The sequence below is a fragment of the Diabrotica virgifera genome, chromosome 8 (assembly GCF_917563875.1).
Source record: "Diabrotica virgifera virgifera chromosome 8, PGI_DIABVI_V3a".
Lineage (NCBI taxonomy): Eukaryota > Metazoa > Arthropoda > Insecta > Coleoptera > Chrysomelidae > Diabrotica > Diabrotica virgifera.
In genome coordinates, this window is record NC_065450.1 from 124897648 (window position 1) to 125021129 (window position 123482).

At 32.2% G+C, this 123482-nt stretch overlaps 1 protein-coding gene across 2 annotated transcripts; it reads left to right on the forward strand.

Annotated features, from left to right (window-relative positions):
* Window positions 1-1115: 1115 nt before the first annotated feature.
* On the forward strand, window positions 1116-59647 carry LOC126889840 (zinc finger protein 501-like). Of its 2 annotated transcripts, none has more exons than XM_050658524.1 (3): window positions 1116-1416; window positions 6826-7334; window positions 48501-59647. In XM_050658524.1, the coding sequence occupies exons 2-3, from the start codon at window positions 7067-7069 to the stop codon at window positions 49523-49525; spliced, it is 1293 nt and encodes a 430-aa protein (XP_050514481.1). In that variant the 5' UTR covers window positions 1116-1416; window positions 6826-7066; the 3' UTR covers window positions 49526-59647. The 2 variants fall into 2 exon arrangements, with proteins under 2 accessions (XP_050514481.1, XP_050514480.1); XM_050658523.1 differs by having other exon boundaries at window positions 6832-7334.
* Window positions 59648-123482: the final 63835 nt, after the last annotated feature.

Here is a 123482-nt window from a genome sequence, read left to right on the forward strand (position 1 = left end):
GTGTAAGACTAAAAAGTAAAAAATAAAAAAAATATGAAAAAAATAATAATATGTTTGAAACACTTTTCTTTAATTACGAGTAGCTAAAATTAAACATATTATAAAAAAATCAACTAAAAAGCAAAAATATTTAAAAAATCTAACACATTCGTTAAAGAAAAGCGTGCTGCCAAAAACCGTTTATTCGATGAACACGCACCACGTTTTTCTTTGACAAATGTAGATTTTTTCAATTTTTTTTTTTTTTTTTTGCTTTTTATATAGTTGATTTTTTTATAATATGTTTAATTTTAGTCACTCGTAATTAAAGAAAGCGTTTCTTAAAAACATTTTTTCATATTTTTTTATTATAACCATTAATTAAAAAATAACTAAGCACATTTTACAAAATAAAAAAATAAAATTATGCAATAGAATAGAGCAGCGGTTCTCAATCTGTGGTAGGTACATGTACCACTGGTGCTACATTTCATTTTTTGAAGTGGTACACAAAACGCAAAAACAGCCAAAATCAGCACCACTATTATAGTTAATTATATCACCTAGTTAGATATTTCACCTAGTTAGATATGTATTTCAGTTAGGTGGTATTGTCCTTTTCATGATCATTTTTCAGTGCGTAACAAATGATAGGAAAAAGGGTAAGTCCGTGATAATACACATTTATGACATTTATTCTAACATGACATTTTAGTTAAATCTAACAGTTGTCACATTTTATTTTCAATTTGCAATAAAAACAAATCAAATATGTTTCTTGCATTTATAAAATGGTATTTTCTTTGATTTGTATAGTCTTATAAATTATACAGATTATATTTGTAATATTATTATCTAATTAAAAAAAAATTATTTTTTTATTATGGCGCCATCTATCGACAACTAGAATAAATGTTATAAAAATGTCACCGACGAAATGTAATCACGGACGTGCCTTTTTTTCTGTCACATACAATTTAATGCGTTAGAAAGAAATCGAAAAACTGTGACGCACTGAAAAATGATCATGAGAAATACTGTACCAAAAATAATAAAAGGTATTTGGTGGTACATGACACAAAAAGATTGAGAACCGCTGGAATAGAACATTTAAATACACTTCAAACAGAATGAAGTGAATTAAACGAAGGGAATATGGAAAAATCCAGACCCTCTGAAGAGAGTATTTCCCCAACTGGCCAAATACCTAAGAGGTGGAGGTCAAGAAACTAAAAGAAGAAAAAGAAATGCATAACATAACCTCCATGGACTTAATGTCAAGGTCAAGTTAAGTCAAGTTAATGAAGGGACAATAAAAATTGATAAGGACTTCTGTATGAGCTTTCGTAACGTTCGGTTGTGTGACAGTTCAGTGTGGAAGTGATAATTCAAAAAAAACGCAGGCGGCAAAAACAAAATAGGAACTACATAATAGAGGTAACTAACAAATTTCCTATCTGTTGAATTCCTAAATTTCCTGTACTTTCTTTGAATAAAATAAATTATACATTATCTAGTTAGGTAAAAAAGAGACAGCTTTGCATTACAGGGTTAATTATGGGGGATACTACCGGGGGGGCTAACCCCCCCGGTGATGAGGAGATGTTAGATAATATAGAAAACACTGAAAATAATAGTAGTTTAAAGAATACACCATTACTTGATAGCAATGCTAATTCAATCACTAATAATAACAATGAAATAAAAAAAGGAAAAAAACATTTCTATTATCAGTACACTGATACCGGTCCCTTTGAGGTATTTATGGAGTCAAAAGGCGATAACGTCGGTAATTATAGTTTTTTGAAATTAGCAAAATACATAAATGACAAAAAAATCGAGAATGTACTTAAACTTAGCAAAAAAGGAAAAAACCGAATTAGCGTTGCTTTCAAGAAATGGGAGGATGCTAATAAATTTGTTTTAAATGACGTGGTCAGAAATGATGGATATGAATTGTTTATTCCGGCAAATAACGTAACATGTAGGGGAGTCGTTAATAATGTAGATACTAGTATATCGGATGCAGATCTAATCAAATTTTCGGGATTGGCTTCGGCCAACATTAAAGTACTAGAAATAAGACGATTTAAACGGAAGTCTAAATATGACACGGAGAAATATATTGATACAGAAACGGTCGCATTTACCTTTTCGGGAAAAGTAATCCCGAAGGAAGTGAATATATATGGGATCCCTTTTAGGGTAAAACCATACATGATACCAGTGGTTCAATGTTATCGGTGTTTTCTTTTTGGACACACAAAAAATCTTTGTAGAGGGGGAGAAAAATGCAAAAACTGCGCGGAAAAAATACATGAAGGGGATTGTTCGATGAAATGTTTACATTGTAATAGCAGCTTTCATATAAGTACCTATGAGGAGTGTCCAGAGTATGTGAGACAGCGGAATATTAAGGCTGTCATGTCTCTGGACAATCTTTCATACTACGAGGCATGCGAGAGATTTCCTTATGTTTCTACTAGAAAATCGCAAGAGAATAATATATTCAGAATGAGCCAGGAGGAATTCCCAACATTACATAAAACTCAAACAAATAATTTAGAGACAATTCCCATCAATATGCGATGGATAGAAAATGTAAAGAGTAACCCTGAACACCTGTTTAGTAGAAAAATTGAGAATAACTCAAACAAAAATAAAAGAAAGGCTAATGAAACAAATAAGACATACAATAAAGAAGTACACAATCAATATTTATTATCTCCAAATGGGAGAAGCGAAGAGAGAGCTCGTGCAGTAAACAATGAGACTCCTGGATGTTCCCGTACAGAGCAACTAGAGAGGGACACAGAAAAAACACTGAATGCGATATTAAAAAAACTAGATTGGAAACATAAGGAACATATAATCAATTACTTGAACCAGCTATTTATACATGAAAGCTCATCGAACCAAAAGTTGCTAGATTTAGATGGATATCAAGATTCCACTTATTATCCAATGGAACATAAAAAGTTTAAGCAGTAACTATAACAGTCTGAAATATTTCATAAGCGAACATAGACCCAAATTAATTCTATTAAATGAAACTTGGCTAAAAAATAATCATCACTTCTATCTAAGAGGATATGAAATACATAGGTTGGATCGAGGGGATGGTTATGGTGGCCTAGCTACTGTGGTTCATAATAGTCTGGATCACAAAATAGTATATAGGTATAATAATAATGTTAGTAAAATTCAAATTTTAGCAATAAAAATAATAGATTGGGACATTACAGTTATTAACATTTATATCCATCCTAGGGCAAAAATAAATTTAAATAGTTGGGTTGGACGCATAAATAAAATCAGGGGAAATAAAATTTTAATGGGGGATATGAATGCACATAATGCACTTTGGGGAAGTCAAGTGTCTGTTAATGTTAATGGAAGAATAATTGCTGAATCCTTAGAGGATTTGGATCTAGTTTGCTGCAATGATGGGAGACCCACGCGGATTACCCTACCTGGACAGAATGCCTCAGCGGTAGACCTAACACTAATTTCCTCGGAAATTGCAAATATATGCCAATGGGATGTGTTAGAGGATTCTGGAGGCAGTGATCATTTTCCAACTTCTTGCAAAATCGCAATTGTAAATGAAAATATAGTAACACAAAAAAGTCATAAAAGAAATACAAAGAATGTCAATTGGGAGAATTATGCTTCAAAAATGGAAGACTTGATGAAGAATGGGTGTGAAGACTATAATTCATTTACACAAATTATGGAAATGGTGAGTGATGAGGAAATACCTCTCTTGAAAACAGAAAAATCTATAAGAAAAAAGAAAAGCCCTCCCTGGTGGGATAAGGAATGCTCTAATTTAATAAAAACAAGAAAAGAAAAAATTAAAAAATATAAGGAAGAAGCAAGCAATGAAAATTATATTGAAATCAAAAAAATATTTGCATACAGTAAAAAAATATTTAAAACAAAAAAAAGAAATAGCTTCAAAAGCTTTTGCAATGGATTGACAAGGGACACTCCTCTATCTGAAATATGGCGAACAGTTAAGCTATTCTCCACATATCAAAATGCTGTAATCCCTGCTAAACTTCCCAACAAAAACATAGCTCAGAACATATTAAATAATTTGGCAATTGACATAACAGATCCTGAGTTCATGGTTACCCTAACTAACGAGGATGTGGAGGACATTTCAAGGCAAGAAATAATAAGTGTCATAAATAAAAAGGATAAGGCTACTGGCTTAGATCTTGTAACATATAGCATGATAAACAGACTTCCCCTGGTGGCGCTAGATACATTGTCAAAAATATTTAATCAAATAGTTAAAAGAAACACAGGTTTTCCACAAGAATGGAAAAACACCCTTGTCATTCCCTTTTTAAAACCCAATAGAGACCCTTTATGTGAGGATAATTATAGAAACATAGCTCTAGAGTCATGTGTAGGCAAAATTTTGCAAAATATAATTAAATTAAGAATAGAACAAATAACGGAAAAAAAATCGATACTAAGCCCTAAGCAGTTAGGTTTCAGAAGAAACAAAGGGTGCAACGATAACTTAGCTTTAACAATTAATTATATTAGAACTGGATTTAGTAAAAATTTAAATACAATTGGAATTTTTTTGGATATCAGTAGGGCATATGATACAGTCAATATATATTTGCTATATAAATACTTATTAAAGTATGACATCCCAATAACTTATGCAAACTTGATCTTGCAATTTTTGCTCAACAGAAATATCTACGTTAAAGACAAATCAAATAATATATTAGGCCCAATGCAAGCATCCACTGGATTGCCTCAAGGGTCTCCACTCAGTCCAATATTATTTAATCTCTATACTAGATCCCTACATGATTTAATAAACCATGAGATGGAGTGTTTTCAATATGCAGATGATTTTGTAATTCTGGTGCAAGGATCTGATATATACAAGCTAATTAATTCCTTAAATACCCATATAATAAATTTACAGGAGTGGTTTGAGAAACACAACTTTAAAATTTCAGCACACAAATCAAAAGCAATAATATTTAGAAAAAGAAGTCAGGCTTATAACTTCCCACATTTGATATATCAAAATATGGAAATTCCATGGAAAAATGAAATAAAGTATCTGGGATTTCATTTACAGTGCAATTTGAATATGACAATTCAAATTAACGACATGATAACTAAAGCAAACAAAGGAATAAATGTCATGAGAGCAATTTGTGGTACAAAATGGGGAGCTGACCCGAACATTCTTTTGAGTTTATACAAAGGAATAGTTAGATCTCATTTAGATTACGCAGCCAATCTTTTAAACCCCTGCAGTAAAAGTTTGATGATGAGGTTGGAACAAGTACAGAATGTTGCCTTGAGAATCGTAACGGGTTGTCTACGTTCTACACCCATCTTAATATTGCAAGCAGAATGTTCAGTAACAACGTTACAAGTTAGAAGGGAGATACTAGCACATAAATATATACTCAAACAAATGCCGGAAAAAAACAATATCATAGTAAAGAGTCTAAATAAGCTAAACGAAGCAATAAATGCAAACAATAGATTCTGGAGGAACAAGGTCATACCTGATTACTCACTAGCATATACAAATATACTCAAAAAAACAAAAAACATAATTAGATATAAAATCAATCCTATATATGAGGTAGAAAGAAAAACTCTTCTATACCCCATTACAATTAAAAGTCTAGAATTTGAAAAATATGAAATTGAATCGAACAAAAGGTTCATAGCTAAATATGGTGGAATATATAATAATCATACCCACGTATATACAGATGGATCAATAGACCCACAAACAAATCAATCGGGATTTGGAATTTACATCCCAAGCATCAATTATAAATATTCGTCACGACTCCATAACTACACACAAATCTGCACAACTGAAATAATAGCGGTATACAAAGCCATGTCGGTATGTATTGAAAAGGAAATCATGAAAGCAGTGATCTTTGTAGATTCAAAAAGTGCCTTATCCAAAATATCTAGTCACAAATGGGACCAAATGGATTATGTAACTATAATGACCAAAAAACTACTGGTAGATGCAAATAATATGGGATTTTCAATAGGATTAGAATGGGTACCGGGACATCAGGGGATTAAAGGCAACGAGGTGGCAGATAGCTTGGCCAATATTGGGAGAGAATTAAGAGTACCATATGATGTAAAAAACATCAGCACAGATATCTTTTGTGTTACAAAAAAGAACATCTTGACTCAATTTTACAATAACTGGTATTCCCAAATTAAAGGTAAATATCCGGACTATTATGGACTGCAGGATAGTTTCCCTATAAAACCTTGGTATAACAAATGTGGATATTTGGGTAGGAACAATATTACTAACCTTAATCGTTTACGAAGTGGACATTGCAAAACTCCTTGTTATCTCCACAAAATAGGCAAAACGGAAACACCGATATGCGAATGCGGTACTATGGGAACATTGGTACACATCATCTTTGAGTGCCCCATAAATAAACATAAAGATATGGATTTGTATCTAGAACTAATAAAAGCTGGAATAGACAGTCCAATATCTTTACAGAGCATTTTATATAAACCCTCGAATAAAGTTATTAAGATAATCAATAAATTTATCAAATTTTTTCAAGTAGATCTATAGAATTTTGAAAAAATAATAATAATAACAATAACAATAAATAAATACTTCAGAAAATACAGGGAATCTCCTAAAATGTCAAAGATTATATTTGTATCCTTAAAATCCTTAATCCTAACCGAAGGTAGCCAGCCCTAAACCTATGTGAAAATGTTTGGAAGCTACCCCCAAACGAGAAAAGTCTTAAGTTAACCTTAAATGTTGTAACACTTTTCCCCCTCTAGCTACAGAAAAACAAGAAGAAGGACAAGGACCACATAGGACCAAAAAAAAAAAATAGATCTGAAGTTGACAGGACACCTGGTTGTGCATTGCCTTGAGCAAGACGCGCATAACCAATAACATGTACTGGGTAAATGATTAAAAAAAAATCGAAACCCAAAAAAAAAGGAAGAAGAAGTAAAAATTGATAATATAATTATAAATTCAAATATTCCGTTGGTCGTTGGTTAATATATTCTTAAGATGGAATATAATGAAAATATTAAAGATTCTAGAAGCCAAGAAATAATAACATGTATTAAAGATGAAGGAGATTTTACAAAGGAAGATGACTATAACAATAAAGAAGTTAAATCTGAAGTAGATGAATACCGCTTTGAAAGCAGTTATGGACAGGAATGTGTAGATGAGTATAGTTCAGATGATATTAAAATAGAAAACCATTTATTAGAATATGTATCTAATGAAAGTAAGGTTGAAATAACAAATGAACTGGAGAAGTCTAGCATTGGTAGGTAACTCAATTCTCTTCTTTATTTTAAAGTATTTCACTTCATGAATGTGAGATTTTACTTTTCACTGAGGTACTGAATAAGATTTGAGGTTTATCTACATTTCTACATTAAACTAATCTTGAAACATGTTTCTCTTCGTGCCAGGAAGAATCCTATTACAACTAATTTGTGGTCAATACTTATATCCCCTGTTGTATATTCATATCTCTCTCCTATGGTGCTACAGCCCAAGTTGGGCCCTGGCCTCCCCCAACATCCACATCCGAGTATCTCTCTCTCTCTCTCTCTGGCTGCTCTCCTCCAGTTGTCCACCCTCAATATCTCTTTAGCATCTGTTCTCACTTCGTCTATCCACCTCTTCCTTGGTCTTCCTAGTGGCTGACATTCCACCATAGTTCCGCTAAGCGTTCTACTAGGTGTTCTGTCGTTATGCATTCTTATAAGATGACCTTCTCAGCGCAGTCTTTGTATTTTTGCATAATTTGCTATAGAGCAGCGCTTCCCAACTGGTGGGTCGTGGTGGTGGTCATCAGATGGGTCGGGCCGTGGCTCTTACAGTAGCTGAGTAGCATACAGTGACCGTGTTCTTTATTTTCATGGGTGAGGGATGGGTCACGAATATGAAAAAACATCAGAAGGTGGGTCGCCAGACATAAAAGGTTGGGAACCACTGCTATAGAGGGTTCTCTAATATTGGTATAACTCGTGGTTGAACCTTATTCTCCATATACACTGGGTCCCAGTATCCTCCTTAATATCTTTCTTTCAAAATGCCTTTTCATTTTCTTAAGGTGATACAGTAGCAATCAACAGGTAGCAAAAACGCGTTCCAAGATTGCGGCTGTAATTTTGAATATTTTTTCGAGATATTTGGCACACTTATTCGCAATATAATAAAGAATGGCGGTACATAGCCCAATTTGAAAAATATATTAATATGTGGAAATTACTCTGTAATTAAATACAACATTAAAAAAACGAGCCTGTACCGCCATTAAGAAGAACAAAAAAATACACTTTCTTCAAATAAACTTTTTTGTCCGATGCCTAGATTTTGTGTCATTTTTGAACTACTAAAATTTTTTATTCCATTAGTAGTTCCAAAATGACACAAAATCTAGGCATCAGATAAAAAAGTTTATTTGAAGAAAGTGTATTTTTTGTTCTTCTTAATGGCGGTACAGGCTCGTTTTTTTAATATTTTATTTAATTACAGAGTAATTTCCACATATTAATATAATTTTCAAATTGGGCTCTGTACTGCCATTCTTTATTATATTACGAATACTTGTGCCAAATATCTCGAAAAAATATTCAAAATTACAGCTGCAATCTTGGAACGTGTTTTCGCTACCTGTTGATCGCTACTGTTTCCTCTTAAAGAATTACTCTTATTCATAGGCTTTTTCATTTTCTTAAAGAATAAGGTTCTTTGTCTAAGGAAGAACCATATAGTCCAGAAAGCCACTGCACATCCGCTAGGAAAAATATTCCGATTCGGATGTTTTGCACAATCTTACTCAAAAAGGAACCATTTTAACAAATTTGCATGTTGCCAGGACCAAAAGTGGGTCAAAAATTTTTTAAACATTTTTTTTTTGTTTTTGTCCTAAAATTATTTTTTTTTGCATGGAACAGAGTTTGTTTAGGTTTTTTGGATCATTCCAAACAGAAAAGGTCTTTAGTGACTTTTCTCTAAAGTTGATAGTTTTTGGAATATGAGCGATTCAAAATTGAAAAATTGCAAAATCAGCCTTTTTTAACCCTCAAAAACTATGTGAAAAACTGAAAATTTGAATGTTGCGAAGGTAGGTAGATATTCTTTACACATCGATTGATAAAATCCCGAAGAGTTTTTTGCAATACATTATTCAAAACTTCTTTGTTTCTTAATTGCTAATCAAGTGTGTGCGACACTATTTTCCACCTTTGTATGTGTATACAGTATGGTGCAAATGAAAGGAATAAATTCGTTATTTCGTAAACCAGCGACTTTAAGGAAAAATCCTGAAACAGGTCGATTTTTATTTTTAAGTTATGATATTGTGACATACTAAATGTCTACTTAAGTTGGAAACATATCGATACATTTTTGTCAAAGTAACGTAAGTGACATTTTTGGCGAATCATCCTTTTCCATTAAACAAACTCTATTATTGTTTAGAAGGTACTGCCAAAGTGTTGTAAGCCTAGATATATTATGTTTGAAGTAATTCTAGACTTACTACACTTTGGCAGTACCTTCTAAACAATAATAGCTTTAGTTTAATGGAAAAACATAAAATGTCACTTACGTTACTTTGCCAAAAATGTATCGATATGGGAAACTTTTTTATTATTAATTTTACGAAAAAAGTTATTCTTCATGCTCTGAAAGTTCTGCATGCTCTAAAACCTAAGATTCAATCATCATATATCAAATTTTATCAATATTGTACGAGGTATGTCAAAAAATATGAATTTCGTTCAAGGGTAAAGTGCTGTTATTTCTCTGAATATCGAAAATTCTTATTATGAAAAGTTGTTTGGAATTAAAAATCAAGATCAAATATGTTACTACATGCTTCTAATTGAAAAAAAATATTTTACAAATTTTTCTCTTTATACCCACGTCATTTTTATGTATTACAAATTAATATGATAACTCGTTTATTATTCATTTTATGAAAAAAAGTTATTCTTCATAAAAAGCTCTGCATGGTCTAAAATCTAAGATGCAACTATAATATATCAACTTTTATTAATTTTATATGAGGTGTGTAAAAAATAAAAATTTCGTTCATGAGTATAGTATCTTTATATTTCACAATATTTAAATTAGAAGGATATAATTACATATTGAAACATAGTTTTTAATTCTAAACAACTTTTTTAATAATAATTTTCAATATTGTGAAAAATAAAGGTACTTTACTCCTGAGTGAAATTCATATTTTTTGACATACCTCGTATAAAATTAACAAAATGTGATATCTGATGGTTGACTTTTAGGTTTTAGACCATGCAGAACTTTTTATGAAGAATAACTTTTTTCGTAAAATTAATAATAAAAGAGTTATAACATGGGAAATAAATAAAAACGAAGTTAGGTATCCATAAATTTTAGAAAAATTTGGATTTTTTTTTTCGATTGGAAGCATGTAATTGGATATTCGCTCTTGGTTTTAAATTCCAAGCAACTTTTCATTATAAGAATTTTCGATATTCAGATTAATAAAAGTACTTTACCCTTGAACGAAATTCATATTTTTTGACAGACCTCGTATAATATTGACAAAATTTTATGTATTTTTTTGACAAAAACATTTAGATAATTATTTATACAGGGTGTCCAAAAAAAGTTTTTAATTAAATTATTTGAAAAGAAAAAGAAGAATGTATGTAATTTATTTGATTCAAAATATATTTTACTGTTACCCGAACACTAAAAAATGTTTATTTCACAAATAAACATTGCTTTTCAATTAAATTCAATGTTCAAGCCAGCTCCCGCCAGCCACCTGTCTCTTGGAAGTTTGAACATTTAATTTAAGCGAAAAGCAATGTTTATTTATGAAATAAACTTTGTTTTCTGATTTGTGAAAGCAGTAAAGTGTATTTTGAATTAACATGCATTCTTATTTTTTTGTCAAATAATTTAATTTAATAAAAAATTTTTAAACACCCTGTATAAATAATTATGTAAATGTTTATATTGCTGAATAGAGAATTGAAGAACCTTTCAAATGAGCTAGCACACGACCCCTATAAGTCGCTGGTTTACGAAATAACGAATTTATTCCTTTCATTTGCACCATACTGTATACACATGCAACGGTGGAAAATAGTGTCGCACACGCTTGATTAGCAATTAAAAAACAAAGAAGTTTTGAATATTTTATTGCAAAAAACTCTTCGGGATTTCATCAATCGATGTTTAAAGAATATCTGCCTACCTTGGCAACATTCAAATTTTCAGTTTTTCACATAGTTTTTGAGGGTTAAAAATGGCCGATTTCACAATTTTTCAATTTTGAATCGCTTATATGTAGTGTGACCAACTCCAATTCATTCAAATTCGGGATAAGGCTTAAAAAAATACCTAAAATCCGGGACTTTTCGATAAAAACCGGGCTATTTTTTTTAATATAGAATTTAATATAATCATTTTATTGATATTATTTAACATTTTTATGTTGACAAAAATTTCTTTGATGGGATGGATTGTAATGATAATTACATTTTTGTTAGTTTTTGACGTTTCGACTTCCAATCCGGAAATCGTTCTCAAAAAAGGAAAAATTAAAAAATCAACTGATGTTTTCCATGTAAATAGAACCTTAGGTTAATATAAAAATATATTTATCATTTTTATCACTATTTAATATCCATTCTTATGGATCGTCTTTTCAGAAGACGATAATTAAAATGCTGAAACGGGAAAAAGTCCAGAGTTTGTGTTTTCGTAGAACTATTTATATAACTACGATATAAAATGCATGAGTTTTAGGTCTGGATCCCGCATATGAAAAAAAAGTTGATTAATAGCAAGCTGAAAATTTGTTAATAGCTTAAGGGTGTCTAGTCCGATATATGGGAACACTGGAACAGGGGCAGTTTTAATAAATTGTGGAACAGGTTAAAAATTTGGAACGGTCAGACCACGAAAACGGCACATTTATTTTGTCCGACAGAATAGACTAAACTCTCCGAACAGAGATTAAACTCTCATGCAAAAATCAGACTGCTATTTATCAACTGTCATAATTCCTGTCATTTGGCATATTCTACATGTTCCACTCATTAAGACGCCCATTTGGTGATAGATAGCAGTCTGATTTTTGCATGAGCAGAGTTTAATCTCTGTTCGGAGAGTTTAAGTCTGTTCTGTCGGACAAAATACATGTGCCGTTTTCGTGGTCTGACCGTTCCAAATTTTTAACCTGCCACAATTAAAACTGCCCCTGTTCCAGTGTTCCCATATATCAAAGTTTATCCGACTAGACACCCTTAAGCTATTAACAAATTTTCAGCTTGCCATTAATCAATTTTTTTTCGTACGCGGGATCCAGACCTATTTTGGATGTGGTATTAGTTTTACACTCTAGAAATTGTCGACTTTTTTTCGTCCCACCAATTCAATTTTATGTGAATTCTTAGAAGAATAACGTATTCAAAATTTCAAAATAGAATTTTACCAAAACGCTGAAAATCCGGATGGCCCGGAAGCCTTGTCCGGGACGCCGGGACACGACTTTGTAATTCGGGCCATGTCCCGGATTTTTCGGGCTAGTTGGTGACACTACTTATATGTCAAAAACTATCAACTTTAGAGAAAAGTCACTAAAGAAATTTTCTGTTTGGAATGATCCAAAAAACCTAAAAAAAACTTTGTTCCATGTAAAAAAAAATAATTTTAGGACAAAAACAAAAAAAAAAAACGTTTAAAAAATTGTTGACCCCTCTTTCGGTCCTGGCAACATGCAAATTTGTTAAAAGGGGTCCTTTTTGAGTAAGATCGTGCAAAAAATCCGAATCGGAATATTTTTCCTAACGGATGCGCAGTGGCTTTCTGGACTAATATTGAATTTTGGATCAATAGAACCTGTTGTGGGTTTTAGCCAACCCAATAACATGCCTCCATTCTTCTCTGTCTCGAGCAATCTCAATCCAGGTCTTTATGCCCATAGCTTTAAAGTCTAAATAGGTATTCTTCCCTCATATTCTTATATTACCTTCATAATTCTGTTTGAAGTGTATTTAAATGCTCTATTGTCTATTGTATAGTTTTATTTTTTAGCTTTTTGTTTTTCTATTTTTATGCTAGTCTGCTAGTCAGTGAGAGCAAAAATAGGATATTACCTCTGAATTCTATCCTAATGCATCAATGTACCTAATGAAATTTTGGGAATAGCCTCTACTTACCTCCTAATGCAAAGTCTACCCTATGCCGATGTACGCTTATTATTTTTTAGGGGTGAAAACTACCCCTTATTGCCAAAATTGAATGAAACTAGTTGTAACGTAAATAAAAGTACTTTTTAGGCTTTAATTGCGTTCGACGAAGTTAAATAAAGGCATTTTTATATTTTAAGACTTTATGTTGTTCTGAAGCTATTTCCTTGTGGCAAGGAAATAAGTGAAGTACTCCTGTGAAGTAAGTATTTTGTCGAAAAAGACGTTCTTAGCAAAAATATAGCCTGTAAAAAAGTAAAAATAATGGTGTATGCGTTAGGTCCCTGGACCTCGTAAAACCAGAGTTATAGCCAATGAAAAATAGATTCATATTCACCAAATTTAAAATCGAATACTTCGAAGTGAAATATCCCAAAAATTAAGCACTTTTTGGAGAAAACCCATTAAGTTAAAACCCTTATAACTTTTTTAAAGTGTTTAAAAAATGCTTTATTTTTGTTTTTATAAAAAGTTTCTAACATTAAATTTAAGCAAGTTACGCTCAAAATAAAGTTGACCCCTTTTGTTTTGGCAAAAAAAATTGGGAAGACCACCCCCTAATTAGCAACTTAAATGTTATTAATCGTTACCGCTCCACAAATTATTTTACTTATGTTGTGTTTATATGATTTGTAAGTTTCATCGATTCAAAGTGCTTATTTTGGAAAAAATTTGGTTTTAAAGTAAAATTTTTAAAAATTTTAATTTTGAAAAATATGCTTTTTTTTCAAAATAACTTAAAAATTGTTAGAGATACCAAAAATCTCGAAAAACAAAAAAAGTCAGCATTGCTTTTCTGAATATCATGTATTTTTTTGTTTTTCTGTTAGAGAAAAATTGATTAATATTTGGTGTTTCTAAATTTGCATACATTCGTGATCAGTGACTCGTTCAACCCCTTTTAACTACAGCCATTTCAAAAATAAGGACTTTGAACCGATGAAACTTACAGATTATATAAACAATACATACACGAGACAAGAAACTTGTGAAACAGTAACGATTAAGTTCATTTGAGATACTAATTAGGGGATGATTTTCCCGATTTTTTACCAAAAAAAGGGACTAACTTTATTTTGAGCGTAACTTGTTTACTTTTGATGCTAGAAATTTTTTTTATACAACAAAAATAAAGCTTTTTTTAAACACTTTAAATAAGTTGTAATGAGTTTTCCCCGAAATGTGCTTCATTCTTGGTTATTTCACGTTAAAGTATTCCATTTGGAATTTGACGAATATGAACCTATTTTTAATTAGCTATAACTCTGCTTCTACTAGGTATATAAACGTGATATATACACCGTTTTTTTTTTAAATTTTTTACAGGCTATATTTTTGCTAGGAATGTTTTTTCGACAAAATACTTACTATTTGAGTTATTTGCAAAAAACTGTCTAAAAGCGTGGTTATTTTGTTGAAAAAATGAACATATTCACTAGCAAATAACTCGGAAAAGTATTGACTTAATGAAAAAACTCTATAGAACAAAAGTTACTTAAAATTAGTCAGTTTATCAATTTCCGGACTTACTTTGGACGAATACTTTTTCACCCCCAAGAGGGGGTGAAAAGCACCCCCGAGGCAAAAGCACATATCGGCACAATATCACTTTTTTTCTTTGACTTGTTAGCTATGTGTATGCCAAATTTCATATCAATCCAAGCGGTTCTTTAAAATTTAGAGGTTTTGCAATATTTTACCGTTACAGAACGTACTATAATACTACATGCCTGAATTGCCTGATATAAATGAGTCAGATTAAATAAATTATTAGAAGAATTTTTTACTTAGCAACAACATTTTTGTTTATTTAGTATTATTTTGTATTTTGACAACGACACCCGACTTGGGCGTCGAAACGTTAATAAATTCATTTTTTTGGTAAAATTGTGGCTTATTTTCCATTTAAAATAGTTCATTAAGACTTTATTGTTGGTTGGTTAAATAACCCTTATAAACCACCCCCTACCAGCAAATCTTATATATAAAAATCTATTGCTGTGCGTTAGTCTCGCTAAAACTCGAGAATGTGTGGACCGATTTGGCTAATTTTGATGTTGAATTATTTGTGGAAGTTCAGGGAAGGTTTATACGGTTTTATATTGTCATTTTAGTAGCCACCAAAATTTTTACAGCTATATGTATAAAATGCTCTTTTTACAGTGTTTGTTGCCATACTCCTCCGAAACGACTTGACCGATTTTTATAAAAGTTTGCAAGTGTATTCGACCGGACCGGTAGTAGGTTGTTATCTATATTTCATACCCGTGCGTCTTAAGGGGGCTTGCCACCCTTATATTTATTTCTATTTTTTCAGAGAAACTCTTTTTTTTAATTTCATATGATGTGGAACGTAAAGGTACATACAACCCTAAATTTTCACTTTTCCAGCACTAACCGTTATTTTTTAATGGCCATTTAAATATTTTACATCTATATAAACAAAAGAAAGTCGTGACAGTTACCAACACATAACTCGAGAACGACTGAATAGATTTTTATGAAATTTTCCACGTATATTTGACCGGACCGAGAATAGGTTGTTATGTATTTTTCATATCCGTACGTCGTAACGGGGGCTGCCCCCCTAAAATATTTTTTTATTTTTTTTGGTCAAACTGTTTTTTCTTAATTTTGTGTGATGTGGAAGGCAAAGGTAAATACAACCCTAAATTTTCACTTTTCTATCTTCGACCGTTATTTTTTAATAGCCATCTAAAATTTTGCATCTTATATATAAAAATCTATTGCTGTGCGTTAGTCTCGCTAAAACTCGAGAATGTGTGGACCGATTTGGCTAATTTTGATGTTGAATTATTTGTGGAAGTTCGGGGAAGGTTTATACGGTTTTATATTGTCATTTTAGTAGCTACCAAAATTTTTACAGCTATATGTATAAAATGCTCTTTTTACAGTGTTTGTTGCCATACTCCTCCGAAACGACTTGACCGATTTTTATGAAAGTTTGCAAGTGTATTCGACCGGACCGGTAGTAGGTTGTTATCTATATTTCATACCCGTGCGTCTTAAGGGGGCTTGCCACCCTTATATTTATTTCTATTTTTTCAGAGAAACTCTTTTTTTTAATTTCATATGATGTGGAACGTAAAGATACATACAACCCTAAATTTTCACTTTTCCAGCACTAACCGTTATTTTTAATGGCCGTTTCAATATTTTACATCTATATAAACAAAAGAAAGTCGTGACAGTTACCAACACATAACTCGAGAACGACTGAATAGATTTTTATGAAATTTTCCACGTATATTTGACCGGACCGAGAATAGGTTGTTATGTATTTTTGATATCCGTACGTCGTAACGGGGGCTGCCCCCCTAAAATATTTTTTTATTTTTTTGGTCAAACTGTTTTTTCCTAATTTTATGTGATGTGGAAGGCAAAGGTAAATACCACCCTAAATTTTCACTTTTCTATCTTCGACCGTTATTTTTTAATAGCCATCTAAAATTTTGCATCTTATATATAAAAATCTATTGCTGTGCGTTAGTCTCGCTAAAACTCGAGAATGTGTCGACCGATTTGGCTAATTTTGATGTTGAATTATTTGTGGAGGTTCAGGGAAGGTTTATACGGTTTTATATTGTCATTTTATTAGCCACCAAAATTTTTACAGCTATATGTATAAAATGCTCTTTTTACAGTGTTTGTTGCCATACTCCTCCGAAACGACTTGACCGATTTTTATGAATGTTTGCAAGTGTATTCGACCGGACCGGTAGTAGGTTGTTATCTATATTTCATACCCGTGCGTCTTAAGGGGGCTTGCCACCCTTATATTTATTTCTTTTTTTTTTCAGAGAAACTCTTTTTTTTTAATTTCATATGATGTGGAACGTAAAGATACATATAACCCTAAATTTTCACTTTTCCAGCACTAACCGTTATTTTTTAATGGCCATTTAAATATTTTACATCTATATAAACAAAAGATAGTCGTGACAGTTACCAACACATAACTCGAGAACGACTGAATAGATTTTTATGAAATTTTCCACGTATATTTGACCGGACCGAGAATAGGTTGTTATGTATTTTTCATATCCGTACGTCGTAACGGGGGCTGCCCCCCTAAAATATTTTTTTATTTTTTTGGTCAAACTGTTTTTTCTTAATTTTATGTGATGTGGAAGGCAAAGGTAAATACAACCCTAAATTTTCACTTTTCTATCTTCGACCGTTATTTTTTAATAGCCATCTAAAATTTTGCATCTTCTTATATGTAAAAATCTATTGCTGTGCTTTAGTCTCGCTAAAACTCGAGAATGTGTGGACCGATTTGGCTAATTTTGATGTTGAATTATTTGTGGAAGTTCAGGGAAGGTTTATACGGTTTTATATTGTCATTTTAGTAGCCACCAAAATTTTTACAGCTATATGTATAAAATGCTCTTTTTACAGTGTTTGTTGCCATACTCCTCCGAAACGACTTGACCAATTTTTATGAAAGTTTGCAAGTGTATTCGACCGGACCGGTAGTAGGTTGTTATCTATATTTCATACCCGTGCGTCTTAAGGGGGCTTGCCACCCTTATATTTATTTCTATTTTTTTCAGAGAAACTCTTTTTTTTTAATTTCATATGATGTGGAACGGAAAGATACATACAACCCTAAATTATCTCTTTTCCAGCACTAACCGTTATTTTTTAATGGCCATTTAAATATTTTACATCTATATAAACAAAAGAAAGTCGTGACAGTTACCAACACATAACTCGAGAACGACTGAATAGATTTTTATGAAATTTTCCACGTATATTTGACCGGACCGAGAATAGGTTGTTATGTATTTTTCATATCCTTACGTCGTAACGGGGGCTGCCCCCCTAAAATATTTTTTTATTTTTTTGGTCAAACTGTTTTTTCTTAATTTTATGTGATGTGGAAGGCAAAGGTAAATACAACCCTAAATTTTCACTTTTCTATCTTCGACCGTTATTTTTTAATAGCCATCTAAATTTTTGCATCTTATATATAAAAATCTATTGCTGTGCGTTAGTCTCGCTAAAACTGGAGAATGTGTGGACCGATTTGGCTAATTTTGATGTTGAATTATTTGTGGAAGTTCAGGGAAGGTTTATACGGTTTTATATTGTCATTTTAGTAGCCACCAAAGTTTTTACAGCTATATGTATAAAATGCTCTTTTTACAGTGTTTGTTGCCATACTCCTCCGAAACGACTTGACCGATTCTTATGAAAGTTTGCAAGTGTATTCGACCGGACCGGTAGTAGGTTGTTATCTATATTTCATACCCGTGCGTCTTAAGGGGGCATGCCACCCTTATATTTATTTCTATTTTTTCAGAGAAACTCTTTTTTTTTAATTTCATATGATGTGGAACGTAAAGATACATACAACCCTAAATTTTCACTTTTCCAGCACTAACCGTTATTTTTTAATGGCCATTTAAATATTTACATCTATATAAACAAAAGAAAGTCGTGACAGTTACCAACACATAACTCGAGAACGACTGAATAGATTTTTATGAAATTTTCCACGTATATTTGACCGGACCGAGAATAGGTTTCATTTTATTAAATTTTAATTATTTTTATTAGATTCTATTTATTTTTTTTAATTTTATTATTTTTTTAAATTTATTTATTATTTTTATTTAAGTTTATTCAGTTTTATTTATTTTTATTGACTGTTATTCAATTTTATGAAATTTTGTTTCATTTTATTTAATGATATTTAATTTTAATTTTATTTTATTTTTCAACACCTATATAGTTGGACAACCCCGAACCCAATTATAAATACAGGGTTTTTTTTAATGTAAATAAAATAAAGCTGTTATATTCATTATAAGAAAAACAAATTTAAGATTGCAACTGTTGCACTGCAAACTTTTTCTAACTAAACTTTATTACTTCAAACATTATGTGTAATTCATTAAAAATAATAATAAAAACTCATTCACATCGAGCATTTTTTGTGTTTATTAATTACGAATTCCTTTTGTTTATTTTAAGTTTATTGTTTACAAAAGTTTGTTCTTATCTATTGAGGCAGTACGAAGTCTGCCGGGTCAGCTAGTTTGATAATAAAATGTGTAAAGAAAGTGATTTATTAATAATTTGAATTCATTTAATATGTAATTTAAAATAAATTTTTATTGGTATTTTCTGTTAATGTTATTTTCCTGTTTTATTTTTCAACCCTTAAAAAAGCCCTATGAACATATCATTTATTAATCGCTTTACTTACATGACATTGATAATCTTTTGTTATTTACAATAAAAATATATTTTTATAATTTTACATCCCTGAAAACTACTCTTCATGATAAAAAATATATAAGTAGAAAAAAATTAGCTTTGCAGAAAAAAAATATAATAAAATTTGTACAAAAGATGTACCTACCTAAGGAAAAATATGTAAAAAATTAGAGATTTAAAGAAAAACAGTCATGTCACTTTGAATTTTAATCTACATCCCTGTAGTTCGTTCATTTCTCATCTTTGTCATATACAGTATGTACCTGTAAGTTGTATCCATATGGAAAACTTTTTTATTATTAATTTTACGGAAAAAAGTTATTCTTCATAAAAAGCTCTGCATGGTCCAAAACCTAAGATTTAACCATCAAATATCAAATTTTTTGAATATTATACGAGGTATGTCAAAAAGTTTGAATTTCACTCAAGAGTAAAGTAGCTTTATTTCTCACAATATTGAAATTTGCTATTATGAAAAGTTGTTTGGAATTAAAAACTATATTCTAATATGCAATTACATCCTTCTAATTGATTTTTTTTTTAAATTTTATGGATACCTTAACATTATTTTCAGTTATTTCAATTCGAATAACTCTTTTATTATTAATTTTACAAAAAAAAGTGATTCTTGATAAAGTTCTACGTGGTCTAAAACCTAAAATACAATCATCATATGTAAAATTTTATCAATTTTATACGAGGTATGTCAAAAAATATGAATTTCGCTCAAGAGTAAAATACGTTTATTTTTCACAATATCGAAAATTGTTATTATAAAAAGTTATTTAGAATTAAAATCTATGTTTCAGTATGTAATTACATCCTTCTAATTGAAATATTCTGAACTATAAAGGTACTTTACTTTTGATCTAAATTTATCTTTTTTGACATACCTCTTATAAAATTGATAAAATTTGATATAAGATGGTTGTATTTTAGGTTTTAGACTATCCAGAACTTTTTATTAAGAATCACTTTTTTTCGTAAAATTAATAATAAAAGGATTATCAGAATTGGAATAACTGAAAATAATGTTGGTTATCCATAATTTTTCAAAAAAAAATTTTTTTCAATTAGAAGGATATAATTGCATAATAGAATATACTTTTTAATTCCAAACAACTTTTCATAATAGCAATTTTCAATATTGTGAAAAATAAAGCTACTTTACTCTTGAGTGAAATTCAAACTTTTTGACATACCTCGTATAACATTCATAAAATTTTATATCTGATGGTTGAATCTTAGGTTTTGGACCATGCAGAGCTTTTTATGAAGAATAACTTTTTTTCGTAAAATTAATAATAAAAAAGTTTTCCATACGGATACAACTTACAGGGACATACTGTATATGAGCACTGTTGTGGCAGTTAACACCTGCACATCCTCCACATGTAGCATTACAAAAAAGCCAGATCTTTCTGCAAGTGCATGACACGCTGCATCCTTTTTTGCAGGTGCAAACAATTATTTCTACTAATTCCTGCGGTGTAGGTGATTTATGCACTTTTGTGGGTTGCAAATATCCATTAGCATTATCCCATCTCTAACCAATTGGATTGATAGCTTTATCGCCTAGCTAAATTTGAATTTGCTAATAAATGTAGGTACGAGCAATGCCAACTTTACAGCAGTGCTTTTTACAGCAGCTGTGAAAATAGAGTAGTCAGTAGACCGAGATCCCATTCTCATCTGCTCCAAAATTGAAAAAAAGTTGTTTGGTATTTTTACAATAACTCCGTTCATTTTAAAGATAACGTATGCATATCCATTCAAAAACCATTTTATAGGAAATTTAAAGGATTATGAAGCACCACCATGTTGATCACATATAAGTATTCAAAATCTTTGGTTTTAAAAGCTAAACGGTTAAAGGACGTAATAAAGGTGATACTCGTGCTACCAACACAACTTAAAGTAGTGATATCTCTTGACAATTTTTATGCTGTAATAATGAAAAAAAAAACAAAATTTTGTTAAAAATTCCCTACATTTTTGTACTGTATCTTATTATTTTCGAGTTACGTGAAGAAAAAGGCAGATTTTTAAGCAAATTTAAAAATGCGCTCTATAATTTGATCTTATTTTTTTTTCAAAATTTATGCATTTTAAACCCGTCCAACTGTTTGAACGTAGAAATAACACTATAATAAAAGGTATTGTAGAAGGAAAACAATGTATTTAAATTCTGGTGGATGAGGGGTTAATATACCTCTCATTTTTTCCTAAAATACATTAGTAAACAATGATTTTTTGGACCATATCTCCTTATTTTTTTTATAAGTTACAAAAATATTTGGTAAAGTTTTTTTTTTCGTTAGATGCGTTATAGTATTTAAGGTATTCGCAAAAAAGTGTCATTTTCCAATGAAAGTGGCACATGTTCAACCACAAATAACTCAAAAAGTATTGAGTTTTCAAACAAAAATTATACAACAGTTTTCGCTTAGAATTAGGTTCTCTACCGCTGCTGAGGTGTAATTTTAACCAAAAAAATTACCACCCCCGAGAAGGGGTGAGAACCAACCCAAGATAAAAGAGGCATAGGATATAGAGTAGACTTTGTTTCTTGAGCTATTCCCTACTTACTGTGAAAATATCAAGTAATTTGATGTATTAAGATGGAATTCAGAGCCAAATACCCTCATTGACTGCACTAGTTGTAAAATAGTTGGGATGTATACTTTTTATATTATGGCCATATAATACTTCTAGATAGTCTATAATAAAAATATCTATATTTTAAGTATCTCTTAAAATCCCCGAAGAAGCCTATATAATTGTTAATAAATGCTTTAATAGTGTTTTTTCCAAAAAAAATTGTAGTCTTTCTTTCCAATTAATTGCAAATCCTATATGTATATTTATTCCAATTTATTTTATCATTTTTAAGGTTTTATTTATTGTTGATTATGTTAGATGTGAACATTTTGTTAACAGTTTTTCTATTACTTAATTTATTTCTTTTATACTTTTTATTTTTGTTCTAGCTTATTTTTATTGTGCACTCACTGGCAGGAAAACCAGTCACCCTTACCTATAATTTCCGACGAAATTGATCTAATCTTTTGAATTTTTTTCGGATATTTTTAGAAATTTGACAAATAATGAACACAGTTTAGCAGAAATCCTCAAAGATAGTTATTAGCAGGAAATGCCTTTTAAAATTGAAATTTTCCAGATAATATTTTAAAATCTCAATAACATTATCAGAAGTTATCATCTTATCGTTATTTCAGTGTTACAAGGAGGCTGTGCACTTTCAATTGTTTTTATTATGACATTTCTGTGTATTGATGTCAAAAGTGTTTATTATTATCGAGATACATTATGATAAATCATGATATATTAATGATATTATGATATATCGAGATATATAGATAAATTATGATACGAGCCGTCTCACCGTGCATCGGAGAGCACGTTAACCCGTCGGTCCCCCTGGGCTAGTGTACATCGACACTAGTTACTTGAAACAATGTTAAAGATGTAAATGGTGCCGGAACAATCCGAAAGGATCTCCCCGGCAAAAATGCCATAAGATTTCCTGTGGGAGTTTTTTCATATATTATTATTATTATTATATAGATAAGATAATAATAATAAGATATCCAGATTTAGCCATACGGCTCACACTCCCTCTAAAAGGAAAATTGACTCATCCTAGATACCTACGGAATCAAAAGGATTGAGCTCTGGTGGGACTCTTTCCGTGTTATCGAGCCCTAGGTGACTTGGTATGCTGGAGTTTCTCCCAGAAATTTTCGTACGCATCTGGCCGTCGCGAGTAGTACAGCTTTCTGCATGGTCTTATAAAGGTGTTCATTTAGACCTAGCTTTTTTATGCTTTCGAGGAAGGTCTTCGGAATGACTCCAGTAGTAGACATAATAATCGGTATCGTCTGGGTACTTTGCATTCTCCATTGCCTTCGTATTTGAATTTCCAGATCTCTGTACTTGGCGATCTTTTCAGTAAATTTACTACGTAGATTATTGTTGTTAGGTATCGCCAGATCAATTAGTGTTGTTTGTCTTGTTAATTTATTAACTAGTACGAGATGTGGTCTATTATGTGCCACTGTTTGGTCTGTGAGCACAGTGCGGTCCCAGTATAGCTTGTAGTTGCCATCCTCAAGCATACTCTCAGGGACGTATTGATAATACGGGATATGGTCCGTTTGGAGAAGTCCCAGCTTGATAGCTATCTCTTGATTAAGGATTTTTCCCACTGCGTCATGCCGTTCCTTGTATTCAGTTGCAGCAAATGCCTGGCAGCCCCCTGTAAGATGTTGGATGGTTTCTTGGGCTTGACATCCATATCGGCATCTGTCGTTTTGAACCTGAGGGTCTTTGATGATATATTTCAGGTAATTTCTGGTTGGTATAACCTGATCCTGAATGGCCAGTAATGAACCCTCCGTTTCAGGGAACATCTTTCCTGATGTCAACCAATAGTTCGACCATTGTTTATATAGGGAGATAGTTGGTCAGCCCAATAGGAAAATTTGTTTGATTCAAATTGAGACAGTCACCAGATGTCCCCACAATTTCTGTCAGATTCGCAACGTCAAAACGCATAGACACCAAGTTGGATACGATCCTATTCATAACACCCCAACTCGCATAAATATTGAGAAAATAAATATATATGGAAGAATATATTTACAAATTAAATTAATGGTGTCTTGCTACTATAGATTATATATATATATATATATATATATATATATATATATATATATATATATATATATATATATATATATAGAAAACTTGGTTTAATAATAGCTGACTCAATTTAAATTGTTTAAGGAGGAGAAAATAATTGGGTAACCAGCTGAATATGGACAAAGTGTACTCTTTTTACTTATTCCAATATATTTCGCCCATTTTCATGGGCATCATCAGGGAAAGCTACAATGTTGGTTATTAGGTAGGTACATAAGATGAATTAGCAGTATACTTACTAAGTGAGAATTGTTGTCACGATGTTTTAAAAGAAGCAAATATAAATAAAATGATAAAAAAATAAAATACAGAAATAACATATCACAAAAGTCCATAATTTAAAATATACATGATGATAGATAAAATTTATATATTGACACAATGAATTGAAAACAAGGTCTGACATTATTTATTTACTTTTATGTTAATTGTCAGTCAAATTTTTTTGGTCATTATCCTATTAAGTTAAACAGTTAAAATAGGTTATCAGCAATCAATATTATTAATTATTTAAGTGAGAGATATTAGCTAAACCTGTTAAATTTTGATTATTTTTATTTTTGTCTATTATTACTCTTATTTACTATTCTTAGACAAAAATAAAAATAATCAAAATTTAACAGGTTTAGCTAATATCTCTCACTTAAATAATTAATAATATTGATTGCTGATAACCTATTTTAACTGTTTAACTTAATAGGATAATGACCAAAAAAATTTGACTGACAATTAACATAAAAGTAAATAAATAATGTCAGACCTTGTTTTCAATTCATTGTGTCAATATATAAATTTTATCTATCATCATGTATATTTTAAATTATGGACTTTTGTGATATGTTATTTCTGTATTTTATTTTTTTATCATTTTATTTATATTTGCTTCTTTTAAAACATCGTGACAACAATTCTCACTTAGTAAGTATACTGCTAATTCATCTTATGTACCTACCTAATAACCAACATTGTAGCTTTCCCTGATGATGCCCATGAAAATGGGCGAAATATATTGGAATAAGTAAAAAGAGTACACTTTGTCCATATTCAGCTGGTTACCCAATTATTTTCTCCTCCTTAAACAATATATATATATATATATATATATATATATATATATATATATATATATATATATATAATATATATATATATATATATATATATATATATATATATATATAATAGCATGACATCATTAATTCAATTTCTAAATATATTCTTCCATATACAGTATGTCCCTGTAAGTTGTATCCATATGGAAAACTTTTTTATTATTAATTTTACGAAAAAAGTTATTCTTTATAAAAAGCTTTGCATGGTCCAAAACCGAAGATTTAACCATCAAATATCAAATTTTTTGAATATTATACGAGGTATGTCAAAAAATTTGAATTTTACTCAAGAGTAAAGTAGCTTTATTTTTCACAATATTGAAAATTGCTATTATGAAAAGTTGTTTGGAATTAAAAACTGTATTCTAGTATGCAATTACATCCTTCTAATTAAAAAAATTTTTTTTTGAAAAATTATGGAAACTAACATTATTTTCAGTTATTCTAATTCAAATAACTCTTTTATTATTAATTTTACGAAAAAGAGTGATTCTTAATAAAAAGTTCTGCATGCTCTAAAATCTAAAATACAACCATCTTATGTCAAATTTTATCAATTTTATACGAGGTATGTCAAAAAATATGAATTTCGCTCAAAAGTAAAATACGTTTATTTTTCACAATATCGAAAATTGGTATTTTGAAAAGTTATTTATAATTAAAAACTATGTTTCAGTATGTAATTACATCCTTCTAATTGAAATATTCTGAACTATAAAGGTACTTTACTTTTGATCTAAATTTATCTTTTTTGACATACCTCGTATAAAATTGATAAAATTTGATATAAGATGGTTATATTTTAAGTTTTAGACCATCCAGAACTTTTTATTAAGAATCAGTTTTTTTCGTACAATTAATAATAAAAGAGTTATCAGAATTGAAATAACTGAAAAAAGAATAGTTATCCATAATTTTTCAAAAAAAAAAAATTTTTAATTAGAAGGATGTAATTGCATATTAGAATATAGTTTTTAATTCCAAACAACTTTTCATAATAGCAATTTCCAATATTACAAAAATAAAGCTACTGTACTCTTGAGTGAAATTCAAACTTTTTGACATACCTCGTATAATATTAAAAAAATTGATATTTGATGGTTAAATCTTAGGTTTTGGACCATGCAGAGCTTTTTATAAAGAATAACTTTTTTTCGTAAAATTAATAATAAAAAAGTTTTCCATATGGATACAACTTACAGGGACATACTGTATATTTATTTTTATTAATATGTATGCGAGTTGGGGTGTTATGAATAGGATCGTATCCAACTTGGTGTCTATGTATTTTGACGTTGCGACGCTGACAGAAATTGTGAGGACATCTGGTGACTGTCTCAATTTGAATCAAACAAATTTTCCTATTGGGTTGACCAACTATCCCTATATAAACAATGGTTCGACGCTGTATTGTCGACATAGTCTTGGCTGACCTCATTGGGATGTCGCCCGTACAGAGGTTTACCCATCCAGGGCCCTGATTCTAAATCAAATTTCGACACTAAACAAGTCGCTTTCAATATGGCGACGGTTGAAATGCGATTGTGCGAGCCTTGTGGATTTTAGTTGAACTAACGAAGTGACGTCATGAAATAGCGACTATCGAAATTAATAGCGACTTTAAAAAGGGTGTTGATATTATAATTTCGACTGTCGAAATTATTTGACACGGAGATGAATGAATGGCCAAAAGCGAGGTTAGGTTTAGTTTAGATGTGTTTTGTTTATTTCTTGCAAGGAAAACTAAAGCAAAAGGTATTATATTTAATATAGCTGGGTTGAATTGAAATTTGCTTGTTTTGAGGAATTAGATAGAATAGTATTAAATTAGAAATATAATAATTGAGAATGTCCACAACATGAATCATCAACTCAATGAAAGATGTAAGGTAATAATCTGGGAAAATTAGTAAAAAACAAGAAAAATTAATTACCAGCTATTTTATTGCTGGACATGCTGAAATCAAATCTTAAGATTTCCTATATTAGTAATATAGCTGTGCAAAGTCCACAGAAAGTGTGCTATTTTGTTTATAAACAAATTAGCGCTCCGAAATCTTTTTTTTATTATTGCTCTATAACTCCGAAAATTTTAACTTTAAACCAAAACACTCACATAAAAATTGACAGTAATTTAATTCTGCACATTGATAATTTATTCCAATTTCCTTCGACGGAAATTTTCCTCGGAAAATTCGGGTTTTCCAAACAAAATCTTTAATTTTCAACTAAAATTTGAGGAAAGTAATTATTTATCAATAATTAAATAATTTGGTAACAGTGACATAAATCTTTTTTGTTATAAGTGTCTTGAAGATATGAAAATTTGTATGTACAAAGAAGACCGGAATTAAAAGGTATCTAATGGTTCAAAGATTAAAATCCTGTTGTTTATAACTCTGTCGCAAATGCCGGTCAAATTTGACCGGTTATACCTGGAATCACTCCTCGCAATTCAATTTGTTTTTCTTCGAAAAGGACACAGAAGCCGTGCCCTTTTCAACAGCGTTAACTTAATTTAATTAAATCTAATATTTTCTGAGGGGTTCTATTTGTTTATAAGCCAAAAAATTGTTTCTTTATAACATTCCTGAGACCGCTCAAATGGTCCAATTTCAATCCTGTAAGGTACGTTGAATAGGTATAGTGCTTTTTTATACGAAAATCATAGTTATTCTGGTGTATCATAATCTTTCTGGTTATTATTTCGACCGAAATTTTTTAATTAACATTTTAATTATTGCTAAACTATTGGTTAGATTGTCGCCTGTTTCCTGATATACAGAGAGGGGCTAAATTATGGAATAAATTCATTTTCTCTAAAATGGACGATTTTAGAGAAAAATCCCGAAACAGGTCGATTTTTATTTTTAAATTAAATTTCTTGGCATATATTTCAAACTAGTGACGTCATCCATCCGAGCGTGATGACGTAATCGATTATTTTTTTAAATAGGAATAGGGGTTCGTGTTGTAGCTCATTTACAAAGGCGTTCAATTCTCTATTCAGTATTATAAACATTAATATCATTATTTATACAGGGAGGCCAAAAAAATTTTTAAATTAAATTAATTGACGCAAGAAGAAGAATGCATGTAATTTATTTAACTCAAAATATATTCTATTGCTGTCAGAAAATAGAAAAAAATGTTTATTTTGCAAATAAACATTGCTTTTAGCTTAAATTAAATGTTCAAACTGCCAATAGGTAGGAGCATTGATTAATAAGTACGTAGGAGGGAGGCTGTTTGTGATTTAATTTAAGCGAAAAGAAATGCTTATTTGTGAAATAAACCTTTTCTTCTATTTTCTGACAGCAGTACAATGTATTTTGAGTTAAATAAATTACATACATTCTTCTTTTTGCGCCAATTAATTTAATTCAAAAATGTTTTTTGGCAACCCTGTATAAATACCTAATGAGAATAATGTTTATATTACTGAATAGAGAATTGAACGCCCTTTCAAATGACCTACCACACGACCCCTATTCCCATTAACAAAATTATCGATTACGCCATCACGCTCAGATGGATGACGTCACTAGTAAGAAATATATGCCAAAAAATTCTAATTTAAAAATAAAAATCGACCTCTTTCGGGATTTTGCTCCAAAATCGCCCGTTTTAAAGAAATGAATTTATTCCATAATTTAGCCCCTCTGTATAATCTATTATAATAAATCTTTCATGTCATCAATTATTTAATTATTGATAAATAATTAGGTACTTCCCTAAAATTTTAATTGAAAATTGCAGATTTTTTGGGAAAACTCGGATTTTCTGAGTAAAATTTTTGTTGAAGGAAATCGGAAAAAAAAATAACTTTGTGCAGAACTAAATTACGGTGAATTTTTATTTGAGTGTTTTTGGCTCAAAGGAAAAATTTTAGGAGTTACAGACCACTAATTGAAAAATAAAGAAGATTTAGAAGGGCTAATTTGTTTATAAATAAAATAACACACTTTCTGCGGACTTGTCATACCCCATATTACTAATAAAGTAACGCATAAATCCGTTATTTCGTAAACTGGTTACTTTAGGAAAATTCCCGAAACACGTCGATTTTTATTTTTAAATTACGGTTTTTTGGCATATATATCATACTAGTGAAGTCATCCATCTGGGCGTGATGACGTAATCGATGATTTTTTTAAATGAGAATAGGGGTCATATGATAGCTCATTTAAAAGGGTATTCAATTCTCTATCCAAGAATATAAACATTAACATAATTATTTATACAGTGTGTTCAAAAAACATTTTTTAATTAAAATAAGTGAGACAAAAAGAAGAATATAATGTAATTATTTAATTCAAAATACATTTTACTACTGTCAGTAAACAGAAAAAAATTTTATTTGACAAATAAACATTGATTTTCGCTTAAACGAAATGTTCAAACTGCCAAGCAACAGGTGGGTGGCAGCTTTAACATTGAATTTAAGCAAAAAACAATATTTATTTCTCAAATAAACATTTTTTTCCTGTTTTCTGACAACAGTAAAATGTATTTTGAATTAAATAAATTACGTACATTCTTCTTTTTGTTTCAATTATTTTAATTAAAAAAATGTTTTTTGAACACCTTGTATAAATAATTAGGTAAATGTTTATATTAGTGAATAGAGAATTGAATACCCTTTCAAATGACCTATCACATGACCATTCTCATTTAAAAAAATCATCGATTACGTCATCGCGCCCAGATGGATGACGTCACTAGTATAATATATATGCCAAAAAATCTGAATCTAAAAATAAAAATCGACCCGTTTCAGGATTTTTCATTAATGTCGCTGGTTTACGAAATAATGAATTTATGCGTTACTTTATGGACGCACTGTATATGCAATCTTAAGATTCGATTTTAGCAATAAAATAGCTGGTAAATAATTTTTCCCAAAAATTGCATTTTTTTCGATAATTTTCCCAGACTATCAACAAGTTCCAATAAACGGGAGCGCCAACCCAAATTCTGAGCAGTCTCAACATGATAAGGTTAATATCCCCAGTTGTAACTAATATCGAAATGAATAAGAATCGCTATATTCTGCGGCTGTCATGGCGGTGTCGAAATGAAATTGCGACTGTCGAAATGAATTAGAATCAGGCCCCAGGGCCCTGATTCTAAATCAAATTTCGACACTAAACAAGTCGCTTTCAATATGGCGACGGTTGAAATGCGATTGTGCGAGCCTTGTGGATTTTAGTTGAACTAACGAAGTGACGTCATGAAATAGCGACTATCGAAATTAATAGCGACTTTAAAAAGGGTGTTGATATTATAATTTCGACTGTCGAAATTATTTGACACGGAGATGAATGATTGGCCAAAAGCGAGGTTAGGTTTAGTTTAGATGTGTTTTGTTTATTTCTTGCAAGGAAAACTAAAGCAAAAGGTATTATAATATAGCTGGGTTTAATTGAAATTTGCTTGTTTTGAGGAATTAGATAGAATAGTATTAAATTAGAAATATAATAATTGAGAATGTCCACAACATGAATCATCAACTCAATGAAAGATGTAAGGTAATAATCTGGGAAAATTAGTAAAAAACAAGAAAAATTAATTACCAGCTATTTTATTGCTGGACATGCTGAAATCAAATCTTAAGACTTCCTATATTAGTAATATAGCTGTGCAAAGTCCACAGAAAGTGTGCTATTTTGTTTATAAACAAATTAGTGCTCCGAAATCTTTTTTTATTATTGCTCTATAACTCCGAAAATTTTAACTTTAAACCAAAACACTCACATAAAAATTGACAGTAATTCTGCACATTGATAATTTATTCCAATTTCCTTCGACGGAAATTTTCCTCGGAAAATTCGGGTTTTCCAAACAAAATCTTTAATTTTCAACTAAAATTTGAGGGAAGTAATTATTTATCAATAATTAAATAATTTGGTGACAGTGTCATAAATCTTTTTTGTTATAAGTGTCTTGAAGATATGAAAATTTGTATGTACAAAGAGGACCGGAATTAAAAGGTATCTAATGGTTCAAAGATTAAAATCCTGTTGTTTATAACTCTGTCGCAAATGCCGGTCAAATTTGACCGGTTATACCTGGAATCACTCCTCGCAATTCAATTTGTTTTTCTTCGTAAAGGACACAGAAGCCGTGCCCTTTTCAACAGCGTTAACTTAATTTAATTAAATCTAATATTTTCTGAGGGGTTCTATTTGTTTATAAGCCAAAAAATTGTTTCTTTATAACATTCCTGAGACCGCTCAAATGGTCCAATTTCAATCCTGTAAGGAACGTTGAATAGGTATAGTGCTTTTTTATACGAAAATCATAGTTATTCTGGTGTATCATAATCTTTCTGGTTATTATTTCGACCGAAATTTTTTAATTAACATTTTAATTATTGCTAAACTATTGGTTAGATTGTCGCCGGTCTCCTGATATACAGAGAGGGGCTAAATTATGGAATAAATTCATTTTCTCTAAAATGGACGATTTTAGAGAAAAATCCCGAAACAGGTCGATTTTTATTTTTAAATTAAATTTCTTGGCATATATTTCAAACTAGTGACGTCATCCATCCGAGCGTGATGATGTAATCGATTATTTTTTTTAAATAGGAATAGGGGTTCGTGTTGTAGCTCATTTACAAAGGCGTTCAATTATCTATTCAGTATTATAAACATTAATATCATTATTTATACAGGGAGGCCAAAAAAATTTTTGAATTAAATTAATTGACGCAAGAAGAAGAATGCATGTAATTTATTTAACTCAAAATACATTCTATTGCTGTCACAAAATAGAAAAAAATGTTTATTTTGCAAATAAACATTGCTTTTAGCTTAAATTAAATGTTCAAACTGCCAATAGGTAGGAGGGAGGCTGTTTGTGATTTAATTTAAGCGAAAAGAAATGCTTATTTGTGAAATAAACCTTTTCTTCTATTTTCTGACAGCAGTACAATGTATTTTGAGTTAAATAAATTACATACATTCTTTTTGCGCCAATTAATTTAATTCAAAAATTTTTTTTGGCAACCCTGTATAAATACCTAATGATAATAATGTTTATATTACTGAATAGAGAATTGAACGCCCTTTCAAATGACCTACCACACGACCCCTATTCCCATTAACAAAATTATCGATTACGTCATCACGCTCAGATGGATGACGTCACTAGTAAGAAATATATGCCAAAAAATTGTAATTTAAAAATAAAAATCGACCTCTTTCGGGATTTTGCTCCAAAATCGTCCGTTTTAAAGAAATGAATTTATTCCATAATTTAGCCCCTCTGTATAATCTACTATAATAAATCTTTCATGTCATCAATTATTTAATTATTAATAAATAATTAGGTACTTCCCTAAAATTTTAATTGAAAATTGCAGATTTTTTGGGAAAACTCGGATTTTCTGAGTAAAATTTTTGTTGAAGGAAATCGGAAAAAAAATAACTTTGTGCAGAACTAAATTACGGTGAATTTTTATTTGAGTGTTTTTGGCTCAAAGGAAAAATTTTAGGAGTTACAGACCACTAATTGAAAAATAAAGAAGATTTAGAAGTGCTAATTTGTTTATAAATAAAATAACACACTTTCTGCGGACTTGTCATACCCCATATTACTAATAAAGTAACGCATAAATTCGTTATTTCGTAAAGTGGTTACTTTAAGGAAAATTCCCGAAACACGTCGATTTTTATTTTTAAATTACGGTTTTTTGGCATATATATCATACTAGTGAAGTCATCCATCTGGGCGTGATGACTTAATCGATGATTTTTTTAAATGAGAATAGGGGTCATATGATAACTCATTTAAAAGGGTATCCAATTCTCTATCCAAGAATATAAACATTAACATAATTATTTATACAGTGTGTTCAAAAAACATTTTTTAATTAAAATAAGTGAGACAAAAAGAAGAATATAATGTAATTATTTAATTCAAAATACATTTTACTACTGTCAGTAAACAGAAAAAAATGTTATTTGACAAATAAACATTGATTTTCGCTTAAACGAAATGTTCAAACTGCCAAGCGACAGGTGGGTGGCAGCTTTAACATTGAATTTAAGCAAAAAACAATATTTATTTCTCAAATAAACATTTTTTTCCTGTTTTCTGACAACAGTAAAACGTATTTTGAATTAAATAAATTACGTACATTCTTCTTTTTGTTTCAATTATTTTAATTAAAAAAATGTTTTTTGAACACCTTGTATAAATAATTAGGTAAATGTTTATATTAGTGAATAGAGAATTGAATACCCTTTCAAATGAGCTATCACATGACCATTCTCATTTAAAAAAATCATCGATTACGTCATCGCGCCCAGATGGATGACGTCACTAGTATGATATATATGCCAAAAAATCTGAATCTAAAAATAAAAATCGACCCGTTTCAGGATTTTTCATTAATGTCGCTGGTTTACGAAATAATGAATTTATGCGTTACTTTATGGACGCACTGTATATGCAATCTTAAGATTCGATTTTAGCAATAAAATAGCTGGTAAATAATTTTTCCCAACAATGGCATTTTTTCGATAATTTTCCCAGACTATCAACAAGTTCCAATAAACGGGAGCGCCAACCCAAATTCTGAGCAGTCTCAACATGATAGATTAATATCCCCAGTTGTAACTAATATCGAAATGAATAAGAATCGCTATATTCTGCGGCTGTCATGGCGGTGTCGAAATGAAATTGCGACTGTCGAAATGAATTAGAATCAGGGCCCAGGTGCGCATTTTTTCGTCTTTAGTGAGGTGGTTTCTGCGCATTTCTGGTTCCCTCAGTTTGATCGGTGTTGTGTCATCTACTGCGCAAATAGCTCGATGTAGAGTAGATGTCTCAGCTTGTAGACAAGGCGAAAACGGCGGGTTCGAAGGGAAAAATATTCCCATGAGATTTTTTGTATAATCACATTCGTGAGACATCCCAGAATAAGGTTCAAGAAGTCGCCCACGTGAAAAGTGGGCCAATTTTTTTTTAACAATTTTTTTTAATCAAATTGCAAGAATCAATATTTTTGGCCCAAACAATTTTTTCTTTAATTTTTTGGACCATTCTGGACAAAAAAGGTCTCTTATAATTTTTCTCTAAAGTTGATCGTTTTCGACTTATAGGCAATTTAAAATTGAAAAAAACGAAAAATGGCGATTTTCAAGGCTTAATAACTCGGTTAAAAGTTATTATTATGAAAGTCAATATATGACTAAATCAAAGATTAAAGCCCCCCCTACAAGATACTGAAGAAATTTTTGTCATTATTTTATTACTAAGCTGTTATTTTTAAGTAATAATAATTAGCGCCATGCACGTGTGCGGGGCTGTAAATGCTGAGTGCGAGAGAGAAGCCATTCCAGCAGTCCAATTGTGCATCTTACTCGCACTCACATTTACAGCAGCGTCAATACGATCTAACCACTCATTGTTATTAATTAAAAATAACAGCTTAGTAGTCAATTAATGACACAGATTTCTTCAGGATCATGTAACGGCGACTTTAAACTTTGATTTAGTCACTTTCTGACTTTCAAAATAATAATTTTGACCGAGTTATTAAGTCTTAAAATAAAAATGGCCATTTTCGCGTTTTTCAAATTTTAACTTGCTTATAACTCGAAAAAGATCAACTTTAGAGAAAAATTATAAGATACCTTTTTTGTTCAAAATGGTCCAAAAACCCTAAAAAAATTAGTCCGGGTCAAAAATATTGATTTTTGCAATTTGATTAAAAAAAAATTGTTAAAAAAAAATTGGCCCACTTTTCTCGTGGGCGACTTCTTGAACCTTATTCTGGGATGTCTCACGAATGTGATTATGCAAAAATATCTCATGGGAATATTTTTCCCAACGAACCCGCCGTTTCCGCCTTGTCTATTGAGACATCTATAGAAGTTATAGGTACAGTGAGGACGTTTGAGTTGGAATAAATTCATTTTCTCGAGAATGGGTGAATCTGGAGATAAATTACAAATCAGGTCGATTTTTATTTTTAAATTATAATTTTTTGGCATATACAGGGTGGTTCATCTTATTCGCCTCGGTCTCTGTACGGAAAACCACTTGATATTTTAGAAAAATTTCTTTACATAAATATACAGGGCCTTTAATACTACAACATAAAAATAATGTGAATTATACAGGGTGTTCCAAAAAAGAGTGGTATATCAAAGTTATATTTTTTCTTATGGAATGCCCTATATCTGATGACATTATTGAATTGACCTTAAAAAATAAGCTATACTTTCATAAGGGTTCCCTATACCTAAATACAGGGTGTTTTGATTTATTTCGATTTTTATAAAAATGTAAGGTTTCAGAAAAAAATAAATATCTACGAATCTAAGAAGCAGTAACAAATTCTTTCTTGGATCTCAATAATAGACTATTTAGCAACAAAGTGTCTTACAGGGTGGTCAAAATATGAGATTGTTCTATTAACAAATTCAAGCTGTAATAACTTACTTATTTTAAATGGAACACCCTGTATCTTACGAGTCTATCGCGTAGAAAATTTACTTAGCTTTCAATTTGTATTAGGGTTTCCTATACCTATCTTTTTACAGGGTGGTCAAAATATTAGATTGTTCTATTAACAAATTCAAGCTGTAATAACTTACTTATTTTAAAGGGAACACCCTGTATCTTACTAGTCTGTCGCGTAGAAAATTTACTTAGCTTTCAATTCTTATTAGGATTTCCTATACCTATCCCCTTCATTTTTTAAATATTTAAAGATTTCCTAATTTGTAAGCTTTAAAATTTAGAATTAAGTACCTATGTTAGTATGATATAACTAGACCCAAACCCAGACATCCAAAGTGAAAGTTATCCTCCAACACCAAATTGTTCTCTACGGTCCACATAATGTTCAGAAAAAAGTCACATCATTTTGACCGTCGGGTTTGGGGGGGGGGGGGGGAGAGGGGGAAGAAATCGGTAAACTCGTAGTTTTTTACGTTTTTCGTAAATATTTCTGAACTATACGATTTAGCGTAAACAATCTTCTATACAAAAATGTTCTACATTAAATTTGAAATAAAAAGGCCCTATGCATAATCCTTCTAAAATGAACAGTTCCAAAGTTACGAAGGTAGTATAGTACAGGGGTCACCAATTAGCGGACCGTGAGCTACTTTTGTGCGGACCTTCATTATATTCAGAATATAGCGTTTGGCAATTTTGAAAATGTTTGGCCATAAAATTGTATATTATGTTTGACTCAACTTATATGTGCGAAGCCGCTTTATCAAGAATGAACTTTATTAAAAATCGGTACAGATCTCAGCTAGCAGATGAATATCTCAACTCTCCAATGAGAATCAGTTGCACCAAACTCACTCCAAACTTCAGACAGGTTATAGGTACATAATAAAAAATGTCATTTTTTTCACTTGATAATTTAATTTTGTAAAGAATGACAAATTTTCTGATTCGTTTTTTTTTGTGGATTCCTGTTCAAAAATGTCCCCTTAAACAAATCAGAAGGGGCCCGGGATGCCGGGCAAAACAATATTTTTATACAAATTCAAAATTACCTTTTAGCCCCGAAAATTGTATTTAAAAAAAAAGGTATCTTGCCATTTTTTTTTCAAAAGTTGATGGTTTTCGAGTTATAAGCGATTTAAAATCTGAAAAATGTGAAAATACCTACGCATTTTCGAGGTTTGATAACTCATATGTAAATTATTAGTTTTCAGTTTGCCAAGTGCCTAAATGGTAGTTTATAAATTCAATTTCAAGATTCTAACGAGTTATCGGGACTTACTTCAATATATACCGTTATTTTTTAATTGTTAATTATGCGAGTCCACTCGACTTTTAAGTCGCCGCACATCGCAATTTATGGTGCGTCTCTGTCGCACTTATTATACATATTATACGTACTTATGCAAAAAATGTCCAACAAATACTTCACAATTATTAAAATTTTATAATTTATTATTAACATATTTTTTCTTAATGATTTATTCATTTATTCAATTTATTATTGCCAATGTGCTAATTAAATACGCCAATATAAACAAACGGTCGAAATTAAAATAAATCCCGATAACTCATCAGAATCTTGAAATTGAATGTTGTAACTTCAATAATTGAAGGCAGTTGACAACTGGAAAAATAATAGAGAGTTATTGCCAACGTCTTTTAAGTCGACCTGTAATAAAAGATCCTTTATTTTGACATATAAGCATGCGCAGTATTGCGTCTTTTATTTTTGTCTTTTAATAAAATACAGGCCGCCTGTATTTAAGAAAAATTAGAGGACACCTTTATTTTAATAAAAGTTCCTTTATTTTGACATAACGTGTCAAAAATGTGAAGAAAGGTCTAACTTCACTTGTATTTTGAATTTATCTTGTCGCTTCTTTGGATTGATAATTTATGTATTGTGAGATTGATATTTGATTAAACTTTCATCATTAAAGTTGTATGTTGGGTTTTAATTATTAAAAACAACTCTAAGTAATATTCTGAGATATAGATTATTTATGTTTTGACCCAAACGAATATAGAAAAGAACATTTTATTGAAGCTTGAGTTATTACAAGAAGTTGTAAAAAGGAATATTATGTAAATAATTTTAAATTGTTACTAATTACAATGATCAGACTTAAAATATCAGTAACTCATTTATTAAACTCAATATATTTTACATTTTTCTATAGAAATAAATATTTATTGCAGATATAAGAGATTGAAGATATAAGATCAATAAATTTTAATGAAAGTTAGGATTTGTTAAAATTCTAGATTCAAAATAGAGTTCTATTCAACAGATAGGTATATAACAACAGGTTAACAAAATAAAACAAAGGTTCAAGTATTTATTTTTGAAAATTTAATCTTTTATAGATTAGAATCTATAAAGTTTTTAATCAAAAGTATTAATACACTTTCATTTTCATGCCATCTTCTTCTTTTGGTTCTTATCCGTTTCGAATGTTGGAAATCATATAGCAATCGTAACCTTGCTAGCTGCGATTCGAAACAGTTCCATTGATATTCTCCCTCTACCAGGTCTTCGCTTACCTTTGACTGTACCTTGCAATATGTACTGCAGCAGGGAGTAACGGTGCTGATTTATCATATGTGTCCCAGATACTGCAGTTTTATGCGTTTAATGGTAAACACAATCTCCAATTCCTTCTTCATTCCTCCTTGTTCGTGATCCATTTCATGCCATCAGTATTTGTTTATTTAAACATTGCCAAAAAAATTAATAAAAACCAGCATAAAGCTTAATTCTTCTATTATCTTTTTGTATATCGGGAAGTTTATCTGACAGATTAGAGGTCTTTTCATTTTCAGATAACTAATTATTGGGAAGTTTATATAACAGTATCCTTAGTATCTGTCTTTTCAGCTCCGGATAACTAGTTAACGGGAAGTTTTTCTCTGTCAGATATCTATTAGTATCTAATCTGTCAGATAAACTTCCTGATAACTAGTTATCCAGAGGTGAAAAGAAAGAAAGAGAGGGCCATAATGGATAAAAGATCAAACGCCAATAGCATGTATGTATATATTTATAAATTTATTATTTAAAACCTGCTAATGATCATAAAATACTTAAAATCAGTCACCAATATAATATTTATATTTATTTATAAATTTATTAACAAACTGCAGTCCAATAAAAATAAAATTAGTTTAAGCGCTAGCTTTAAATGTCGAACAATAATTTTAAACAAACACACACACAATTTAGTCGCATTAGATTAGCTCCTGGTTGAAAATGTACTGCCACAGCTTCTATATCAATATCAACAGCACACTCATTTGCCAGTATTTCAACGTTTTCTCTATTATGTACTACTGCAATATGTAAAACTGAACAAGCTGATATTATTCTTTGAATAAAAGGTAACTTGCATCTCATTACATATGGTAAAATGGGAAATCTCTTCACAATACCAAATGTTCTTTCAATAACAATTCTTGAAGGGATTTGTGATGGATTATAAAAACACAACTTCTGTCTGAAAATTCTGGAATGGTGTCATTCGGTAGTTGTAGTTGAGGAATGGATATCCACTATTCCCTAATAATATATTCTCCAGAAATTCCCCATTACATATACCCATAATGCAAAAGTATTTAAAAACTCCTAAAATAGTATTTCCAATTTATTGCACTTCCATATTATTGAACGATGAGTATTATGGGATATATTATGTTGTTCTCTAAACATCTTTAAATGACAAAATAATTAAATTTAACGTTTTACTCTTCAATTATCTTATTTTAATTTATATCGACAAATGGAATTTTATAGGTTATTTTTATATTTACAAAAATATTTCATGTCATTTGTCAAAATAAAAGATTCTTTAACTGCGTCTGCAATACCACTCTTTTAGACCCGTCCTGTATTTGTCCTTTATTAAAGTATCCTGTAATAAAGGATCCTTTATTTGCCGGTGGCAATAACTCTCTAATAATGTACACATAAATTTTCAAGCTTATTTTCGCATTTTTCAGTTTATAAATAGCTTAAAACTTGAAATCTATCAAGTTTTCAGAAAAATGAAAGAAAATCTTTTTTGTTTAAGATGACCCAAAAATGCTAAAAACATATTTTCAGAAGCAAAAATAAAGGTGATGTTTCGGATTTATTAAAAAATTGTTAAAAACAATTTCTGCCTAAAAATTTCGCACTGTACCCTTCCGATTTGTTTACCGAATTGGAACAACCATACAGGTAGTGTTAACTCCGGACCCCGGAAGTGTCATAGGTTTTCGAAACGGACCCTCAGGAAATATAATTGGTGACCCTTGGTATAGTATACTTGGTCCAAAAAAAGGCCTAACCTAAACATCCAAAGTAAAAGTTTTCCTCCAACACCAAATTGTTCTATATGGTCCACATATTGTTCAGTAAAAAGTTACACCATTTTGAGCGTCCGGTTTGGGGGGGGAGATGGGGGAGAAGTCGGTAAATTAGTAGTTTTTTTACGTTTTTCGTCAATATTTCTAAAACTATGTTTTAGCGTAAACAATTTTCTATACAAAAATGTTCTACATAAAATTTAAAACAAAAAAGGCCCTATACATAATTGTTATAAAATCAATGGTTCCAGAGTTACGGAGGGTAAAAAGAGGAGGTTTTCGATACTTTTTATATTTTTTGGGCAATTTCCTACTGATTTTCTTTAACAGGATTGGGTTTTATAAATCAAATTGGCTATTTCAGTGGCCGATGGTATGTTAGTGATAAGCCCTTAAAGAAACGTCAACCTCACCACCCAAAATCATCATCAATTGCCCAAAAAATATAAAAAGTATCGAAAACCTCCACTTTTCACCCTCCGTAACTCTGGAACCGTTGATTTTATAACAATTATGTATAGGACCTTTTTTGTTTTAAATTTTATGTAGAACATTTTTGTATAGAATATTGTTTCCGCTAAAGCATAGTTTAAGAAATATTGACGAAAAACGTAAAAAACTACTAATTTACCGACTTCTCCCCCATCTCCCCCCAAACCGGACGCTCAAAATGGTGTAACTTTTTACTGAACCATATGTGGACCATATAGAACAATTTGGTGTTGGAGGAAAACTTTTATTTTTGATGTCTGGGTTAGGCCTTTTTTTGGACCAATTATACTATACTACCTCTGTAACTTTGGAACCGTTCGTTTTAGAAGGATTATACATTGGACCTTTTTTATTTCAAATTTAATGTAGAACATTTTTGTATAGAAGGTTGTTCATGCTAAACCGCATAGTTTTAGAAATATTGACGAAAAACACAAAAAACTACGAATTTACCGATTTCTCCCCCCTGTCCTCCCCAAACCCGACGCTCAAAATGGTGTGACTTTTTTCTGAACATTATGTGGATCATATAGAGCAATTTGGTGTTGGAGGAGAACTTTCACTTTGGATGTCTGGGTTATGACATCTTTTGGATCAATCTTATCATACTATGTTGTGTTTATGTCCAACACATCACCAACACCGGCAATATACTTAGACAAGATACTGTCATTAAAAAAATTTTCATTGTTATCATGTAATCACACAGAGTGTTGTATTATTTTAGTTGATTTTGGCCTACATGTGACATTGAATAATATGTTTATATTAAACTGCATACCCCATATTAGATGCCGTATTCTGGAAGATATTTAAATTATATTTCATTGCGTATAAGTATGTTCCATATCTTATCCCAACGGTTATTGAGTAAATTTAAGAACACCACTTTTTGTTTGAATCTTTGAATCGCAATTACAAACAATTAAATGCAATGTCTACTTTGACGAAAACTAGCTTATTGTACAAAAATATGTAAAAATGGGTATTTACAGAATAACATGTATATTGAAAATATTTACATGGAATTGAAGAGATTTTAAATATCTTCCATTATAAAGAATAGAATATCGAGTATGTCATTTAAAATAAGAATACTCTGTGTGATTAAATGATAAAATTGTGAATTTTATTAATGAAACTATCTTGACTAAGATATTTAAGTATATTGCCGGTGTTGGTGATGTGTTAGTTGTACATAACCACGACATAGGTATATACTTAATTCTAATTTTTAAAGCTTTACTCTAAGCTAATTAGGAAATCTTTAAATATTTAAAAAATGAAGGGAGATAGGCATAGGAAACCCTAATGAGAATTGAAAGCTAAGTAAATTTTCTACGAGACCGACTAGTAAGATACAGGGTGTTCCATTTAAAATAAGTAAGTTATTACAGCTTGAATTTGTTAATAGAACAATCTAATATTTTGACCACCCTGTAAAAAGATAGGTATAGGAAACCCTAATACAAATTGAAAGCTAAGTACATTTTCTACGCGATAGACTAGTAAGATACAGGGTGTTCCATTTAAAATAAGTAAGTTATTACAGCCTGAATTTGTTAATAGAACAATCTCATATTTTGACCACCCATCCATCCATCCATCCATCCAATGGCACTACAGCCCAAATCGAGCCTTGGCCTCCTTCAATAAGCTTCTCCAATCATTTCGATTTACCGCTGTTCTTTTCCATGAACGCGTTCCCAGGAAGTTCCTGGCATCCTCATCGACTTCGTCTTCCCATCTCTTTTTAGGTCTTCCAACCGGTCTTCTTCCCTGCATTCTTGCATTCAGCAATTTTCTGGGGATTCTATTCTCATGCATGCGGACCACGTGCCCTGCCCACCGTAATCTCTGCAGTTTAGTGTGTTGTGCTAGAGTTGGTTCGCTATATTGCTCGTATATTTCTCTATTATACCTAATTCGCCAGTTGTTATTTTCCCTTATTTGGCCCAGTATCCTACGTAATACTTTTCTTTCAAACACATCTAATGCATTGGCAGATTTCTGTGTCACCACCCATGTTTCGCAGCCATAACTTACTATGGGCCTGATTATTGTTTTATATACCCGGAGTTTTGTTTTCCGGTGTACGTCTCGCGATTTGAATATGTGGCCCATCGCGAAATATGCTTTATTTGCCAGCACAAGCCTTCTATTTATTTCCGGTTCTTCTTCACTGCCTGCAACCAGATCCATTCCTAGGTACGTGAATCTATTCACATGTTCTATATCGTCAATAAAGTGTTGTTGCGCCGGTCTATTTGATCTGGTTTGTATGAGTAGTTTTGTTTTATTTGTGTTTATTGCTAGCCCTGTATTTTGACCACCCTGTAAGAAATTTTGTTGCAATAAGCATCTGTTTAAGTATGCTAAATAGTCTGTTATTAAGATCCAAGAAATAATTTGTCACTGCTTCTTAGATTCGTAGATATTTATTTTTTTCTAAAACCCTACATTTTTATAAAAATCGAAATAAATCAAAACACCCTGTATTTAGGTATAGGGAATCCTTATGAAAGTATAGCTTATTTTTTAAGGTCAATTCAATAATGTCATCAGATATAGGGCATTCCATAAGAAAAAATATAACTTTGATATACCACTCTTTTTTGGAGCACCCTGTAGAATTCAAATAATTTTTATATTGTAGTATTAAAGGCCGTGTATATTTCTGTGGAGAAAGTTTTTTAAAATATTAAGTGGTTTTCCGTACAGAGACCGAGGCGAATAAGATGAACCACCCTGTATATATCATACTATTGACGTCATCCATCTGGGTGTGATGGCGCAATCGATTATTTTTTTAAATAAGAATAGGGGTCGTGTGATAGCTCATTTGAAAGGTTATTCCATTCTCTATTCAATAATTTAAACATTAACATAATTATTTATACAGGGTGCCCAAAAATTTTTTTTCAATTAAATTGATTGAGACAAAAAGAAGAATGTATATAATTTATTTAATTCGAAATACATTTTACTGTTGTCCGAAAAAAAAGGAAAAAATGTTTATTTAATAAATAAATATTGTTTTTCGCTTAAATTCAATATTAAAGCTGCCACCCACCCGCCTCTTAGCAGTTTGAACATTTAATTTAAGCGAAAAGCAATGTTTATTTATTAAATTAACATTTTTTCTGTTTTCCTGCAGCAGTAGAATGTATTTCGAATTAAATGTATTATATACATTCTTTTTTGTCTCAATTAATTTAATTCAAAAAAAAATTGGGCACCCTGTATAAATAATTATGTTAATGTTTATATTAGTGAATAGAGAATTAAGTACCTAACCTTTCAAATGAGATATCACACGACCCCTTTCGCTTAAATTAAATGTTCAAACTGCTAAGAGGCAGGTGAGTGGCAGCTTTAATATTGAATTTAAGCGAAAAACAATATTTATTTATCAAATAAATATTTTTTTCTGGTTTCGGACGACAACAGTAAAAATGTATTTCGAATTAAATAAATTATACACATTCTTCTTTTTGTCTCAAATAATTTAATTCAAAAAATGTTTTTGGCACCCTGTATAAATAATATTGTTAATATTTATAATATTGAATAGATAATTTAATTACCTTTCAAATGAGCTATCACACGACGCCTATTCTTATTTAAAAAATCATCGATTGCGTCATCACGTCCAGATGGATGACGTCACTAGTATGATATATATGCCAACAAATTATAATCTAAAAATAAAAATCGATCTGATTTGTAATTTATCTCCAGAGTCACTCATTCTCGAGAAAATGAATTTATTCCAACTCAAACGTCCTCACTGTACCTATAACTTCAGAGGCTTATATCTTAAAACAATGATTTTTGGAGCTACGCGCCCATTGAGTCTTTTGTTTTATACGTCAAGGACTACCAAAACCCAAAGTTTCAGAGCATTTGACAGAGAGCCATTTCCCATAAGGTTTCTGCGGGGTCCTTTAATGAAAACATTGGCTGCGGTGGGAGAGTAGACAGCAAAAATATAAACCGATATTTTAATTAGAGATGTACCATTCTTCTTTTTGGTGTCGGCGCACTTGCGAACAGAGCATTTCCGGACAAGTCAAATTTGGGGGCACTTGAGGACAAGACGAAGTACGCGAGATGCTGAGATAAATAAATTGTTAGGGAATCGGGGCATTTCCGTCCAATGTTTTCGACTGCAATAATCAGTCAATATCAATAAAAAAGTAAAGAAATCGTTGATTTTAAAAATAATTTAAAAAGTCACTAGAATAATTATAAACTTGCTTTTTGTCTCTGTCCTTACAACAATAAAAACTAATATACACAACATTTTTGTGTATTTATAATCTCCATATTGAACAATTATTGACAGATGATTTTAACACCCAATCAGATCCCGTATAACGTTTGAGCGACTAATAACATACTGTCGGTGTGCGCATGCGCCCAGGAAAATAAAATTTCACCCTCGTGCCTAAAGAAGTATAACTTCAAAAATATAAAAGTACCCCGCACAAAACCTTATGGAAATCAGGTCCCAGTGGATTTAGTTCATACTTTGGGAAAATACTCTTTGAAGCATCCTGATAAAAAGTTCTCATGGGCACATCTCGATATAGAGGCACAAACTCAGAAAATTATAAGATTTACCGGGTATTCCAATTCCCTGAGTTACTAGTTATCTGGCAACTTGTAGAAGTTTGTATTAAATAAAACTACTAGTAGTCTAGGCTTTTTTCCTGGCTAGGCACTGGCGACCTTTACTTTGACCTTGACCCTCAACGGACTTCATCTTCTAGAGTTTCGAGGGTTTTCGGCATTAAATTGATATAAACAGATTACTCATGGGTTTTTGGGATCGCTAAACACGAATATGCCATCAGAATTGACCTCCGGAGAACGTGGTGGTCAGGGCCACTGCAAGGGACGTCATCTTCTAGAGTTTAGATGGTTTTCGGCATTTAATTGATGCAAATGAATTACTGGAGGGTTTTTTGAGGTCGCTAAATACGAATTAGCCACCAGAACCGACTCCCGGAGCACCTAGTTTCCAAGGTCAATGAAAGATGCTCCTGGAGTTTCGAGGGTCTTCGGTACTACATTGATGCAAATGTAGGTACCCCATCAGAACAGACATCGGATTACCTGGTACCTAAGGCACATCATGCTTTAGATATTCGAGAGCTTTCGGTACTAAATTAATGTAAACTGATTACTTACAGGTTTTTGGGGCTGCTGAACGTGAATACGTCATCAGATCCGACCCACGAAGCACCTGGTGCCTAAGGCAGGTCTTCTGAAGTTTCGACAGGTTTCGGCATTAAATTGATGCAGATAGGTATACTCATGGGTTTTTGGGGCTGCTGAACACAAATACGCCATCAGAACAGACACGTCATCTTCTGGGGTTTCGAGAGTTTTCGGTACTAATTTGATGCAAGCGGATTACTCTTGTATTTTTGGGGTTGCTGAACACGAATATGACTTAGATAAAAGACTCTGGGGTATCTAGTGACCAGGATGAATAACACTATCAAAATAGAATATAGTAAATCGATCTTTAAATAAATAAAGGAAAACATGGTCAGATATAAATTGAGTTTATATTTATAAATAATTAAAACAATTAAATAGCACAACATAGTTATTTTAATAAAAAGCTACAAATAACAAAAAAAACTTTTCACCAATTTGTACACTTTCTTTAAACAGCAACTCAGAAAACCTTCGAGTACTCGGTGTGTACCAATCCGTTTGCATCAATTTAGTAAGATGACGTGCCTTAGGTGATAGGTGCTTCGGTGTCTGTTTTGATGGCGTATTCGTAATCCATTCGTATCAATTTAATGCCGAAAATTCTCTAAACTCGAGAAGATGAATAACCTTAGGCACCAGCTGCTCCGTGAGTCGGATCTGATGGTGTATTAGCGTTCAGCGACCCCAAAAAGCCATGAGTAATCCGTTTTTATCAATTTAATGCCGAAAACCCTCGAAACTCCAGAAGATGACGTGCCATAGGCACAATTTGATACGTGGGTTGGATCTGATAGGGCATGCATGTTCAGCAACCCCAAAAACCTAAGAGTAATCCATTTGATTCCTCCGAAACTCCAGAAGATAACCTGTCTTAGGCACCAGGTGCTCCTGTGTCTGCTAATCACGTATTCGTGTTCAGCAACCCCAAAAACCTATAACTAATCCGTTTGCATTAATGTAGTACCGAAGACCCTCGAAACTCCACTGACCTTGGAAACCAGGTGCTCCGGGAGTCAGTTCTGGTGGCATATTCGTGTTTAACGACCTCAAAAAACCTTCCATTAATTCATTTGCATCAATTAAATGCCGAAAACCATCGAAACTCTAGAAGATGACGTCCCTTGCAGTGACCTTGGCCACCACGTGCTACGGAGGTCAATTGTGGCATATTCGTGTTTAACGATCCCAAAAACCCATGTTTAATCTGTTTATATCCTATTTAATGCCGAAAACCCTCGAAACTTTAGAAGATGATGTCCGTTGAAGGTCAAAGTAAAGGTCGCCATTGGATAGTCAGGAAAAAATCCTAGACTACTAGTACTTTTCTTTGAACCAATTTTCTACATGTTGCCAGATAACCAGTAACTCAAGGAAATGGGAACACCCAGTAAATCTTACAATTTTCCGAGTTTGTGCGATCGAGTTGTGCCCATGAGAACTTTTCATCACAATGCTTCAAAGAGTATTTTCCCAAAGTATGAACTAAATCCACTGGGACCTAATTTCATTAGGTTTGTGCAAGGTACTTTCCTAAATTTTGTGGTTGGCCCGTTTTCTCTGACGCGCAGTGTATAATTATACACTATACAGTGAGCACGTAAAGGTTGGAATAAATTCATTTTCTCAAGAATGGACAATTTTGGAAAAAAATCCCGAAACGGTCAATTTTTATTTTTAATTTACGACTTTTTGGCATATATATCATACTAGTGACGTCACCCATTTAGGCGTGATGACGTCATCGATGATTTTTTTAAATGAAAATAGGAGTCGTGTCATAGCTCATTTGAAAGGTAATTCAATTCTCTATTCAGTAATATAAACATTAATTAACATAATTATTTATAGAGGGTGTCCAAAAAAAATTTTTTTTTAATTAAATTTATTGACATAAAAAGAAGAATCTGTGTAATTTATTTAATTCAAAATACATTTTACTGCTATCAGAAAACAGGAAAAAATGTTTATTTTGTGCAGCCACCCACCTGCCTCTTCACAATTTGAGCATTTAATCTATGCGAAAAGCAATAATTTTTTTTCAAATAAACATTTTTTGCTGTTTTCTGAGAGCAGTAAAATGTATTTTCAATTAAATCAATTACACATATTCTTCTTTTTATGTCAATAAATTTAATTAAAAAAAATATTTTTTCGACACCCTGTATAAATAATTATGTTACTGTTTATAGTACTGAATAGAGAATTTACCTTTCAAATGAGCTATCATACGACCAATATTTTCATTTAAAAAATAGTTGATGACGTCATCATGCCCAAATGGGCGACGTCACTAGTATGTTATATATGCCAAAAAGTCGTAATTTAAAAATTGACCTGTTTCGGGATTTTTTTCCAAAATCGTCCATTCTCGAGAAAATGAATGTATTCCAACCTTTACGTGCTCACTGTATAATACCTTAAGCCTTAAAACCCTATCAGATCGTGTCAATTGTTGATAAAAGTTACAATAAAAAATAAAGTGTGTTTCAACAATTTTATCAAAAATTCAAGGGGTGCCCATTTTCGTGCCGGTGTGTGTATTTTTCTTTTAGTAAAAAACAAATTCTTATAATTTGATTTTTATTTTAGTTGTTCCAAAGGATATTTTAATGGAAATTACCAAACCGTTCAATGCTCTCAAAGTTAATTTGAAAAGTTGTACAGGAAAAAGACCATACAAATGTGAAATTTGTAGTAAACAGTTTACTCAACTAGGTAGTTTAATGTACCATATGAGAGTTCACAGTGTAGAAAGATCTTATAAATGCGTAATTTGTAGTGAGCAGTTTACTACTACAAAAGGTGTAAAGGGTCATATGAGAATTCACAGTGGTGATAAACTTTATGAATGTGAAATTTGTAGTATGCAGTTTCCTCATCTAGGTAGTTTAATGAATCATATGAGAATTCACAGTGAACAAAGATCTTATAAATGCGTATTTTGTAATAAGCAGTTTACTACTACAAGTTTTTTAAAGGGACATATGAGAATTCACACTGGTGAAAAACCTTATGAATGTAAAATTTGTAGTAAGCATTTTACTTTAAGAGGTACTTTAAGTACTCATATGAGGGTTCACACTGGTGAAAAACCATATGAATGTGAAATTTGTACTAAGCATTTTATTGTAAAAGTTACTTTAGATAATCATATGAGAGTTCACACTGGTGAAAAACCATATAAATGTGAAATTTGTAGTAAGCATTTTACTGCAAAAGGTAATTTAAATCGTCATATGAGAGTTCACTCTGGTGAAAACCCATATAAATGTGAAATTTGTACTAAACATTTTACTTCAAACAATAATTTAAATAGTCATATGAGAGTTCACACTGGTGAAAAACCATATAAATGTGAAATTTGTACTAAGCATTTTACTACAAAAGGTAATTTAAATGATCATATGAGAGTTCACACTGGTGAAAAATCATATGAATGTGAAATTTGTAGTAAGCATTTTACTGCAAAAGTTAATTTAAATAATCATATTATGAGGGTTCACTCTGGTGAAAAACCATATAAATGTGAAATTTGCCCAAAACACTTTTCACAAAAACGTTCTCTAAGTAGACATATGGCAGTTCATTCTGGCAATAAGCAATATATTCAATAGCACAATTTAAATAATAATACAAAAAATCATAAACAAAGTCTTTATAAATGAAATATTCATGTTAAGTACACTCCTGGTCAAAAAAACCGAAGCTAGGACAATTAATCCGCGGAAAAATACTCCAGGACAAAAAATCGCTACAAATTATCCCTGGACGAAAAATCCCCAGACAAACAATCCAGGGACAAAAAATTCCCACAAAAAATCTCCGGACAGATAATCCCTGGACAAAAAATCCCCACAAAAATTTCCGGGCAAAAAAAATCCAAGAAAAATTTGCTGCTGAATAGTTCTCTAAAAGTTTTCCCGTGAATGCAATCGACGCAAATGTTTTTCAGCCTCAGTGCATGAGAGTTATAGCAATCGCCTTGAAACCACTTTTCGGCACGAAAATAATGATTAGCAACTAAAATTAAGCATAAATTGTAATTTCGATTACCAAATTTCGAATTCCAATTGTGATTTTTTCCAAAAATTGTGGAAGATATGTGGAATAAGCTAAGGCTGTGAGAATCATGTAATTATTCGCTTAAATCTTTTGCTCATTCTGCTTTGAATAACTCTGTTCAAAACATTGTCTATTCGTGATGATAACTGCTGGTCCTGAAAACGATCATCTTGATTGTAATTAAGGTGACCAACTGTACTCATTTTACACCGAGTTTTGTACTCTTTTTCGCAAACCGTACTCTATTCAAATCCTGTACTCTGAAAGTACTCATTTGTATAATTTGATACTCATTTGTATTTCGAAAACATTTTTTTAGATTATTTTATTTCAATTTTATTAATTAAATATTTAATTTTATTTATTTTTATTAATTTATTTTTTCTGTTTTCACGATTGTAACGCCTTGCTATTTGCTGATGACTTGAAGTGCTTTAAAGTTATAAAAAATCATTATGATGCTGCCATATTGCAATTAGAACTGACTAACCCCTCTGTATGGTGTTCACTTAACGATATGAACCTTAATTCCAGCAAATGTCATGTAATTAACTTTAACCGTACTCACCCAATATTATCAAACTATTACATTGATGGCCAATTGCTCAACACTGTAAATAAAATCAATGACTTGGGGATTACACTGGGAAATTCTCTTTGTTTCAATACTCACAGCATCAATGTTATTCAAACATCTATGAAAATGTTGGGTTTTGTAAAAAGAACAACTCGTGATTTTACAAACGTATCCAGTATTAGAGTTCTTTACTTCTCCTTGGTCAGTTCTCACCTCGAGTATTGTTCTTCAGTGCGGTCCCCACACTACTTGGTCTACATTAGGAAACTTGAACAAGTCCAAAATAGTTTCTTCCGTTACATTGCTTTTAAGTTTCATACCTATCAAGATTACACTGTATGGCAGCACCAACTGCAGGTCCCCTCTCTTGCAAGCCGGAGAAAACAAAGGGATCTTTTCTATTATTCAAGATCTTAAATGGTATATGCAGTTGTTCTCAACTACTTAATAAGATCGCACTGTTTGTACCACCTCGCACCACTAAGACAAGTGCGAACATTTTATGTACCCTTCCATAGGTTTAATTATTCACTTTTTTCGTTCGTACCCAGAGTCTTGAATTTAGTAAACTCCCTTTACAATTTACAAATGCTTGACAACTCCATCAGTTGTTTTAAAAGAAATTTACATAAGATCAATATTTGAGTGAAACGTCTGTAATTTGTTAACTTGTTTTTATGTTAATATTTCCTATTATATATTTACTTCTATATTATATTTATATTTCTGTATGTCTGTTTTTTCAAATTATGTTATTGTTATTATACGTATTTATGTAACACTGTATGTTCAATTAAAAAATGTAATGTATTTTTATAGAATTGGGCTTGCCCGTAAAAAAAATGGTTATTCATTTTTGAAAAAAAAAATATTTAAAATTATTTTGACAGTGATTTGAATTTCACGCACGCATATTGCTTGCCGTTTCCGGCACGTCGCGTCGTCAGGGCGAGTAAATTTATATTTAAATGAAGAAAAATTGAAGAAATGGAACCATGAGAACCTTTCGGCATTTTAGAGTAGAACATATCCCACATGAAAATTTAAAAGTTTTAATAGAAATTTCCTTATGCTGTCCAGACACTAATGTTGCTGTTGAAACTAGGGTTTCACTGTGTTTTTACTAGGGAATGATTATTGGAGCAGTGAGAAGTCACAACTTTCTGTAAAAACATTATCTGCCGTCTTAACAGTCAAATATAATATGCAAAATGAAAGTTGTTCGGATGTGGTTACATTATTAGACGAACATCCTTATTTAGCAAAAAATCCACTCCGTAGAAAAATATGTTTAAAAAAAAAATTGGTAGTTTTTTATCGTTTTTTCTTCTTTTTTTTTCGCCTATGAAATACTTGAAAAGTGTATTCTTTTTGAACAAAAATAGTTGGTCACCTTATTGTAATGCAAAAAATCCTGTTCCTTCTTGTGAATTTAACGTCAAAAATATTTAGTAATCATATCATCAATGGCGTTATAACTCTTCGAGAGTCTTTGCCGTGTTTACTATTGCCTTCCATGTTTTTCGGTCCTGTGCCACTATTTCCCATTGTCTCACTCCCATTTTCTCTGACTGCATCTTTCCGTCTTTTTTTAGGCCGTCCTATAGACCATCTTCCATCTGTCTCTCCCCGAGCAGCTCCGTCTGGTTTTATTTGTGGATTGTTTAAAGTTTTTTTATGGATGCACACAGATCCTCAACTACGTTTTTTAAAAACCGGATATCGAATAGTAATGCTCATAAATTTGTTCTTAAAAGCACCAAAAAAGTGAAAATAATCGAAAAGCTTTGCATACTTTTCTCGCGATTCGTGGTTCTGAGTCTAAGATCCTCGAAGAGTTATAACGCCATTGATGATGATGATGACTTTTTTTTTTGGATTGAGGTGGAACGCTCTTAGCAGACTAGGGAAGGTGTCCCTAGTACTGTTGGACTCGGACAGGAGAGGAGAACACGCTAGGACCCACACACCAGAGTATGATCCATGCGTCTCGCGTGTCCCCCATAACCAGCCGCCTACCAACTAAAACCACCCCCTCTTCCGACCCGGAAAATCCCTGGACGTGTTCCTTAGCGAACGATACTTGGGGATATTCCGCGCAGTCTGTGAATGGAAGCCTCAAAAGGAGGAAAAATTTTCGTGATCCCATACTATTCATGCCCGCCTAAACGCGGCAGACAGATAGAAGGGTGGATTTTTATAAGGAAGCACATTAGCACCTGCCTGAATCAGCAGGGGGAAGTAACTCAAATCCTGTTACAGGATAAATTGGTCTCTTCTAGAGGAGAAACTGAGAATGAGCCCTAGGAAAGAAATAGGGTCATGTGTCTCTTACGCCGTAAATATAAGTGTGTTACAGTGTCTTTTTGTTAATAAATATTTTGTTTTTTTTATTTTTATATTTTTTAAATTTTTTTTGCCCACCTCAACCGTTTTGCTCAACCCGTTCATTTATTATTTTTGTGACCGCGTCTATTATAAATTCAAAATTATTTTTATTCTCGATAGCAATATTTATTATATTATGTGGGCCTATGTCGCCCAATCTATTCCGAAGCCTTACCTGTTCTTGAGTAAAAACGCTACATTGGAAAACGCAGTGTTCTGCGTCCTCCCTCACGTGACAGGCATAGGTCCGGCATAGGTCGTCATTCGCTTTTCCGATTCTGTGCGTGAACGATCTGAAAGACCCATGTCCGGTCAAGAATTGGGTAAAAAAGAAATTGACCCTCTTAAACCTGCAGCGGTACCACAGCCCCACGTTCGGTATGAGCTTTTTAGTCCATTGCGCCTTGGTGTGCTCCGCCTCCTACTCTATCTGCCATTCTGTCAGGAGCCACTCGCGGGCGGCCTCTCTTACCTCCGGCAAGTGTCCATTTTGTTGTTCGTATATATACTGACGTTCCTTGGCTAGCAGATGGATCGGGGGAGTGCCCGCTATCACCTGTAGAGCCGTGGTAGATGTGGTCTTGTATGCACTGACCACGTTTAACAGAGGTTTCCTCTGCGCCTTATTTAACATATCTTTATATTTTTTATATCGTAGGACCTCTATCCAGACTGGGACCCCGTATAGAAGGGTGGACTGCACAGTATGTAGGTACAGTCTCCTCTTGGCACTACCTGGCCCTCCGATATTAGGTGTTATTTTTCGAAGGGCCGTAGTTTGTGCCTCGGCCTTTCCTACCACCCTTACTAGGTGTTTAGTAAATCCCAGTCCTCGTTGGAGGTCTATTCCAAGATATTTGGCGCATGAGGAGGGCTTGACCGCGTTGTTTCCAAGACGGAACAACAAGTCTGGTCCACTTCTCGGTGCCTTAAGGACCACCACCTCTGTCTTACTGCCTGCAAGCTCAAGATCCTGCTCGGTCATCCAGTCATTCACGCATCTAAAGCATCGGTCGACACTATCCACTAGTTCCCAGTGATATTCGTGGGTCACTAGTATGGCTAAATCGTCGGCGTACGCGACCGCTTCGCAATCGCGCCCGTAATCTATTCGCAGCACCCCGTCGTATAGGATATTCCAAAGTATCGGTCCAAGGACCGATCCTTGTGGAACACCTGCCGTGAGCTTCATACTTTTACTTTTGTTTATCGTAATATGCCTATTGGATAGATAGCTTTTAATCACGTTTGACGTGTCCCTGACGTTGTCCATGATGTGCTTGACAGCATCTACCGCCGATCTCGCCCTCCTGAAGCCATATTGTCAGAGATAGCGTTCGCGGCATCTAACTCCGCTAGCAAGCGGTTCTTCACAACGTTTTCATATAACTTGTCTAGGCAGTCAAGAAGACAGATCGGTCGATAGGAGCTGGCCTCTTCCGGATCTTTACCGGGCTTCGGAATAAGTGTGAGGCGTGCCCGTTTCAGCTCATCAGGGAAAACCTGGGACGTAAGTAGCTGGGACAGTGCGGATCTTACCAACTTGGGTTGTACCGCGACCAAGATCTTAATCGCCTCCGGTGGCACCCGATCAGGTCCCGGCGACCTCCTCGTCTTAATCGCTTCCACAGCTCTGGCGAGTTCCATGGGGGTAACGGCTTCCGGGCGTTCACATACAGCCGGCACGAACAGCAAGTCAGGCCTCATGGGGAAAAGGAAGTTTGCAATGTCGGGTTTCCTTTCTTCAGTGATCCTATAGGGAGTTTCGACTCTGAGGGTTTTGGTAGCTATCCTATAGGCCTCTCCCCAGATGTCGTCTTCAAGTGCATCGCACAGGTTCGTCCAACACATGCGCTTGGACCTCTTTATGATCTTATTGAGGTTCTTCTTGGCGCTTTTATATGCCTCCCTGGTCTGTAGGGTTCTTTCCCTCTGTGCGATACGCCTCAGTCTAAAACAATTCTTGCCTTGCCAGTTTTGCACCTCCTCGTTCCACCAGTACGGCACCGTATAAGAAGCCTGAGTGCTGCTCGTGCTTGCCTTATGCATGATGATGATGACTAAATATTTTTGAAGTTCAATTTACAAAAAGGAACTGGATTTTTTGCATTACAATCAAGATTATCGTTTTCAGGACCAGCAGTTATCATCACGAATAGACAATCTTTTGAACATATTTATTCAAAGCAGAGTGTGCAAAAGATTTAAGCTAATAATTACATGATGTTCACAGCCTTAGCTTATTCCCCATATCTTCCACGATTTTTGAAAAAACTCACAATGGAATTCGAAATTTGGTAATCGAAATTACAAGCCATGCTTAATTTTAGTTGCTAATCATTATTTTCGTGCCGAAAAGTGGTTTCATGGCGATTACTATAACTTTCATGCACTGAGGCTGAAAAACATTTGCGTCGATTGCATTCAGGGGAAAACTTTTAGAGAACTATCCGGCAGCAAATATTTGTTGGGGAGATTTTGTCGAAAACAATTTTTGTGGGGATCATTTGTGAGGATTTTTTGTCCGGACCCGTTTTCTCTGACACGGGAGAGATTAAATGCCCAGCAAACGACGGCACTGTTGCCAGATTTACCTTTTTCCTTTTAGCGGGAATTTTAAAATTAGTCTAATGCCACTTTGGTTTTAAAAGAGAGTTCTGTATTCTTAAATTTATAACCTTACTTTTACAAGTAATTAGGATTATTTTATTTACATGTAAATATTGAAACAAGTATTGTACTGTGTCATAATTTAAAACTAATGTTGCAGTATTTTGAAAAAAAAATGAAGCTCAAAAAAAATATACTTATACAGTACAAATTATTTTTTAATGGGAATGGAAATTTACGATTTCAAAGGTGAAAATGTGTTGGGATAGTATAGATGGACACTTTTATTTTAGTATTAAGTGGTTACATAATTATTCAGAATATTAATAAAATTACTAGTAATTTGAATTAGTTTTAATATGTATTATAATAGTATTAATCCTCATCATGTATCTGGCTAAATAGCTAAGCGCTAAAGCCGCAAAATAAAAAAAATTGAAAAAAACATTCTTAGTGGCCTAGCACCTTTACTTTGCCTGGGGCGAGGCGAGTTAATAAATTCTATTTTCTTATTGCAGTCATTTTGTGACGGCTTAAGAAGTTACATTAATGATGTCTTTAGGCTGTGAAATTTTAACCGTAGAAAGACATCTTTATGACTTGTATTTACATGATATAGGGCTTTTCACTCAGTCATTTGTTTCGAGCTTTTGTCATGTGTTGTCTAATATTAATATATCTATGTCATATGTTATTGATATTGCCAATGATACAAACCAAAGACATATGACGTAGATATATTAATATTATGTGACACTTGACCGAAGCTCGAAGCAAATGACAATCGATGAAAAGCCCTATTCAATAGGGCATTTCATTCACAGTCATTTGTTTCGAGCTTTTGTCATGTGTCACATAATATTAATATATCTACGTCGTACGTTATTGGTATATACCAATGATACAAACCAAAGACGTATGACGTAGCGTAGATACATTAATATTATGTGACTCATGACAGAAGCTCGAAACAAATGACAATCGATGAAAAGCCCTATTGGCGTCTGCATATCAGGATCCGGTAATACTATATTATTTATCTATGATCAGGATATTGCTGGGTGTACACAAGTAAACAACACTTTTTTGATTAAAAGGTTTATTTCATTAAATCAAAACTTACATGGATACAATTTAAATAAGATATTTTTTCTATTTAAGGCAATATAATATAAGATATATATTTTAGTATAACTCTCCTACATTAACAAGCTTTAACACATTCAGTGGCCATGACGTATGGGTAGCATCACGAAGGTTTTACGGAAGGTACTGACGACACATAAGTTATGTGAGTAGTACTGTGTAACTAAATAAATGATTTAAGTATGTGGTACCAGCCAAGTGGAGCTTGTTCGAGATGGGCACCAAACATGTTAATATGGTCATGCACAGAGACTTATACTATAATATGTTATATCTCATATTGCTCACTATTGTAATGAGTGAGCCTGCATACACGAACTATAATATATTATTATGGTTCTGTGTATGCAGGCTCACTCATTACTACTGTAGTGAACAATATGAGATGTAATATTATGAGATATACCTATTATATATTATGGTATAGCTCTCCATGAGTGCCAAGTTTTAAACTTAACTGATAACAACTAATGGATACCCTTTTATCCAAAATTTTATGAAAATTTTGAATGGTCATATTGGTATTAATTCCACAACCCCTTCCTATAACAATAGGCCCATTGTTGGATGTTATTGCAGTAGTTCTACTGGAAATACTTACTAAAATTGTATGTATCTGCATCACTTAGAAGTCTACCCAAAAAGTTATTAATACTCTCTAAACCATCATTAATACATCTTGTATACATAATAGTATTTTTTTCAGAATCAGATATTTTATAAGATTTACTTACCATGCCCTATCTATGTGCCAGGCACTTAACAGTCTATTAGGAGCAATACCCATTACATTTGACGAGGCATTGTAAAAGGTGTCGCTTATGCCTGATATGAAAACATTTGACTATACATATAATACCAACACAGACATGTATTTAAAAAAATTGGTAAATTAAAGTAGGTATCTTTTCTATTTGAAAATAAGAAAGCAGTACAAAATCCATTCCCAAATTCATCTTTTACTAATACTGTCAATAAGTTCAAAGTCATACGAATTGAGCCCATGAGTTCCATCGATTGCTATAAAGGATTTACCAAACTTAATTAACATTTCCTTTTGGCACAGTATTAAGGAAATAAGACAAAAATCATAAATGTTAAATTCAGAATGAATATCCATTAGTATGCCCTGTTGTTTGTAAAATAATATTGGACATGAGTCTGTAAGCATTCAACCCAAAAATAAACACTGGTTGCATCATCATTGTACATATACCCATCTTTCAAATCAATGCCATAAGAGAGTTTAATGTTTGATATCTTGTAAGTAAATCAATTCTTTTTAATTCGCCTCCTATGCTATTATGCTATCCTGAACAGTATGAAGTTTACTAAAAAAGTAAAATATAGGTATAGGAGAATCAAACACACTAGTTTGAAATTGTAAACTGTAGTAAATATTCATGAGTAATATTTAAAAAGTGGTTTAGTGACCTCATAACTGAAAAATTTGTATAAAATGAGTTACTTCGGTTTTCGCTTTAGAATAAGTGTATCAGCACCTATTAAACAGCTTTTAGAGCTGGGAAAGCCTTTTGGAAGCCTTCCGGAAACTTTCCCAGCTGTAATCGCTGTTTAATAGCTGCCGATACACTTATTCTAAAGCGAAAACTGAAGTAACTCATGTTATAAAATTTTTTCAGTTACGAAGTCCTGCCTTTCCGCCGTCGATATGCAAATATTTTACTTACATTTTTGAAGAAAGTCTCAAAATAAACTTTGAAGAGATATTTATCTGATTTTGGTATTTATGTAAGTGCTCTATATCATCCTCATGCCCGTAATGTGTTTTAAAATAGTTTCAATATTTTTAGATATGTACTATACACCAAATAAACATTTTGCAGGATCCTTGGGATTTTAAAGCTCTTTCTCTATCTTGTTTTGTAAAATAATTTTTTGAGGATCACATACATATACATTCATAATAAGATGTTTCATGTTCTTGTTCTCTTCCTGTACCATCCATACAGTGCAAATCTAAAAAAAACAACATAACAGGTGATTACATGGGCAGTTATACTACTTACAGCTTACTTTGTATCTAATCTATTATCTAGTATTACTCTATTAGTATCTACCTACATAAAACTATCTTTGAAATCTAAATTTTTGATATCAACATCAACCTTAATACTTAAAAAATAAATAATAATGTGGAAGTTACACGTACCTACCTAAAAGTTTTTGAATTGCAATTTTATCAACTGGAAAAGACTGCAACATAATGAGTTTGAAATTATGACACAGCACAATATTTATTGTTTCAATGTACATGTAAATAAAATAATAATAATAATCCTAATCACCTGTAAAAGTAAGGTTAAGATTTTTGACTTGAGAAAACAGAACTGTCAAATTTAAAACCAAACTGCTATAAAATTTTAAAATTCCCGCTAAAAGGAATCTGGCAACATTGCCGTCGTTTGCTGGACATTTAATCTCTCCCCTCTGACACGCAGTGTACAGTCGGAAAACTGAAAGAATACCCATTAACGATCAAATCAATCACTTATTTTGTATTTGCTGTCTTTTTCTATAAATAATAAACGTTTGTTATAGAAAAAGACAGCAAATACAAAATAAGTGATTGATGTGATCGTTCATGGGTATTCTTTCATTTTTCCGACTGTATATACCTTAAAACCCTATATCAGATCATGTTAATTGTTGATAAAAGTTACAATAAAAATAAAGTAGGTCATGAATTTTATCAAAAATTCAATATGTGCCCATTTTTCGTGCCAGTGAGTGTATTTTCTTTTAGTAAAAAAACAAATTCTTATAATTTGGTTTTTGTTATTCCAAAGGATATTTCAATGAAAGTTACCAAACCATTCAATGCTCCCAAAGTACATTTGAAAACTCCTACTGGAAAAAGACCATATAAATGTGAAATTTGTAGTAAGCAATTTACTCAACTAGATAAATAAATAAATAAATAAATAAATAATAGTTTTATTACCCAACAGTTTCCCATTTCTAGGGTAAAAATTTGAAATACATTTTTTTAGTTAGTATACAATCAGTATGTTGAGAATAAAGAGTGAGAGCCATTTAATTAAACAAATAATTATGTAAATAAATAAAAAATAAATAAATAAGAAAAAATTAACAATTTAAGGTACTCCATAAACCAATGCGGTATCAACTAGATGATTAATTGAGCATGAAAAAATATCAACATGGTTGCATATTTTGTTATAGTTATCGCACATAACATAAATCGGTGACTTGTAACATGTTTGTTTTCGCGCGTGGACAAGTAAACACGATAGTTGACCTGGAAGTTATTCGTGGCACATTAAATCTAATTTGGTCTAATATATCGCGGCAGTCAATACAGTATCGCGGCAGTCAATATAACTCTTCTTAACTCTAAACTTACAATATCAAACCTGTTACATAACAAATCATAATCATAACCATGGGCAGGATATACTCCATCAATCTTAAATGCTAAATATTTTAAAAGTTTCCGTTGTACATACCTTTTCAATCTGTTGCATATAACATTTATAAATAGGATACCAAATTAAGCTACAATATTCTAGTTTTGTTCGCACTAACGATAGATACAGCAGTTTAATCGGTCTTATATCGCTAAAATTTTTACAGTTTCTGAGGATAAACCGTACATTTTCATAGCATCAGACACTTTCTGCTCAATGTGGTCGTTAAAGGTTAATTTTGAATCAAATATAACTCCTAAATCTTTAATGCTATTACATTTTTCCAGTTCTGACCCCTGAATTACATAATTAAAATCAACCTTATTTTCCTTTCTAGAATATCTTACTACTTTACATTTATTGACATTAAGAAAAAGTTTGTTTTTTTATACACCAAGTATCTATATAATTTAGATCGTTCTGCAAATCTATACAGTTAGCAATTGTTTTAATTTCACAGTATATTTTAAGATCATCCGCAAAACATAATTTTCTGTTATTGATATCTATAAATAAATAAAATAAATCGTTGATATATAATAGGAACAACAATGGACCTAAATTTGATCACTGTGGAACGCCGGATGTAGTAAAGAGTAATTCTGATGTGAAACTATTATATGATACAAATTGGCTCCTACCTATTAAATAGCTTTCAAGTAACTTTAAAATGTTTCCAGAAAATCCTAAATTTGATAATGTAAAGAGAAGGTATTTGTGATCAACCTTGTCAAACGCCTTAAAAAAATCAGTATATATTACATCTACTTGACCTTGTACATCTAAAACATCTTAAATATATTGAGTTATTACAGCTAAGTTTGATACAGTAGAGCGTTTATCTATAAAGCCATGTTGATAAGGTGATATCCATCCCCTAACAGAAGGGTATACACGATTATATACAGTTACTTCGAAAACCTTTGAAAAATTGGATAACAAAGATACCGGTCTGTAATTGGAGACATCAGATTTCGTTCCGTTTTTGAAAACAGGGCATACTTTTGCATTTTTCCACAGTTCGGGATAAGTTCCCGTTTTTATTGATAAGTTAAAATTTTTTTGAAGTTGCTTTACAAATACCCGAGGACAATCTTTAATTAAAAATGCTGGAATATTATCCGGTCCGGACGTCATTTTATTTTTAATTTTTTTAAATGCTACCAAAATTTCGTTTTCTTGAAATTCGCTAAAATTAATAGTGGGTAAATAGATATCTCTACATTCTTGATTATCAAATGCATTGTTTTCGACAGGTATATAAACTTTTTCAAAAAACATCTTAAAAGCATGGATTCTATCGTGAGGATTATTAAATGTATCGCCGTTGTAACACATTTCACCTGGGATTCTAGAAGTTTTATTCTTTGCATGAACATATGCCCAGAAATTATTAGATTCTTTAGAAATACTATTCTGAATTTTTTCAAGATAAGCGTTATATTCAGTTTTAATCATTTGTTTTATTATTTTTCGCAACCTTTTAAATTCATGCATATAAAGTATATTCCCTGTTTTCTTATAATTTTTAATAGTTTAATAGATAGTTCAATGTATCATAATATGAGAGTTCACAGTGTAGAAAGATCTTATAAATGCGTTATTTGTAGTGAGCAGTTTACTACTACAAAAGGTATAAAGGGTCATATGAAAATTCACAGTGGTGAAAAACTTTATGAATATGAAATTTGTAGTATGCAGTTTCCTCATCTAGGTAGTTTAATGTATCATATCAGACTTCACAGTGAAGAAAGATCTTATAAATGTGTATTTTGTAATTAAGCTGTTTACTAGTACAAGCTGTTTAAAGGAACATATGAGAGTTCACACTGGTGAAAAACCATATAAATGTGAAATTTGTAGTAAGCATTTTACTGTAAAAGGTAATTTAAATAATCATATGAGGGTTCACACTGGTGAAAAACCATATAAATGTGAAATTTGTACTAAGCATTTTACTACAGTCATTTACATAGTCATATGAGAGTTCACACTGGTGAAAAACGATATAAATGTGAAATTTGTACTAATATAGCATATATATATATATATATATATATATATATATATATATATATATATATATATAAGCATTTTACTACAAAAGATAATTTAAATGATCATATGAGAGTTCACACTGGTGAAAATTCATATATTTTTTTTTATTTATTAAACACCAACAAGATGCTTAAGGACATTACAATCTGATCAAATAATGTGATCAATGAGCAACTTATTTCTAACCTAAATTACTACTAAAAAACTTAAGACTAAGGACAAACTCGATAGTACCCCCTAGGTTCTGTTAATATATTGCACAAATTTTAACTTGTACCATCACTTGCACCGTGCACTATTTTTCACTTAACTAACTCGAAGGGTTTCTTCCTCTTGAGTCTTCTAGCTAGATCCGTGTTGTCGAGGAGCTGGATGGCCTCAACATTGACGTGTTGAAGAAGTCGTTGTTCGTGACTCTTGGCATATTTTTCTATGGTCTTGTTAACAGTATCCATGTCTAGGTCCCTATGGAGATCACTGTTCCTATAGTACCATGGAGCGTTGACAATGCTCCTTAGCACTTTGTTTTGGAATCGTTGAATGATAATTAAATTTGTATTACTAGCGCAGCCCCATAGTTGGATGCCATATGTCCATATAGATTTTATAATCTGTTTATACAAAAGTATTTTATTGTAGATCGAGAGAGTGGATTGTCTTCCCAATAGCCAATACATTTTTTTATACTTCATGTTAAGCTGTTCTCGTTTCGCAAATACTTTGCGGTGTCGGCATATGGTATCTGAGTATTATTTAAGTTAACAGGAATGTATTGATTTTTCTTGTTTGTAAAATTTATATGCACTGACTTCATTTTGTTTAATTTAATTCGCCAGCGTTTAGTCCACTCGTTAAGTCTGTTAAGAGATATTTGTAATTTTCTTGCTGCTTCTTCATGGTCTTCACCTACGGCTAAGACGGTAGTGTCATCAGCAAAGGTAGCTATTGTATTATGTTGTACTTCAGGGATATCACTAGTACCGGTCCTATCACACTACCTTGTGGTACCCCTGCATTGATTTCCTTTAGTTCCGAGTAGGCTTCTTCTTGCTTAACCCTAAAAACTCTCTCTGATATATAAGATTCCAATAATTCTGTGTATTGTCTTGGCAAAATCCTGCTTAATTTGTACTTAAGTCCTTCGTGCCATACCTTATCAAAAGCTTGCGCCACGTCGAGGAAGACAGCGGAGCAAACTTTCTTTCCTTCTAGCGACCTCTCTATTATATCCGTTATTCTATGGACTTGGTCGATAGTTGAATGACTTTCTCGAAACCCAAATTGGTGTGATGGAATTAGAGCCTTAGCATCTATGAGAGGTTTCAACCTTTTCAGCAAAAGCTTCTCGTACAGCTTTGAAATTACGGGTAGCAATGAAATCGGTCTGTACGATGATACTGTATTTGGTTGTTTTCCAGGTTTAAGGATCATTATGACCTCAACCACTTTCCATATTTTGGGAATATATCTTAATCTGAACGAGGCATTTATGAGATATGTCAGTTTTACTATGGCTTTTCTAGGAAGTTGTTTTAAAATTTCCCCAGTAATTAAGTCAAACCCAGGTGCTTTCCTGGGATTGATGTTTGATTTAATTTCGTCGGCCACTTCTTTTGGGGTGACTAGTTTAATTTCACCTTCTTCCTGTGTGACATTTTCCCATTGCAGTGTGTTATCAAGTTATCACCTTCATTTGGCTGGAATGTTTCCTCGAGATATTCAGCAAATTTATTAGCCTTCTCTAAATTGCTTTTTGCCCAGCTTCCATCTGTATTCCTTAGTGGGGAATTTTGCATTATCGGTCGTTTTAATTTCTTATTGGCTCTCCAGAGGGAATAATCAGTTGTGCTATCATTTGTCAATTCTCTTAGATAGTTACTAATTGATTCGTTTTTATTTTTTTTAATTTCTCTTTTAAGCTGTTGTGTAGCATTGTTTAGTTTTGTTTTATCAGATGGAGCTCTAGAGCGTTGCCAGATCCTTCTGAGTTTTCTTTTTTCTTCGATTAGCTTTCTAATTTCTTTAGGGTAATTATTACCTTTAACTCTATGAATCAGTTCAGGTGAGTTATTCCAAGCGGCTTGTTGAACTTGTTTAACAAAACATTCCGTTTCTTCATCAAGTTCATATCTAGTTTTTAGTGAAACTTTGAGATTGATTGTTTCTTCTAAGTGAAGCTGAAAACTCCGCCAATCTGTTAGCCTATTAGTCAGTTTAGGAGGTGGCTGGCTTTGAATAACAGTATCACTAATTGTGAGAAGGATGGGTGAATGATCGGAGTTCATGTCCCAAGCTTCTTCAATATGTAAATAATTAACAGAAATATTTCTAGTTATAAAAAAATCAATCAGGTCTGGAATTTTGTTGGAATCAGTAGGCCAATAAGTCGGTTTACCTGTTGAAAGTGTTTCACATTTTAATTGCTTAACTGCCTGCAAGGAAAAATGCTTATGAAAAATCATACGAATGTGAAATTTGTGCATTTTACTACAAAACGTAATTTAAATAGTCATATGAGAGTTACTGGTGAAAAACAATATACATAAATGTAAAATTTGTAGTAATAGTCCGTTCTTTAACGGTAAAATATTGCAAAACCTCTAAATTTTAAAGAACCGCTTGGATTGGCATGAAATTTGGCATACACATAGCTAACAAGTCAAAGAAAAAAAGTGATATTTTGCCTATATGTGCTTTTGCCCTGGGGGTGGTTTTCACCCCTTCTTGGGGGTGAAAAAATATTCGTCCAAAGAAAGTGAGGAAATGGATAAACTGGCTAATTTTAAGTAACTTTTGTTCTATAGAGTTTTTTCACTAAGTCAATACTTTTCGAGTTATTTGGCAGTGAATATGTTCATTTTTTCAACAAAATAACCATGATTTTAGACGGTTTTTCGCAAATAACTCAAATAGTAAGTATTTTGTCGAAAAACATTCTTAGCAAAAATATAGCCTGTAAAAAATTTAAAAAAAATGGTGTATTTATCACGTCTCTACACCTAGTAGAAGCAGAGTTATAGCTAATGAAAAATAGGTTCATATTCGTCAAATTCCAAATGGAATACTTTAACGTGAAACAACCAAAAATGAAGCACATTTCGGGGAAAACTCACTACAAATTATTTAAAGTGTTTTAAAAAAGCTTCATTTTTGTTTTATAAGAAAAATTTCTAGCATGAAAATTAAACAAGTTACGCTCAAAATAAAGTTAGTCCCTTTTGGTTTTGGTAAAAAAATCGAGAAAATCACCCCCTAATTAGTATCTTAAATGAACTTAATCGTTACGACTTCACAAGTTTCTTGACTCGTGTATATATTGTTTATATGATCTGTAAGTTTCATCGGTTCAAAGTCCTTATTATTGAAAGGGCTGTAGTTAAAAGGGGTTGAACGAGTCACTGATCACGAATGTATGCAAATTTCGAAACAACAAATCTTAATCAATTTTTGTCTAACAGAAAAACAAAAAAATACATGATATTCAGAAAAGCAAATCTGACTTTTTTTGTTTTTCGAGATTTTTGGTATCTCTAACACATTTTTAAGTTATTTTGAAAAAAAGCATATTTTTCAAAATTTAAATTTTTAAAAATTTTACTTTGAAACCAAATTTTTTCAAAAATAAGCACTTTGAATTGATGAAACTTACAGATCATATAAACACAACATAATTAAAATAATTTGTGGAGCGGTAACGATTAATTTCATTTAAGTTGCTAATTAGGGGGTGGTCTTGCCGATTTTTTTTGCAAAAACAAAAGGGAGCAACTTTATTTTAAGCATATCTTGATTAAATTTAATAAATTTAATGCTAGAAACTGTTTGTAAAAAGAGAAATAAAGCTTTTTTAAACACTTTAAAAAAGTTATAATAGGTTTTCCCCAAAAAGTGATTAATTTTTTGGATATTTCACGTCGAAATATTCTATTTGAAATTTGGTGAATATGAATCTATTTTTCATTGGCTATAACTCTGGTTCTACGAGATCCAGAGACCTAACGCGTACACCATTATTTTTACTTTTTTATAGGCTATATTTTTCCTAAGAACGTTTTTTTCGACAAAATACTTACTTTTTGAGTTATTTGCGAAAAACCGTCTAAAAGTGTGGTAATTTTGTTGAAAAATGAACATATTCACTCGCAAATAACTCGAAAACTGTTGACTCGGCGAAAAAGCTTTATAGAACAAAAGTTACTTAAAATTAGTCAGTTTACCCATTTCCGGACTTATTTTGGACATATATTTTTTCACCCCCAAGAGGGGGTGAAAGTCACCCCCAGGGCAAAAGCACACATCGGCACAATATCACTTTTTTTCTTTGACATGTAAGCTTTACGTATGCCAAATTTCATGTCAATCCAAGCGGTTCTTTAAAATTTAGAGCAAAAACCGTGAAAGAATGGACTAAGCATTTTTACTGTAAAAGGTAATTTAAATGATCATATGAGAGTTCACACTGGTGAAAAACCATATGAATGTGAAATTTGTAGTAAGCATTTTACTTTAAAAAATAATTTAGTCATAATGAGAGTTTACACTGGTGAAAAACCTTATGAATGTGAAATTTGTATTAAGCAGTTTAGTGTAAAATGTAGTTTAAAGAGTCATATGAATTCACACTGGTGAAAAACCATATAAATATGAAATTTGCTCAAAAGAGTTTTCACACAAATCTCTAAATAAACATATATGGCGGCGGTTCATTCTAACAGTAAGCAATATATTCAATAGCATAATTTAAATATGTAATAGTACAAAAAAATCATAAACAAAGTCTTTATAAATGTAAAGTTAATAGTATTTCAAGTACACTCCTGGTCAAAAAACCTGAACACTTGCATTTTGTATGTGTTTTTGTAATCTGTAGGTTTTAAGTGGTTTAAATGGGAAGAAAGTAGACATTAACAATATAAATTGTTTATTTAAACTGCTAAAAAAGTAATAATAGGAAGAATAAGTAACCAAAAAAAAGTAATAAGTAACCCAAAAAAGTTGCCATTGTTCGAAAAATTAAACAAAAGAAAATATAAAATTTTTAATTGCCCTCAGTTGGCTGTTCCCTAGGTTTAGTGTCGGCTATTCATCATCAGTAGCTCGACAACCCTTTTTGGGTCCTGGCTTGTTCTAGGATTTTCCCCCATTCTGTTCTGTTCCTTGCTTTGTTTTTAGCCCGATCAAAGAACAATCTGACCCCAAAAAAAAAGAAAGGAAAAATGAAAATTTGGGAATAGGTAGTTGAAATTGTCTATTATTATATAAGAAAAAGTTTAAAATTCTACATCCCCTCCATTTTACAAAAATGGAGGGGAATACCCCCTCTCGAAGATGAAAAAAATACATTCAAAATAAGACCGGAATTGGATAAAATGACTGATTCTAAACAACTTTTCTTCTATAGTAGTTGAAATTGTCTATTATTATATAAGAAAAAGTTTAAAATTCTACATCCCCTCCATTTTACAAAAATGGAGGGGAATACCCCCTCTCGAAGATGAAAAAAATACATTCAAAATAAGACCGGAATTGGATAAAATGACTGATTCTAAACAACTTTTCTTCTATAGAGTTTTTTCACTAAGTTAAATACTTTTCGAGTTATTTGCGAGTGAATATGTTTATGTTTAACAAAATTAAACATGTTTTTGGACGGTTTTTCGGAGATAACTCAAAAAGTAAGTATTTTAGCGAAAAAAATATTCTTAGCAAAAATATAGCCAATAAAAAATTGAAAAAAATGGTGTATATGTTACGGTCAATGGTGTAAATTGGACATTGACGTTAATGTCCGGACATTGTCGTGAATGTCCATTTTCCTTGGTTATTAACGACAATGCCCGGCCATTAACGACAATAACCTTAAATATTGGCCATTGTTGAAAAAACTTAACGTAAAATTAGATTTTTCATCAATAACCGGGCAATAACGACAGTGGCCAGAAGCAAATGGCCAATGTTGATAAATCGAGCCTCAGAAGCCAATCGGTGTAAGTCAATAAGTGAATAAGTGTTTAAAATGAGATACTAAGATACTAATTATTAAAAACAAATAAAACGTCTTTATTTATCATAATATGGGTAACATATTTATAAATACAAACAAGGAAATAATATTTTTATATACAGTGTGGTGCAAATGAAAGGAATAAATTCGTTATTTCGTAAACCGGCGACTTTAAGGAAAAATCCCGAAACAGATCGATTTTTAGTTTTAAATTATGATATTTTGGCATATATGGCATACTAGTGACGTCATCCATCTGGGTGTGATGACGTAATCGATGATTTTTTAAATGACAATAGGGGTCGTGTGCTACCTCATTTGAAAGGTTATTCAATTCTTTATTCAGTAACATAAACACTTACATAATTAATTATAAAGGGTGTCCAAAAAATTTTTTTTATATAAATTATTTAACAAAAAAAGAAGAATGTATGTAATTTATTTAATTCAAAATACATTTTACTACTGTCATGAATCAGAAAAAAATGTTTATTTCACAAATAAACAATGGTTTTCGCTTAAATTAATTGATGGATTCGACCGTTACTTGATGGAAAGTTCATTTTATCTAACAATAAAACACTGAAACGTTTGTTTTCTATACTTCCACAAAATTTATTATAACTATGTGACTACAGCTATTTCGGCAGAGTGCCTTTCTCAAGTGATATAGTTTACAATGTGTTTGCCTTTTTAAGTCTTTAACTGAAGAGGTTGAGGAGTGGAGAGCTGTTTGTCTCGAGTTGGTCATTCAGAATTATATCTGTATTTTTCAATTTATTAATTTCCATAGATTCTAAAAACTTAAAAATAAAGGCCTTAAGCTATCTTTTTTAGAATCTATGGAAATAAATAAATTGAAAAATACAGATATAATTCTGAATGACCAACTCGAGACAAACAGCTCCCCACTCCTCAACCTCTTCAGTTAAAGACTTAAAAAGGAAACACATTGTAAACTATATCACTTGATAGAAAGGCACTCTGCCGAAACAGCTGTAGTCACATAGTTATAATAAATGTTGTGGAAGTATAGAAAACAAACGTTTTCAGTGTTTTATTGTTAGCTTAAATTAATGTTTAAACTTCTAAGAGGCAGGTGGGAGCTGGCTTGATCATTGAATTTCATTCTATAGTGCTTTGTTGTTTTTTTAGCACCCGGTGTTCTCAAAATATTTTTAGCTTCTTTAATTTCACTTATTCGGCTATTGTATTCATAACAGTTTAAAAATGATTTATTGTCATCACATTTTGACTTGACTATTAAGTTTACATAATTATTAAAACGAGTGCGCACATCGCGCATCGTTGATATCCATGATAACACTTATTAAATAAATTTACGAGTAATTTCAGCACGAAAACAATACACAATATACACACATGAAGTAAACAATAGTAAACCTACACATAACCTATCTTTTAGTCAAAATTTCAACATTGACCGATTAACAACGGGCATTGTCGACATTGGCCGGGCAATGATACAAAATGTTATCAAGAATTTAAAATTATCATCAATGTACAGTTTCTATTGCAGCTTTTTTTTGTTTTTTTTTGCAGTTTTTTGCAAACTACTTTTGCTTACTACAAAAACTGCAAACACAAATGGAGAAAATATAAAAATCAAAAATGAATAACCATTTTCAATTTCGTTGCAAAACGAAAATACAGCCGAACCATATTCCAGTCCAATCAGAGAGTGCTGCAAGCACCTCTACCGGTTTCGAAACTTATTAGTCTCTCATCAGGAGGCACATATGCTGCTCTCCCTGATCCAACCAAAACAAACCCCAGCGTGCAGTCCCGAATTGCAACGAACGAAATGGCATAGATGCCCTAGCGGCAACTGCTAGCAAAAGACTAAGTTTTCACTCTAATGGCATATAACATATCCCACCAGAATGAAAACAATGGGAACCTTCTCTGGTTACACCTCCGAGGCTTCTACAATTTGCAAGCCATACGGATGCTGAGACTAAGGAAGAGGAGGGAATTCTACAATTTACAATTCACGTCACATCTGCTCAGCGCGGTAAAATTCCAACGAGACTGGTTCCCTTCATACTCCACACAGAGTAAATGTAAATCAAAAATGAATAACCATTTTCAATTTCGTTGCAAAACGAAAATACAGCCGAACCATATTCCAGTCCAATCAGAGAGTGCTGCAAGCACCTCTACCGGTTTCGAAACTTATTAGTCTCTCATCAGGAGGCACATATGCTGCTCTCCCTGATCCAACCAAAACAAACCCCAGCGTGCAGTCCCGAATTGCAACGAACGAAATGGCATAGATGCCCTAGCGGCAACTGCTAGCAAAAGACTAAGTTTTCACTCTAATGGCATATAACATATCCCACCAGAATGAAAACAATGGGAACCTTCTCTGGTTACACCTCCGAGGCTTCTACAATTTGCAAGCCATACGGATGCTGAGACTAAGGAAGATGAGGGAATTCTACAATTTACAATTCACGTCACATCTGCTCAGCGCGGTAAAATTCCAACGAGACTGGTTCCCTTCATACTCCACACAGAGTAAATGTAAATCAAAAATGAATAACCATTTTCAATTTCGTTGCAAAACGAAAATACAGCCGAACCATATTCCAGTCCAATCAGAGAGTGCTGCAAGCACCTCTACCGGTTTCGAAACTTATTAGTCTCTCATCAGGAGGCACATATGCTGCTCTCCCTGATCCAACCAAAACAAACCCCAGCGTGCAGTCCCGAATTGCAACGAACGAAATGGCATAGATGCCCTAGCGGCAACTGCTAGCAAAAGACTAAGTTTTCACTCTAATGGCATATAACATATCCCACCAGAATGAAAACAATGGGAACCTTCTCTGGTTACACCTCCGAGGCTTCTACAATTTGCAAGCCATACGGATGCTGAGACTAAGGATATAGTCCTTAAGTAGCTGACGTTTTTTGAGATAGCTCTAGCTACAAACTTATCTGTACAAAACTGTCTACGTAGAGTAAGTGGTGGTTCCTTAGCTTCAATCTCAATAATATTAATAGGAGTAGATTTTAAGTAACCGAGACAGAGTCTCAAACATTTATTCCTTTGGATTTCAACTTTATTAAGATATACTGTTGACGCAGACCCATATAAATGACAACTATAGTCGAAAATTGGTCGAATCATTGAGCGATAGAATAGCAATGCAATATTCGGGTCAGCTCCCCAACCGGTTCTACAAAAAGCTCTAAGGATATTCATAGAATTTTCTGATTCCTTTATAATATAATGAATTTGATCCTTCCATAACAATTTACGATCCAAATACGTCCCAAGATATTTAACACAATTTTTATCGAAAATTCTATTCTACCTAATTTGAAGGTGCCTTGAGGAATTTGGCGTTTTTTGGAGAAAAAACAAATTTCAGTCTTTGTCGTTGATATGGATAAACCTAGAGAATGGTAATTATTTTTTACACAATCTAATGTAAATTCAAGTTGACGTCTACAAATGTCTAGAGAAGAATGGGAGATGTACAACACAACATCATCTGCAAATTGTAAAATATTAGAGTGTGGAAGTACTATGTGTTCTAAATCTATATTGTACAATGAAAAGAGAAGTGGACTTAAAATACTACCCTGTGGTTTACCTATACTCGTTAACCTTGGTGGTAAAAGGTTCTCGTTTATTTTTAAGTAAGTCCATCTATTCTTGTACAAGAATACATAACAATGAAATTTGAAATTTTAACTGGCATTCCAAGATCTACTAATTTTTTATAAAGAATGTCTAAATTGATGTTATCAAACGCTGAAGTTACATCTATAAATGCTGCAGCTGTCGACGCCTGATTTGTAAAATTGACCTGTAAAGAAAAGACTAGGGAAGTTAGAGCATCTTGTGTAGACCTGGATTTTCGAAAGCCGTACTGAGATTTGGGAAGGATATGTTCGGACTCAAGAAGGCAAGAGAAACATAATAGAACTTTTTGAACATAGGGTTTGACGTCTTTAATCACTTTATTAATTGTGATATATTTAGGAAGAGTTTGTGCTTTAAAATTAACAATACATGATTTTGATGGAACTTTGTCTATTATTGTTTTATCTTCGATATGTTTCTCTACCTTTCTATTTATTCTTCTAACCGAAACTACTTCGAACTTACAGTGCATATCATATTGTTTAATTTTATTTTTGATATATTCTTCTGAAAATTCTATATCTATGTCCCTAATTATACCCTGTCTATGGAGTATAAACTTCAGAACGTAAACATCTAAATTGTTGTTTGTAAACAATGAGCAAGCTTTTTGATTGATTAAAAAATTGGCTGATTGATAATCTTTAAATTTAATTCTAATTCTATTCTTGCCTATTGAATCAATACTAGTAATTTTGTTATCTAAATTTGAAAAATTAGAGAGTATAATGTCGCCAATTTTGATAGCATTAAGCTGACCTTTAAAGTTCGGAGTATTATTTTCTATATATACATGAAAAGGTCCTACGTCACTGCTCTGATATAGGAAATGTTCTCTTATATTGTCTGTAGAATTATCAGATTTATTACATACAGTTTCTCCTTTATTTTTTGATTTACCGTCCCATGTGTTATTTATATTGATGTCACTTTTCTCTATATTATCATCTTGATCCATCCTGTTAATATCTGGAGGTTTATCTGGAGGTCTCCCTGCATAGTCCATATTAAATTTTAAAGTTTTTAATAATTGAACACTTTGTCGCTTCCAATTGACGTCTCCAAACGGAAACCCCAAATGGGGTAAAATAGATTCAAATACAATTAACTTTTAGGTTTTTCTTGGTCACTGGGAATAAAAAACTATTAAGGATGTAATAGATCGAGTTTTACAAGCCCAAAATATATTATTTCACTATTTAAATAGTAATTTTCAGGAGCTGTTTTTTAGATGACTGTATTTGACGTCTACAAAAGTCAAAAGTGAAGCTGTAGTTAAAATGGCTTGAACGAGTAACTAATCGCGAGTTTAGGCAAATTTTGACAGCCATAGCATAACCAATTTTTGTCTAACAAGAAAACAAAAAATCAAGAATATTCAGAAACGCAAAACGTACATTTTATTACTCTTTGAGATTTTTGGTATTCCTAATTGTTTTTAAGTTAATTCCATAAACAATTATGATTTTTTTCAAAATTAAAAAAAATGTTTTATTTTAAACCCAATTTTTTTCAAAACTGACCAACAATATTTTGAGCGTAACTCACTTACTTTTAATGTTAATTTTGTTTAAAAAAAAAACAAAAATAAACCTTTTTTTAAACACTTTAAAAAAGTTGTAATGAATTTTCCCCGAAAAGTGCTCCGTTTTTTGGTTATTTCACATTAAAATATTCGATTTGGAATTTGACGAAGAAGAACCTACATTTCATTAGCTGCAACTCTACTTCTACTGGGTCTGCAGACCTCACGCATACACCATTTTTTTTCAATTTTTTATAAGCTATATTTTTACTAACATTATTTTTTCGCTGAAATACTTACTTTTTGAGTTATCTCCGAAAACCTTCCAAAAACATTTTTCTTTTGGTTAAAAATGAACACATTCACTCGCAAATAACTCGAAAAGTATTGACTTAGTAAAAAAACTCTATAGAACAAAAGTTACTTAGAATTAGTCATTTTATCCAATTCCGGACTTATTTTGAACGTATATTCCTGTAAAATAGAGGGGATGTAGAATTGTAAACTTTTTCTTATAATATAATAATAGACAATTTCAACTACCTATTCCCAAAGTTTCATCCTTCCTTTATTTTTTTTGGAGGTTTTCGTAAAATTTTGCGTTCCCTGATCGGGCTATTTTCCTGTTGGCAATCTTAAGTGTTTTCAGATCTTGTTCCATGTTTCTAAGTTTGGGTCTTCCGTTTGACCTTATCCCTACTGGTGTCTGCCTCATTATATGTTTTGGTGTTTCAGTCTCCAACATCCGTTCAACATGACCCATTCAGCGCAGACGTCCGATCTTTATGGATGTTATGACGTCGGGTTCGTTGTATGCTCGTATAGTTCAAAATTATATCTTCTGCGCCATACGTCATTTTATTTCACCCCCTTATGTACTTCGTCCAATTTACTTACCGTTGCACGTCATCCGCGTCATAGCTTGTAACATGATACCAACACGAAATATTTAGGCGGTGTGTTCTTTTTTAGAATCATAATGATTCTAAAAAAGAACAAATCATTATGATTCTAAAAAAGAACACACCTACCGCCTAAATATTTCGTGTTGGTATCATGTTACAAGCTATGACGTGCAACGGTAAGTAAATTGGACGAAGTATACAGGGTGCGCCAAACCTCTGGTCTTCTTTGATTACGGCTAAACTATGAGATATACAAAAAAATGTTTATAACAAAACTAATGTGTATCAAAGAGGTCTATAATTTAAAATTATTTTCAATTATACAGGGTGAGTCAGAACGACGGTATGAACCAAAGTTATATTTTTTTAAATGGAACACCCTGTATATTAAATCATTTTTGAATATATTATTTAAAAATATGAAAAATTTGTATAAGGTCTTATAGGTCTAAAGTTATTAATTTTCGAAATATTTACATTTTTATTGAGAAAAACGGTAATATTTATAGGGTTGTGGATTATGTTTCCAAGGAAATAAAAATTTGGGTGATAGGTCAAAGTTTTTAAAATATAGTGTTATTTTTAAATAATTTAATATTTTTTACTTTTAGCCATAAAATATACAGTGTGATCAATATTTGCAAATACAAAATTTTCTCATTTTTTTTAAATGGGACACCCTGTATATTACTTTTGCGTTTTGTAGTAAATATTACAACCTTTCTTTTGGTATAAGGTTGTATGTACCTAGCATGTTTCGTTTTGTAGATATTTAAAAAAAACTATAGATTTTACGTGTTTGCGGATTTTTTATTTAAAAATTTTTTTGCAAAAAAAATAATTATAATCTGGTTTTAGAAACATACACTAAAATATAAAATATGAAGATAAAAACGTAATTAAAGATTAAAATATCGTATGCTAGTACAATTCAATTGAATTTAATAACTTTAAATTATTTTACAAAAAATATTTTACCATATTAATGAATGCATAAATTAGTTACTAAATTAAATAAACAACCAAATTTTGAATCAACCGTAGTAATTTTTCTACTACAGCAACTTTCCTGTACCAAATTAATTGTTAGTTAAATTGTATTTAGTTAAATTTTTAATTTACCTTTTAAATTTACTTACATACATCTTGAGAATATAAAAATTATTATAAAGTGTGCTTTGAAACAAATGAATGTTAAATGTATCATCCAAATTATTTATTAATATAAATAGTATTTACTGGTGTCACAAAAACTGGGAATACTTTTGTAGTTGAAATTTTTGTAACAATTTTTTTTATTTTAAATTTTAATTTTATAACCGAAACATTTTTGGATATGACATTTGTTTTGGGTGAAACCATTAGAAATTATTACCAGATTTTGTGACACGATTAGGTACATAGATACTATTTACTTCTTAATATACTTTCATAACGTTCATTTGTTTCAAAGCATACTTTATACGTTCTCAAGATGTAGGTAAATTTTTTTTTGTGACACCAGTTTTTGTGACACCAGTAAATACTATTTATATTAATAAATAATTTGGATGATACATTTAACATTCATTTGTTTCAAAGCATACTTTATAATAATTTTTATATTCTCAAGATGTATGTAAGTAAATTTAAAAGGTAAATTAAAAGTTTAACTAAATACAGTATAACTAACAATTAATTTGGTATAGGAAAGTTGCTGCGGTAGAAGAATTACTACGATTGATTTAAAATTTGGTTGTTTATTTAATTTAGTAACTAATTTATGTATTCATTAATATGGTAAAATATTTTTTGTAAAATAATTTAAAGTTATTAAATTCAATTGAATTGTACTAGCATACGATTTATTTTAATCTTTAATTACGTTTTTATTTTCATATTTTATATTTTAGTGTATGTTTCTAAAACCATATTATAATTATTTTTTTTTTGCAAAAAAATTTTTAAATAAAAATTCCGCAAAAACGTAAAATCTATAGTTTTTTTAAATATCTACAAAACGAAACATGCTAGGTACATACAACCTTATACCAAAAGAAAGGTTGTAATATTTACTACCAAACGCAAAACTAATATACAGGGTGTCCCATTTAAAAAAAAATGAGAAATTTTGTATTTGCAAATAGTGATCACACTGTATATTTTATGGCTAAAAGTAAAAAATATTAAATTATTTTAAAATAACACTATATTTTAAAAACTTTGACCTATCACCTAAATTTTTATTTCCTTGGAAACATAATCCACAACCCTATAAATATTACCATTTTTCTCAATAAAAATGTAAATATTTCGAAAATTATTAACTTTAGGCCTATAAGACCTTATACAAATTGTTCATATTTTTAAATAATATATTCAAAAATGATTTAATATACAGGGTGTTCCATTTAAAAAAATAAAACTTTGGTTCATACCGTCATTCTGACTCACCCTGTATAATTGAAAATAATTTTAAATTATAGACCTCTTTGATGCACATTAGTTTTGTTATAAACATTTTTTGTATATCTCATAGTTTAGCCGTAATCAAAGAAGACCAGAGGTTTGGCGCACCCTTTATATGTGTCTAAGGATTTTTCGTTCAAACGTACCTAATAGGTTCTCATCGCTTTTCGACAGTGTCCATGTCTTTGATCCATATATAAGGACCGGTTTTATCAGGGTTTTGTATATTTTGCATTTGGTTTTTTTTAAATGGATGTTTATGGATCATGTTTATGTTCTTAAACGGATCTTGATTAAACGGATGTTTTAACTTCTTTACTGACATTGTTATCTGCGGTAACTGGTGAACCTAGATATATGTAAAAATTTTCACGCTTTCGACGTTATAGTCTCCTATTGTCAGATTCTGTAGGTTTCTTTGGCCTGTCGATTTGCTGGCCTTCATGTATTTGGTTTTTATTTCGTTAATGTTTAGGCCACTGCTTTGTGCCGCTCTTTCTATCTCATTAAATGCTTCTATCAACTCTCTTTCGCTTCTAGTTATGATATCAACATCATCTGCAAATGCCAATATTTGTACACTTTTTGTTATTATTGTTCCTCTGGTGTTGACTTTTGACTCTCTAATTATTTTCTCTAACGTGATATTAAATAGAATATAGGATAGGACATCTCCCTGTCGTAGGTCCGTTCTAACATGGATTGTATCTGTTAGTGCGCGTTTTGAATTTGAATTTTGCTTTGTACTTTAAGTGTTTCTTTTACTATATCAGTGAGTTGAGTTGGAATATTAAACTCTTTCAGGGTGTGGATCAGAAATTCTCCATGGATGCTATCATAGGCACTCTCAAAATCAATGAAGAGATGATATGTGTGTCTATATTAAATTCACTAGTCTTTTCCAAGATTTACCTCAAGACGAACATCTGATCTATTGTGGACTTCTACCCAATATTTGAAAGTATTTTATATGCTACCGTCAGTAGCGTTATTGCCCGGTAGTTTTTACATTGAAGCTGATCTCCCTTTTTATGCAGTGGAATAATTACTCCGATATTTCAGTCTTGCGGCAGTTGTTTATTATTCCACATGTTCACTATTAGTTCGTGTATCGCATTCGATAGGGAGTCTCCGCCTTCCTTTATTAATTCTGCGCTAATGTTGTCTAATCCAGATGACTTATTGTTTTTCAGTCTTGTAATTTCTTCTTGCATTTCAGCTACTGAAGGGGGGTTGTTTCTCTGGTATTCGTTTGATCCAGTATAATACCATCATATAATGGATCTCCGTTTTTTTTTTTCAAACTGTTCTTTGAAGAATTCTGTCCATGTTTGTAGTATTTCACTCTGTTGAGTTACTATATATCTCTTTCTTTGTCTCTGCACATCATTGTTCTTGGTTTAAATTCTTTTCTGCTTTTGTTAAATTTTTGGTAGAATTTTCTGGTTTCTGTTGGTTTATTTAGTTCTTCCATTTCTTGGAGTTCTTTTTCTATGTGTTCTCTTTTCTTTCTGCGATCTATTTTCTTCTCTTCCCTCCTTAGCATTCTATATTCCTCCTCCACCTGTCGTGTTCTGTCGTTGTTGTAATCTTTGATATGAATTATTTTTTCTCTGTTATGTTACGACACTCTTCTAGGTAGTTTAATGTATCATATCAGAGTTCACAGTGAAGAAAGATCTTTTTTTTTTCTTTTCTTATTGGCTTTGGATTGCTTGATCCATTCAGCCACTATGGAAAAAGAAAGGTCTTATAAATGTGTATTTTGTAATAAGCAGTTTACTACTACAAAGTGTTAAATGAAACATATCAGAATTCACACTGCTGAAAAACCTTATAAATGTGAAAGTTGTACTAAGCATTTTACTAAAAAAAGGTCATTTAAATAGTCAAAAAATGTTGGTTCACACTGATGAAAAGCCATATAAATGTGAAATTTGTAGTAAGCATTTTACTGTAAATAGTGATTTAAATAGTTATAATATGAGAGTTCACACTGGTGAGAAACCATATGAATGTGAAATTTGTAGTAAGCATTTTACTTTAAAAGGTACATTAAATAGTCATATGAGAGTTCACACTGGTGAAAAACCATATAAATGTGAAATTTGCTCAAAACAGTTTTCACAAAAATTTTCTCTAAATAAACATATGGCGGCAGTTGATTCTGGCAGTAAGCAATAATATTCAATAGTATAATTTAAATAGTAATACAAAATAAAAAAATATGAAAAAAAAGTTTTTAAGAAACGCTTTTCTTTAGTTACGAGTGACTAGAATTAAAAATATAAAAAGAATTAACTAAAAAGCAAAAATAAAAAAAATTGAAAAAATCCAACACATTCGTCAAAGAAAAGCGTGGCGACTCTTCATCGAATAAACGGTTTTCGTCCCACGCTTTTCTTTAACGAATGTGTTTGATTTTTTAAATTTTTTTTATTTTTGCTTTTTAGTTAATTATTTTTATATTTTTAATTCTAGTCACTCGTAACTAAAGAAAAGCGTTTCTTAAAAACTTTTTTTCATATTTTTTAATTTTTTACTTTTTAGTCTTACACTTTTCAAACATTAAAATATATCGTCATGTTTCTTAAAATATGTATAAAACATATGATGTACTAACATGAAAAGTAGTCGGAATCGGCAAAAAATTTGAAACTTTATTGTTTATTTATAAAGCATAACGTAAACAATTACCGTAAAAAGTGAAATTATGTATAGTTCATATCATTAGCTACAATCCGTAAAAGTTTCAAGTTTTTACATTGTAAAAAACAAGAGAATTTAAGCATTTTCCATTAAAATCGTTTTTTTATTTAAACAATTAATAAACATAAAAAAAAATTTATTGATTATTCGTGTATTGTTCCCGCGAATACATATGTTTGCAAATTTTCATTCATTTGCAGTGAAGAAAAGGCAGTCAAATTAACTTCTAAAGATTTGACGCAAACTATTGAACTAAATAAAAGCGTTTAAAAATCATAAACAGTCTTTATAAATGTAAAGCTCATAGTAAGTACACTCCTGCTCAAAAAAACCCGGGCACTTGCATTTTGTATTTTTTCTTAATTCTGTAGGAATTAAGTGGTTTAAATTGGAAGAGAGTAGACATAAACAATATAAATCGTTTATTTAAAATGCTAAAAAAGTAATAATAGGAAGAATAAATAACCAAAAAGAAAGTAATATGCAAAACAAAAACAGTTGACATTGTTCGAAAAATGAAACAAAAAATATATAAAAATTTTAATTGCCCTCAGTTGGCTAGGTTTAATGTCGGCTTTTAACTTTTTTTCCGCGTAACTCGTTTATTTTTGATGCTGGAAACTTTTGTAAATAATAAAAATAAAGCTTTTTTAAACACTTTAAAAAATGTTAATCTTTTTCCCGAGAATTGCTTAATTTTTCGGTGATTTCACGTTGAAATATTCGATTTGGAATTAAACGAATAAGAACGTATTTTTTATGAGCTACAACTTTGCTTTTACTCGGTTTGTAGACTTTACTGATGCACCATTTTTTTTAGTTTTTTTTATAAGTTATACTTTTTCTAAGAATATTTTTTTCGACAAAATATTTACTTTTTGAGTTATTTGCTGAAAACCGTCTGAAAACGTAGTTTTTTTGTGGAAAAATAAACATTTTGACTTGCGTAAAAAACTCTATAGAACAAAAGTTGCTTATAATCAGGCAATTTATCCATTTCCGGGCTTATCTTGAACGTATGTTTTTTCACCCCTGAGAAGGGGTAACTGTCACCCCCCAAGTAAAAGCAACCAACGGCACAAATTCAACTTTGAAGTGGACGGTAAATAGAACCTAAATCCAAATTTTCATGCAATTCGGAGTTGCCCCTGAAAATTACACTCCAAAACGGTCATTTATTGGACTAGAAGGCCGATATGATCAAACAAAAAAGACGATGGATCTGGTTATTTTTCTAGTGACATTATTGTGTATGAATTTGTCTGTTAAGTTTACTCCTCCTATTTAAAAAATGAACCATAGTAAACAAGGTAAGGTATCATTTATTGCCAAATGTCAAAATTTTGTTTCTATGATGACGCGAAAATTTAAAAACATTAGGAGATCTGTTATAAATTAACATTATTTCTTATTAATATTTACTTCCTCCCCATTAAAACCACTATACAGTGACGAGCGCGCTAATAACGGGCAGAATAACGCAAAAGATGGAAAACATATATTAAGTTGTGAGATAAAAAGAATGGAGGTGAAACTAGTGGAGGTGGGAGATTTAGCGATAAAAACCTATAAATTTACATTCTACTTATAGTTTCCCACCTTTAGACGTATCGGACGAGTTTGGCAACTGCCACTGTGACAGTGACAGTTTTAGTTGACATACTTCTCTCCTCTGATACGTCTAAAGGCGGGAAACAATAAATAGAATGTAAATTTATAGGTTTTTATCGCTAAATCTCCCACCTCCACTAGTTTCATTTCTTTTTATCTCACAACTTAATATGTTTTCCATCTTTTGCGTTATTTTGCCGGTTATTAGGGCGCTCATCTCTGTACACTGACAAAACTTAAAAAACATACAAAATGCAAGTGTGTTCGGATTTTTTTGACCAGGAGTGTAGTTGGTTCAAAAGCATATATTAAATAATCATATGATTATTCGCACAGATCAAAAAATCTTATAGTACATTCACTAACGGTAAAAACCTGTAAATTTTAAAGAACCGCCCCTAATAGCACAAGGCCGTCCAATGGACGTCCATCTAAGGTCCGAGGGGACGTAAATTGGGCCTTAATCGGACGTCCTAGGGGACGTAAATTGGACATTTACAGGACGTCCTAGTTTGGTCCAAAGCCCCATTGCCAAACGTCCAATGGACGTCCACCTAACGTCCGAGGGGACGTAAATTTGACCTTAATCGGACGTCCTAGGGGACATAAATTGGACCTTAACAGGACGTCCTAGTTTGATCCAAATGCCACGTTGCCAAACGTCCAACGGACGTCCAATGGACGTCCATCTAACGTCCAATTGACGTCCATCTAACGTCCAATGGCCGTTTATCTAACGTCCAATGGACGTCCATCTAACGTCCAATGGACATCCACCCAACGTCCGAGGGGACGTTCGGTGGACGTCAATTGCACCTTCATAGGACGTCTCAGTTTGGTCCAATGTCGTACTGCCGAACGCCCATCTAACGTCCTGAGAGGACGTTCGGTGGACGTCTAGCGACGATATTTAGACCTGTGGAGAATGTATTGTAGGAAATAAAAAATATATTTTTTAAGGAACTTATATTACATCTTATACATATTAAATTACAATTATTGGATATTACATTATTTACATTAAATTATAATTACACTTCTCCAGGAAATTAACACACCACCTTAAAAATGGGGCATTTTTGATGTCTCGGATTTCCTAAACCTGTTGTTCCATCTAAGTGATTTTTTTTAATAATATTATAGCCTAGGCTATAGGTTACCTCCTTAAGTTTGTCATGCACGGGGAGCTATACTGTAATATATTATGTATATTATATCATATCGTTCTCTATAGTAATGAGTGAGCCTGCAGACAGGGAACTAATGGTTCCGTATGTGCAGGCTCACTCATTACTGTAGAGATAGATGTGATATAATATATCTATTACAGTATAGCTCCCCGTGCATGACAAGCTTAAGGAGGTAACCTTATAGCCTAGGCTATAATATTATAAAAAATCACTTGATGGGACAACAGGTTTAGGAAATTCGAGACATAAAAAATGCCCAATTTTTAAGGTGGTGCGTAATGGGCTGTATATATAGATTTCAAATCGACACCTTGCTCATTTAGAGATAATGGACAATTTCTTAACCCTCCGTTAGTCGCGCGGTCTACAATCGTAGACCACTCTGCAGTGGTCGGTAATTGCAGAAAACTGTACATACGCCCCTATCCCACTTAGGGTCGATTTCTCATACCTGCGTTAATCTATGGTTCAGTTGAACCGGGTTCACGGGTGATCTCCGGTTCTGTTTGGAATGCATTTCTCATTGCGCGTTCATGTCTGTTTAAACTACTTTATTTAATGGGTTATAAGTCAAACAATCATAGTATTGAGTAAACTTATATATTTTTATAAAACTTACTAAACATCTTACATACAATAAATCATACAAGTGACAACCATGTTGACTGGCTTGAAGTTAGCCATGTCATGTCTAGCACGCAGCCCCTTGCTACGCTGTTACACAGCTATATATATTAAACACCTTCCCCCTAAGATCGATATCTATAAGGGGTCTTTATATTACGACCAACTCTCGTCTTATAACTGTTAGAAGTCTCAATATTTGGGTTGACTTTATGACTCAATGTAGGTACTGATTTTACATTTGGGCTTGGGCAACTAATGGTTTTATTAACACTATCATTTACGTTAATGTGAGTGGTATCTTTATGAACATTTTGTGACTGAATATCAGGGTACAACTCGGGTTCTAAAATGAGTTCTTTTTTAAGTGTTGTGGTGTATGAATGTTTCATTTGTTGTGAATTCCGTCTAATAATTTTATTGTTATCTTCTTTTTTCACCCAATATGATCTAGGTTCATTGGCCTTTTCTAACACAATTGCTTTACGCCAATAATTATCTTTTGAACTTCTTATTACTACCCTATCTCCCTTTCTAAACTCTACTGGTTTTCTTCGTGCTGTCTTATCATAACGTACTTGTAATTTCTCTTTTTCTTTGCATAAATTCTTATATACTTGTTTCTGGATTGTAGGTTCTAATTTATTAGCTGTAGTTGGTAATTGTCCTCTCAGGATCCTGCTCTGTAAAATTTGAGCTGGAGATGCATCAAGATTTATTATGCAGGTATTATTATATTCCATCACCAAATCTCTAAAATCAACATTTTCCTCATTACTCTTTCTTAAAATTTGTTTGCTTATATTGACTGCTTTTTCTGCAAGTCCATTACTCTGGTGGTAATGTGGAGTGCATGTCATAATTGTAATGTCTTTTTCTCTATAATAATTTTTACATTTTCTGGATATCCAAAATTTCTGGATATCCAAATCTACTAAAAGTATCTTGAAATGAGTTGATTACTGAACTGGAGGTTTTATCTTTTAATATTGAAATGTCCAACCAATGCGAAAAATAGTCTACAATTACTAAATATGCTTTTGAACCATACTCTAAAATGTCTGTACCAACTTTATTGAATCTTAGTCTGGGAATGTCATGAGGCATCATTGGTTCTTTAAAATTATTTGGTCTGTATTTCTCACATATCCTGCATTTTTTTATATAGTTTGTCACATCATCATTAAGTCCTGGCCAATAATATATACTTCTGGCTTTGTTTATAGTTTTACTGACTCCTATATGGCCTTTGTGAAGCAATTTTATCATGTCAAGCCTAAGTTTTTTCGGAATAATTATTTTGTCATCAATAAATGCGATGCCAGCTTCAAAATACAGTGAATCTCTTATACCATAGTACTTTTTACACACTTGAGGAACATTTTTTTCTTTTGGCCACCCATTATAATAAAAATCAAAAATTACTGCTAATGCCTCATCCTGGCTAGTAGCTAGTCTTAACTCAGATTGCTTTTCCTGGCTCATAGGTAAATGTTTACTCACTGAGTGGACCATTTCAAACATTTCTGGGTCATGTGTCTCTATATTTAAACTGGACCTAGATAGCATATCAGCAAAATGTATGTCTTTCCCAGGAACAAAATATACATTTAATCTGTACTTGAGAAGTTTAAGCCTTAAACGTTGGAGTCTAACTGATCCAATTTTGGAAATTGGCTTCTTCATAATGGAGATTATAGGTTTGTGATCTGATTGAACGTCAACATCAAAATTATAAATAAAATTGTGAAATTTTTGAGTAGCATAATAAATTGCCAATAGTTCCTTCTCAGTCTGACTATAATTTATTTCACTATCATTCATATTTCGTGATGCACAAGCTACTAATTTTAAAATAGAATCATATTTCTGGAACATACAAACACCTAAACCATTTTTAGATGCATCACATTGTAAAATAATTTTTTGATTAGGATCATAAGGGACTAACGCTGGTGATTTACAAATTATGTTCTTTAAATTATCAAAACATTTTTGATGTGACGGGAGCCACACCCATTCTACATTATTTTTAAGTAATTGACAAAGAGGTTGAATATGTTCAGCCATGTTCGGAATGTACCGTCTAACGTAATTAAATGCGCCCAAAATTCTTTGTAATTCTACTTTCTATTTGGTTTTTCAAGTTTACAAAGTGATTCCACTCTGTCAGGATCTATTTGCATCCCTTTATGTGAAAAAACTTGACCCATAAATCTGACCTCTTCTTGACAATATTGAAATTTGTCCCCATTAAACTTTGCTCCTACTTCTTTAGCCCTTTCTAACACTTTTTTAACAGTTGTATCATGTTCTTCTTTTGTTGTTCCCATAACAATCATATCATCATGACAAATCAATAAATTCTCTATACCTTTAAATTTATCTTCTACTACTTCTTGAAACAGATCTTGGGAATTTGATAATCCATATGGCAATACTTTATATCTGAAAATTCCATAAGAAGTTGCAAAACAGCATTTCCATGATGATGTCTCGTCAAGTTCTAAATGATGATACCCTTCAGAGAGATCAAATACAGAAAATATCTTTTTACCTATCATTTGTGCACAAACATCTTCCAATTTATGTACTACTCTTGGTTTGCGGACTATTTGTTTGTTTAGATCTAATGGGTCTAAGCATAAACGTAACTTACCATTTTGCTTTTCCACAATAACAATGCGGTTTATGCTTGCCCTGGGGTCAATTTCGTTAACTTTGACAATTGCCCCTCTTTTTGTCAACCTATCTAATTCATTTTTTAAATTATCTCTAATTGCGACAGGTACATTTACAGGTGGGTAACTTACTGGCTCAAAATTGTCTACTGTAGTGATCCTATGTTTACCACAAAATTTACCATGACCTCTAAAAACTTCAGGGTTAAGGTTTATAAATTTATCCCTTTCTGCTAATTCTAAAGTACCACAACTCTCAATATTGTTGATTCGTTTAACTAACCCCAAATCAATACATAATTTACCACTTAAAAGAACTCGAGTTGCCCCATTAATAATTGTAAAATCCTCGTAAACATACTTATTTTTATGTTTACAAAATAAATTTACGACACCCATTGTTTTAGCCTGAGTACCCTCAAACCCTTTCAGTACATAATGATTATCCCTAATTTTAAATTGTTTATCAATTTTCTTAAAAATTTTTAATGGAATTATACTTACATCTGCACCTGTGTCAAGTTTTACTTTAATTCTCTTGTTTTCAATTTCTATAATTTCATCCCAAATATTTTGACTACTTACATTTTGGTATACTTTATTGACATTTCCTACAAAACTATCAGCTGATCCATCACTGCTATCTTCATCTATGACATCAATATTCTTCACTCTACACGACTTTGCAAAATGGTTTAAAAGCCCACATTTCTTACATTTCTTTCCATACGCTGGACATTCTCTGGCCCCATGAGTTGATTGACATCTTTTACACTTGAATTTTTCATTGGTATTCGCTTTACTTCTAGAGTTATTATAATTTCTATGGCCCTGGTACCTATCTTTACGAACTTCTCCTATGTCTACATCTTTTCTTTCGGTATGAAATTTCAAATTTTGGTTCTTACTTTGTTCACTAGTTCTACAAAATTCGATGGCTTTTTGTAGGGTAAGTTTGTCCACTCTCAATAGAGCTTCTCTAGTAACTGGATCTCTGATGCCCATTAATATTTTGTCTCTCAGAGCTTTATCTTCGGCTGTTTGTTCTGGATCAATTTCATTATAATTACATGTTCGAATCAAATGTCTACAACTAGTAAGAAACTGCTCAAACGACTCTCCTTCTTTCTGGACCCTCATGATAAAATTGTATCTTTCAAATGATTCATTCATCCTTGGATTAACATACTTATCGATTAGTGATATCATCAAGTCATACTTGTTATTTTCGGCTTCTGGGATTTCGAATGTGGACATAATTTTGGCAGACTCAGCCCCAATTATATTTCTTAAAATTGACATTTTCATTTTATCTGCTGACTGGTCTTGTCCCGTTGCTAGTAAATAATCTTCGAAACTAGTCTTCCAGAACTTCCATTCGCTTGCAGCATTTTGATCCTGCAGGTCAAAATCTGGTGGTAATTTTACATTTATTCCCATCACTGCCATTGTAGGTTATGTATGGTACCTCGTGTACAAGTTGCTATAAATTTAGCTTTTCGACTGTAAACTGTAACCCAACTAGCTGTTTGACTGCGCCATGTTTAAACTACTTTATTTAATGGGTTATAAGTCAAACAATCATAGTATTGAGTAAACTTATATATTTTTATAAAACTTACTAAACATCTTACATACAATAAATCATACAAGTGACAACCATGTTGACTGGCTTGAAGTTAGCCATGTCATGTCTAGCACGCAGCCCCTTGCTACGCTGTTACACAGCTATATATATTAAACAATGTCAGTGCTCGTTCTACAGCTTTCGAGAAATGCCAATAGATGGCAAAAGGTAAAAACCTGTCGCCATTTTGAACTACCTTTTTTATGCTGTTTTTGAATAAAGTTAAATTTAAGTATTTATAATCAAATAGTCATTTTAATAATTATAAATAAATATTATAAAAACACAAATAATGTTATCGTTTATCGTTAGGCTTAATATAATAAAATAGGATATATTTATATTATGACAGCGTTTCGTGTTAATACAACGCATGCGTAGTCCATGAAATCATCTGAACTGAGTTCTGAAATCTTTGAACGGCCGAATTCCACCGTTCAAGCATCGTTCAAGTTTAAACTGCCATCGGTTGAACGGGAATTGAGAAAGACGATTTTGACTTTAAACTGACGTTTACTAGAAGTTCAGGTTAAACTGGAGTTGAACTCGATATGAGAAATTGGCCCTTAGTAGCTGTCACTAATACTTTCAACTTACTCTTCAGTTTGCTAAACGCCGCCGATCTGTTTGCATTATTTTTTTACCATTATTCAAAGAGCACTGGTCTACAACCGTAGACCGCGCGACTAAGCGCGTTCCAGTTTTTAGTTGTATATATAAAGCTAATATGTAGCCTGCTATGTATATAAAGCTAAAACATAAATGAAAAAGTTTCAAGAAGCGACTTCATTGAAAACTTAGCATGGGAACTAATCAAACCGCAAATTGATATGGATCAACATAGCTTCCCTGCTAAGAGAACTTAGACGATGAGCTCGCGTACTGCTCGGAGTTCAAGAAGTCGTACCCCCTCCCCTAATATTCCAACAAATTACGTGGGATGATGTTGTATTTGTGCACGAATTTGCAATATGTCAACAAGAACGGCATGCCAAAGATGTCACAAATTTGCGTGGAAGGATCATCTCAGGGATATTTGCACTGAATGTTTGACAGACTAAAATTGTGCCACTTTTACCATTTAATAGTTTTGTTATTTTTTTAATTTCTAGTTCTATTCTTTATTATTCATCCCCATTGGTCATTCTAGAAGTTCAAAGATAAAAAATATTTGTGTTTTTTACTAAATTGATCCTGTACGGATAATGTATTTTCGTTAAAACAAATCATCGAAAAAAAATCGGAACGGAATAGGCCAATACACCTAGTTTTTATAGATTTGCAAAAAGCATATGACAACATACCGATACCGAAACTATGGGAAGTACTGCAAAACTCCAACATTAACTTTACTCTCATAAAAGCTGTCCAAAATTTATACAGTGACATGAAATCTGCAGTAAAATTAGGAAACAAAATAACAGATTTGTTTACAGTCAACAAAGGTCTACGACAAGGATGTTGCATATCACCAAGTCTGTTTAAGATTTATGTCGCCAAAGCCCTTACAATATGGAAACGAAAATGCAGTGGAATGGGCATCCAAATCGACGACAACACCTGCATGTACACCCTTCAGTTTGCAGACGATCAGGTAATATGTGCAAACGATAAAGAAGATTTGGAATATATGACTCGCAAAATGAAGGAAGAATACGAAAAATGGGGATTGCAGATGAATGTAGAAAAAACACAATATGTATGCCTAGGTGAGGATTCAACTGATATGATATTGGACAATAATCAGAAAATAACTAGCTGTGATAAATATAAGTATTTGGGCATTAATTTCAACAAGGAAGGTACTGACGATGCAGAAATTAAGAGCAGAATAAATAAAGCAAGAACGATAATTAAATCATTGAACGGAGTTTTGTGGAGTACCGAGATAGGGAAACAAAGAAAAATGCGAATATACAACACCATGATTAAGAGCACATTGGTATACGGATCCGAAACATGGAGAATAAAGGAACACCAAAAACGAAAAATAGAAGCTACTGAGATGGACGCCCTAAGAAGAGCAAGTAGAACATCGAGATTGGACCGGGTTAGAAATGAGGAAGTAAAGCGAATAATGAATTTACAGGAAACGGTTGTAGAATGCATTGAGAAGAAACAATTAACGTGGTACGGACATGTTCAGAGAATGGGGGAGGAAATACTGCCAAAGAAAATTATGAAATGGATACCTACAGACAACAGAAAAAGAGGAAGGTCAAGAACGACATGGATACAAGGAGTAAGACGATTAATGAGTGTACGAGGATTAGAAGATGAAAACTGCAATGATAGAAGATATTGGCAACAAGGCATCGGACAACGTCGAAGGACGTTTTGAACCCGAATTTATATGTATATATATATATATATATATATATACTAAATTGAGCTTATTTTTGTGACCATTTTCATTTACTTGCGAATAAAGACCCAAAAAATCATGACCTCGTTTTTAATTTTACCACTGTCAAAATGAGAAAAGCAAAGAAACAAAACATATCTAATATAAAAGTACGGACATAAATAAACATGTTATTAACCATTAATTTGTTATTTTTGTCAAAATCCGGTATTATACGACAAAAATCTATTGGTCTACAATCGTAGACCGCACGACTAAGCTCGTCAGCAATAACCGCGCGCCTAACGTAGGGTTAAAAAGAAGTTAGATATTCTATCTATGTATACTTATTATTAGTGTAATATTATATTATGATATATAATCATTATAATCAATAATCATTCAACTTTTGTTTAATTTTTTTTTTCATCCGCCTTCTCTTTCTCTCTTTAGATATTTCATTATTATCAATAAATTATAAAATAGGTAGGTAAGCTTTTTTTACTAGGTACAATAAACCAACCCAATCTATTTGACAAAAGGACCGACGTTATGGGTATGTAGAGACGTGAGACGAACAAAGGGTGGCCGAGGTAGCGGAACTTCCTTTAACAATTGTGATTCAAATCCGAGGTTGGTTTTACTTACATTACATTAGAAGTTCAACGAGGTCTATAACTTATAGGAAATCAAAATGATTGGCTAGAATGTAAATATGTACTTATACAGGGTGTTTGGTAAAGAATAGACCATAGCTTAACTTTAGATTCCGGAGGGTAAAATAGGTCGATTTAAGTTAACTTACCTTAGTACGAAAGTTTTACGGAAGTGCAATAAAGAAGCTGAGATAATAGTCCGTGGAATTTTCGATCATTTTATACCAACATACGGACTCATGAAACAAATAAGAACAGACCAAGGCACAGAATATAAAAACGAAGTAATGCAGAAACTAACAAAGCTACTAAAAATAGAGCACCACTTTTCAACGGCATACCATCCACAGTCCATTGGAAGTTGTGAGAAACTGCACAGAACATTAAACGAGTACGTAAGAGCATTTATAGATGAAGACAGAGAAAATTGGGATGTGTGTTGCAGAATGTTCACATACTGCTACAATACAACCCCTAATGCGTATCATGGTTACACACCGTTCGAGTTGCTGTTTGGCAGGAAAGTTAACCTACCTGAAGATCTGACACGAGAGGTACAACCATGTTACAATATAGATAGGCCTATACTACAATGAGTTACGATACAAACTACAATGCGCACACGAGAGAGCTAGAACCTTCTTACTGAAGCACAAAAAAGAGCGGCAAGAAAAGAATAAGCCCAAAGCAACACCACAACACTTTAAAATAGGAGACCTAGTCCTGGTAAAAAGGGAAAAGAATGGTAAGTTTGATAGTCTTTATGTAGGCCCCTTCACAATAACAGAGGTAAAAAACGTTCATTGTAAGATCAAAATGGAAAACAATAAAATCAAGGAAATACATAAGAATATGCTTACTGTCCGAGGACACAGTGAGTGACAAGTGAAACGGGAACAATGTTGAAACGAACATTTTTTTTCTTTGTATTTACTTATTAGTTATAGGAAATAAATATTTAATTTTGTATTGATTAAAACACAATAATCAGTTGGTGGTGTTGTCTAGAAAATTTTCTTTGTCGGTAGTCAGAAAATTTTTCCCGGAAGGGTAAGGATGTACAGGATTATCAGCATCCAAAATAAGAGCAAGACATATTCATTTAATTTTTAAATGTCTTACAAAATAAACATCATGTTTGTTGTTAAATAATTATGTTACACCGATTACTCAACACACGTGCACTAGGTTCAATAACGCTTTGTCAGCTATTCAATATTATTCTTAATTCATGTCCAGGTCGTGTCAGCATTAACAACATCAACACTTTTGTAGTTTTCAGTTTCTAGTATTCATTTGACTGTTATTCAAGTGTACACACATAAATACTGAGAGCTCCGCTATATAATTAGTGGTAATTAAGTAGTAATTAAGATATCATTAGTCGTGAGTGATATCAACGGCCATGGCTGTAAGCTATCACGATAAATTCAAGTAGCCCTAGGTAAGCGAAATATTTAAATATTTATTTATAATGATGTAAGCTATCACGATAAATTCAAGTAGCCCTAGGTAAGCGAAATATTTAAATATTTATTTATAATGTTTCCTATGCATGCCGATACGGACTACGCACTACCACTCCAAGAAAATAATGCGATGTTCGCAGAGAATACACACCGTCCACAAAATTAGCAGTCGCTTTATAATGCATGGTGTCATTCAGAAGAAAATATTAAGAGACTTAATATGGATAATCAACGGTTGAGTCAAATAATCGCCGATATGGAAAAAAGATTAGCACAGCTGGAAAAAGCCGAACAACATACAGGGTTAACCGCAAGTGCTGATTAATCACAAAAGAATTTAAAAGCAGATAAACTTGAATACTTCACCGATGAAGAAGATCTAGCGTATGAAACGGGCTGAATAAGACAAGAAAAAACAAAAAACGTAAAATGGATACCTCATTGTAGATGAGTGTAGAAATCACGATACCTCATCAAGTGTAGAAACACAAATTGCAAAACCGATCAAAAAACCAAAACCACCACCGCCGGTTGTAGTATCTCTCTCTCTCTCTTCAATCCTGACCCCCCGGAGGGAGTATCGTGGTCGACGTGATGTCGTGTATTGTCCGTCTCCAAAGATCTCTGTCTCTGGTCATTTCTTTTAATTCATGCATAGGTCTTTTGCATATTCCTGTAATCTGATCGATCCATCTTGTTGGGGATCTTCCTCGTGATCTTCGGCCTTCCACCTTTCCTTGTATAATGAGTCTTTCCATGTTTTCTGTGTTGCCTCCCATAACATGTCCAAAGTATTTTAATTGTTGGAGATGGACTTTACTGGAGAGCCGTTGGCTAACTTTTAGCTCTCTTAAAATCGAATTATTTGTTCTATGGTCGGTCCAAGGAATTCGTAGGATTCGTCTCAAACAGAACATTTCAGTGGCGTCTATCTTTCTTCTTTCCGAATTTCTCAGGGTCCAAGATTCACATCCGTAAGTCAGTATTGGGAATATTAAGCAGTTGATCAACCTCATCTTTAACGCTCTTGAAATTTGACAGTTCTTCCATATTGTGGTCATTTTTGCTGTGGCGACTTTTGCTAGATCACATCTACGTTTTACTTCCTCCTGTAGTGACCCTGTGTTTGTGATTAATGATCCCAGATAAAAGTATGAGTTCACAACCTCAAACCGATCAATTGTGGTTATATGTGGATGATTGTTATGTAGTCTATCCACTATCATGATCTTTGTCTTTGATATGTTTAATTACAGACCAAATATTTGACTTTCGTTTTCAACCAGTCGTATAAGATCAATCAGCTCTGCTTGACTATTTGCAAGAAGGGCTGTGTCATCTGCGAACCGTAGGTTGTTTATTTTATGACCATTTATTGAGATGCCTTTTTCCCATCCTTCAAGTGCTCTTCTCATAATATGCTGTTGTCATAATATTCCAAAGTGCTGTTGACCTGAGCAAGCTCCTGGTTGAGGCTGGTATTAACTTTACTATGAAAATCGTAAACAGTGAAGTTATAAAAATTAATACAGCCAATAGCGATAACTACAGAGCTTTAATAGAGAAATTAAATACGAGTAACCTTTCGTACCACACTTATGAAAACAAGCAAGAGAGGCCAATTAGAGTTTTTTTTAACATCCAATTTATTTACAATATGTAATAATGATTACAATAAGTAAATTGTTTAACAATTAAAAAAGACTTGCAGGAGACTGTCAAGTGACAACAACCTATGAAATCATAATTTTAGTACTTAACAAAATTATTTGTGACTAATAAATAAAACCCTATAAATAAAACTCTAATAAATAAAATATTTTTGAAAATTTAAAATCTTGTTCGTAGATCGCTTGGAGTGTGGCGCTTTAGCCTTCTGTTTGCCTGGGGTCTCATTAGGTTCTTCGCTAGCCTGTTGGGGTGGTTTTGTAGTCGGATGTCGTATTTTTGGGCGTAACTGGCAATTTCTTCTTTGACAGTCTTCATTTGGAGATCACGATTGATGTGTGCATTGGGCATGTACCACGGTGCATTTGTGATCATGCGCAAGGATTTCGATTGGAATCTCTCCAGGATGTCGATATTAGATCTCGACGATGTTCCCCACAGTTGGATACCATAGCTCCATTTTGGCTTAATCACTGCCTTGTATACTAAAATTTTATTGTACAAACTCAGTTGTAACCTTTTTCCTATCAGCCAGTACATTTTATTGAGTTTCAGACCCAACTGTTTTCTTTTCGTGAATATGTGTTTCTTCCACGTTAATCTGCGGTCCAAGTGCATACCTAGGTATTTTACATCATCCTTTTGTTGCAGTACTTGATTATTTAATGAGACGGTTGGGCACGTATCTTTTCGATTAGTGAACGTTATATGTACTGACTTGCTTTCGTTTACTTTAATTCGCCATGTTTTTAGTCAGATATTTATTCTGTCGAGATTTGTCTGGAGCAGTTGCGAGGCGATGTACGGGTTTCAGTGAGCTGCAATGATTGCTGTGTAGAGTAGGTAGAGAACTGGTCCAAGGACACTACCCTGAGGTACTCCAGCTTTGATTGGATATAAGTTAGTGCACTGATCTTTAACTTTTACAAGGAAATTACTTTTCTTATTTTGTATAGCAGGCCAGTGAGCCAGACTTTATCAAAAGCCTGCGATACATCCAAATAAAAAGGCTGCAGAGCAGTATTGCTTCTCTTCTAAGGCTTTGTTTATGGAATTGCAGACTCGATGAATTTGCTCGGTGGTAGCATGTTGTTGTCTAAATCCAAACTGGTGGTTGGGTATTAGCTGCTTTTCCATGAGGATTGGCTATAATCTGTCTAGTAAGAGTTTTTCAAAAACCTTTGACATCACTGAAAGTAGACTGATAGGTCTATAGGACTTAACTTCTTCTACAGGCTTGCCTGGTTTGGGTATTAAGATGATTTGTGCCACTTTCCACAAAAGGGGATAGTAACCAGTTCTTAAGATTGCGTTAAAAATCTGTGTCAAATATTGCACTTCTTTCTTGGGAAGTTCTTTTAAAATTCTTGCAGTGATTAAGTCGAACCCTGGGAACTTTTTCGGATTCATATCTGTTTGGATTTTGTTGAAAACGTGTTTGGCTGTGAATTTCTCCAACGGTGCTTCTAGTTGGTATGGATATTCTAAATACAATTGAATATTATCTTCTGCATCAGAGTTGTTGTTTTGGGCATGTGGTTGGAACACTGTCTCCAGGTATTTGGCAAAGACTGTAGCTTTTTCGTTGTTACTTTTAGCCCATCGTCCGTTACTGGCCCGGATAAATGGATTAGAGAGTTGTGGTCTGTTAATCTTTCGTGTTGCCTTCCATAGCGAGTATTCGGAGGTTTCCGTGGCAGATAGATTTTGTAGATATCGTTTTATGTCGTTGTTTTTATTGTTGTTTAACAATTTTTATCCTGGGGTGCGCGGGTTCTTTGCCATACTTTCCTTAGTCTTCTATTTTTCTGCGATTTTTTCTTTTATTTCGTTGGGTAAATCTTTGTGTATGATTGTTCTTGGTTGTGTAGGCGTTGACTGCCAGCCAGCTTCCTGAATTATCAAATTTAATTGATTTACTGCTTCGTCAATTTCGCCATCCGATTTTAGTGGGATGTTTAGATCCAGTCTCTCATCAAGGATAGCCCGGAATTTAATCCAATTGGTATATTTACTACTTAGATATGGTGGAGGTTCTGTTTCGAGGATATTCGTGGATATCATGACCAAGACAGGAGAGTGGTCGGATAAAAGATCGAAACAAGATTGTGCTGTCTGGGATTAAAGTGGTATTCCTTTCGTCACACAAAAATCAAGCAAATCTGGAATTTTGTTGGTGTCTGTGGGCCAATATGTGGGTTCGCCAGTAGATTTGTATTTAAGGTTGTTGGTTTCCATTGCCATGTATAATTGCCTACCTTTCGAGGTTATTTGCCTGGATCCCCAGTGAGTGTGTTTTGCGTTATAATCGCCGCCTGCTAGAAACCTGTTTCCAAGTGTGTTGAAGAATTCTTGGTATTAATTTTTGGCTATAGTATGTCGTGGTGGACTATATATTGCAGTTACTGTTAAAGGACCGTTCCAGTCTTCTATGCTAATACTTGTTGCTTGTATATAATCTCTTTTAAACTTATTTAACTCGTGGTGTTTTATCGATGACTTAATTATGATTGCAGTTCCTCCATGTGCAGTGCCATCTGGATGTTTGGTGTTATATATTGCATAGTAGAGAATTCTCAGATAGCTTCTATTTGTAAAGTGTGTTTCAGATATTAACATTATGTCGATGTTGTGTATTAGTATAAAAGCTTTTACCTCTTGAGCATGATTTTTTAGCCCGTTGGCATTCCAAATAGCTATTTTTAAGAATTTGATCATTTTGTTAATTTAGTAATAATAATAATAATATCGTATGGCATTTTTTCCGGGGAGATCCTTTCGGATAGTTCCAGCGCCAATTACATCTTTAACCCTATTTCAAGTAACTAGTGTCGATGTACACTAGCCCAGGGGGACCGACGGCTTAACGTACTCTCCGAGGCACGGTGAGACGGCTCGTGTCATTATTGGAAATGAAAATGGTTTGTCTTTGGCAGGGATCGAACCCACGTCTACTGGCGTATGAGGCCAGCGTTTATGCCGTTACCCACGGCCGCTCTGTTAATTTAGTGACGACGGTGGTAAGAAGATTTAACAGTGTACCCATTTGTTCCATCAGGACTTTTAACATATTCTTTAGTTCAGCCATGTCATTTGAGGCGGGAGTATTGGTAGTAGTTACTTCTGTTTGATTTGTATTACTAAGTATTCGTAATTTGTTGTGAGTTATTAACGATTTGGACGTAGGTAACTCCTGCTTGGACATGTTGTGCATGATTAATTGGCATGCTAGGCCTGGGTCTAATCATTGGGAATTTTTTCGTTTGTAGCTCCTTGTATACCCTGCAACCTTTGTAGTTTGCTGGGTGGTCTCCCTCGCAGAGTACACACTTGACGTTGGCACTTCTTTCTTTATTAGTGCATTGCTCTGTTGCATGATCCCCAGAGTTAAGAAATTAGAGTTGTTAAGAAATTACATCACACATGGCCACCAGAGGAAAGTAAAATACCTACAAAAACGACAATATAAAGCCATTAAAGCTGACAAGAAATTCAAATGGAACACTAAAAAACAACTAGATATGTTCATCCTAACAGTTAGACAGGATGAAGATATAAATATAATTTACAGCATAACAGACATACTGAGTACGAAAGTTGAAATCGAGCCATTGAGGAGTTCCAGATTAGTTCCGCAATGTACCTAAAAGATGCCAGGCTTAAGGACACACGTGGAAATACTGTAAAAAGGAGCCAAGATGTGTAAAATGTATTGGTAAACACCTTACTAAAGATTGTCAAAAACCACCGGAAGATAAACCAAAATGTGTTCATTGCGGCGAAAACCATCCTGCAAACTACCGCGGATGTTATGTAGCTAAAAAATTACAAACAATGAGAAACCAGAGAACAAACAAAGACAATATTATAAAAGCGCCCCAGAGGGTTATTGAAAGCAAAAAACTGAAAACGGCAAAGGTCAATCAAAGTAGAAGTTATAGTGATGTAATAAAGAATACAAGGAGACATGCACCATCGCAACAAGAAAAAGAAACTGACATTACATTAAAAATGATAATTGGAAAAGCTCCAAGATTGATGACAAAATAACTCAAATTGATATTAGAGTCACCCGACTAGAGCATATAGCGCTAAAGGCTATTATAATTAAAGACAACATCTCGCATCATGAGGAATTAAAATATGCAACTGAGCACATACAAGCTACAACAGTTTGTGTAAAGATGAAAACACATACCATAAATATAAGTTCAATGTATTGTCCTTCTAGACACTCCATTAAAAGAGAACAATACAAGGAGTTTCTGAACACTTTAGGAAAAAGATACATCATCGGCGGCGACTTCAATGCAAAGAATACCCACTGGGGCTCTAGGCTAACTACAACTAAAGGAAAAGAACTATTGTCTGCTGTTAAAGAACAAGGGTGAAGTAATATCTACTGGTAGACCAACATACTGGCCTACTGATAGGAATAAAATTCCAGACCTGATAGATTTCTTTATTTAAGTACAAAAATATCTCAGCTAACTATCTGGATATCAATGATGGCTGCGACATGAACTCTGATCACTCACCGATAATTTTAACTATGAGTGATACAATAATCAAAAAACATTGACTAATAAAAAAATTGACTGGTAGAGCTTCAAAATAAACATTGAACACAAAATGAATCTTGCTGTGCCATTGAGAAACACCAGGCAACTTGATGACGAATTAGAATATTTTATAAAAACTATCCAACAGGTAGCTTGAGAAAATACTCCCACAATAACTCCCAGAACAAAAGGGAACAATTATCCAAAAGAAATCAGAGAACTGATATTAGAAAAAAGAAAGTTAAGAAAAAAAGGGCAACAATACAGAGCTCCACGAGACAAAACTAGTCTAAATAATGCTACACAAAAACTAAAAAGGGAGATACAGAATATAAAAAATTCAACAATTGATTATTTTTTAAGTAATTTAACAGCTGACCAGAACACATATTATTCGTTATGGAAGGCAACAAAAAGAATGAAGAGACCAATTATTCATTCTTCTCCTATCAAGTTGGAAAACGGCAACTGGGCTAGAAGTAACGAACAGAAAGCAGAAAGATTTGCAGATCATTTAGAAAGCACGTTCAAATCCAACGACAATGATGGTGAAGAACTGAGATGGGAAGAACCATTCCAAACGGAAGAAAGAATAACGTTGACATCAGTTAGAGAAGTATCAACAGAGATAAAAGAGAATATAAATCCTAAGAAAGCTCCAGGATATGATCTCATAACAGGAGAACTATTAAAAAATCTCCCAAGAAAAGCCATAGTTAAGCATTTTGATAAAATCTGGCATCGAGGGTTTAAACTATAAACTAAGAACGTTCATGCCTGAACAGTATTCGGAAATTCTAGAATTGTACATTGCGAATAGATATTTCAGAGTTAAACAAGAAGAAGTGTACACCGATTTAAGGGAGATCAAAGCTGGCGAGCCACAATGGAGCGTATTAGGTCCGGTCCTGTACCTATTGTATACGTGTGACATTCCAGAACTAAAACAGAACACTATTGCCGCCTTTGCTGATGATACAGGCTAGCGATAGGAGACACTAGTGAAGAAGCGACTAATAAGTTGTAACTCTCAGTAAATACAACACATACCTGGACCAGAAAATGGCGAATAAAATTAAATGAGTCTAAATCGGCACAAATTAACTTCACAAATAAAAAATAGAAAATTTCCCAGTTATAATAAATGATACCCAAGTTCCTTATGCAACATCAACATCCTTATGCAACATCAGCATGATTAAAATGGTTTTTTGCTAGGAGAGGAGAGTATAACAAAAATGAGCCACTAACAATAAAAATTTATCATCAGCAATTCCCCGATAGACGAAAACCAAGAAGAGAAACTTTTGAAAGTATACTAACGCCCGGTTTCATAATCAAATTAAGGTGAACATTAACTAAAGTTCACTTTAAAGTTGACATTTTCCCATATGAATTGCATTGATAAAGGTACCAACTTAAAATTTAAAGTCCACTTTAACTGATTATGAAAATGAGTGTTAAACTGTTTTAACAGACTAGATTATAAGAACGGTCGTACTAATATGCAGATCGTCAGTGGCACTAAGGATTACATTTAGTTCCTTTTTTTTTCATTTAAAATAGTTTTTGTTCGATCGGATCCCTAACAACACACAACATTCCAGGAATGTACTGCCAAAGTTCTATCAATATTTGAATGTGCTGGACATTTAGGGAACATTCGGTGAACATCTGTTTAAATTATTCCTGGAATGTTACCATAAGACATTCTGTGAACATACTACCAATGTTCCTATATTTTAAGTTGCGAAATAATACATATACGTGTAACAGATACAACATTACTTATAACATACCAGACAAACTAAGTGACATTTTAGGCCTACAGTGCAATAATATGTCAAATTTAAAGAGTTCCTTAAGTTCAATTAATACAATATTATAAACATACAAATGTAATAAAAATTACTGTTCGCGAACATTCAATTTGGAATGCGATTTTGTTAATAAAAAAAATACTTGATAACTTATGCAAAACCCAAGAGAGGCATTTATATTTATTTCTTTTGCGTTCATTTTCAAATTCGCCGTGCATATATTTTTGTGCATGGCGCTTGAGAGGGCATCACGTGACTATAGGTTATTTTTTAACCAGGAGGAGTAAACTAAAAAGACAGATTCACACCCAAGAAAGTCACTAGAATAATAACCAAATACATCTTTTTTGGTTGATCTAGTCGCCCTCAACGGTAATCCATAAATATTATATTAAATTAATATGTCGCTAAAGAGTTTCAAAAACAACTGCTTTTTATATAAAAGCAAACTAACAATCTAAAAGTTAAAGGAATAACACAGAAAACACAAAAATCGCCGATATAACTTAATTAACCTATGAAATGTCACTAGTGTCAAAATTTGATAAATGTCATTAGTGTCAAAATTTTATAACAGTGGAGTAAACTTGCCTGCGGTTGGACCAATTACAAACAAGCAATACAGCGCGGTAAATTTGAATCACTCCTTTTGGTTAAAAAACAAACAATAAAAACGACCAACCAACGACCTCGCTTCGGCCATCTTGGCATCTTCATCTTGGCCACCTTGCCCGGCCTTGCCTTGCCGTGGATCGTTGTTTGTATTATTTGTGCTTTTTAAGAATATTTTTTTAATTCGGATACTTTTATAATAGCTTTAATAGTATTATTAACATAGTGCATAAAATGGTGTCCTGTTTTTAACGCAGTTGGAGTAGCAGAAACAAATGTAGATAAAAAAATCTGCAGGAATAACGTTTCAATTATGACAGAAGCTCGAAACAAAATTTCATTATGTCATTGTCAACTATCATTTGTTTCTACCATAGAACATAGAACATAACATGTAGGATTACCGCTAATTCATTTTAATTTCAAGTTTTTTTTTGTACAAAAAAGTACTGGTTGTACCTACCTAATGTTTTGGTTCTTAAGATTCAAAAAAGATTTTAAAACTTCATTTATTTTTTTAAATGTGCATTGTTACAGTTTTTTCATTTAAATGTTTTGTTTTTTCTTGTGTTTTTACAATTTTAACATGCTTGATGTTTCCCCTTTTGGAAGATTTTTTACAAAAATGTTTAACCATAGAGCCGCAATCTCAACTTTTTAAGTTCAATAACATTTTTAATTATTTCACAAAGCAACTCACTTATAACACATTTGTAGCAATCACTGATGATGGTATAAAGGCAATACCGAAATATATTTGATATTGAAAAAAGAGTACTCTTGGCTTTGTTATTTCAGCTGCTTACCCATTAATCCTTTCCATTTGTGTTTAATATTGTTCAGCTGTGATCAAAATTGGATTTATATATATATATATATATATATATATATATATATATATATATATATATATATATATATATATGTTTAAAAACATGAGATGTAGATCCTTGAAACACACTCAGTGATCAAAAGATCCAAGGTTAATGGTTTGACGACCACTCGTACGAAATCAAACAGATGAAATAGAGAATGTGGAAAAATCCCCTTACGAACAATTCACACATCCACCATTTCGGGTTGGGACCCAACCCGAAATGGTGGATGTGTGAATTGTTCGTAAGGGGATTTTTCCACATTCTCTATTTCATCTGTATATATATATATATATATATATATATATATATATATATATATATATATATATATATATATATATATATATATATATATATATATATATATGCTTTCTGTTGTTTTCCGGGTTTGACTCCGCGTTGAATAATTTTGGTTTTGAGAAAAACCATTATTTTGACGACGTTTCGGCAAGATCTCACTTGCCATTGTCAAGTCAGGTAGTTCCGCTTCTCGCTGTTGCTTGAAGTAGACTGAATTTTTATTCACGATACCGTAACTTATATAGTTGATCCTGATGTATTTGCTTGACCTGCGCGTCTCTTGGATCTTGTGATTGGTCCCGTATATGTTGGGGGGTCTGGAAGGGTGACACGCGTAGATGTCGCTGCTTGATTTATTTTGGTCTTTTTCTTCAATACCGTTTTCCATGTTATAGGAAGCCGTTGCGCATCATCTCTTTGGTTTAGACCGTTGGGATTTCTTTCGATTTCTATCGATTCTCTGATTTCACGTTGTCTTTTTATTTCTATGTTAGCTAACATCGTTGTTTGGTTCAGGTTTGTTTTATGTCCTGTATTTGCGACATGTTGTGCAAGGGATGACGTGGTTTCTCCCCTTTCGATGGCATTTCGGTGTTCTTCTCGTCTTACATGGATTCTTCGGTTGGTCTGTCCATTGTACGACTTTCCACAATCCCCACACGGAATCTCGTATACTCCTTGACTTTCTAACGATATTTTGGTTTTTGGTGTTGGTAGAATAGTTGAGATCTTTCTGTCGGTGTTAAATATCGTTTCTATGTTATGTTTTCTCAGCACTCTCCCTATTTTCTCTGTTGTACCCTTAACATATGGCAGAATGGTACTAACTATGGCAGAATGGTACTAGTCAGCTTCGATGTAGTCTCACTTTTCACGAATGTTCCTATAGATGAATCACTGGACATCATAAGCAAAAAGTACCCAATATCACCGGATACTCTAAACCTAACCAAACACTGTTTAAATAACACATATTTCATCTATAAGGAGCAAATATATAAACAAGTTGAGGGAGCACCGATGGGTTCCCCACTGTCACCAGTAATAACGAACTTGTTTATGAAGGAAATAGAACAGCGGGCAATAGAAACAGCTGAATACAAACCTAAACTTTGGCTTAGATACGTGGATGACACTTTTATCATCTGGACCCACGGAGAAGAAAAACTAAAGGCATTTTTAGAACACATCAACAATATCTACCATAAAATTCAGTTTACTATGGAACTGGAAGAAAACGATCAAATACCATTCCTAGATGTGTTAATAATAAAGAAACAAGACGGACACATAGGCCATACAGCGTATCGGAAACCGACACATACCGATAGATATCTAAATGCTGCTTCACACCACCATCCTGCACAATTACATTCAGTCATCAAAACCTTGATTACAAGATCTGAAAGACTGACAGACCAAGAACATCAAAATGAAGAAATGCATAATGTGAAAACAGCGTTAAGAGAAAACGGCTTCTCAACATACACCATCGAAAAAGCTCAAAATGCTCGAAGAATAATGAAGGACCCAACAGAAGACAAAAAACCGATCGGCAAAACCATTCTGCCATATTTTAAGGGTACAACAGAGAAAATAGGGAGAGTGCTGAGAAAACATAACATAGAAACGATAATCAAGTATATTCAAATGGAAAATAAGCCACAATTTTACCTAAAAATGATTTTATTAACGTTTCGACGCCCAAGTCGGGTGTCGTTGTCAAAATACAAAATAATACTAAATAAACAAAAATGGTGTTGCTTAGTAAAAAATTCTTCTAATAATTTTTAGGTAAAATTGTGGCTTATTTCCCATTTGAATATACTTGATTATAAAAATGCCACAAGAAAATAGCTTCAGAACAACATAGAAACGATATTTAACACCGACAGAAAGATCTCAACTATTCTACCAACACCAAAAACCAAAATATCGTTAGAAAGTCAAGGAGTATACGAGATTCCGTGTGGGGATTGTGGAAAGTCGTACATTGGACAGACCAACCGAAGAATCCATGTAAGACGAGAAGAACACCGAAATGCCATCGAAAGGGGAGAAACCACGTCATCCCTTGCACAACATGTCGCAAATACAGGACATAAAATAAACCTGAACCAAACAACGATGTTAGCTAACATAGAAATAAAAAGAAAACGTGAAATCAGAGAATCGATAGAAATCTAAAGAAATCCCAACGGTCTAAACCAAAGAGATGATGCGCAACGGCTTCCTACAACATGGAAAACGGTATTGAAGAAAAAGACCAAAATAAAATCAAGCAGCGACATCTACGCGTGTCACCCTTCCAGACCCCCCAACATATACGGGACCAATCACAAGATCCAAGAGACGCACAGGTCAAGCAAATACATCAGGATCAACTATATAAGTTACGGTATCGTGAATAAAAATTCAGTGTACTTCAAGCAACAGCGAGAAGCGGAACTACCTGACTTGACAATGGCAAGTGAGATCTTGCCGAAACGTCGTCAAAATAATGGTTTTTCTCAAAACCAAAATTATTCAACGCGGAGTCAAACCCGGAAAACAACAGAAAGCACATATAGCTCCCGCGGAAACTTCAAGTGTAACATATATATATATATATATATATATATATATATATATATATATATATATATATACAAACAACTAGTTTATTAGGGTTGCAGTCAGAAGGTTGGCCAGGATGTTAAAGAAACACTCTTTTGACTTTTTGTCTAGCTTTCGGAATGGTTTTATTCGTTTTTCAAGACTCTGTAATATAGATAAAAAGAAGTATGTAAATTTTTATAAAATATCACAATTCGTCAGTTCAACTTACTAGTCGTTGAGATTATTTAAAAGCTTTATGACCCTCAACAATACTAACACAAACATAACCTACATTCCAGTTCTGACACCTAAGCTAATTAACATTTTCAAAAATGTTAATGGCTTAGAAATTTCAACTAGGAACGTGAAAACGGTATCTAAGTTATACTCAAAAACAAAGGATCCCTTCACAAGACAAGAGTCTTCGAATGTTGTTTATTCCATACCGTGTTCCAATTGTAACAACGTATACATCGGGGAAACATCTCGCAATTTCCACAGTAGGGTGATCTCACATCGTAGCGATATAAAAACCAATAAAATAAATGCATGTGCACTTACAGAACATGCATTAACTTTGAAACATGAGTTTAATTTCGAAGATTCATGTATTTTGGCCAAAGAAACAAACCATTCAAAACGTGTTTTCTTGGAAATGTGTTTGATAAAATCCAGTACGTCTTGCATAAATAAAAAGTCTGACATAGATAAACTGAGCAATATTTATTGTTACTTACTGGAAAAACATCAAAAATAAAATAAATATTTCTTATACATATGCACTACACAATACATCTGTGTGCATAACAGGTTGCATACCATTAAGACAGAGTTAAAAATAAAAATTACCCAGTATGGGCCTCTTGGTTTTTTGAAAATAAATACAATATTAAAAACACCTAATTACATTTTAATCCGATTGTTTTTTCTTTCTGTTCTCTATGTATCAGAGTTAAAACACACCATCAAAAGATGTCATAGAATAAATATAAAAATTTACCATCCTTAACAAATTTTAGAATGTATTTTGTCCATTATTTTCTGTATTCTATGTTTGTGTTAGTATTGTTGAGGGTCATAAAGCTTTTAAATAATCTCAACGACTAGTAAGTTGAACTGACGAATTGTGATATCTTATAAAAATTTACATACTTCTTTTTATCTATATTACAGAGTCTTGAAAAAGGAATAAAACCATTCCGAAAGCTAGACAAAAAGTCAAAAGAGTGTTTCTTTAACATCCTGGCCAACCTTCTGACTGCAACCCTAATAAACTAGTTGTTTGTTTATATCGACAGTCACTAATATCCAGTATTTCTTATATATATATATATATATATATATATATATATATATATATATATATATATATTTTTTTTTTTTTCCTATGCTTTAACATTTTAACATTGTTTTAATTGTGACGTCTATTTGTGTACTTGTTTCAAAACTAAATTTACGATTGCATGGTAAGTCGATTTTCTTTTAAATTGTATTGTAGCTTTCAATAAATGTTGTTTTAGTCAATCCTTGAAAAAGGCATGGATTTCCTGCCGAAACGTCGGATAATATATCAATAAATATGGTCATAACATCCTAGACAAGCTTTTTTTATGAACCTAAACCCAAGAAACATTGGTAAAAAAATATATCAAGGTTCAAGAATTAAACTCAAACTATATATATATATATATATATATACAGGGTGCGCCAAACCTCTGGTCTTCTTTGATTACGGCTAAACTATGAGATATACAAAAAAATGTTTATAACAAAACTAATGTGTATCAAAGAGGTCTATAATTTAAAATTATTTTCAATTATACAGGGTGAGTCAGAACGACGGTATGAACCAAAGTTTTATTTTTTTAAATGGAACACCCTGTATATTAAATGATTTTTGAATATATTATTTAAAAATGTGAAAAATTTGTATAAGGTCTTATAGGCCTAAAGTTAATTATTTTCGAAATATTTACATTTTTATTGAGAAAAATGGTAATATTTATAGGGTTGTGGATTATGTTTCCAAGGAAATAAAAATATAGGTGATAGGTCAAAGTTTTTAAAATATAGTGTTATTTTTAAATAATTTAATATTTTTTACTTTTAGCCATAAAATATACAGTGTGATCACTATTTGCAAATACAAAATTTTCTCATTTTTTTTAAATGGGACACCCTGTATATTAGTTTTGCGTTTTGTAGTAAATATTACAACCTATCTTTTGGTATAAGGTTGTATGTACCTAGCATGCTTCGTTTTGTAGATATTTTAAAAAAACTATAGATTTTACGTTTTTGCTAATTTTTTGTTTAAAAATTTTTTTGCAAAAGAAATAATTATAATCTGGTTTTAGAAACATACACTAAAATATAAAATATGAAAATAAAAACGTAATTAAAGATTAAAATAAATCGTATGATACTATAATTCAATTGAATTTAATAACTTTAAATTATTTTACAAAAAATATTTTACCATATTAATGAATGCATAAATTAGTTACTAAATTAAATAAACAACCAAATTTTAAATCAACCGTAGTAATTTTTCTACTACAGCAACTTTCCTGTACCAAATTAATTGTTAGTTAAATTGTATTTAGTTAAACTTTTAATTTACCTTTTAAATTTACTTGAGAATATAAAAATTATTATAAAGTATGCTTTGAAACAAATGAATGTTAAATGTATCAGCCAAATTATTTATTAATATAAATAGTATTTACTGGTGTCACAAAAGCTGGTAATACTTTTGTAGTTGAAATTTTTGTAACAATTTTTTATATTTTAAATTTTAATTTTTTAACCGAACAATTTTTGGATATGACATTTGTTTTGGGCGAAACCATTAGAAACTATTACCAGCTTTTGTGACACGAGTAGGTACATAGATACTATTTACTTCTTAATATACTTCCATAACGTTCATTTCTTTCAAAGCATACTTTATACATTCTCAAGATGTAGGTAAATTAAAAAGTTATTAACTGATCTTACTCGTAAATACAATATAACTAACAATTAATTTGGTACAGGAAAGTTGCTGCGGTAGAAGAATTACTACGATTGATTTAAATTTTGGTTGTTTATTTAATTTAGTAACTAATTTATGTATTCATTAATATGGTAAAATATTTTTTGTAAAATAATTTAAAGTTATTAAATTCAATTCGTACTAGCATACGATTTATTTTAATCTTTAATTACGTTTTTAATTTCATATTTTATATTTTAGTGTATGTTTCTAAAACCAGACTATAATTATTTTTTTTTGCAAAAAAATTTTTAAATAGAAAATCCGCAAAAACTTAAAATCTATAGTTTTTTTAAAATATCTACAAAACGAAACATGCTAGGTACATACAACCTTATACCAAAAGAAAGGTTGTAATATTTACTACAAAACGCAAAACAAATATACAGGGTCCCATTTAAAAAAAATGAGAAAATTTTGTATTTGCAAATAGTGATCACACTGTATATTTTATGGCTAAAAGTAAAAAATATTAAATTATTTATAAATAACACTATATTTTAAAAACTGACCTATCACCTAAATTTTTATTTCCTTGGAAACATAATCCACAACCCTATAAATATTACCATTTTTCTCAATAAAAATGTAAATATTTCGAAAATTATTAACTTTAGGCCTATAAGACCTTATACAAATTTTTCATATTTTTAAATAATATATTCAAAAATCATTTAAAATACAGGGTGTTCCATTTAAAAAAATAAAACTTTGGTTCATACCGTCGTTCTGACTCACCCTGTATAATTGAAAATAATTTTAAATTATAGACCTCTTTGATACACATTAGTTTTGTTATAAACATTTTTTTTTATATCTCATAGTTTAGCCGTAATCAAAGAAGACCAGAGGTTTGGCGCGCCCTGTATATATATATATATATATATATATATATATATATATATATATATAGTATTTTTACTACAAAAACGTTATTACGTAGGTCAAAATTTTTGACTTAAGAGAACTGTCAAAACATTAGAATGTGACTTTCATTATTGTCATGTTTATTATAAACATGGCAATAATGAAAAGTCACATTCTAATGTTTTGACAGTTCTCTTACGTCAAAAATTTTGACCTACGTAATAACGTTTTTGTAGTAAAAATACTATATATATTTATATATATATATATATATATATATATATATATATATATATATATATATATATAAATTAGAAATGATCACAGCTGATTAGTAATTATCAATTTACAAATTATTGGGTTAACAGCTGAAATGGAAGACTAAGTGTACTCTTTTCTACGATTCCAATATTTCGTTAACAGTCGTTAACATCATCAGGGACGCTGAAATAATATTAAAGGTATAATAGTGAAACTGGGTATTAAAAAATAATTCACCAGTTTGAGATTTTAGTCAACGATGTTATAAATGTGTAAAAAAGCGGCATTAACAAAAAGAATTGCAGTGAATGTTATTAAAAATTAAAAATATAACAATAAAAAAGATAAAAAATGGAACTATAATATAAATAACTATGTTAAAAACCACTAATTATTAAAATCTTTTACATTCGTCGCACAGAAAGGTATTAGAGACAATTATGTCAATATACTGTCAATTATGTCAGAAATAGGTAGTATATTATGAACTAGAATCTAAACTAAAATCTTTATTGACATTTAAGTTTTTATCAAGTTCAAGAAGGAAAGAATAGATCTCTGTTAATTGTTTAATATCTGTTCTTTTATTAATTGTCTGTTCATTCTGATAAATAAATGCCATTTCAAGAAAAGTTCTTTTGTGATAGTTCTTTTCATTTGTTAAAATTTTTACAGATTCAAAGTCCATATTATGGCTTTCATTTACAACATGTGTAGCTAAAGAGCACCTGTCTGGATATAATCTACAATCACTTTTATGACTTGTCATACGATCTTTTACTCGTCTAGTTGTCTGGCCTATGTACTGTTTGTCACAATCAATATTTAATGTCACAATTTTGATGTTTAGCTCGTTTTTTACAATTCGTGTGAGTTTTGGTGTAATCTCTCTAATGAAAGGTAAAGAGATGAATGAAACTACTTCCGGAATGACAACACTATTATTGTTAGCTGTATTATGATTATCTACAATAGTTGGTGTGATAGATGGAGTGTTAAATAATAACTGTTTTAACATTACAGGAGGATAAGAATTGTCTAAAAACATGTTATATAGTTTTTTTAGATTAGTTTGATGGAATGATTTATCAGCAATTCGTTCAATCCTAGTTCGCATTTGTTTTACTAAGTTAAATTTTATTGAGTGTTTATGGTAAGACCAATAATTCAGGTATATACCTGAACTTATTGGTTTCATGTACCAATCAACTAAGATAGTATTATTTTTTGTGCGATATAATTTGGTGTCTAAAAAAGGAATGGAACAATGGTCATCCTCTACTTCAACTGTAAATTGTATATGAGGATCAAAGGTATTAAAAATAAATAACAATTCATCTGTACTATTAGTAGGTATAGCTAAAATTAGGTCATCTACATATTTTTTGACAAAGAAAGGTGTAAAAGGTAGTACAGGAATAACTATATCTAACAAATCATCCATCATATAAGCAGCCAATATAGGACTCATTTTAGTTCCCATAGGGGTACCAAAAGTTTGTTTATATATTGTGTTGTCGAATGTAAAATAATTATTTTCAAATAAGAAAATTATCAGTTCTAGGAAAGTATTTTCATTAATTTTACAATGGTTGGAGATATCATTCCAGTGTTTTGTTATAGAACGTAAACAAGCCTCTAAGTAAACATTACTAAAGAGAGAAACCACATCTAAACTTACAATCACAAAATCATTTGGTAGTTTTAAACCATTAAATTTGTCTTTTACTTCAAAAGAATCCTTAATATAGTATTCATTTTGATAATTGTAAGCATTAGTTAAGATTTCTGTAACAATAGTAGCAATTCCTTCAGTGGGTGTTCCTATAGATGACACAATAGGTCTTACTGATAATATAGGTTTATGTATCTTGGGCAATGCATAAAATTTTGGTATGACACTTTTATAAGATGTTAAACGTTTTTTAGCATGAAGGTCAATAAACTTTCTATTATGTAAAGATTTAACTAAGTCATTACATTTACGTTCTAAAGATAATGTAGGGTCTGTATGTATGACTCTGTAAGAAGTGTTATTTTGAAGTAATTCTTTGGAAAGGTCCATATACTGACTTTTCTTCATAATAACTGTTACATTGCCTTTATCAGATTGAGTTACCATTAACTCTGGATTAGATTTCAGAAATTTCTTAGTCTTACAATAAAGATGATGGAAAAAAGTGTCTGCTTTATAGTTATTAGTGACATAATTTGTGATAATATTAGTAGATCTGGCTGTTAGTACATTTCTTTTTATATCATCTCTCATGTAAGACGAGATCAAATGAACATCTGCTAAAAGGTGTTTTATGGAAATATCATGACCAACCTTAGGTTCGATACTAAATTTAGGACCCAACGATAAAAACTTTACAATGTCTGAAGGAATGTCAATATCACTCAAGTTTTTTAACCAAGTACCATTAACTTTTAAATGGTTTTCGCAATACTCAGATTTTAGTTTGTCTAACTTTCTTTGTTGTACATTTTTAGTGTCATGAAATATTTTATTATAAATTCTTAACTGTCTACTTAAAAAATTTGTAAAGATAAGTTCATTACTGTTTGTGACAATAGTTGTTTTCAATTTCTCTAAGGAACGTTCAAAATTATGAATAGTTTTATGATTGGAGTTAATTTCATAATTTAATAATTTTGTACATAACCTTTTTGTGTCTCTGTGAAGATCCGTTTTCTTAATTTGTTCTTGTCTTAGAATCAAATTATCTACTGGCTTAGTGGCTCCTTGCAAATGTTTAGGTAGTAATCCCATTTTTCTACAGTTTAATAAAAATTGTCTACGATTATATTCAACTGCCAATTTCCTTTTAGTTTTAGCCCATTGCTTCAATGCCTTTACTACTATTTCACCATATTGATTACGGATGTCGGTGTAAAAACCCATATCAAGATTTATAAACTAGAAATGATCACAGCTGATTAGTAATTATCAATTTACAAATTATTGGGTTAACAGCTGAAATGGAAGACTCAGTGTACTCTTTTCTACGATTCCAATATTTCGTTAACAGTCGTTAACATCATCAGGGACGCTGAAATAATATTAAAGGTATAATAGTGAAACTGGGTATTAAAAAATAACTCACCAGTTTGAGATTTTAGTCAACGATGTTATAAATGTGTAAAAAAGCGGCATTAACAAAAAGAATTGCAGTGAATGTTATTAAAAATTAAAAATATAATAATAAAAAAGATAAAAAATGGAACTATAATATAAATAACTATGTTAAAAATCACTAATTATTAAAATCTTTTAAATTCGTCGCACAGAAAGGTATTAGAGACAATTATGTCAATATACTGTCAATTATGACAGAAATAGGTAGTATATTATGAACTAGAATCTAAACTAAAATCTTTATTGACATTTAAGTTTTTATCAAGTTCAAGAAGGAAAGAATATGTATTGTCGAAGCGAAGATCGGTGGAATATGCGCGTTTTATCAATGAAATTCGATATTTTTGAGATATTCCAGAAGCCGCTAGAGATAAAATGTTTTAATGACCTATTAATCATTCATAAATACTCAACGGATATTAGTACAGTTAAAATAATTAAGACGATAACCGGACAATATTGATTTAATGAGTAAAATTTAGTTTTTTTTTACTTTAATGACAAAAAAGCAAGCCCATTCGCAGAACCCAATTAAAAATTATTTTGCACATCATATTTGAAACATTATTTGGTTGAAAAATCTCATTTTTGTTGGCAAAAAAAATATATTAATTTGTTTGGACTAAATTACAGTTGTGCTTATCTTAAAAAGGATATGTTACTATCAACATTCGCACAGTGTTGCCAAACTGAATTTTGTTATTTTGGGTGTAAATTTTTTCCACGGATCTCCGAGGGTACAATACAAGAATTCATCTGTACTCATTAGATATCTTTTAAAAACACCCTTTAATTATCTACGCTAATTTCTTTCGGTTATTTAAATGTCATCATAAACAATTCCAACCTTCTTTCGTTACATAAACATTGTTGACCTAGATCGTGAGGTGTAATTATACATACAGCCACTATAAACACTTTTCAGGGTCGACGCTGACTTTGCACTTTTAAATATATTTATACAACCAAAACATAATAAGGGGATCCTCATTACACATTCCACATTCGTCATTCTATTTTATTAGATGTAAGATTATTCACATTAAAAGATAGTGTCATTTACACTCCGCGAGACGACGTTACGTAGGTTGCTACCAGCTTGTACTCATGCGAGTATAATAAAACAACTTCAACAGTGAAACGACTATTAATCATTCCACCCCTCGGATAAGGGTTAACCACCCTTACCGGGAGAAGATAGCCCTAGTAATCCTGGACTATCATATGGCGATCCAAGACCAGGGAAGAAAGACTGGAAAGACGTCACAGGACTGGTAAACGAGAAATGGAGAAAAACGTCAATGTTCTGGTACCTCGACCACCCTAGAATACAGTGTGGTATGTAGAAAGGATGGAGACAGCAGGCCTGACATGGAGCTAAATGGACAATGGTATGGAGATGGAACATCGTGGGACAATGGACAATGCCAGGGAACGTGGATCGAGAACTTTTGGTGATACGAACACAAACGTTTAAAGTGGTGAGTCTATATTTTGTTCTTATGGTATTTCCACGATATTTCTTAACAAATGAATGATATAGCAGAATGTAAGGTATATTTCTAGTATTTTTATCTATTTATTTTTAATTATCTTTATGGGTATTATTGGAATTTTTTTTTAACACATATTAAAGTTATTCACATGGCATATTACCATTATTATTTGAGGTATATATTATTTATATTATTTATTACGAGGGTACATTTTTGCAATTTTTTTTTATGATTTTAATATTTGCTATCGTAAATATACACTATCAATATAAATATACGATATAAATATATAACAAATATACGCTATATGCATAATACATTTACATTATTATCAGTGGCGTCTTAAGCGGGGGTGCAAGGGGTGCACGGCACCCGGGCGGCAGGTTATAGGGGGCGGCAGCTGGATCATAACGAATGACAAGTTCCATGTTTACATACGCATATGCACAAACGCTTTTTTACTAAGATGTACCTACCTACACTTAATATGCTGTATATTATATAGCCTACTTTAAAGTGTACGCCACTGTCTCGGCGTGAACAAATCTGAAAGTTTTTAGAAAATACTCAATTTAGGAAGCTTCTTAGAACTGAATCAACAGGGGGGCGTCTGTGAATCTTAAATGTGTTCGAGCGGAAGTTGTTACCAAAAAAAGGTCAATCCTTCTCGGTAAACCTTTGAAAAATGGTAAAAAATCTTTTGTATTGAATATCTATTTACGTAGAATAGATGACGTTGATATATTTTCTCTCTACGAAAATTAGGAACCCTTTAGATGGGAGGAGACATTTTAACAATTAAAGAAATAGGAGTCCCATTGGTTTAATGGGGAAAGGACCGCCTTTCAAAGTTTATAAAAATCGGTTTTCTTAAAAAAATTTTAGTTTCTATCTGAAATTTGAATTTAAACCAGTGACTTCTTGAGTTCCTGCTTTACGTTATTTTAACTTTACTTGATTAAATAGTACAGTGTCGTGAGTTTTGAAAAACCGCAGAAGTGCCCATAGAGATACAGCATCGTCAAACTCAAGGTAAGAATGTTATTAAAGTTACTACCTATTAAACGAGGACTGTAAAACAATTCTTTTTGTACATTAATGAAACTCACGTCTGGCTAGAGGGTTGTAGTATTTTTATTTATTTTTTTAAATTATTGCAGATGGCTGATGGAAGACAAAAACTTTCTGGTTTCCAATATCGGAAACGGAAACTGGAAAAAGAAGAAAAAGTGAAAAAATGCACGAGTTCTATAAGCAAGTTTCTTCAGAAAGTTCAACCAGGACCATCAACAAGTTCAGATATGAATCCAGTTTTCGAAAAAACTGTTGAAGATACAATGATGGGTGTTACTGAAACTTCTACTGATACTCCGATGGAAGAAATTTCAGCAACGTCAGCATCGGAAGCAACATTAACACCGACCGCAGCAGCCTCGGTAACAACTACTGCATTTTCTGATCATATCAGTAATAATTCGAGTTCAGTAATGAATGCGAATATCATCGATTCATTGACAGATCCTGCCCTTTGGCCACAAAGTATTTCAGATAATGTTAAGCTCTCACTACTTGAAATAGGTCCGGTACAAATAAAAAATTTTACAGTTCCATTAGATGATTCTAATCGATCATTTTCAACTACGTATTTTCTTAAGAAACTAGGAAATAATGAAACGGTTATACGGGACTGGCTCGTTTATTCTAAATCTAGTGATTCTGTGTTTTGTTTTTACTGTAAACTATTTAGCAGTGCAATAAATGCTTTTAATGATGAAATAGGTTACAAAGATTGGCGTCATTTATCGAGAAATATAGAACGACATGAAAAAAGTGTAGCACATTTTCAAAGTGTGAGACAATATGTTGATTTAAAACAAAATATAATGAAAGGAAGAACTGTAGATTCGATTAATCAGGCCCAAATGGACCGTGAAAAAAAAGGTGGATGGCAGTTATTGAAAGAATTATATACATTATTCAGTTTTTGGCTAGACAAAATTTGGCTTTTAGAGGGCATACAGAAAAGATATTTCAAAATGATAATGGAAACTTTTTAAAACTAATAGAAAGTGTTTCAAAATTTGACAATGTTTTAGCAGAGCACATTAATCGCATTGAAAAAGCTGAACACCGCAATATGCCTCATTATCTTGGTCATAACATTCAAAATGAACTGATAACTGTAATAGGAGAAAATATCAAAAACACCATTGTTAACACACTGAAACATTGTAAATATTATTCTATAATTTTAGATTGTACACCTGACATAAGTCATGAAGAGCAAATTACAATAATTTTTAGATTTGTTTATCTTAACCCCTTAACAAAAAATGTTGAGATAAGAGAGCATTTTCTTGGATTTTGCTCTGTTACTGACACAACTGGACAAGGATTAATGACGTTTTTATTGAATTTTTTGGAAGGCTTAAATATTGATATTAATGACATGCGCGGCCAAGGCTACGACAATGGTGCCAATATGAAAGGCAAAAAAATTGGCTTACAAAAAAAAATTTTGGATATAAATCCTAGAGCATTTTATGTACCATGTGCAGCGCATAGTCTTAATTTAGTTGTAAATGATGCTGCAAAATGTTCTTTGGAAGTCACAAATTTCTTTGCCATTGTCCAAGAATTATATGTATTTTTTTCGGCATCAACATCGCGCTGGCAAGTCTTAAAAAAAGAACTGCCTACTTTAACTCTAAAATCACTTTCCGATACACGATGGGAAAGCCGCATTGATGCTGTGAAAGCCCTTCGTTTTAATTTAGAAAAAATTTATGATGCTTTGTTCTTTATTTATAGTGATTCAAATAAAGATAACGACACAAAAAATTTGGCATATTCTTTGATTTCAAAAATAAAGTCGTACAAATTTGTTTGTTCCTTGGTAACTTGGTATAATATTTTATTAAAAATTAATACTGTAAGCAAAATTATGCAGAAATCTACTGTGATACTTCCAGAGGCTGCTAAAATGTTAGAAGAAGTAAAAAAATATTTAACTGAATGTCGTACAGACTTAGCTTATAAAGAAATGCTTAATGAATCAAAAATTATTGCTGAAGAATTAGACTGCGAAATTAGTTTTCCAGCAGTTGGCACTGTACGACCTAGAAAACGAAGACCTATGTTTAATTATGAAGGAAGAGATGACGCTATACAAAATCCAGAGTTACACTTTAAAGTAAATTTTTACTTTTTTTTGTTAGACACTGCCATAACTAAATTAGATGAAAGGTTCGAATTGTTAAGTGATCACAACAACTGTTTTTCGTTTTTACACAACCTTGATGCTTTTAAAAATTTAAATTCAAATGATAAATGAAAGTATTGCGCGGATTTGCAAAATAAATTGACAGATTTTCAAACTAAGCATTCTGATATAAATGCAGTCGATTTGCTGAATGAAATTGAAATTTTACCGACCTATTTAAAATCTACCTCCTCTGCAATTGATGTTTTAGGATATTTATTTAAAAATAACTTGATTAGCACATTTCCAAATTTGTCGATTGCTTTACGTATTTATTTAACATTACCGGTTACTGTTGCTGAGGGTGAAAGATCATTTTCCAAATTAAAGATTATAAAAAACTATTTAAGGTCTAGTATGACACAAGAAAGGCTTTCAAATCTAGCTATAATAAGCATTGAAAATGATGTTGACATAGATATTAATGACATTATAAAAGAATTTTCTATCCGAAAATCTAGAAAAATTGATTTTAGCTTTTGAAAAATATGGTCAAACATTAAATAATACCTACCTATTTCAAGATGTGTATTATTATCATAAGTATGTATTCGGATATAGGTATAAGTACGTAATTTTTTATAATTTGTTTTTACATCTGGTACATAATATGTATATACATATGTGACTTACTTTTCATTTAATTAAATATATCTGATGTTATTAAATTGTGATATAACTAAATAAATAAAATTGTTTGGTTTATTTTAAGAATAGTTCTCTACCTATCTAGCTTCCCTTATGTCGTTCACCTTCTTCACGGTATATAGGAAATAAGTCTTATTTTCTAGGCTGTAACCTCCTTCAACTTATCGCCCAGAAGGGGCGGCACACAAGAGTTTGCACCCCGGCGGCAGGTGAGCTAGAGCCGCCCCTGATTATTATTCTAACTACTTATTTATAAGGGTTAATATAACGTTATTTATTTTTGAACTATTATTTATTATTATTGCAATTTTTTTTACATATTTTTACCATATATTGACGTATTATTTTATCTCGTTATTTTTTACTATATATCTATATACCACATATCTATATACACCGTAAGACTATCGAATTTATATTTTCGCTAAGAAGTGCAGGAACTGAGGATAGAAAATTATGTATAAATGAGTAGCAACAAAGTTACTTGGGAAGATTTTGTCAAAATAGTTGAGGAACAAAGCGACGAGGAAGTAGAAGAAGGAAAAAGCGACGAGGAAGTAGAAGAAGAAATAATTAACGACGAAATAAAAGAGGAAAAAGGTGACATAAAACAAGATATAACAATATTAAACATGGCTCTGACAATCAATGAATTTTTGAATATCGCAAGCAAGATATTGCCCAACGAGTTCGATGGAAGCGCAGGGAAATTACAACCATTTTTGGACGCATTAGAACTACTTGAAAAATTGGCAGAAGGTCATGAAGACACAGCTGTAACGCTAATAAAAACACGACTTACCAATAAGGCCAGGAACTTAATAACCACGGAAGATACGATTCCACGGATAGCTGAAGCACTGAAGAAAGAACTAAGAGGTGATAATCCGAAGAATTGAATAGCCAAATTAGCCAAGAAAAGGCAAGGGCATAGAGATGCAGCAGTGTACGCATCTGAAGTGGAAGAGTTAGCAGAACAATTAAAAGTAGCATACATAGCGGAAGGAATGCCACTGGAGTTAGCGAAGAAATATACGACGGAAACAGTAGTAACAACAATGAAACGAAACGTTAATGCAGAGAAAGCTAAGCTAATACTGGAAGCAGGTAACTTTACATCACCGCAGGAAGTAGTATCTAAATTTTTATCGATCGATACGACTGAAGAAAATGCACAAGGAAGAGTCTTAAATTATAGGACAAACTACGAGAATAGGAGAGGACAGCAGCAATACAGAAGAGGATACCATAACAAATATGACAGAGGAAGAAGAAATAACTTCGGACAACGGAACGAAGGAGAAGCAACGGACAATCAACGAAATTATTCGAACAGAAGATACAGACAATTTAACAATCAAACATACAGACGAAACCAGAGAGGAGGACGTAACAGGAACGTAAGGTTACTAGAGATAGAGGACAGTCAAGAAGAACAAGAAAACCAGCAGTTGGGGTTTTGAATGAACAAGAAGTTGGAAGCACACAGGCAGAAATAAAATATAACATTTACAACTTCGACCTGAACCTAACGAACTTTGTACGAATGAAAACAGGAATCCTTGAAAACACAAGCACCTTTATCATAGACACAGGAGCTGATATTTCAATACTAAAATGTTCACAAGATTTTATGAAGAAACAGGTGAAACCAAACACAAAGGCGAAAATAAAAGGAGTCACTAGAGGAGAGTTGCAAACAATGGGAGAAGTTGAGACAACACTAGAAGTAAAAGGAACTCGATTCGAACACATCTTTCAATTGGTAGAACCTAACTTTCCAATTCCAACAGACGGAATCATTGGGAGAGACTTTATTTCTAACTTTCAATGTATACTGGACTACGCAAACCTTAAAATGCACATTAAAGAGGACAACGATTGTTACATTAGTACGAAAATTCTGGATAATATAGATAATGACACCATAATAATACCACCCCGATGTGAAATTTACAGAATAGTCAAAAATTTTCAAACGCTAAGGAACGACAGGATAGTGGAGCAACAAGAAATACAACCAGGAATATTCATAGCAAGAGCAATTATTTCAAGTAATAATCCATACATCAAAATTTTGAACACAACATATGAAACAGTAAATGTAGAGGCAAGCACAATCAGGACGTTGGACATTAAACTATTCAATATATATAGACTAGTCAACGACAGCAAGGATAGGAAAAAAGAATTACGAGAATCACTGAAATTAGACATACCAGAATATATACGAGATAACTTAGTATCGTTATGCGAAGAATATGCAGACATATTCGCCCTAAGGCATGATATGTTAACCTGTAACAATTTCTACGAACAGAAACTAAGAGTTAAAGACCAAACTCCGGTATATATCAAGAATTATAGGACACCTCATGCGCAAACAGAGGAATTAAATCTACAAGTACAAAAACTAAGAGACCAAGGAATCATAGAACCATCTACATCCGAGTACAACAGCCCAGTAGTACTGGTACCGAAAAAAGCTATAGATGGAGGAAAAGCATGGAGATTATGCATAGATTTTAGACAATTGAACAAGAAGATAGTTACAGACACATTCCCATTACCAAGAATAGATTCGATATTAGATCAACTAGGAAGAGCAAAATGGTTTTCAGTTATAGACTTAATGTCAGGTTTTCATCAAATACCATTAGAAAAGTCATCGAGAAAATACACATCGTTTAGCACGGAAAACGGAGCATTTCAATTTACCAGATTACCTTTTGGATTAAATGTAAGCCCGAATAGCTTTTCAAGAATGATGTCAATAGCATTTTCAGGATTAACACCAGACAAAGCATTTCTTTACATGGACGATATCGTAGTAATTGGAATATCCGAAAAACATCACCTAGACAACCTGAAAAAGACATTTGAGACATGTCGAAAATTCAATTTGAAACTTAACCCAGGAAAATGTCAATTTTTTAGAAGGGAAGTAACATATTTAGGACATGATCTTTCTCAAGAGGGAGTATTACCCGACAAAGCGAAGTATGCAGCAATTGAACAATATCCGACACCTAAGACAGCAGAAGAAACAAAGAGATTTGTAGCATTTTGCAACTATTATAGACGTTTTATTAAAAATTTTCCGGAAATATGCAGACCACTCAACAGATTATCGAGGAAAGGAGTAGAATTTTTTTGGCCTGAGGAGTGTGAAAAAGCATTCAAAAAGCTTAAAGCATCTCTGACGAAACCACCAATTTTAAAATATCCTGATTTCAACAAACAGTTTATCCTAACAACAGACGCATCCAATGAGAGTTGTTCAGCAATCCTAAGTCAAGATTACAACGGAATAGACCTACCTATAGCATATGCATCAAGAAGTTTTAGTAAAGGAGAATGTAATAAACCTATAATCGTTAAGGAATTACTAGCGATTCATTGGGGAATTAATTATTTTAAATGTTATCTATATGGAGCACCAACATTCAAAGTAAAAACAGACCATAAACCTTTGACACACCTATTTGCAATGAAAGAACCAACCTCAAAACTCACGAGGATCAGATTAGACCTAGAAGAATATGACTTCGAAATAGAGTATATAACAGGGAAAAGTAACTACGCAGACAGCCTTTCAAGAATAACATTGCATCAACTAAAGAACCTATACATAGACAACACCCATATACTAGCTATAACAAGAGCTCAAGCAAGAGAAAAGGAGAAGGAAGCAAGACAAACAAAGGCTGAAAGTGAACTCGCACTACAGCCAGAAGCCACCAAACAGACAGTAAGGAAGGTACTAAATAATTTAGAGGCGCATAGACTACCAATTTTGTCCTTTGGAGCAGAACTAATCTCACCAAGACTGAGCATTAGGGCCAAAAACAAAATAAAATGCAGCAAAAGCATAGCCACAGGATTGGATCATTTCGATTTAAACCAAGCGTTGGCACAGCTTGATAAGCTGGCGGTAGAGAATGCAGTACGTAAAGTAAAGATATACGTAAATGATATTATTTTTAAATTGTGCACAATTGATGAATTTATTAAAGAAGGAAATAAAAAATTGAAGAATATAGAAATATACATATGTGAAGTACCAGAAACAATAAAATATGACAAAGAAAAACACAGATTAATAGAAGAATACCATAATCACCCGATGTTCGGAGGACACGTAGGGAATAATAGACTAATAAAGAAGCTAAAGGCAAGATTCCGATGGAAAAATTTGGAAAAAGACGTAAGAAAATACGTTAAACAATGCCACAAATGTCAAATTAACAAACCGAAAAGAACACATGTCGAAGAGTTCGTGATATCGGACACATCTTCCAAACCATGGGACATAGTATACATAGATACAATAGGTCCATTCACTAGAAGTAATGAAGGTAATAGATACTGTATCACAATGTTGTGTGAACTGACAAAATACGCGGTCAGCATACCAGTGTGCAATAAAGAAGCAGAGACAATAGCAAGAGGAATCTTTGATCATTTCATACCAACATACGGACTCATGAAGCAAATAAGAACAGACCAAGGCACAGAGTATAAGAACGAAGTAATGCAGGAATTAACAAAGCTATTAAAAATAGAGCACAACTTTTCAACGGCATACCACCCACAGTCCATTGGAAGTTGCGAAAAGCTACACAGAACGTTGAACGAGTACGTAAGAGCATTCATAGACGAAGACAGAGAAAATTGGGATGTGTGTTGCAGAATGTTCACATACTGCTACAATACAACCCCTAACGCGTATCATGGATACACACCGTTCGAACTGCTATATGGCAGGAAGGTTAACCTACCGGAAGACCTTACACAGGAGATTCAACCATGTTACAATATAGATGCCTACTACAATGAGTTACGATACAAACTACAAACCGCACACGAGAGAGCCAGAACCTTCTTATTAAAACACAAAAAAGAGCGGCAAGAAAAGAATAAGCTCAAAGCAACACCTCAAAACTTTAAAATAGGAGACCTAGTCCTAGTAAAAAGGGAAGAGAATGGTAAGTTTGATAGTCTTTATGTAGGTCCCTTCACAATAACAGAAGTAAATAACGTTAATTGTAAAATCAGAATAGAAAACAATAAAATCAAGGAAATACATAAGAATAGATTATATGCTTACAATCCGAAAACACAGTGAGTGACAAGTGTGATGAAACAATGTTGTTAAACGAACATTTTTATTTTTATTTATGTATTTACGTAGTTTTAGGAAGTTTGTATATAAAATAAATTTTTTGTATTGATTACAACACAGTATGGGTTGGTAGCACTACTTGCAAAATTTTCTGCCCGTAGTCAGAAAATTCTTAGGAGGGAAAGGTGTACAAGAATTCATCTGTACTCATTAGATATCTTTTAAAAACACCCTTTAATTATCTACGCTAATTTCTTTCGGTTATTTAAATGTCATCATAAACAATTCCAACCTTCTTTCGTTACATAAACATTGTTGACCTAGATCGTGAGGTGTAATTATACATACAGCCACTATAAACACTTTTCAGGGTCGACGCTGACTTTGCACTTTTAAATATATTTATACAACCAAAACATAATAAGGGGATCCTCATTACACATTCCACATTCGTCATTCTATTTTATTAGATGTAAGATTATTCACATTAAAAGATAGTGTCATCTACACTCCGCGAGACGACGTTACGTAGGTTGCTACCAGCTTGTACTCATGCGAGTATAATAAAACAACTTCAACAGTGAAACGACTATTAATCATTCCACCCCTCGGATAAGGGTTAACCACCCTTACCGGGAGAAGATAGCCCTAGTAATCCTGGACTATCATAAATAGATCTCTGTTAATCGTTTAATATCTGTTCTTTTATTAATTGTCTGTTCATTCTGATAAATAAATGCCATTTCAAGAAAAGTTCTTTTGTGATAGTTCTTTTCATTTGTTAAAATTTTTACAGATTCAAAGTCCATATTATGGCTTTCATTTACAACATGTGTAGCTAAAGAGCACCTGTCTGGATATAATCTACAATCACTTTTATGACTTGTCATACGATCTTTTACTCGTCTAGTTGTCTGGCCTATGTACTGAGAAATTTCTGAAATCTAATCCAGAGTTAATGTTAACTCAATCTGATAAAGGCAATGTAACAGTTATTATGAAGAAAAGTCAGTATATGGACCTTTCCAAAGAATTACTTCAAAATAACACTTCTTACAGAGTCATACATACAGACCCTACATTATCTTTAGAACGTAAATGTAATGACTTAGTTAAATCTTTACATAATAGAAAGTTTATTGACCTTCATGCTAAAAAACGTTTAACATCTTATAAAAGTGTCATACCAAAATTTTATGCATTGCCCAAGATACATAAACCTATATTATCAGTAAGACCTATTGTGTCATCTATAGGAACACCCACTGAAGGAATTGCTACTCTTGTTACAGAAATCTTAACTAATGCTTACAGTTATCAAAATGAATACTATATTAAGGATTCTTTTGAAGTAAAAGACAAATTTAATGGTTTAAAACTACCAAATGATTTTGTGATTGTAAGTTTAGATGTGGTTTCTCTCTTTAGTAATGTTTACTTAGAGGCTTGTTTACGTTCTATAACAAAACACTGGAATGATATCTCCAACCATTGTAAAATTAATGAAAATACTTTCCTAGAACTGATAATTTT

Excerpts from the sequence above, each read along its gene's own strand:
- LOC126889840 (XM_050658524.1), top strand. The coding sequence starts at position 7,067 with ATGGAATATAATGAAAATATTAAAGATTCTAGAAGCCAAGAAATAATA. Across the intron at positions 7,335-48,500 it reads ACTGGAGAAGTCTAGCATTG|TTGTTCCAAAGGATATTTTA; the intron begins GTAGGTAACTCA and ends TTTTTATTTTAG.